Source organism: Oncorhynchus nerka, linkage group LG3 (assembly GCF_034236695.1).
Source record: "Oncorhynchus nerka isolate Pitt River linkage group LG3, Oner_Uvic_2.0, whole genome shotgun sequence".
Taxonomy (NCBI): domain Eukaryota; kingdom Metazoa; phylum Chordata; class Actinopteri; order Salmoniformes; family Salmonidae; genus Oncorhynchus; species Oncorhynchus nerka.
The window spans coordinates 73166492-73310670 of NC_088398.1; the positions used below are offsets into that span (position 1 = coordinate 73166492).

Sequence of the window (144179 nt, forward strand, 5' to 3'; positions counted from 1 at the left end):
GCCCCCCAATGGTGGAACAAACTCCCTCACGACGCCAGGACAGCGGAGTCAATCACCACCTTCCGGAGACACCTGAAACCCCACCTCTTTAAGGAATACCTAGGATAGGATAAAGTAATCCCTCTCACCCCCCTTAAAAGATTTAGATGCACTACTGTTCCACTGGATGTCATAAGGTGAATGCACCAATTTGTAAGTCGCTCTGGATAAGAGCGTCTGCTAAATGACTTAAATGTAATGTAAATGTAAAACCTTATGAACCCAGAACCCAGTTTTTCAAAGATAATTTGTAAAAAACTAAATAACTTCACAGATCTTCATTGTAAAGGGTTTCAACACTGTTCCCCATGCTTGTTCAATGAACCGTAATTAATGAACATGCACCTGTAGAACGGTCGTTAAGACACTAACAGCTTACAGACGGTAGGCAATTAAGGTCACAGTTATGAAAACTTAGGACACAAAAGATGCCTTTCTACTGATTCTGAAAAACACCAAAAGAAAGATGCCCAGGATCCCTGCTCATCTGCGTGAACGTGCTTTATGCATGCTGCAAGGGGGCATGAGGACTGCAGATGTGGCCAGGGCAATAAATTGCAATGTCCGTACTGTGAGACGCCTAAGACAGCGCTACAGGGAGACAGGACGGACAGTAGACCACGTGTAACAACACCTGCACAGGATCGGTACATCCGAACATCACACCTACGGTACAGGATAGCGGCAACAACAACTGCCCGAGTTACACCAGGAATGCACAATCCCTCCATCAGTGCTCAGGGTCCATGCTCATCTGCCTTAGGCATGCTGCAAGGGGGCACGAGGACTGCAGATGTGGCAATAGGCTGAGAGAGGCTGGACCGAGGGCTTGTAGGCCTGTTGTAAGGCAGGTCCTCAACAGACATCCCCGGCAACAACGTCGCCTATGGGCACAAGCCCACCGTTGCTGGTTGGATTCACGTTTATCGTTGAAGGAATGAGCGTTACATCGAGGCCTGTAATCTGGCGCGGGATCGATTTGGAGGTGGAGGGTCCATCATGGTCTGTTACAGCACCATCGGACTGAGCTTGTTGTCATTTTAGGCAATCTCAACACTGTGCGTTACAGGGAAGACATCCTCCTCCCTCATGTGGTACCCTTCCTGCAGGCTTATCCTGACATGACCCTCCAGCATGACAATGCCACCAGTCATACTGCTCTGTGAGTGATTTCCTGCAAGACAGGAATGTCAGTGATCTGCCATGGCCAGCAAAAAGCCCGGATCTCAATCCCATTGAGCACATCTGGGACCTGTTGGATTGGAGGGTGAGAGCTAGGGCCATTCCCCCAGAAATGTCCGGGAACTTACTGACTGTTACTTTTGATTTTGACCCCCCCCCCTTTGTTCAGGGACACATTATTCATTTTCTGTTAGTCACATGTCTGTGGAACTTGTTCAGTTTATGTCCGTTGTTGAATCTTGTTATGTTCATGCATATATTTACAGATGTTAAGTTTATTTTCAGCAAACACAGTTGACAGTGAGAGGATGTTTAGGACTCAGTCACAGCAGCCATCTTCCTCCTCTCTGACCTCTTCAATGAGGATCCCAGAGATCTCTCCATTATGGACAAGGTATGGGTATGAAAACCATTGTCAAAGGTGAACAGTTCTTTCATTCACATTTACCACAAAAACCAAGGTTTGAAGACTGTTGTGTGCACGTTTTGTTAATCATCTGTATATTTATAATTTTGTTTTCAGACTTCAGCCTCCCTACACCGCTGATGAATATAACTGGAAACCTTTTCGATCACCATGTAGTGTAAAATCCTTCTGGCTATGGATACGAAGCATATCAACACATTAACACGCCAGAGGATATACTGATTGAACTTGGAGCTCTGCTGGGAGTTTACCTCATATTTAGATTGTAGAATTGCCCTAAAATCCTAATAAACATTGACAACTATATTGTATTATTCTTGTTATTGTTATGCTGATTAATAATAATAGTGGGGGTGGGGGGGGGTTAAAAAACGATCCCCAAAAGGTTATTCGAGGAACCATTAAAGGGGGTTCTTTGAAGAACACTTATATGTAAGGGACATTTTGGTTAAACATCTTTAATGTTTGTATAATGAAAGATCTTTCTAAGACTGTATGGTTTCTGGCATTCCAAAAAGTTCATGCTTGTGTGTGTGTATGTGTACGTGTGTGCGACCACACACCATCAGTGCAGACAGCAAAAGATGCATGCTTGCTCCACTTCAAGGAACCTTTGACCTACTTCAGAGAAATGGCGTCTAGGATAGTTCCTGTTGTTTAGCACCTCACTAGAGGACTAGAATAAGCGGCTGTTGCTACAGAACAAGACAACCAAATTCACAGTCTGTACCCTTTACCCCAATTTCGTCTCGTTCTCCACACACATACACATACCAAGATCCCATGTTTTGCATCTGCTTGCATAAGAAAACTTGATTATATAACGCCTCCGTACTCTTGTCATCGAGCCCTCGACCTTCCACCTCAGAGTGGAGGGTCGACCAGCTTCATTATTGCAATTCTTATTAATTTTTTATTTTACCTTTATTTAACCAGGCAAGTCAGTTAAGAACAAATTCTTATTTTCAATGATGGCCTGGGAACAGTGGGTTAACTGCCTGTTCAGGGGTAGAACGACAGATTTGTACCTTGTCAGCTCGGGGGTTTGAACTTGCAACCTTCCGGTTACTAGTCCAACGCTCTAACCACTAGGCTACCCTAGTGTTTGAGGATTTAACAAAGTCTCTCCTTATCGGTTAGCATTTCCACTACATGTTCTTTTTTTAAAGGCAGTAAATTAGTCTGAATTAACTGTTTCGCTGCCAGACAAGGCTCCGCTGACAACCAGGTGTAGCGGTGATAAGGATTCAGTCCATGGTGCTGAAAAGAAAGCTCTGATGTTGTGACAGCTTTATGTAGGCCCCAACGATTTGTGTGCACCTGTTGTAACGCAAGCACTTGTTCAACGAAGACTGATCTTAAGTTCTTCTCATGGACTAGCTATCTAGTCAGACCTTATCTTCCTTCATAAATAAATCACCAATCACTTTATTGCACTTGTTCAATGGGAGATATATTTGAATTGTGGCAAGTTAACACTGTTATGGTAACTGGTAGAAAGTGAGGTAACACTTGGCAATAGCGAAGCTTGGCAAACGGTAACATGTTAAAGCATTCCAGCTGTGGTGTATGGCATAGGCAATAATACTGCTGTAACCGATAGCTACAAAATGGCATCACTTTGAGACTGCCTAACAAGAGTCTTAAAAAGGGTAAACAGTTACATGATAAAAGTTATTCCTAGATGTAAATAATGTCACATTTTGATGTAAACTGTTGCAGAAGTACTTGAAAAATAACAGTGGATAAGAAGAATAAAGCCAGTCCTGAAGGAAGGCTGTCTGCTGGTTGATGACCTAGCCATTGCCATCACCATCTGATTCAGGCCTGTACACTTCTTAATGGATGACAAAAACCAGCAGACAAAGTCCTCAAGGGTTACGTTTCTGAACATCCTTAGACATGGAATACATAGGAAAGCACATGATTTGGTACAGAACTGAGTTAACAAATATTCATCTGTTCGGTTGTAGGCTAAATTGTGGCGACATGCCTTGGGCATTTCCTAGAGGCCCACACTAAACCAAACTGATTTATTTGACATGACAGAGCTGGATTCACATTGAGGTTTGTAACCATAAGCCCATTGTTTGGTATTATTTTCCTCACATTTACTTTTGTCAAAATACCTTCGAAACTTTGCTCCCGTTTGTGTATAACCAAACATACTTGATATTTAGAGTGAGAACATCATTAATGCAAGTCTAAAGTACAGGATTTGGCAAATGTGTCATTTTCCATGCATTTGTTATACTGCATTTCCCACTCTCAAACTCCCCTACTGCACTGCAGTAGCCTACATATACTTATTGCACTCTATGGCAGCCGATATTCCATTCAAGTTTTGCAAAAGTGTATTGAACAGAATTAGTTGAAGTCTGTAGTTTTTTTTTTTTAACAATCTGTGAGTCACAATTCAATAACAAGGCTGTTTCCCATAAAACAAACACTGAATGTCAGAAACTATTGCATACAACTTTTCACACACACATTTCTTAAAATAATCCTTTGAAACAAGAACCCTTTGAAATGTTGGCCATTCAACTTTAAATACAGTAGGTGGGGTCAAAGTCAGTAATCTGTTCATAGTTGACTGATTCAATCAGTCCCGTTGTTTATCTCCCCAACTCTCCTGGTTTATTTGTGACTGTGAGATGGTTGATAAAAACACTAGGTCACTTCACAACAGCGGATCCCATATACAGGAAGCAGGTACACAGCAGATAGGGCTTAGGCTACATCAGGCCATGCTCGCAGTAAACAGGTGAGCTTTGTGATTACACTATAAGTAACTCTTGTAAACATAACCACACTCCCCATCTCGCACAAATTTGTAATCTTCCATACTCTTTTCCTTTCTCGGGCTAGCTCTTCTCTGGGCATACGTAAGAGAGGATAGTGTCAATCATGTTCTTGACAATGACTGGAGGCGGATGGAGCGCATGGGGGAGGTGGTGAGCAAGGGTCATCTCCCAGGCATCCACCAGCAAGACATCCAGACCCCTGAACATGGCCCTGAGCACACCGTCCAGCTGTACTGAGAACCAGTCACTATTGTACAGGCTCACCTCTGGGTCCAGGGCTTGGAGGTTGGCTGAACGCACCACTATCAGGGTCCCCGGAGCCCGGTCCAGAAGCCGCACCACTGCCCGTCGAATGTGGCGCAGCCTGCGTATGTAGACCTCTACAGGGAAGGTGCTAAAATGGGCCCAAACGCTGAGGACCACCACGGTATCAGGGCCTCCCGTCAGGCCGTCCAGCTCGTTAGCTACATAGCGCATCTCACTGGCAATGACAGTGGAGAAGCGTATTGGAGGACCGTGACAGCGGTATCTCAGCAGGATGTTGTGGGTGCTGTCCACTGCCATGAACGGCCCCACATTCCTAGGACTGTGAAGGTTGAACTCCTTCAGCTCTGTGATAACGAGGAAGTTGGACAAACAGAACAGAGAGTTAGAAAGCACACGAGACAGTGCACAGTGATTGATGTCATTGGACTTTAGCAGACAACACTCACCTGGGACAAAGGCATTGAGGTACTCGAACCACTGTCTAGCAGTGGAATCTCCATACATGTACACCACCTTGCCCTTCAGACACTGAGTAATGGCAGAAGAGTCGTTAAACTGATGCATTGCGACACCACCCAGCGCTCGCCATGACCCTTGGAAGTAATACCCAGATGGAGTGACCCTGATAGGCTCCGCTCTCACACTGCTGCTCTCCATCTCTGGTTTGTCTGAAAGAGGAGCCAGCATGATGCGCTAGCTAACATTACTTTGAAGGCACTGTACTTGTAAGGTTTTCATACCACTTAACGTATTCCACATTTTGTTACGTTACAGCCTGAATTCAAAATGGATTACATTGGGGGGGGGGGGGGGTTCTCACCCATTTACACGGGCGGCAGGTAGCCCAGTGGTTAGAGCAGGTAGCCCAGTGGTTAGAGCAGGAGGCCCAGTGGTTAGAGCGTTGGACTTGTAACCGAAATGTTGCAAGAACCCCGAGCTGACAAGGTAAAAATCTGTTGTTCTGCCAGATAAGGCAGTTAAGTCAATGTTCCTAGGCCGTCATTGAAAATAAGAATTTGTTCTTAACTGACTTGCCTAGTTAAATAAAGGTAAAATAAAAAACACAATACCTAATAACGACAAAGTGAAAACACGTTTTTAGAAGTGCTTGCAGAAGCATCTCATATAACATAAGTATTCACACCTTTTGTCAATAAATGTTAGAATCACCTTTGGCAGTGATTACAGCTGTGAGTCTTTCTCGGTAGGTCTCTAAGAGCTTTGCACACCTGGATTGTATAATATTTGCAGATTATTCTTTAAAAAGATGTGATTGGTTGTTGTTCATCGCCAGTCAACCATTTACAGGTCTTGCCATAGATTTCCAAGTAGATTTAAGTCAAAACTGTAACTCGGCCACTTGTGAACATTCATTGTCTTCTTGGTAAGCAACTCCAGGGTAAATCTCGCCTTGTTTTAGGTTATTGTCCTACTGAAAGGTGAATTAATCTCCCAGTGTCTGGTGGAAAGAAGACTGAACCAGGTTTTCCTCTAGGATTTTGCCTGTGCTTAGCTCCATTCAGTTATTTTTTCAAAATCCTGTAACTCCCCAATTACAAGCATACCCATAACATGAAGCAGCCACCACTATGCTTGAAAATATGAAGAGTGGTACTCAGTAATTTGTTGTAGTGGATTTGCCCCAAATATAACACTTTGTATTCAGGACAAAAAGTGTATTGCTTTGCCATGTTTTTTGCAGTATTACTTTAGTGCCTTGTTACAAACAGGATGTATGTGCATGCTTCCTTCTTCTCACTCAGTCATCTTCAGTTCTCTTCTGTCACACCCATTAAACTCTGTAACTGTTTTCAATTTACCATTGGCCTCAAGGTGAAATACTCAAGTGGTTTCCTTCCTCTCTGGACAACTGAGTTAGGAAGGACGTCTGTATCTTTGTAGTGACTGGGTGTATTGACATACCATCCAAAGTGTAATTAACACCATGCTCAAAGGGATTTTGAATGTCTGCTTTTTTCCCCCTCCTTTCTTTTTTAAACCCATCTACCAATAGGTGCCCTTCTTTATGCAAGGAATTAGAAAACCTCCCTGGACTTTGTGTTTGAAATTCAGAGTGAGTCCATGGAACGTGTGACTTGTTAAGCACATTTTTACTCCTGAACTTACTCAGGCTTTCCATAACAAATGAGTTGAATACTTATTGACTAAAGACATTTCAGCTTTTGATTTATTCATTTATAGACATTTATAAAAAAACGAATTCCACTTCGACATTATAGTCTGCACCCGCACAACCGACTGCCTGCACCCGCACGCCCGACTAGCATCACCACCCTAGATGGTTCCGGCATAGAATATGTGGACATCTTTAAGTACCTAGGTGTCTGGCTAGACTGTAAACTCTCCTTCCAGACTCATATCAAACATCTCCAATCTAAAATCAAATCTAGAGTCAGCTTTCTATTCCACAACAAAGCCTCCTTCACTCACGCCACCAAACTTACCCTAGTAAAACTGACTATCCTACCGATCCTCAACTTCAGCGATGTCATCTACAAAATAGCTTCCAATACTCTACTCAGCAAACTGGATGCAGTTTATCACAGTGCCATCCGTTTTGTTACTAAAGCACCTTATACCACCCACCACAGCGACTTGTATGCTCTAGTCAGCTGGCCCTCGCTACATATTCGTCGCCAGACCCACTGGCTCCAGGTCATCTACAAGTCCATGCTAGGTAAAGCTCCGCCTTATCTCAGTTCACTGGTCACGATGGCAACACCCACCTGTAGCACGCGCTCCAGCAAGTGTATCTCACTGATCATCCCTAAAGCCAACACCTCATTTGGCCGCCTTTCCTTCCAGTTCTCTGCTGCCTGTGACTGGAACGAATTGCAAAAATCGCTGAAGTTGGAGACTTTTATTTCCCTCACCAACTTTAAACATCAGCTATCTGAGCAGCTAACCGATCACTGCAGCAGTACATAGTCCATCGGTAAATAGCCCACCCAATTTACCTACCTCATCCCCATACTGTTTTTATTTATTTACTTTTCTGCTCTTTTGCACACCAATATCTCTACCTGTACATGACCATCTGATCATTTATCACTCCAGTGTTAATCTGCAAAATTGCAATTATTCACCTACCTCCTCATGCCTTTTGCACACAATGTATATAGACTCCTTTTTTTCCTACTGTGTTATTGACTTGTTTATTGTTTACTCCATGTGTAACTCTGTATTGTTGTCTGTTCACACTGCTATGCTTTATCTTGGCCAGGTCGCAGTTGTAAATGAGAACTTGTTCTCAACTAGCCTACCTGGTTAAATAAAGGTGAAATAAAAAAATTAAAAAATCGTGTGTCAGCTAGTGACAAAAAAAATCTAAATTTAATCTATTTTAAATTCAGGCTGTAACAACAAAATGAGGGAAAAGTCAAGGGGTGTGAATACTTTCTGAAGGCACTGTAGATTGATACAAAACACACACAAATACTGCATACCCACAAATCCAGTACAAAACTGATTATAAACTGGGTGGTTCGAGCACTGAATGCTGATTTGCTGACAGCCGTGGTATATCAGACCGTATACCATAGGTATGACAAAACATGTTTTTACTGCTCTAATCAATTAGGCACCTCGGGGGTTTGTGGTATATTGCCAATATACCACGGCTAAGAGCTGTATCCAGGCACTCCACGTTGCGTCATGGTTAAGAACAGTCCTTAGCCGTGGTGTATTGGCCATATAACACACCCTCTCTGGCCTTATTGCTTAAGCATACCATGCAATAGCATGCAGATCAAAAACAACAGTGTCCCAAAACATAGCCCTGGGGTACCCCTTGTCTGTCGATAGTCAGCTTGGATAGTCACACAAGGGGTTCCCAGGGCTCTGTGCTGGTGCAGCTCTTTTTCCTCATTTGCATGCACTCACTTGGTATGCTGGTTTTTCATTACACTTTCCAACAAATCCTAAACCTCCCACCTAGCCAACAGATCTGACCCGCTTTCTTACAGTTGCACTAGGATTGAACAGCATTCCTGTGTATATTAAGACACTGCGGAGCCGGCGCAAGATATGGCTCAGAAAATGTACCAAGCAGTCATTCAATCTTCTTGGTGTAACAGTTGGGATAATGGGACAGTTCAGTGTACAATGCATTTCTCATCCACAAGAATGCTGTCCGACCCTAGTGCAGCTGTAGGAAAGCGGGTCAGATCTGCTGGCTACCTCCCACCATACAAACAACCACGCGGATGCACACTAGCATGCGTGCAGCCTCCCCTTGCTGTCTTACCTTTCTTCTCAGGCTGCACAATGACACTGTCAGACCCGGAAGCATGAACACGGACTTTGATGTTTACACCACTGAGAAAAATCAAACAGACTTATTTTGTTTAAAAAAAATAATCATACACCCGAAACAAACATTGTAATGGTACATGTTACTAGCTAAGGCACAACTACTACATAGGTCTAACATACAGTCTTCACATACTCTCATCTACCACTCACTAACCTCTGGAAGAGCAGTGACTCTTTGTTGGTGAGCAGGTGTTTTTGGTAGCCTCCTTTGGCGTGGTTGATCCGCGTGTCACAGCTGAGCAGTTTGGGCTTGTAGCAGTACCATGGTTCACCTGTGTGAGGGTCCGTGTAATTGCACAGCGGCTGCCGGGTGGTTGGCAGGCACAGGTTGCACACGGTGGTCTCAGACAGGAATCCAGAGCGGAACAGACTCTTGAAGAAGACACGGTCGGGATGTTCCTCTCGTAACCGACGCAGCACAGCAACTGCCTCACTAGGATGGACCAGTGTCACCTCTACCCGTACAGACCCCTCCCATAGTAACGGGAACACGGCTGAGTAGAGCCCATTCCGGTGGTCCAGCACCTGTCCTGCAACACCCGCCCCCAACTCTGGGGAATGCAGCCGGGCCAGCAGGAAGTCCCCACCGTGACGCTTGGGACGCCCCTGGAAGTCATGCATATGGACTAGCGCCTCTAGCTGATCCCCCACATGCCACTCTCTCCCGCCCCCTCCTGGCAGGATTGCAAACAGGCTGTGTGCAGGGTCGCTGGTCTGCCGCAGGGGTCTAGGCGTCAGCCGAGGCTGAGGCTCTGGCCACGCGATGGACTCCAGGAGGTAACGCTGCTCCAGAGCCTCCTCGGCTGAGGGCTCCAGGCCCAGGTGGCCACAGTAGCTCCGGTTGTGATCCACAGGAGGTTGTTCATCTGGGGTGAAGGCTGAATGAATGCTGCTCTGGAACTGGTAGAGTGTCGACACTGTTTGGCAGTTGAGCTTCTGTAGAGGAGAAGAGGAAAGGTCACCAAGAGGGAGGGTAGTAATGGAGGATGGTGATTAAAAGACACACCCCCTCAGAGAGAAACACAGCTGCATGTGAGCTCTCACATTTTTCAACATGTTTTTTTTTACAAAAGGATAGATTTCAAGTTAGATAAACTTGGATTTTTCAGCAGGTACATATGCAGGATGCTACCCTCCAAAGCATGGCCTTCACTCCAGATAAAAACTCCAAACCAATTTTGACCAGAATTAACCAGAGATATTACTGCTTCCAAGTTATTTTTCCAAGCTATACTGAGGGTACTCTAGCAAACAAACAGCAGAGACCTGAGGACACCATCCAACCTGGAACTGAATGACTAGTGTTTGGTCTGATGCTATTTTGAAAGCCAAGAAGAAAAAGAAAAAGGATAAATAAAGTACATTACAATTATATATTTTAATGGGACGGAATGCTGAGTCTAGGCTGCCAGGCTTGGACAGACCAGATACAAATTCAATTAAACACTGAGGTGTGAAGTAAAAGGTGTCGAGGCCTTTGGGACCAACAAGTGTCAAGAGTCTTTGAAGCATCCTCTGAAGTCCCCTCCTGCTGTTCAAAGACCAGTCACTGGCATTTTCTACAAGAAATCTGCCTCCAGATGTGTTGGTCATTACTGAGACGTGTTTTTTATTTAACCAGGCAAGTCAGTTAAGAACAAATTCTTATTCACAATGATGGCCTAGGAATAGTAGGTTAACTGCCTTGTTCAGGGGCAGAACAACAGATTTTTACCTTGTCAGCTCGGGGATTCGATCTAGCAACCTTTTGGTTACTGGCCCAACACTCTAACCACTAACCAAGGAAGGAAGAGTGATTTGAATACTGATGTTAACCTTTCTGGTTATAACCTTTTTTGGCAAGACAGATCTTCTAAAGGTGGGGGAGTGGCAATCTTTACCAAGGATCACCTTCAGTGCTTGGTTGTCTCCACCAAGTCTGTCCCCAAACAATTTGATATGCTGGTTTAAATAATTAAACTTTCAAATAGCTCTTTGTTGACTGTTGCTGAGTGCTATCGTCCTCCATCATCACCGGCCTGTACCCTACCTGCCCTAAGCACTCTCCTGGCCCCTTACACCAAGTCTGAATTTGTTCTGCTTGGTGACCTAAACTGGGACCTGCTTAAACCACCAGACCAAGTCCTAAAGCAATGGGACTCCCTAAATCTTTCTCAGATTATTACCAATTCCACAAGGTATGACTCCAAACACAGAGAAAAGGGTACTCTCCTTGATATTATCCTCACATAATCCTGATAGGTAGCAGTCTGGTGTTTTCTGTAATGACCTTAGTGATCACTCTTTTACAGCCTGTGTTCGTAATGGCTGCTCAGTGAAACAACCTGTCGTGATTTGTCATAGACGCTTGTTAAAAAACTTTCATGACCATGTCTTCCTTTATGAACTGGCCTCTGTAAAATGGTATAGAATCAGCTTGTCGAAGAAGCTTGAACCTTCTTTTTTAATATTTTCAGTGGATTGTTAATAAACACGCCCCATAATGAAAATAAGAATTAAAAAGGTTCAGCCCCTGGTTCGACCGTGATCTTGCAGAGTTACTCCACCTCAAGAATTGCATTTGGTGAAAGGCTGGGCACACGCATACTCAGGCTGACTGGCTATTGTTCAGGCAAATGAGAAATAAGCGCACTCAGGCTATCCGGAAGGCCAAAGTTAGTTACTTTAAGGAGCGCTTCTCTCTCTCTAGGTCTAACCCCAGGAAGTTCTGGAAAACAGATAAAGACCTGGAGAATAAACCCTCCTCCTCACAGCTGCCCATGTCCCTTAATGTTGATGATGTGGTTGTTACTGACAAGAAGCACATGGCTGAGCTCTTTAAATCACCACTTCATTAAGTCAGGATTCCTATTTGACACAGCCATGCCTCCTTGCCCATCCAACATTTCCTCATCTCTCACCCCTTCTAATGCGACAAGCCCTGATGCTTCTCCCTCTTTTCCCCTGCCCCGCTACAAAGTTTCTCCCTGCAGGCAGTCACTGAGTCCAAAGTGCAAAAGGAGCTCCTTAAACTTGACCCCCAAAAAACATCTGGGTCAGATGGTTTAGACCCTTTCTTCTTTAAGGTTGCTGCCCCCATCATCGCCAAGCCTGTCTCTCCTAGCCTGTCTCTCCAAGCCTGTCTCTCCGGTCTCCTCTCCTGTCTCTCGCCAAGCCTGTCTGGGGAGGTTACCATTGCTTGGAAGGAAGCCACAGTTCATCCTTTATTTAAAAGGGGAGATCAAGCTGATCCTAACTGTTATAGGCCTAATTCTATTCTGCCCTGTTATTCAAAAGTGTTGGGAAAACTTATCAAGAAATCCAGTCAGTTGATTATTGACGTCTATAATATTCTCTCGGGTATGCAATCTGGTTTCCACTCAGGTTATGGATGTGTCACTGCAACCTTAAAAAGGTCCTCAATGATGTCACCATTGCCCTTGAATCAAAGCAATATTGTGCTGCTATTTTTATTGACTTGGCCAAAGCTTTTGATACGGTAGACCATTCCATTCTTGTGGGCCGGCTAAGGAGTATTGGTGTCTCTGAGGGGTCTTTGGGCTGGTTTGCTAACTACCTCTCTCAAAGAGTGCAGTGTATAAAGTCCTAAAATCTGCTGTCTCAGCCACTGCCTGTCACCAAGGGAGTACCCCAAGGCTCGATCCTAGGTAGAGGTCGACCGATTAATTGGAATGGCCGATTAATTAGGGCCGATTTCAAGTTTTCATAACAATCGGAAATCTGTATTTTTGGGACACCGATTTGGCAGATTTTTACAATTATTTTTTTACACCTTTATTTAACAAGGCAAGTCAGTTAAGAACACATTCTTATTTTCAATGACGGCCTAGGAACGATGGGTTAACTGCCTTGTCAGCTCGGGGGATTCAGCTAGCATTAAACTTCTTATAAAAAACAATCAATCATAATCACTAGTTAACTACACATGGTTGATGATATTACTAGTTTATCTAGCGTGTCCTGTGGTGCATATAATCGATGCGGTGCGTATCGTTGCTCCAATGTGTACCTAACCGTAACATCAATGCCTTTCTTAAAACCAATATACAGAAGTATATCTTTTTAAACCTGTAAATTTAGCTAAAATAAATCCAGGTTAGCCACTAATATTAATCAGGTGAACTTGTGTCACTTCTCTTGCGTTCATTGCACGCAGAGTCAGGGTATATGCAACAGTTTGGGCCGCCTGGCTCATTGCGAACTAATTTGCCGGAATTTTACTCAATTATGACATAAAATTGAAGGTTGTGCAATGTAACAGGAATATTTAGACTGATGGATGGCACCCCTTAGATAAAATACAGAACGGTTCCGTATTTCACTGAAAGAATAAACGTCTTGTTTTGATACAGTCTTATACTCAGCTGTCCCCTCCCTTTCTTAGTGTCCTACAAGCTTTCTCTACACTTAACCTTGTTCTGAACACCTCAAAAACAAAGGTCATGTGGTTTGGTAAGAAAAATGCCCCTCCACCCATAGGTGTCATTACTACCTCTGAGGGTTTAGAGCTTGAGGTAGTCACCTCATACAAGTACTTGGGAGTATGGCTAGATGGTGCACTGTCCTTCTCTCAGCACATATCAAAGCTGCAGGCTAAAGTTAAATCGAGACTTGGTTTCCTGTATTGTAATCGCTACTCTTTCACCCCAGCTGCCAAACCAACCCTGATTCAGATGACCATCCTACCCATGCAAGATTATGGAGACATAATTTACAGATCAGAACGGTAAGGGTGCTCTTGAGCGGCTAGATGTTCTTTACCATTCGGCCATCAGATTTGCCACCAATGCTCCTTATAGGACACATCACTGCACTCTATACTCCTCTGTAAACTGGTCATCTCCCACTGGTTGATGCTTATTTATAAAACCCTCTTAGGCCTCACTCCCCCCTATCTGGGATATCTACTGCAGTCCTCATCCTCCACATTCAACACCCGTTCTGCCAGTCACATTCTGTTAAAGGTCCCCAAAGCACACACATCCCTGGGTCGCTCCTCTTTTCAGTTCGCTGCAGCTAGCGACTGGAACGAGCTGCAACAAACACTCAAACTGGACAGTTTTATCTCAATCTCTTCATTCAAAGACTCAATCATGGACACGCTTACTGACAGTTGTGGCTGCTTGTGTGATGTATTGTTGTCTCTACCTTCGTGCCCTTTGTGCTGTTGTCTGTGCCCAATAATGTTTGTAGCATGTTTTTGTGCTGCTACCATGCTGTGTTGTCATGCTACCATGCTGTGTTGTCATGTGTTGCTGCCTTGCTATATTGTTGTCTTAGGACAAAACACACATCACAACAAGAGAGACAACACTACATAAAGACCTATCTTTATATCGTATTTATTTTTTATCCCAGGCTCCCGTCCCCACAGGAGGCCGTCACTGTAAATAATAATTTGTTCTTAACTGACTTTCCTAGTTAAATAAAAGGTTAAATTAAAGAAATGTGGGAGAAAGGAAGAAACATCAAAGCACATTTCACTGCTGAAGTGGTTGTTCAGCTTATAGGCCTATCACTGTCCCATTTTGTTGACATTGTCCTTAATATGATGATATTAATGATAAACAACACATTCATCACAAAGGGGAAACGGAGTAAAGAAACAATAGAGGAGGTAGTGAAAAGGAAGGGAGTTTCTGAGCGTTAACTAGATGGTTTCATACGGAAAACAACTGGTTTTTTTCTCTCTCTCTCTCTCCTCCACAATAGAGCTAGAGTTCCTCAAGCGCCAGCTGAAAAAACGAACTGAGCCCCTCCGCACTTAGAAATAGGGAAGACAGAGTTGTGGTGATCCTTCAGAATGATTTGTCCAACCCCCACTCCCTCCAATCAGAACGCTTACTAGAGCAACTCCAACAAACATACCTTTCTCCCCTTCCCCTCCTCACCTCAAGAGTGTGAATGTTGCGCAACAGGAAGATGATTCCAGACAGGGCCAGAAAAAAGAAGATAGGGGTGTATTTGGACAGGTTCTTCCAAACAGTGCCTCCTTTCTGCCTCCCATGATCAGGCCCAGTCTCACGGTCTGATGTCACCATGGCAACGGTGTCATGCCACTATCAGTCCCCCTGATATAAGCAAAGTCAGAAAGGAGTCAGAAGCCAACAGTGGGGAAGTGTTTGCATTTACATTGAGCATGGAACCCTAGGTTAACAATTCAGATTTCCTGTTTTATGAAGCACTTACTTTGACCTCACTTTTCATTATAATCAATCTACAGTCAGAAAGGAAAAGCACTTGCAGAGTCATATATCATTGAACTGTTAGCTCTGGGGTGGAGAATCCAGGTTCATTTGAGGTAATATCTTGGTATTCCAACATTCAGTACACTACTCAAACCTACTAGCCAGCTGTATAGTTCACAATGCACTTTACAGTTACTACTGCTGCAGCAATTTCCAGCCAGTAAATTAATGATTTGTTCAGGCAACAAAAATATCTGTCTCACGAGTGTGCTGCTCTGTTTTAAGATTTGTAATCTACTTATTCTGGAACAGCCAGCCATAGGACTGCTAACTATGTCTATACCGGGCAGACCATGCAATGATTTGCCTTTATTAGTCCATGCTACCTGCAGTTGGCTACATACTCTAGCATTGGTACTAACCTACCACCACGGTCCGTGGATCGTTTTTCCCAAACACATTTATCAGTAACAAAAAAATAGACAGTGATGTCAACAGATGGAGGGCAGAACGGACTGTCCACTTTAGATGCAGTGTTTGCTCTGCTGCACGTCATAGCTGTATAGAGGAACGAATATAAATATATGTTCGTGTTAACCAATCAAGCTAACAACTGTAGTATTCTTAGCAGCTAGCGTTAGCCAATGCGATTTCTGTGTTGACTCTTCTAGCTAGCCAGCTAGCAAGCTTGCTTTCTTGCTACTTGTACATGCACATATCTGACGTGATAGCGAAATATGGCAAATGCTTACTTAGTTGAAACAGAAAGTTGCGTTGCTAGAGATGATCTCACTGTCACACGATGTGCCTTTGTGCGGCTCTGCCAAACATACCATCTGCTGTGATTATACCAATCATATTCATGTTCACCACTGCGCGTATCAGCTCATTGTGTCGTTTTACGAATCTGTCAGATTTCAGAGCGAGATTCATCCGTTTACATTTTTGATGAAACACAACATCGTCTTCCGGAGAGTTGCAGTTACCCCAAGCAGTGCTGTAGATATGATAGAACGTCACCTTAATAAAATCATATCAGTACAAAGCCCTCCCCTTCTTGGCGAGGCTTAAAGCACATATACTGGAAATCAAGTGTAGCATGTTATTTTTATACCTTAGTGGTGGAGACCACATGTTTTTTGTTCTGCGAGTTTATTTGACCCAGCATACCGCTATTTTGGTTGTTAGAATATACAAATTATGCCGTTGCTTTTATCCATGTAAACTGAACTGTAGGTTGGCTGGCCTTCAATGGATGTTATTCAATTATGTATAATATTACTGACTGCTGATCTGGGTTATAGTGTCACCATGGGGCATCAGTGAAAAGGAAGAATGGGTGCAGACGGACCCAGAAAGTGATCCCGTATAACGGTCCCGTTATATTGATTTAATTGTCGCACAGAAAAGGCAACGAGGCACATCGGGTGATGGTTTAGATGGAGTTGGGGTAATATACATTTGGTGTTTAAGGGGTTTGGAATTGGCCTGAGGAGGGTTGTGGCCTGTGAAAGGGAGATACAATAAGAAAGGGGACAGATAAAATACACACAGATACATAAAGTGAGCATGACAGTCAAGGAAGAGTCAGGTGACCAAAGATGGAGGGTAAAAAAAACATGCGTAGACATAGGGGTCGAAATAAATTAAGGTTAAAGTTAGATTAACGCCTCGATCTCACCGACAGTGATATGCATTTCGGTACACCAAAACTACATTCATTTCCAGTGGAACGCTGCGTTTGCCTTGCAGCATTGCGGAGGCAGTGGGTTCTGTGTGGTGCAAATGTTGGGATTTATCGAACGTATTCGTCAAACTGTATGTGTAGACGGCTTGACAGAAATGGTAGCAGAAGGTGAATGTTGAACCTTTGCTGCACACATATCCAGATTATGCTACTGTAGGCACCGTACCATTTTGCCCCAAAACAATGTCGGTGTGATCGAGGCTTGTTAGGTTTCAGTATAAAAGTGACTTCAGAAAATATTCACACCCCTTGACTTTTCACAAATTTTGTTGTGTTACAGCCTGAATTTAAAATGGATTACATTTAGATTTTGTGTCAATGGCCTACACACAATACCCCATAATGTCAAAGTGGAATTGTTTGTAGAAATGTTTACAAAATGAAAAGCTGAAATGTCTTGAGTCAATAAATATATGAATATACTACCATTCCAGTGTTTTACTTGCTATATTGTATTTACTTTGCCACCATGGCCTTTTTTGCCTTTACCTCCCTTCTCACCTCATTTGCTCACATTGTATATAGACTTGTTTATACTGTATTATTGACTGTATGTTTGTTTTACTCCATGTGTAACTCTGTGTTGTTGTATCTGTCGAACTGCTTTGCTTTATCTTGGCCAGGTCGCAATTGTAAATGAGAACTTGTTCTCAACTTGCCTACCTGGTTAAATAAAGGTAAAATAAAATAAGTATTCCACACCTTTGTTATGGCAAGCCTAAATAAGTTCAGGCTGTAACAAAATGTGAAATAAGTCAAGGGAGAGGAATACTTTCTGAAGGAACTGTAGTTTCAGTGGGTTTAGGGAAAAGCCATACTCAATTTAACAAACCAATGTTAAAGAAAACATTTTATTGTGTAAACATAGAGCACCAGATTTTTACAAATCTTTTTTTACAATTTGCATTTAACCATTCTCAGCAGCTAAACTAACTTCTCAGCACGCTGTGATATTTACATTCACGCCAAATCATCTAGTCCAGACCTGGTCCTCTCACTCACCTGCAGGAATACAAGGATAGATTGAGGCATTTAAATACAGAAGAAATTGGAATTACATTTAGAGCCGAGCTGTCTAGCCTGAACTGTAGCCAATCGGTTTCTACTTAAAGGTAGATTGACATTGAGGAGATTTGGGACGACCAAGTAGCGGCACTTATATATGTGAATTGTAGTTCTATCTGATACTCTTGGAGAATCTTGTCTTCCGCCGTGCAATCCCTTAACATCGGGACATGCCGCGGATTACCATTAAATCGCAGCAATATAAGATTGCGTGTCGGCCGCGTGGGGAAAAACCAGGGGTGCCGGGAGTTGGAACTGCCGTTCCCGCGTCTCCCCAACGTAAGTGAAGGAAGCATTAGCCAAACTGACTGACAGATCATGACAATGAATAATGTAGCATTGTCCAAGAGAATTAAAGGGAGAAAAATCATCCGGGCTATACAAACATATCCACATCCTTGAGTCCATATACCACTCGTTATATGGATGTGAGTCAGTAAATTCTTAGAGGCGCTGTTAGAGCCAACAATAACACACTGAGTTTATGGGCAGTCTCTTAGCTAATCCCAGAAGACCAGGAGAAAAGTCCAGGAGAGGGACAGGCACATCAGATTGGACCTCCCAGTGTGTGTTGCTGCTCTGTGTCTTCACTCTGGGCGGTGTTCTGAGTGTTGGAGTCAGGCTGTTCCATTTCGGCCAGTGAGAGGGGTGAGGGGGGCTGTGGTGTGCCTGTTCTGTCGCTGGCACCCCCCTCCTCCGCCTCTCTCTGTTGCACAGAGGACAGGTACTGCTCCAGCAGACTGCAGTCCTGACTGTCCCCCCCAACGCCAGGAGCCATGGACCCCCCCAAGGCCAGCGCCCGCACAGTCTCCAGAGAGTCGCAAGTCCCACAGCTCAGTAAGGTGTCTTCCTGCCCCGCCTGCTGTTCACCTGTAAACTGGAAGCCTGAATCCGGGAAGGAGAGGTCTGTGCAAACCGGGTCTGCAGTGCTGAAGGCCACAGGCAGGGGGAGCCGAAGAGCTGGAGGGAGCCCGGGGGTCAGGGCTGGAGCAGGAGATGACCCAGCCTGAGCCACACTGGCCAGCTGCCCCTCCACAGTACGCTGCCACTGCTGCATGGACTGAAGCTGCAGCGAGATGGGGAGAAGGAGTGAGAAAGGGTGTGTGAGCGTGAATCTGAATCTGATTGATCCATGACCTTGTTTATCACTAATCTCAGTTAACCCAGAACTAAATACTTGCGTAATTGGTCAGATGCTTGATTTAGTTCTGGTTCAAGCCATACGTGTTAAGAGATGAGATGAAGAGCTCCACCCCCTCTCTTTGCAAGTTGATTGGTCCAAAGCACCCTAACTAATGCTGCTCGTGATCTCACGCATCCCGTTGTATCGTGACACCTCTACAGTACCATTTATGTTTACGTAGTCAGTCCACGAGAGATTAGTGTATTACTGACCTGACTCCATAGAAAGTTCACAGCCTCCTCCTGTACCAGTCTCTGTAACCGCTCCTCTTCGTGGTGCTGGCGCACCCTGTACACAAACGACAAGGTATTAGTTGGAAGTACTTAACATATGCATTTTCCTGATATACATGATATTCAACATAAAAGGCTAGATACCTTCACCCTTCAGAACTATCTGGCTGTGCCATTAGAAGTGTTGAAAGACTGAAGTTACCCGTTCCAGGGACAGCATATCCCCCCCCAAGGCATCCAATGTTTTAATAGCTATAGCTATATTCTGATGCAATTGCACGCTCCCTTAAAACTTGAGACATCTGTGGCATTGTGTTGTGTGACAACACTGCACATTTTAGAGTGGCCTTTTATTGTCCCCAGCATAAGGGGGACCTGTGTAATAATAATTCTGTTTAATCAGCTTCTTGATATGCCACACCTATCAGGTGGATGGATTATCTTTGCAAAGGAGAAATGCTCACTAACAGGGAAGTAAACAAACTTGTGCACAAACTTGTGCACAACATTTGAGAGAAAGAAATAAGCCTTTTGTGCTTATGAAAAATGTCTGGGATCTTTTATTTCAGCTCATGAAACCAACACTTTACATGTTGCCTTTAAGCGTGGCTAAAGACAAGGCTCTTTGTGCACTGCTTACAAAAGGCTAAATGTCTGCTCTTTCTAGCGACAATGGTTTTGTATGGATATTATCTTGCCAGTTTCTCTAGAAATGTCAGGAGGTTGGGGAGGACCGGCTTGTGGTAATGGCTGGAGAGGAATTAGTGGAATAGTATCAAATACATGGTTTCCATGTGTTTGATGCCATTCCATTTGATCCGTTCCAGCCATTATTATGAGCCGTCCTCTCCTCAGCAACCTCCACTGCTAGAAACCGACTTCTCTAGCCTGACGTGGTGGTCCGTGTCTACATTCCAATTCTCTACCCTTCTAAGTGTGCACTCGTACACTCCCCCTCATGTATTTAAAAGGAAAGGACTGGTGTGAGGAATATTGTGGAAACTCCCTCCATCCATAAAGCAACCAATCCAATGCTTTAAAATGCATGAGGGAGAGTGAACAAGTGCACACTTCTGGAGAAGGGCAGAGAATCAGAAAGCAGCCTTTGGATTGATTGGGGCCTCTTCCGTACCTCTCCAACTCTCCAGACAGGAAGATTATGTGCTCCTGCATCCTGCGCAGGCGGATCTCACATCGGACCTCTTTGGCTAGAGGGTGGCTACGCCGAGCCCACATTCCCCTCCACCATGCCTGGATCCTGACGGCTGCCTTGTCCGCCTCACAGCGGCCCAGCCTGTCACATCTCACCACCGCTTCCTCTTCCTGCTTAGGTCCCACCCTCACCTCTGCAGCAACGCAGTTTGAGTATGCTCCCTGGAGCGGATCGCTGTCATTGGTCTGTGATTGGTCACTTGCCGTCACAGGTGGACTGACGGTTGAGGTACAGGTGAGGTGGCTGTCAGCCGACACCCTTTCTCCTTTTACCTCCTTCACTCCATTATCCACCTCGCTCTCCATTTCCATCTCCCTTTCCAAGGGTGCGTGTTGGGTCTTTTCAGGAGAGGTCTTTTTGGGACGGATGGGGTGTTCAGGTGCCAGCGAGTCAGGCTCAAATGTCTCAGTTTCGTCCTCGCTGTCAGAGTGGGCGGGGTCAGAGGTGACAGGTAGAAAGGTGGACTCAGAGGAGAGCAGACTACCGGTGAGTTTATCTTCGTCCGTCTGGCTCTGAACGTCCTCCAGGTAGAGGCTGTCCTCCATACCCCTGGGGCCACGGAGAGGAGGTGCGCCCACCTGGGAGGCTTCGCAGCCCAGCCAGGTGTTTATCTGCAGGATCGCTGGCTCTGGACACACACACACACACACACACGCACACACACACGAGAGAGGAACATTTGAGATTTACACACGAGACACACACTGAGAGTTACAGAATTTACAGAAACAAAAAAATACAAACAGGTAGAGTTCATCATCTGCTACCTGTCTGTCTGGCTGGTGGGGTAGTCACAGGCGTGGCTCTGTCTGCCTCTCTGGCTCCCCCTAGTGGAGGCACATGACAGGGGCTGTGAGTCTCCACATCCAGCTGGGTGGGGCGGGGAGGGCTGGGGGAACCCCCTTGGGTCTGCTGCTGGAGCTGCCTCTGGTGGAACCTGGAGATATACACAGGACCCCTGGTTAAAGTAATGTGATTGAAAGGAGACAGTATCCCTTAAAAGATACATTGCGGTACCTCCTTTAAAAAAAAAAAAAAAAGTTCAATGACCAAAACTAAGCAGAAAAGACACAGAGGCACATTGATCCAGTTTAGGGTCCGCTGGTTTGTAACAATGGGTTGGATTTATAGCTAGAGCTTTTTCCAAGTGATCACAAGGAGGAGAACATATCCACTGCCAGTGTGATAGTTGACTTCACCGAACAGCTGTTGGCCTCACAGCCCAGTTGTGGATGTATTGTCCTACCTCTGCTTGCTGAGGATCTTCTCCAGCTTGGCATCCTCGACCGTCTCCAGGGTTGACGTGGAGGTCAAAGGGCACACGGTGGCAAGGTACTGGACCAGTTGCACGTGCTGACCTGGCCGGTACGAGCGACCTTTGCCCTGGCTGTACAGCCACTCCGCCTTCAACCTGAGATCGCAAACAATAGAAACATTATTGACTAGCAATGATAGTGATCATTACTCAACACTTTGATGATATAACTACATAGTACGACACAGCAACCTTGCAGTCACCAGCCCATTTCTCTACCCAGGGATTGACATTATGGTCTGAAAGGCACTTGCCCTTTGGGCAAGTCAGGAGTAGATTTTGGTTGCCTGAAGATTATGATCACTTGCCTGAAAATGTAACAAGCTATTTTCACCTACACAAGGGAGGAACCAAAAAGGCCAGACTACTTGCATTTTGTTTGTTACCAGTAAAATAAAATCACCCACTCAATGCGGAAACCTCAGAGCTGGCTCAACATGCGCGACTGCTCAGATCACTTGCACCAGGCAATAGGGCAAACCTTAATGTCAATCAATGCTACCCTCCTTCCCCTGCATAGTTAGCATTTTTAACTTCACTGGAGTTCTGGACCTGGTCTCACCCTTCTTTCTGTGACACCAAGTATCCGTCCAGGATCTTCAGGTTCAGGCACCAGCTCATGATGTACGGCCGGTTGTCGTATCCAGGCAACGAGGGGGTTGCCATGATGCAGGGGTTACTCATAATGGAGAGCTGTTCCAGGTCATGGAGGGGTGCCAGGTAGGAGACCTGTGGGAGGCAGAGAGAGAGAGAGATAAAGAAATAGAGACAAGCAAGTGAGAGAGAAGTAGGAAAGAGATTGTTGTTAAAAGCAGAGCAGGTGAGAGTGAAAAGACAAAACGAGAGCAAAGAGAGAAAGTAGAGAGTGCAAAGGGACAAGGGTCTTTACCTCGTTGAGGTCTCTGATCTCATTCTCTGCCAGGGAGAGGATGGACAGATGGGCGGGCAAATGAGTGGGGACAGTCCGTAGCGTCGTAATGCTGTTACCATGAAGGAGAAGGGTCTGCAAGAGAAATAGCAGCCTGTCAATCAACACCACAGAAAAACTGTCCTACTTAATGCTCCAGAATTCTATCTGCATCCCCATAACTCTGAAAAGTCATGAGGCAAGACCTGTTCTCACCTTTAAGGCTAACAGCTTGGTAAGATCACCAATGTTGGAGATGTTGTTGTCAGACACGTCCAAGTGATGGAGAGCCACACAGCCGTTGAGCTGCTCAATCACCTGAGTGAAAAGTGGATATCCAAATTTCTTGATCAGGAGACAAAATGAACACATTATGGAGGGAGTACATTGTCCACTTTCTTCCCCTCACCTTGATGTTGTTGCCTGACAGGTTGAGCCACTCCAGGTGTGGCAGGTCTCTCAGCCCTTCAATATAGCCAATACTGTTATTGGGCAGGTTCAGAACTCTCAGCTCGGTTAGACGACACACACCCATCATCCGCACCAGGCGGTTACCAGCAACTGACAGCTGCCCAGCACAGAACAGAGAGAGGCAGAATAAGACAGCAAGACAATATAGAGGGAACTAATACAACCCAATTTGGTGAATTACAAGTTTGCAACAACTCGTAAATGCCCATTTACAAATAATCTGAGGAATTCAACAATGTTCAACAATTAAGTTGACCAGATTCCATCAAATGTGCTTGGATAGAAAGGTCTACCTGTTGGAGGCCTCGGCTCCTCTCCAGATGGTCCAGTTTCATGATGTGGTTCCTGTCCAGAATGAGTGTGTGTGTTTCATCAGAGCAGGTGAAACTGGGCTCCAGTTTCTGCAGACCCTGCCCTGACAGGTCCACCACTGGACCTAAAGGGGAAACACATAAAAACATGGGCGTGGGCAGATGTATAATCTATTATGCACATGTTGGTAGTATCACCATGAACACGAACGATACATAGAAACAGTATAAGCCATACAGCGGAGGACAACAGCAACTAGGGAGGCAAGCTTATAAATCTACTATGTACATAATGTAGACACAGCCTCAAGCAAGATACAGAAAAGGATCCAACTGAAACATGGAAGCCATCTTGGAGAACTGCTATTGATCACTATCATACAGTTTATTCATACTGGGCAGACTATTAGTCTGCGGGATGTTGATTCATTCACCTTCACTCTGTTGATTGAGTAGCTGATATAGCAGTAGATAAAGAAATTCTGGGTGTGAAAATCCAGCATGTTATTGGGATTATTGGTCAGACAGTGAAAACAATTTCACATATGCAATGAAGCATAGCTCTACTGAAAACACTCCAGTCCTGAACGCATGACTCTGGACTTTTAGATAATGAAAGGATGGGTAGCTAGCTACAGTCAGTAGTTCGAGCTAGCTAACGTAGGACAGAACCAATCATCGAAACATACGTATGTTCACTAAATCGTTGCCCTACAAAGTCAAACGTCACACAAAGGGAGCTGTCATGCACTCACCAGTTGTGTCAAAAGTAAAATCTGATACTCCCATTTCGCGCAGAATTACACGAGGCTGCACCAAACTCGCTACGCTAGCGTGCTTGCCAAAGCACAACTGTCTGGTTAGAGACCTCCATCGAAAAGAGAAAGAACGCTTAGAATTGATTGGAATATGTAGTTCAAAAATGTCCGTTTGTCATTAAAGGACCACTATGCTTGGTTTAAAAAAAAACTACAATAAGCTTTACTGCAGTGCAGGGCGCTGTTGATAATCAGGTGGGAAAGAGATCTCAATAGATTTACACTTGATAGAAATCCCAATATGAAACGGAAAAAAGCATGATGGTACTTTGAAACGTGTACACTGATCAAACATATCTATAAAAAAAGAAAAATACCTTCATTTTGTTCAATTTGTTGATCGGGTCCTTTGGCTTGCCTTTCTATTCTCGCCATACTTCCCGCTTGTGTCAACACCAAGCAACCGATCTAGTTGCTGATTGGTCAAATACTTTTTTTATAAACAAAATTCATATTTGAAAATCAAAATACTGATCCTGACTGGATGTAATGAAAAAAAAAACCATGATGTGTAGATAAAAATCCGTAGATTTTTAAAATAAATAATTATGAAATCTCACCTATAACTTCGTTTCCGTTTCCGCCATCTTTCTTTCCGGTTTTGTGTCCTCCTCAGCCATCATGAAGTGAGTTTACGGAATAATATCTATTGCCATCAAATGTTTAAATTAACACTTTTACCAATAAAAATTACATATTTTACACAAGTACACGTTGATCATCCATTCATGATTTATCTTAATCCGCTACAGGGTCGAGCTGTGCAGTTTCAGCGGGTATAAAATATACCCCGGCCATGGCGTCCGATACGCCAGGATAGACGGAAAGGTACGACGATATGGCTGTTCTTCCTTCCTCTAATGCCGTTTAGTAATGTTTGGTTTCTCACGGTTGACCGCAATAAGCCGTGGCCGACATTGTGTTAATTCTAATAGAACTGTTCATGTCGTGTTTGTACTCTGTTCTTGGTCTGTCCCGTGGACACCGACTATGCTAGGTCTCCAGCTAGCTAACGTTAGAATCCAAGTTCTTTATCCACGTCAGGTATAACATTACAACTAGCTAGTAAGTTACATATCAACGTTGCCAAATATGCTACATCTCACTAATGTGTAGTTTAACACCCCCTCTGTCTTTCCCAGGTTTTCCAGTTCTTGAATGCTAAGTGTGAGTCTGCCTTCCTGGCTAAGAGGAACCCCAGACAGATCAACTGGACTGTGCTGTACAGGCGCAAACACAAGAAGGGCCAATCTGTAAGTACCTATCTAGTTATTGTCTATCATTTTACCCCGAACGCAGATTATACAATCTTAGTTCAGACATAGTGTGCCTTTTTGTTTTTGGCTGCGGGTGTGATGTGTGCGTGGTTGCCATCTGCGTTATGTACCGTCGCCAGGCTGTGTCTTACAGCTTGTCGGCAGTGCTCACTCTACACACCTGTGGCCATAGAGCCACTGGAGATCATAGTACTGGCTCTGTGAAGTCTTTGACTCCTTACCACTGGTCAGCCTCCATACTCTCCTACAAACCTTTATATGTGAGAAAGATGTTAGGGGTTTGCAGTTATGTGAATACATCTGTGATTGTTACTGTTCATTTAGCAAGAACGGTACTGTCAATGAGTATTCATATAGGTCTAGTTCAGCCACATGAGTGACACTTAATTGTCTGTATTCTCCTGTGTTGTGCCTATTGATACTCATCAACACTACCAAACTGCCCATATCTGATCCAGAATGTGTTCCCGACTGCATGTTGTCTATTTCCTGTGCTAACAGGAAGAGGTGACAAAGAAGCGCACACGTCGTGCTGTGAAGTTCCAGAGGGCCATCACCGGCGCCTCCCTGGCTGAGATCATGGCCAAGAGGAACCAGAAGCCTGAGGTCCGCAAGGCCCAGCGTGAGCAGGCCATCAGGTGAGGACCCGACTCAACTTCACCAGAAACGTTTCTTTAGATGTAAAATGGCTGGCATGTTGGTGCCAAATAAATGAACTGTCTACTGCTGTGGGGCACTTAATGTGTGGTGTTCAAAAAGTAAGTTTCTGTCAAGTTTGACATGTGAAGCACATGTAGCTGCTGTTCACACTGTGACACTGTCACCTTGCTGTGATACTGTTTTAAGTGTAAGATGGAACGGTGAATTGTCAGTCAGGTTTTATTCTCTCATCACTTGTTATTTCTGCAGTCTGGACTCGTGTCTTGTTTTGCTTGTGTGGAATGGGCCTAATTTTTTATCATTCTGATCTCCAGAGCTGCCAAGGAGGCCAAGAAGGCAAAGCAGACAACCAAGAAGCCCTCTGCCGCTGGTGCTAAGGTAAGATAGCAATATAGATATGTGTTTATATGACGGTGTGAATCTGATCGTTCAGAAGCCTGTAAAACCTTTGACCTGCATTTATAAAACACAGAAAGGTTTCTCTATTTTCATTTGTCTGTGAAATTCAGATCAGATAGTTTTAACTGTCATACCTAATCAGAAGCCAAAATATTAAATTTTACTCAAATTTTGGTAAACAAAGTGTATATAAAACACTACAACCTCAACATGGGTAAAACTATAATTGTGATATCATGGATGGTCAGTCCTTGCACCCATAGGTCTGTCTGAATTTGAGTTTTTTTCAGCCCATCCCTCAGCTTTTTACTGAAACGGGCAGGGTGTGTTTCTCCTGCTCGTTGCTTCTTTAAAGGTACACTCAGGCTTACAAAGTTTAAAAAAAATGTCAGTATTGGGTCGACTTCCGCAACCGAACGATGCTGCACGTTCTCCTCAGCAGTTGTCATGTTGCAGAAGAGGGAAGGGAAATGGCTCTTTAGGCACTCAGTTGCATCGCTCTCTGCTCCCGAGTGGCGCAGCGGTCTAAGGCACTGCATCTGTGCTAGAGGCATCACTACGACCCTGGTTCAATCCCGGGCTGTATCACAAGTTGCTGTGATCGGTAGTCCCATAGGGCGGTGCACAATTGGTCCAGTGTCGTCCAGGTTAGGGGAGGGGTTGGCACCTATGGTTTTAATTTATGCTTGGAATTCTAATGGTAGCAAGTGGTTTATCAAGAGCTGTGATGAACACATAACCCTAGCACTGTGGTCAGGTACTGAATTGGATTCCAAAGGTGGTTTGTCTAATCTGAGTACTTTGTCTCCCTCTGTAGGCCCCTGCCAAGGCAGCACCCAAACCCAAGGTGGCAAAGCAAATGAAGGTCAATGCACCTCGCGTTGGAGGAAAACGCTAAATCTTTTTGCTTTGTTGGTTGTGAAATAAACTTTATTGGTAAACAAAGATGTTTGGGCTGTGTGATCTCATGTTTGTCGGTTCTTTTCTATATTTGTGTAATTGACAGTTGTTGTCTGACCTGGTAAGGTCATACACCCTGAACTGTCCTTACTAGTGTTTTATGTTTCAATGTCACGTGCACAAGTACAGTGAAAAGCCTTAATTGCAAGCTCTAAACCAAACAATGCAGTCATCAATAACAATGTAATACTAAAAATAAGGTAGAACAAAAACAAGCTATAAAACTAGGAACACAAAGTAAGCATACTAAATACAGGGTCGGTTCGAGTATGATTTATAATGTGCAGGGATACTGGATCGACGAGTGCCTTCAGAAAGTATTTATACCGCTTGTCTTATTCCACATTTTGTTACATCCTAAATTCAAAATGAATGTACAAGTCTCACCCATCTACACACTGCCCCATAATGACAAAGTGAAAACATGGTTTTCATAAAAGTCTTTAAGCTCTTCAAGCGCAGTAAAATTGGTGATTGTTGCTAGACAGCCATTTACCGGTCTTGTCGTAGATTTAAGTCAGAACTGTAACTCGGCCACTCGAACATTCACTGTTCTTGGTAAGCAACACCTGTGTAGATTTGGCCTTGTGTTTTAGGTCATACTGAAAGGTGAATTCTTCTCCCAGTGTCTGGTGGACAGAAGACAACCAGGTTCTCATCAAGGATTTTGCCTGTGCTTAGCTCCATTCAGTTATCTTTTTCATTTTAACTCCCCAGTCCTTAACAATTTAGAAGTATACCTATAACAGGATGCATGTTTTGGAATATTTTTATTTATTCTGTTCACGTTTCCTTTTCACCCTGTCAATTAGGTTAGTATTGTGGATTAACTTCAATGTTGCGCCACGATCAGTTTTCTCCTATCACAGCCAATCAACTCTTAACGGTTTTAAATTCGCCATTGGCCTTGTGGTGAAATCCATGCGCGGTTTCTTTCTCCATCAACTGAGTTCGGAAGGACGCCTGTATCTTTGTAGTGACTGGGTGTATTAATACACCTTCCTAAGTGTAATTAACTTCACCATGCTCAAATGGATATTCAGTGTCAGTATTTTTTACCTATCTACCAATGGGTGCACTTCTTCACGAGACATTGGATAACCTCCCTGGTCTTTGTGGTTAAATCTGTTTGACAAGCACTGCTCAACTGAAGACCTTACAGTTCATTTTATGTGTGGGGTAGTCGTTCAAAAATCATGTTAAACACTTATTCTACACAGAGTCCATGCAACATGTGACTTAAGTGTTTTTTTTTACTCCTGAACATAGGCTTGCCATTAAACGGATTGAATAGTTATTGACTCAAGACATTTCAGCTTTTCATTTTTATGAATTTGTAAAAAAAAAAGAATAATAATCCACTTTAACATTATGGGGTATTGTGTGTAGGCCAGTGACACATCTCTATTTAATCCATTTTAAATTCAGGCTGTAAAACAAACTAGGAACATTCTAGGGCTGTGAATACTGTATGTATAGGGGAAGGTGACTAGGCAGCAGCATGTAGGTGTGTGTAGAGTCAGTATAAATGTATGTGCATAGGAGTATTAGTGTGTAAAGAATGCAAATATAAGAATACAATACAAAGGTCAACTCAGTCCATGTAGCCATTTTGTTAGCATTTTAGTTAGGTATTTAGCAGTCTAATGGCATGGGGATAGAAGCTGTTCAGGAGCCTGTTGGTGTCAGACTTGATGCACCAGTAATGCTTGCTGGGAGGAAGCAGAGAACATATCCGGGCTTTTCTTTCACACCGCTGATAAAGAGGTCCTGGATGGCACCGAGCTCGGCCCCAGTGATATACTGGGCTGTCCACACCACCCTACGTAGCGCCATGCAATCGAGGGCGGTGCTATTGCCATAGCAAGTAGTGATGCAGCCAGTCAAGATGCTCTCAATGGTACAGCTGAAAAACTTTGATGGCTCATGCCAAACCTTTTCAACCTCGAGATGGGGAAGAGGTGCTGTCTTCACGACCCTGCATGTGTGTGTGGACCATTTTAAGTTCTTAGTGATTTGGACACCAAGGAACTTGAAGCTCTCGACCCGCTCCACTGAAGCCCCGTCGATTTTCATGTAGCACCGTGTTGAGGGTCAGCGTGGCGGAGATGTTGCCTACCCTCACCACCTGGGGTCGGCCCATCAGGAAGTCCAGGATCCAATTGTAGAGGGAGGTGTTCAGTCCCAGGGTCCTAAGCATGGTGATGAGCTTGGAGGGGACAATGGTGTTGAACGCTGAGCTGTAGTCAATGAACAGCATTTTCACATAGGTATTCCTCTTCTCTAGGTGGGTGAGGGCAGTGTGGAGTGCAATTGAGATTGCGTCGTCTATGGATCTGTTGGGGCGCTATGCAAATTGGAGTGAGTCTAGTGTCAAGTGTGACTAAGTTGGTGTTGAGACTCAACTTCCACCTAGTACAGCCAGGGGAGTATGGGTCTCTTTGGTTCCTCCTTCTGTGGAGTTTTTCCTTAACACTGCTTCTACTGGCACTTTAGTTGTCTAGGTTACCGCAAAGCACAGGCTGCATTTACACAAGCAGCCCAATTCTTAACTTTTTATAAATCAGATCAGCACTGAAAAAGATCGGTCAGAAGACCAATTAGTGGAAAGAAATATCAGAATTGGGCTGCCTGTGTAAACGCAGCTATGTTGAACATGTTGAAAAGGTGTTGCGTATACAAAAGGTGGAACAATAAATTGGTAACTTATTTTTGATCCAATCTTTAGCATGTGAAACTGTTTTTCACAGTATAATGTGAAAAACCCCCACTGCAAATGATGTAGAGGCATGAATGTTTCAGTTGGTTCCCACCCTTGTGCCAAGTCACATATGTCTCAATTTGCAATTCAGGTCCAAAGACATCCTCACTCTCCCTGTCCAAACAATCTATCATACACTTTCTGCTCAGGAATGAAACTGCTTCAGAATATGCCAAGATTTTTAATTCAATAGAACAAATAAGGCATATATATCATAGACACTAAAGATATAACCTCGACATACATAAGTGCCTGTTCATGTTTCAGTGCATTGTGGACCAATGTATTTTGCCAGTTATTGCGACAACATTTCAGAGATCAATGAACAAAATGACTTTTTAAATTCTCATCTAGTTACACTAACAGATTATGCGTCTCCCAACTACTGAGAACCAACCAATAGGAGACGAGGACCTTGACTACATGGCCAATACATGTTGCCCTTCTTGGGTCCAAGTACCACGCTAGATTCAGCCCCCAAGACTGCAACACATAGGACACATTACCAAAAGGTTCCTCCTAATGATCAGGGGGAAAAAGGTGATTTCCTACTGGCATTTGAAAGTCTACAGTTAAAAGCTATATGAAATGTGTTTCTTTTAACCTGATTTATTGGTTAAAGCATTTACTACACGTGGAAGGAACAGTCACATGGTATGCATGTACGGTTGAATCATCCTACTGATATAAACATAGTTACCAAAATTGCTGAAAATAGTTGAATAAGCATATGGGATGAAAGTGACATTTTTTAAAAACATTTTTAATTTGGGGAGACATTCTTTTTAACCACAATCAACACAGATCCAAGACCTTCCTTGTTTGGTTACCACTCCATGAGGAATGACGACTACTCAAAAGAAATAACGGAAATAAATGCAACACTTCCCAAAAAGTGCATGCTAAACATTAATCATGAACAAATTAAAAACAGTCATGCCATTTGTTGTATGAAGTAAAACTTAAATACTACAGCTTGTGCGTAGATGACCAACATTTGAGTGTTTGGTAAGGGTTAATATGCCATTATAACCCTGAAGAAATCCAGGCAAATTACATGATCTACAGCAAGGAAATGTATGGGACTTTTTTCTACTGTAAAATCGAGTGAGGATGGAAAAGGTATGGAGGGGCTTAGAGGGACTGGGTTTGTGCCGGTGATAAGCTCCCTTACAGTCCATGGGAATGGACTGGTGACATAATTCAAGACTCTGCTGGGGCAGCTTCCTCCTTTGCTAGTGCCTTCTTCCCTTGTTCATACCTGTAGTGTGAAAGGGGATAACAGAAGAGAGGAAAATAAACTTATTTATGTACATTTATTCAAATACATTTTCCCTTATATGTCAAGAAAAAAGCTAAACACAAAGTAAAACAGTCGTTTCTTATGAGCCTCCTGGTTGATTCCTAAAGAACTGACAAAGGACAGAAAAATATATTGTGGCTGTTTATGGAGAAGCCAAATCTATAGATCAGTTCTTCATTCTATTTCTGCACTCTAAGAGAGGTTCACTTACTGGAAGATCCTGTAGAGCTGGGATATTCCAGCACTACCCACAAATAAATTGACAGCAAAGAGGTTCCAGTTCTTTGGAATGATGACCAAAGAGTATCTGGACCAGGTCAGACCTGAGAAAGTGGGAAAAGTGATTAGTTAATGAGTGAAGTTGTTTATTTGACTGAAGGATTAATTTACACTATACCTGTCACTCACTGAATAATATAGGAACTCCACTATACCTGTGGCTGTCAGTACAGCAGACTGGGAAAAGCTCAGTTTCTCAGCTGGTCGACTCATATCTGCCAGACCAGCCCCGACCAGACCCTATAGAGATGAGGAGAGGCATGGGACTTGAAATTTGTTTCATTAGACAAATGTTTACATTTAGATAAGGTAATAGCTCAAGCATAGCAAATCCAGCCCTTACCCATTTGAACATCGGGGCCCAGAAGAAAATAGTCTTTGGACCTGTAATTAGAGAAGACACAATCCATGAGAAAATTGATTACAGAACAGATGATAAAATAGACAATTCTCAGCAAATTCTCAGTTCAGGGCAGGGAAATCTTAAACACTTAATATGAGTGATGCTTGTGGATGGGTAGGCCTAAACTATTTTCATTGTTCTGCTATCTATCCCATTGGTAACCAAATATGGCTAAATGACCTCTCCGAAGTAACATCTCACACTCCATGAATAAGATGATACTCAGAGATTTTTTTAACACCTGTAATTTAGAGCTAAAAATGGCCTTAAATGATAACAAAAAGTAAAATAAAAAAAGCTTTTTTTTACATAGTGGTGCAGCCAGTCCACACAGTGGCACAGTGCCCTTCTTTGGGGAGAACCTTGGCATGGACAAAAAGCTTCCACATGCAATATGCTAACACCACCATTGTCTGCTCTGAATCTAATCTACCATCAGAAAACACTTGGCTCCTGCTGCACAATGAGGAGGGAAGAGAACTCTGTTTTAACCAATCATCTCGCAGGGAGTTGGGCCCCACCCCTCATGTGGTCAAAACTTTCTTCCCCGGTAGCTGTGTTCTGTTCTCCAATAGCAATGATAGAGAGCTGACAACTATAGTCTGAACTTTAGTCTGCATTGAAAGATAAACATTATTGACTATACAGGAAGAGTTCATGCAGTGATAAGTCAACAAGAATCAAATCAGGGCATTAGTCCTCCTAGCCATCAATCATTGTCTTATACCAATTTAAGTTACAATTCAAGCATTAGGCTAATTATTTTTTCTCCACATATTTTGACCAACAAGAAAAGATGTAAAAACAAGGGTTGGCTGTGTCAGCTTGTGCCCCAATCTAATGCTACGTTCACATTAGCAGTTTGAAGTGACTCAAGTCCTATTTTTTTGCATATCCATTTCGAATCGGTCCTTTTTCCTGCAGTCTGAACAGCTGAAAAGCACACGGAATCGGAAACTTCAACACACATTTCAAACCACCTACGTAGGCGGTTTGAAGTCAGATACAAACCTGATTCCTGTCCATGTGACTTGTCTGAACGGTCAAATCCAATGGTTTCTAGACTTTTGGCATATCGTGTTGCTTGCTAGTTCTGTTGACAGTTTGACAAGAATGTGGTAGCTAAATAGCTTGTTAATTGTTCACAAACTAATGAGTGAATGTGCTAGAAAGAAACAGCTACCTTAGGAGCTAGAAACAGAGCTGCCATGTCTATTGTTGCCATTTTGTACCTAGCTAGCTAGTTGACTGCTGTGGCTAGCTAAAACGTTCTTGTTTTGAAAGTTGGATTATCTTATCATTTGAGGCTATACGAAGTGTTTTTACACTATGGTTTTAACAATTCAAAGTAACTGGGAAATGTACATGACAGGCATTGTGGTCACCTTAGCTTGCTATATAACTTCTGAGGGATAGGAAGCACGAGCACCACCACCGATGAGCCTACACCACTGTACACACACCCGTCATTATTATGACAACTAGTGTAGCCATGTCAGCTGTCTGAACACACACACAAATCTGATTTGGTCACTTGCTGTTTGGACAGTCAGTATTCCAAAATGCATAACACACACACACTATTTGAGCATTAAGGCCTGCAATGCGACACCATTCAAAAAATGCCATCATTTGTATTTTTGTTGATGGTGGTGGAAAAAGATGTCTCAGGCACCGCTCCAGAATCTCTCATAAGTGTTCAATTGGGTTGAGATCTGGTGACAGGCAGACCGACACACTTTAAACCCCCTATGCTCCTTTGGCTGCGTTTACACAGGCAGCCCATTTCTGAAATGTGTTCCACTAATTGCTCTTTTGACCAATTACATCAGATCCTTTTCAGAGCAGATTTGATGGGTCAAAATACCAATTAGTGAAAAACATCCGAATTGGGCTGGCTGCCTGTCTAAACGGAGCCAAGGTAATGGCCATCAGGGCATTATTATACATGACACTAAGCATGATGGGATGTTAATGGCTTAATTAACTCAGGAACCACACTTGTGTGGAAGCACCTGCTTTCAATATACTTTGTAGCCCTTATTTACCCAAGTGTTTACTTTATTTTGGCAATTACCTGTAGGCCTACATAGGCTGCTATGCAACAGGTTTGACCAGTGTTACAGGTTTGGCCAATCACATATTTTTTCTGCCAAAGGCACATACATGTAACTTCCAAAATAAAGGAAACACAAACTAAGTGTCTTAATAGGGGCCCCGAGCCGCTTCAATGCACCTTGGATTGAGATCTGGTGACTGACACACACACTTCAAACCCCCTATGCTCCTTTGAGACTCCTCTTTCAAAGTCATCGAGATCTGTTCTTCTTGCCATGGTAGCAACTGGGCATTTTTATACATGACCCTAAGCATGATGGAATATTTTATTTGCTTAAATATCTCAGGAACCACACCTGCTTACTTTGGATCCCTAAATTACCAAGATGTCCTTTATTTGGTCAGTTATCTGAAGTACACTGCATTATATAGTGCAAATAGTGATTGTTGGCATCATTAACAAAACACCCCGAAGGACAAATGTATGGGACTTTGACAAATAACACATCCTATCACCTGTGCAGAATTGAGTCTGTCCTCTCACAAGATATATGCAAGTTATAGAAAGGAAAACAGATTTTGTAAGGACAAAGGTTAGTTAACAGCCGTAGCTAAATTTACTGGTTTAGGAGTGTTCAAAGACTGCAAATGCTTTACAAACAGTTCGCTCTCCGCATTGATTTTCTAAAAACATATAACTACTTATTCTGTAAGGAACCATGCAAATGCTGAAAATCGAATTGCTATACTTAGCTTCCATTCGCTTTGGTACTGCATTCCAGACAATCCTATCACTCACACAAAGCTCAACGCGACCCCCTGCAACCAATGAGGTCTATGCCTGCAACCACGCTCATGTAGCCAGCTACTGTGTACCATTGACTGCACAGTACTCAATGGGATAACTAATCTGCAAAAATGTTGTGGCATCTCTTTACAGATTGAGGCGCCGCCATGACACATTTGTTTGGGTTAAAAACACAGAGCAGCAAGATTAGATAAAATATTGCTTGCACATATTGCTTGACATCATTCATGAACTAAACCAAGGCCACTTCAGCAACAACAGCGGTCATCAATGTGTATCGTCCTCAATTTGGTCTAGACGCACGCCAGTTGCTGATAATCTATGGCTAACACTGGCTGTCACAGTCTAATAGCATTTACATTACCTGCAGGGTGATTGTAGAGAGGTCTCAGTTTTGCTGGCAACATTAGCCCGATCTTATCCAGCAGTTTGTGATAGGAAACTCTCATCGCAGCCATGTTTGCAAAAGGCTAATGTTGCTGTCTAACGTTAGCTACACCTGACCTAGCAAGCTAGCTAGCTTGCTAAATACGTAGCTACGAAGGTAAATTAGTTCGACTTTGACACTTGAGTATTGGTATTGCCCTATATCTAATATTTGCAGCAATGTAGTCATAAAACGGTTCGGGAAAAATGTCAAAGGCGTTGTAATACTTTCGACCTTCTAATGCAAACCTATTGGTACGTAGCTAGCAGTGCTCATTCCCGGTGGCCTTGATTTGAGAGCTTTTACAAGGTGGTGACTTTTCTTCACAGCGCAACCTATCTAGCACAGTACCACAACAAGACGCTCCTAATTCCTATTGGTGTGTTTGGGCCAATCCTCCGAACGTGATTGGTGTACTAGAGTCCAGTGCCATCCATTTAGCAACAGCAGATAGAGACGGGCGGCACGTTCGACCAGACTCTACCATTTGTTTATCTGGCTACACAATCCTGTATTAATATGATACCACTTTACTACAGTATCGCGCAATTATAACTATATGATATATAATAGCCTCAACTGGATTTTCAACTAATTGTTAGAGAGACTGGAGTTTGTAAACCCAGAGGCGCAACATCGCGAGACTTCCGGGAACGCTTGTGAAACAGACCAGAAAGACCAGGTCGGGGTTTGGGGGTTTGCGAAGTGAAAAATATTCCATATTCCATTTTCTCGAAATCAAAGGGCAAAACCTAGATTCGAGCCGGTGTCTTCAGTAGTTAAACATGGTATTACTCCAACCTCGTGATAGTGACAAACTGATACGTTTTAATGTGTCAGAAACAATTTTATATCGAATGAGTGCCTTTGAATTGACGTCCGGTACATGCGTAGTTCGGCGAGAGACGACTGTTATACCATATGTTGTTTATAACTTTATTTTTTTTAAATTAATAATAACAAATCAATACATAAAGCACATGAGGGAACACAAGCATACATAGATTACAAACAATAGACAATCGAGCTAGGGGGTACAATATCACATTACAATTACACAAGGACATGCATATACTTACAATTCTAACAGCTTTTTTGTTAGTAGAGCATTTAACCGTCTTAAAATACAGTTCAATTTCTTTTTGTAGGGTACGAAAATGTGGTTTTCTGTTTGTAAATGTACATTTGTGTATATGAAATTTGGCCAAAAGAATAATGAAATTAATTACATAAAGACGATTCCGCTTATTTCTATTGTATGTAAAGAATCCAAACAGTACATCTCCCCACAATAGTGTAAAATCTTCATAAATGTGTTCAATTATAAACCTACTGATGTCTTGCCACAGTTTTCTTACATGCATACAATGCCAAAAAAGATGCAAAACTGTTTCTGGGTGGTCATTACAAAAGGAGCAATTTGAGTTGATGTTTTCCTTAAACTTCTTCATATAGTGGTTGGCAGGATAATATTTATGAATAATTTTAAAGGAAACTTCCTTAATATGTTGTTTATAACTAAACCTTGTTCTATATGTGGTAAATACGTACTTCTGCTCATGTGCTTAGCTATGCAACGTCGCCATGACATCGACTACAAGTGTGAACGGCGATTTCAATTGGAGAGCAGTTTCTGTCAATCATACTGTACTGACTTTGTCTACTCCTTGCGGGCTGCGTCATACTGCTGCAATGTTGACGGTCTCGATTAATATTATCGAGCATAGAAATAGAACGCATAGAACGCCCCGCACACCATCGTTGTTTCAACCAGGGAGTTCGACACAACAAGAGAGAGAAGTAGAGCCACCCAAATAACATCAGAGGAATAAAGCGACCGAAGAGAGGCTGCGATAAACATAGCTGTATATAGCTTAGCACGCATGCTAACGTTGGCTTCTAGTTAGCTAGCTACGTCGCAACGGCCACGCAGAGAACAACATCAGAAGGCGATAGTTAGAAGACAGTGTTTACAACTGTATTTCAATGGTATTTTTACATAAAAGCAGGTTCGAGCATTATGTCCTGCTCTGGTAACCTGGTTTGGGATGTTAACAAGCGTTCCATTGGATATAATGACCCGAATGCTGTCAGGATCAACTACTTAGGTAAGAGCTCCCGCCTGTGTCCAAAATCATTTGCAATAACACACACAGCTACAGTGAACGTCGACCAGTTAGTTAGCTATGTTTTCGATTAGATTACTAACATGTGAAATACAAGCTGACAACAATGCAGCGAACTTGTTTCCCCACTTCAGACACCAATGGCGTTGATTGGTTTAATTGCAATGATCGTTTGCCTTTCCGCGTGGGCAGCTTGCTATTTTGTAACAATTACCCCTCTTGCCACAGCAAGCTAGCACTGCCTTTTTAGGTAGCTATAGCTAACTAGCACAATTGCTGATTTGTGCCAGTTCCCTTTGGTGAAAGTGGAGGTTATTAAAATAACTGTTACATTTCATTTGTGAATTTAAATATCCGAATTTGATGTTTGATTGACCAATTCTTTCCTCACATAGGTTACAAGTTGTAGCTGGAGGAAATGTCTATATGCACCTGCTGTGTAGTCTACCCTTTGTCCTTACAAAATCAAGAATAATGGCTGGTTATTTTAAGACGACGTTTCTGCAGAATATAGAGAACGAGTTTCAGGTTTCAGGCCTAGTCATCCGGAGTTTTGATTATTGCAATTTGCCCACTTGCTAATGAAATTAGTAGAGCTGCCAAATCTCACGCAATAGCCTAGAGACACGCATTTGAGCCTTTTATCACGCTCACTCGACACATCTTATCTCACACATCGAAAAGTAGTGGTTTTATTTTTCTAATTAATCCAGTATATTCAATGCGTTAACTGTGCTGCAAATTGTTTAGAAATCGGAGCATCGACACTTCCAATTGAATAACATCACGAGCGGAACCTTTATTATTATTATTATTATTGGCCTGTCTTGCAACAGCATTGTGAACCGCGGCACATTAAAGCATATGATTGGTCTAGTTATGTAATGAATCAAGGTGATTGGATGCGCGTTTTAAAGAAAAAGCCCCTCAAGATTAGAAGGGTTGAATGGAGAGATTTTGTCAACAACATTATTTTGCTGTTACTCCCTATTGCAGAATGCAGCCTTTTGACAGCATGTACGGAAGTCGATTTCTAAAAATATTTTTATTTATTTCACCTTTATTTAACCAGGTAGGCAAGTTGAGAACAAGTTCTCATTTACAATTGCGACCTGGCCAAGATAAAGCAAAGCAGTTCGACAGATACAACGACACAGAGTTACACATGGAGTAAAACAAACATACAGTCAATAATACAGTATAAACAAGTCTATATACGATGTGAGCAAATGAGGTGAGATAAGGGAGGTAAAGGCAAAAAAAGGCCATGGTGGCAAAGTAAATACAATATAGCAAGTAAAACACTGGAATGGTAGATTTGGTGATTGGCATTTAGGCTGTGACAACGAAAAGGCAGCAGACAAACCTACAGTATGTTTTAGCAGGGAAGTTTGGTGGGGTCATTGGTATTAATACGTGTCACATATCAGTTTGCAAACAATGTAGTAAGAAAATAAATAATAATGGAGTTAATAAAGCCTTATACAAACATGGTCTCTCTAATATATATTTTTTTCTTGAGTAAGGCCGTTCCAAAATGCAGGTGTTCAGCCTAGCTCAGTATTCTGTCACTCATTTTTTAATGTAACCTTTATTTATTTAACTAAGCAAGTCGGTTAAGAACAAATTCTTATTTACACTGACGGCCTAACCCGGACAACGCTGGGGCAATTATGCGCCGCCCTTTGGGACTCCCGATCACGGGAGTGATGCAGTGACTTAGGAGCCACTCATGGGGACACTGTCACCGCAAAATCTAGGGGAGAGCTTGAAAATTCAAGCCCCTTGGGTGCTGCCATAGAGTTACAATGGAAGTGCCCATCCAAGAAGGCTCAAGGTCATTGGCCACAGATAAGTTGACACCAAATCATGTTATCTTCCATTGCTTTGATTGGACTGATCATGTCAACATCATACTTTCAAAATCTTTTGGACATAAACATTACACAACAAATTCAACAATGAGCTGTTTTGGAAGGAATCATTGGCTATATCTAATAATCACTCGCCTGATATTCGGTGGAGTGGGGATGTGGTCCAAGTCTGGGTTTAAGGGTCTATTTTCTAAGCTTAAAAGGATACACATTCAACATGGGTGCACCTCAGCCACGCTCAAGGTCCTAAACGATATCTTAACCGCCATCGATAAGAAACATTACTGTGCAGCCGTATTCATTGATCTGGCCAAGGCTTTCGTCAATCACCACGTCCTCATCGGCAGACTCGACAGCCTTGGTTTCTCTAATGATTGCCTCGCCTGGTTCACCAACCACTTCTCTGATAGAGTTCAGTGTGTCAAATCGGAGGGTCTGCTGTCCGGACCTCTGGCAGTCTCTATGGGGGTGCCACAGGGTTCAATTCTTGGGCCGACTCTTCTCTGTATACATCAATGATGTCGTTCTTGCTGCTGGTGAGTCTCTGATCCACCTTTACGCAAACGATACCATTCTGTATACTTCTGGCCCTTCTTTGGACATTGTGTTAACAACCCTCCAGGCAAGCTTCAATGCCATACAACTCTCCTTCCGTGGCCTCCAATTGCTCTTAAATACAAGTAAAACTAAATGCATGCTCTTCAACCGATCGCTGCCTGCACCAGCCCGCCTGTCCAACATCACTACTCTGGACGGCTCTGACTTAGAATACGTGGACAACTACAAATACCTAGGTGTCTGGTTAGACTGTAAACTCTCCTTCCAGACCCACATCAAACATCTCCAATCGAAAGTTAAATCTAGAATTGGCTTCCAATTTCGCAACAAAGCATCCTTCACTCATGCTGCCAAACATACCCTTGTAAAACTAACCATCCTATCAATCCTCGACTTCGGCGATGTCATTTACAAAATAGCCTCCAATACCCTACTCAACAAATTGGATGCAGTCTATCACAGTGCAATCCGTTTTGTCACCAAAGCCCCATATACTACCCACCATTGCGACCTGTACGCTCTCGTTGGCTGGCCCTCGCTTCATACTCGTCCCCAAACCCACTGGCTCAATGTCATCTACAAGACCCTGCTAGGTAAAGTCCCCCCTTATCTCAGCCCGCTGGTCACCATAGCATCTCCCACCTGTAGCACACACTCCAGCAGGTATATTTCTCTGGTCACCCCCAAAACCAACTCTTTCTTTGGCCGCCTCTCCTTCCAGTTCTCTGCTGCCAATGACTGGAACGAACAACAAAAATCTCTGAAACTGGAAACACTTATCTCCCTCACTAGCTTTAAGCACCAACTGTCAGAGCAGCTCACAGATTACTGCACCTGTACATAGCCCACCTATAATTTAGCCCAAACAACTACCTCTTTCCCAACTGTATTTAATTCATTAATTTATTTTGCTCCTTTGCACCCCATTATTTTTATTTCTACTTTGCACATTCTTCCACTGCAAATCTACCATTCCAGTGTTTTACTTGCTATATTATATTTACTTTGCCACCATGGCCTTTTTTTGCCTTTCCTCCCTTATCTCACCTCATTTGCTCACATCGTATAGAGACTTGTTTATACTGTATTATTGACTGTATGTTTGTTTTACTCCATGTGTAACTCTGTGTCGCTGTATGTGTCGAACTGCTTTGCTTTATCTTGGCCAGGTCGCAATTGTAAATGAGAACTTGTTCTCAACTTGCCTACCTGGTTAAATAAAGGTGAAATTAATAAATAAAAAACAATAGCCATACTGTCAATCCAGCATGACTTCTGTCGCGTTCAAGACAACTGGGAACTCAGGGAAAAGAAGAAAAAAAATCTCTGACTGAGAAAATACGTTTTGAATGGTAATCACACTCGGAATTCGAAGTCAGGAACTCTGACCTCTTTCTAGAGCTCTGACCTGAAGATCACTGGCTTCATGATTCAACGCTGTTTTTTTCTTCGAGTTCCCAGTTGTCTTGAAAGTACCATAAATCCAGAGAATGCCAGACTTTGATGACAAAATTTGCCCACGAAGGACCGCCTTCTCTACCTTCCTGCACAACAAGCTGAGTCCAAAAATGTCTTGCATAAATGAGGTAATATGCCAGGGAGATCTGTACACTGTAGCTAAGAAAGTAATACTAAGTGTATTAGAGGTCGACCGGTTATTATTTTTCAGCGTTATGATTTTTCAGAGTTTAAATAATGCAAAAACAAAGTGTTGGAGAAGAAAGTGAAAGTGCCATGTAAGAAAGCTAACGTTTAAGTTCCTTGTTCAGAACATGAGAACATATGAAAGTTGGTGGTTCCTTTTAACATGAGTCTTCAATATTCCCAGGTAAGAAGTTTTAGGTTGTAGTTATTACAGGAATTATAGGACTATTTCCCTCTATACCATTTGTATTTCATATACCTTTGACTATTGGATGTTTTTATAGGCACTTTAGTATTGCCAGTGTAACAGTATAGCTTCCGTCCCTCTCCTCGCCCCTACCTGGGCTCGGACCAGGAACACATCGACAACAGCCACCCTCGAAGCAGCGTTACCCATGCAGAGCAAGGGAAACAACCACAGGCTCAGAGCGAGTGACGTTTGAAACGCTATTAGCGCACGCCAACTAGCTAGCCATTTCATTTCGGTTACACCAGCCTCATCTCGGGAGTTGATAGGCTTGAAGTCATAAACAGCGCAATGCTTGACGCCCAACGAAGAGCTGCTGGCAAAACGCACGAAAGTGCTGTTTGAATGAATGTTTACACGCCTGCTTCTGCCTACCACCGCTCAGTCAGATACTTAGATACTTGTATGCTCAGTCAGATTATATGCAACGCAGGACACGCTAGAGTAATACAGTAATATCATCAACCATGTGGAGTTAACTAGCGATTGATTGTTTTTATAAGATAAGTTTAATGCTAGCTAGCAACTTACCTTGGCTTACTGCATTCGTGTAACAGGCAGTCTCCTTGTGGAGTGCACAAGGACTAGTTAACTGTAAGGTTGCAAGATTGCATCCCCCAAGCTGACAAGGTGAAAATCTGTCATTCTGCCCCTGAAGGAGGCAGTTAACCCACCATTCCTAGACTGTCATTGAAAATAAGAATGTGTTCTTAACTGACTTGCCTAGTTAAATAAAGATTAAATAAAGGTGTAAAAATAAATAAATCGGTGTCCAAAAATTCAGATTGTTATGAAAACCTTAAATCGGCCCTAATTAATCGGTCGACCTCTAAAGTGTATGTTCTGTAGTAAGCTGTTAGTAGCCCATGTGCCTCACCCTCATAATTTAGCCTACTGTTCTGACTTGGTGGTGCACATGTAGCCTATAGCCTGTTTTAAAGAAATGTCATAATTGAATACTGTAAGAGCTTTCATTGTCTGATTTTATATGACCCTTTTATTTATCCTACGGTTTTGATTTGTTGTACAGAGGTCGTTCTTACAGTATTGTCCATGTTCTGAATTCTGTCGCTGTACATTTTTATTTATTTATATTATATTTTTATATTTTATTTATATTTACGCCGTCCATCCGAGCTTGCTCATGAATGTCTTAATCTAAATTATGGATTGCCTTTTATGAGCTCGTCGTCCCCTTATACCATATTTGTACATTTCAATTGTCAGTAGAAACCACATTTGTTTAAGCAAGTCAGCTATATCAGCAATTTTTTTTATAGGCAGTAAATGAGGCTAAGTGAACTGTTTAGCTGGCAGACAAGGCTCCACTGATGGCCAGGTGTAGCAGTAGTAATGTGTTGGGACTGCGGTCGGGACTCTGCAGTTGGGACATCTTTATGTAGGCCCTAACAGTTTGTGGGCACTGTTTGTCACTGTTATAGTAGTAGCTTTGCTGGCATGCATCAACATATATATTTTTTTAGTTTAGTGTGTAATTTCTCTCTCATGCGGTCATGGCTGAAGACGGCACAAATTCCTACTATTTGTGTCCAGGTTAAACGTGGGAAGTCCCTCATTATAAACAAACATTCTGTTAAATTCATGGTTATTGCAACATTTTCAAATCTATTAGAACCGATTAATAGACAAAATAACCATGTAATTTAACCAATTGACTGGCCAGAGATCAGGGCATTCATCAGCAAAGACGCCGTGCAAACTGATAGTATTTTGGACAACCAAATTGAAGTAAAAATGATTAATGAAGTGTGTCAGCTGTATGGTGATTTGCGATTCATAACTAACTTCCATTTTACCGGTACAACCAGTAGTAATAGGCCAACCAATAACACCACGACGGAATGCGTTTGAAGTGATGATGCGCCGCCGAGAACAGCTAGCATATTCAGTAAAGTACATCGCCAGTGGCACGCACACAGATCAGCAGGTGGGGGCTTTTTGTGGCAGCCAGACGAGACAATCGAAGGAAGATGCGGTGAGCAAAGTTACTGGGCTCGAATTTAGTCAAGCGTGATCTATGTAGATTGATTGCTTTTACCTTTTAAGGGTAGCCTAGTGGTTAGAGCGTTGGACTAGTAACCGGAAGGTTGCAAGTTCAAACCCCCGAGCTGACAAGGTACAAATCTGTCGTTCTGCCCCTGAACAGGCAGTTAACCCACTGTTCCTAGGCCGTCATTGAAAATAACTGACTTGCCTAGTTAAATAAAGGTAAAATTAAAAAATTGTGCATGTTATAAACAACATTTTGTTTTTGATGATGATGAAAGGTTATACTCTATATGGCTGGATGTATGTACAGTATATCACAAAAGTGAGTACACCCCTCACATTTTTGTAAATGAGTATGTCTTTTCATGTGACAACACTGAAGAAATGACACTTTTCTACAATGTAAAGTAGTGAGTGTACAGCTTGTATAACAGTGTAAATTTGCTGTCCCCTCAAAATAACACAACACACAGCCATTGTCTAAACCGCTGGCAACAAAAGTGAGTACACCCCTAGGTGAAAATGTCCAAATTGGGCCCAAAGTGTCAATATTTTGTGCGGCCACCATCATTTTCCAGCACTGCCTTAACCCTCTTGGGCATGGAGTTCACCAGAGCTTCACAGGTTGCCACTGGAGTCCTCTTCCACTCCTCCATCACGGAGCTGGTGGATGTTAGAGACCTTGCACTCCTCCACCTTCCGTTTGAGGATGCTCAATAGGGTTTAGGTCTGGAGACATGCTTGGCCTGTCCATCACCTTTATCCTTAGCTTCTTTAGCAAGGCAGTGGTGGTCTTGGAGGTGTGTTTGGGATCGTTATCATGTTGGAATACTGCCCTTTGGCCCAGTCTCCGAAGGGAGGGGATCATGCTCTGCTTCAGTATGTCACAGTACATGTTGACATTCATGGTTCCCTCAATGAACTGTAGCTTCCCAGTGCCGGCAGCACTCATGCAGCCCCAGACCACGACACTCCCACCACCATGCTTGACTGTAGGCAAGACACACTTGTCTTTGTACTCCTCACCTGGTTGCCGCCACACACGCTTGACACCATCTGAACCAAATACGTTTATCTTGGTCTCATCAGACCACAGGACATGGTTCCAGTAATCCATGTCCTTAGTCTGCTTGTCTTCAGCAAACTATTTTGCGGGCTTTCTTGGTCATCATCTTTAGAAGAGGCGACAGCCATGCAGATGAATTTGATGCAGTGTACCGCGTATGGTCTGAGCACTGACAGGCTGACCCCCCACCCCTTCAACCTCTGCAGCAATGCTGGCAGCACTCATTCGTCTATTTCCCAAAGACAACCTCTGGCTATGACGCTGAGCACGTGCACTCAACTTCTTTGGTCGACCATGGCGAGGCCTGTTCTGAGTGGAACCTGTCCTGGAGTGGCCTAGCCAGTCTCCAGATCTCAACCCCATAGAAAATCTTTGGAGGTTGTTGAAAGTCCGTGTTGCCCAGCAACAGCCCCAAAACATCACTGCTCTAGAGGAGATCTACATGGAGGAATGGGCCAAAATACCAGCAACAGTGTGTGAAAACCTTGTGAAGACTTACAGAAAACGTTTGACCTCTGTCATTGCTAACAAAGGGTATATAACAAAGTATTGAGAAACTTTTTTGTTATTGACCAAATACTTATTTTCCACCATAATTTGCAAATACATTCATTAAAAATCCTACAATGTGATTTTCTGGATTTTTTTCTCATTTTGTCTGTCATAGTTGAAGTGTGCCTATTATGAAAATTACAGGCCTCTCATCTTTTTAAGTGGGAGAACTTGCACAATTGGTGGCTGACTAAGTGCTTTTTTGCCCCACTGTATGTACATATTCTCATTCACCCCTTTTTAGAATTGTGTGTATTAAGTAGTTAGATCACTTGTTAAATATTACTGTGCTGTCAACCAGAAGCACAAGCATTTTACTACACTCACATTAATATCTGCTAACCATATGTATGTGACCAATACAATTTGATTTTGTTATTGTGAAATTGCAGGAAATAAGCTTTTAAACAGTGAAATCTTCCTGAGAAGCCAAACTCAGTCCCCTGTCTAGGGGTATGAAATTAACAGAGCAAATCTCACTCCTAGCTTCTTCTTTTTTAAGTTGGCAGCCCTGAATTAGTAAATATGATTGAAGACATTCTTCTGTCTGACTATCAAACCTTGGCATTTGATGGCAAGAAACAATGTAAACATTTAACATAAAACCATTGCTGAACTTGAACTGTGTGCAATTACTAACATCCAGACAGCTCAAATGCTCTCTTTCGCCGTCTCTTTTAATTTCTTAGACAATTTTCCAATGTTTATCTCCCACTGGGTTCTGGCATCTGTTAGAGGATGGGTGATACTAAAGAATTTATGCTCATGTTTAAAATCAGTTTGAAGTAACTGAAAAAAAATCAGTCCTATCCTAAATGAATGAGGAAGAACCCATACAGCAGCTGATTGGGATCCATAATAAAACAACAAATCGGGGCCATGGTGTCTTGTGTATTTTCAAACCCGTTCTTTTCCCCCCCGTATCAAATGTTATTAGTCACATGCACCGTATACAACAGTTGTAGACCTTACAATGATGCCCCTAACCAACAATGCAGCGCTCAGTCTAGTGTTGATATATACAGATAGAACATTCAACACATGCAGTAGACCCCATACATATTAGCTCTCCCTCCTACCCATCCAGTTCTCCGCTCTGCGTGTGTGTGTGTGTGGGACGGGGCCAGGAATTGAATAATTGATCATAATCTTTGACACCCTGCTGGATTTCACAGAACTACAGCACAAACATCATCATTGCTTCCTTCCGCCCAGACACGGCTCTCCATTCATCTCAGTTACGTTTCATGGGTGACAGATTTAATTGAGACACAACATGAGCAGATGTTGGAGGATTCTGTAAGAAAAACCCACAGCCAAAGCTTTAAAATCAGAGTGAGTGTTCAAAGGCACTGGCAATGCTGTTTGTTTTCTTTGACTCACAGGAAAATAATCCATTGATTTGGGGCAAATGGGCTACTCAAAATATAACTCAGAGAGACTCTGAAATGAATCTGCTTAAGTGGGAATTGTACTGGCAGGAGACCACTTTTGTGATAGCAAATTCATCAGGGACCCCCTCAAAATCATAACACAACTCATACTTTTAGAGTGCGATTAAAAATGGTCACCGATTTAGGTACAGGCGACATGGGCAGCCACCCAGGGCGGCATCTTGCCTGGGGCAGCACTGGGCACCAGCACAAAAAAAATCGTAATGGTGACATTTGCACGATCGGTTTTCTATCGCTCATTTGCACGTCACGTCAATGATATCATGTCACCGTGTGGGACTGTGGGTCAATTAACCTTGTCGGGGTGGGTGCCCTGATTCTAGTTTGTGAGCTAGGCAGGCTACTGTCTGGGAAGGTCTCCCACTCAGGTGGAGGTGGGGGTAGGTTGACCTCAGGTCTCCCCATTGGAAGCCCAAGGTAGGGGGAGTGGGGGATTCTATCAAAAAGGACACCTCTAACTTTGTACATTACTAATGCAATTGGTTCAATCAGTCACACTACTACCAAATAAACCACAATTCATTCATAATACTGTCATAATACTCTAAACTTGTTCCACGAACTCCTTGGCCAAATTTGTTGAATCTGTTGTTACTAGCACATCTATCTATTTATAAGTAAATAAATTATATACATACACATTATTACCCTGCAGTACCCCATTTTGGGAACCACTGGTCTAGAGAAGATAACCTAGTCTCTTTCAACAGCTACAGTGTCTGCAAGGAACAGAGTCCTATGAGTATGGAACACCAGACTACATGATCTTAAGAGTAAACCGTAGGCATATGACAGAGGCTACGGTTCAGTTATGGGATCATAAAAATGACCACAACGGTCCACTGTTACTATAATGACAACATGTATTGGGTTCCTTTATCCCTTTTCCCCCTGATATTTCCTCATTGCCCGCAGCAGCGTAGTGGTTGTTTACAAACCTTCAGCTGTCTTCTCCTACACGCCACTCTTCCTGGGGTTGGCTCTCCATTACACTGACTGGCATCCCAAGTGTGTGGGCCAGGACTAGACTGGTGTTTCTCTGGTAGTTTGGGTACTGGTTATGTGCACTTAACTCAGAGGACACTGACTTGAAACTGCTCAAGGCTTTTACTTTTTCCTTCACAAAAAGCTATGATGCCGTGATCAAACATGACCTTGTTTTTATATGCCTAGGCTATACATAGAACATCGAATTTAATGTTTTCAATGTTCTGTGCCTATGGTAGGCTATGTGATTTCCCCCTTCCATCTGTTGTGTTGCCCTCAGTTGAAATCCATGTTAGCTATATCCACTGTGTTCTTTTGTGTTTCATTGTGTGATGTCACACTTGCTGGTGGAGAATAGTAATCAAGCTCCATAGAATCTTACTGCTACTTTTGTTATTCACCCTTCAAGAGGATTATGAAATACTATGCATATGATCCTTGGTATTTGTTTGCTATAAAAACACGTACCAAGCTCTACTAGGCTGACTGACATGTTGAATCAGGGCGTTGTCCCTGTGATAACTGAGGAGTGCACTGCCTCCTTCCAATTACTAATGCCTGCAGATTTGGTTATGTTGACATTTCCTATTGAGACATAGCTTTTAGGCTGATCTAGTATGTTAAGCTTTATGATGAATCTGATCTCTGAGTCAGTAGGAGAGGTCGACCGATTATGATTTTTCAACGCCGATACCGATTTATTGGAGGACCAAAAAAAGACGATACCGATTAATCGGCCAATTTTTTTCAAATTTATTTTAATTTTATTTGTAATAATGACAATTACAACAATACTGAATGAACACTTATTTTAACTTAATATAATACATCAATAAAATCAATTTAGCCCCAAATAAATAATGAAACATGTTCAATTTGGTTTAAATAATGCAAAAAGAAAGTGTTGGAGAAGAAAGTAAAAGTGCAATATGTGCCATGTAAGAAATCTAACGTTTAAGTTCCTTGCTCAGAACATGAGAACATATGAAAGCTGGTGGTTCCTTTTGTAACAGTATTTTTATTGAAATTTCACAATTTTCACCCATATTAAGAGATACAACAGAGACAAAGCACACAGAACAAAAAGAAAAACAGCCCCCACTTACCCATATCTACGTGCATATACATACACATGCATACATACATACACACATATACATATACCCATGCATATACATACATACATACCCATACATACACACATATACATATACCCATGCATATACATACATACATACCCATACATACACACATATACATATACCCATGCATATACACACACATATGCATACATACACGCACGCACGCACGCACACACATATACACACCCATACATACGTACAACATTTTCCTCTCTGTGCTTCTCTCACCCCATCACCATCATTGCGTCCCTCAATACATACATTTTAAACAGACTTACAAACAGAAATTAAACAAAAAAGCTCAGTTTAAACCAAGAGGTTAGGTTCCACACATGGAACGTACAGTGTAGTTCTGAAATACATAGATCCCCGCCATTCTAAGAGAATCCTTGCAGCATAATAGCTGATACCTCAGGTTCTAGGTAATTTAGATAAGGTTCCCATACTTTGTAGAACTGGTCTGTTTTAGAATGCAATGTACATGTCAGATATTCCAGAGGCACCCATTCAAATAGTATCTTATGCCAGTCTTTAATAGAAGGAACCTTATCACTAATCCACTGTAAAAGGATGTTTTTCCTCGCTGCGAAGGTAAGGATGTTGTAAAGCCTCCTTTTACAGACAGAAGTAACATGCCTACTAGGGAGACCTAACAGTAAAGAAACTGGGTCCAATTCTAGATCAACCCCTAGGATCTTTTCAATTTCTTGCAGGACACCAGACCAGTATCTTTGTATTTTGGTGCATGACCATAAACAATGTGTTAGGGTGCCTGTATCAGTTTTGCATTTAAGACACTGAGGGGAAGAGGAAGTGGGGCTAAAAGCATGTCTGCGATTTGGGGATATATGCAATCTGTGTATTATTCTTAATTGGATTGCTCTAGTACGGTTACATATAGATATTGTTTTTGCATATCTCCAAATGTCCTCCCACATCTCTTCGTCAATAGTAACAGACAATTCTTTCTCCCACACTTGTTTCACCCTCTGTGTGTTGACAGCAGAAAAGGACCTTAAAGTATCATAAAACAGACTTACAGACATTTTCCTTTGTGGGAAAAAAAAAAGCATTCTTTCAATGACAGACATATCAGGGTTACCAATTAAGGTGGTGCTCTCCAGAATATAATGTCTTACTTGTAGGAAGCGGAAAAAGTCCTGCTTTGGGAGTCGATATTTCTCGACCATCTGCTCAAATGACAACAAAATCTTGTCAGCAAATAAGTCGTTTAGCCTGCGTATGCCCTTATTAAGCCATAAGTTAAAGCCAGCATCCAGCAATCCTGGACTGAAATCTGGGTTGTTAAGAATTGGGGTAAGAGCAGAGGTTAGTTTGGACCTTCCCAGGAAGCGTTGAACTGACCTCCATACTTTGAGTGTGTTAAGTGTAACTGGATTATTGCAGTGTTCTTCTACAGACTTGAAACTTCTGAAAAATAAAAGATCCTGTAAGGGGTATTTTGAAAGAGAAGTCTCAATGTCTAACCAAATAGAGGAGTCATCATTTGTGATCCAGTCAGAAATATAACAAAGGTGGGCACACCATTGATAGAACCTGATATTGGGCAGGTCCAAGCCGCCCATAGAACTTGGCAGCTGCAATATTGCCATCTTAAGTCTTGGCTTGCGTTTACTCCATATAAAGGAACTTAGCCATCCATTTACATCCTTTATTACCTTATTGGAGAGTAATACTGGGATCATTTGGATTGGGTAAAGTAGTCTAGGTAAAACGTTCATTTTCAGGAGGGATATTCTACCCAACCAAGAAATGGGGAGAGAGTTCCAGCGCTCCAGATCCTGTCTTATTGTATCAAACAAGGGAACAAAATTGGCTTTGTACATTAGCTGGAATTTAGGAGTTACAAATATACCCAGATACATGAAACCTGAGGGAGACCATTTAAAAGGGAAGGGGGGAGAAGTATTAGGTACAGAGTGTAGGCTACCAAGTGGCATAGCCTCTGACTTAGTTAGGTTAATCTTGTAGCCTGAGAATTCACTGAATAATTCAATTATATTAATAAGAGATGTAATTGAAGTCTCGGGACTAGAGATGAATATCAGGACATCATCAGCATACAAGCTTATTTTATGGTGAACATCACCAATGAGCAGCCCCTGTATAGCAGGCGTTACCCTGATGGCCTCGGCCAGTGGTTCCATAACGAGTGCAAAGAGGAGGGGGGATAAAGGACAGCCCTGTCTGGTACCTCTGTGTATAGAGAAGCTATTTGACCGTAGCCCATTAGTAAGGACAGCCCTGTCTGGTACCTCTGTGTATAGAGAAGCTATTTGACCGTAGCCCATTAGTAAGGACAGCAGCCTGAGGATCATCATACAAAACTTTCACCCGTTTTATAAAGTCCCCCAGACCAAATTTATTTAGAGCAAATAATAGGTAAGACCACTCCACACGATCAAATGCTTTCTCAGCATCTAGGGAGAGCACAAGACCATCTACAGCACTTTGTTGGTAGGCTTGAATTACATTAAGAAGCCGCCTGACGTTGTTGCATGACTTACAGCCCCTAATGAAGCCAGTTTGGTCTCCTTTCACAATTAGTGGCAATGAGTCCTCTAATCTTGTGGCTAGAATTTTAGAAAGCAATTTTCTATCCACATTCAGAAGGGAAATTGGTCTGTACGAGGAACAAGACTCTGGACATTTTCCCTTTTTGAGAATAAGTGAAATGTTGGCTTCTCTCAGCGTTTGAGGGAGTTGGTCATTTGAAAATGAGTGGTTAAACATATCACGCAATGGCTCAAGGATCAGACCATGGAACTCTTTATAGAACTCACTACAAAACCCGTCTGGTCCTGGGGCCTTACCATTTTGCAGATTCTTAATTGCGAACATGATCTCTTCCTTGGTAATAGGGGCATTAAGGAGGGACCTCTGTTCTTCGGAGATAGTAGGGAGCTCAATCTTACCAAAGAAGTTCTCCATTAATTTGGGTGCATCCTTTGGCAGTTCTGAGGCATAAAGGTTTGTATAAAATTTCTTAAATGAGTCACTTATCAATTTATTTTCATATAAATGATTACCATCAGAATCAGTAATAGTAGCAATTGACTGAGAGTCAGCCCTCTTTTTAGCTAGGTATGCCAAGTACTTCCCTGGCTTATCGCCATGTTCATATAGCTTTTGCCTGACAAATCTCATTTTCTTTTCAGCGTCCTGTGTTAGGAGAGAGTCTAACGTTGATCTAATGACTGATATTTCCTTTAATAGGGCAGGAGTGGGCGTTTTAATGTAGTCCTTCTCTTTAGTTCCCAATTCACCCTCTAACATTTTTTGCTTTTCCCGCTTTTTCCGTCTCTTAGTAGCTGTGTATGACATAATCAGACCCTGGCATACGCTTTACAGGTCTCCCAAAGGAGCGAGGGGTTATCTGTTGATTGAGAGTTAATAGAGAAAAATGCTTTAAACTCTGTTATAAAGTATGATGTGAATGTATGGTCTTTAAGAATGGTTGTGTTCAACCTCCAATGTCTTGACCGATTGAATGCCCCGTTGAGTTTTATGTCCAGGATCACCTCAGCATGATCAGATATGACTATGCTTCCTATCCTAGCAGATAAAACAGACTGCAAAGACGTCTTGGGCATAAAAATAATCTATTCTAGTCTGACATCCATGAGGTGCAGAGAAAAAAGTGAACTCTCTGTTGGAGGGATGGAAAGCTCTCCAGACATCCGCATACCCCAGATCATCACAAATAACTTTAAGTGACTTAGCTTGAGGAGAGAGTGAAGCTATACCACTGGGAAACTTATCAATAAGGGGGTTCAACAAGCAGTTAAAATCTCCTCCAACCACTGCAGTGTCTGAGTTTAATTCTGAAAAGTCTAGAAATGCCTTAGTGAGGAAATCAGGGGGGTGAGCAGGGGGGAAGTAAATGTTCATTATGGAAATGTTCTGCCCTTGTAAAGTACCATTAATTATAACAAAGCGACCAAATTTATCTTTCACACAATTCAAGACCTTAAGTGGTAAGTTCTTTTTCACCAGAATTGCTACACCTCTACTTCTGGATGTAAATGATGAGAAAACACTTGACCAAACCCTCCTTGTTGTAATTTCAGGTGCTCCTTATCATCCAAATGGGTTTCTTGCAACAGGGCAATATCAATATTTTCTTTTTTCAAAAAAAGACAATACTTTCTTCCTCTTAATGGGGTTATGGCTCCCTCTAATGTTCCACGTACATACACGCAGTCTGTTATCTGCCATTGTATCTTGACCATTCAATATTCAGACTGGATCCTACTGTAAAAGTGGGGTGGTACCTTTTCCATGTGTTGAACTCTCCTCTATCTCACTGAGCATAAACAAAAATATGAACCCTGAACTCGAACTATACTAAACCCAAAAATTAAACATGTAAAAATCCAAAAGGGGGTTTTCCCACTAGCTAACATGCAGGGGATTTCAACTCTCCAATGTAGACTCTTAAGTCCGCATTGCCGCTCAATAGCCTCATCCTTTATATATATGGAAAAGAAAATCAATAGAAGAAGATTGAGGCTCTTCCACCTAAAACCAAGCCTGGGCACCAATATGGATTCACACATATCTCAGCCTGAGCTATAGCGGCTATTACTTTAGCAAGAAAATAATAAAGTTACGAATATTACTGAGCCGGAGTACGTGGGGACTCACACCACTGTTTCGTGATCAGATTCAACCAAAATAAGCAAAGTTATTCAATGCTGTGGAGGTGCAGCTTAAAGTTATTTACCCGAGAGAGTCAATAAACGCAGCAGCCTCTTCAGGTGTGTAGAGCTTTTTAGGTGATCCGTTGACCATAATCTTCAATGTGGCCGGGTACAACAGTGCGTAGTCCATCTTCATTCTCCTGAGTCGAGCCTTCGCCTCATCAAACGCTTTGCGCCTTCGTACAACCGCTGTGGAATAATCATTGAAGAATGAGACCTTTGGACCTTTATGTTGACTACCATCAGAGCCGATGTTTCTAGCCGCATCCATGACGCGCTGCTTGTCGGTGAAGTTGTGGAACTTTATAACCACCGGCCGTGGGCGTTGATTGGGGCCCGGTATCGGTGCTTGAGAGCGATGGGCTCTGTCCAGCTTCACACGACCAGCCTTAGTGTCCATTTGTAGGTAGCCAGGGATCCATTCCTCAAAGAATTTTACTGAACGTGTCCCTTCAGAATTTTCCGGGAGTCCCACAACACGAATATTGCATCTGCGTCCTCGATTATCCAAGTCGTCAATGTGCTCCGCCATTTCGCGCACCTGTTTCTCAAGTGCTTTTATCTTAGCGTCCATAGATGTAGTTGAAGTTTCCACTGCAGCAATTCTTCCTTCCGCCTCAACAACACGTTTCACAACGCTCTGTATTTCAGCTGAATGGCCTGCTATTGCTTCCAAGACCGTTCTTATCTTAGCATCGATCACTTTAGTAATGTTATCAGTCATCTTTTGAATCATCAGGTCCATTGTGCCCGGGTCCGCAATGGTGTTAGCTTCGCTAACGTTAGCTAGCTCCTCATGCACATCCACAGGGGTGGTGGTTTTGGTCGACTTCTTAGTAGTTCTATTGGGCATGTTGTCGGAGATTTTTGCGAAATAGTCGTCAAGACTCATTATATGGTAACTTATTTAGCCAATTCTACCACTTTTTCAAGCTAGGAGATTAATGTAGGAATATAAATTTACGAATGCCACGAGAGCTCGCTGAAACACCGTGTTCTCTCTACGGCGCCATTTTGTCCCCCCTGGTGGTTCCTTTTAACATGAGTCTTCAATATTCCCAGGTAAGACGTTTTAGGTTGTAGTTATAATAGGTATTTTAGGACTATTTCTCTCTATATGATTTGTATTTCATATAGTTTTGACTATTGGATGTTCTTATAGGCACTTTAGTATTGCCAGTGTAATAGTATAGCTTCCATCCCTCTCCTCGCTCCTACCTGGGCTCGAACCAGGAACACATCGACAACAGCCACCCTCGAAGCAGCGTTACCCATCGCTCCTCAAAAGCCGCGGCCCTTGCAGAGCAAGGGGAACAACTACTCCCAAGTCTCAGAGTGAGTGACGTTTGAAACGCTATTAGCGCGCACCCCACTAACTAGCTAGTAATTTTACATCGGTTACACCAGCCTAATCTCAGGAGTTGATAGGCTTGAAGTCATAAACAGTGCAATGCTTGAAGCATTGCGAAGAGCTGCTGGCAAAACGCATGAAAGTGCTGTTTGAATGAATGCTTACGAGCCTGCTGGTGCCTACCATCGCTCAGTCAGACTGCTCTATCAAATCATAGACTTAATTATAACATAATAACACACAGAAATACAAGCTTTAGGTCATTAATATGGTCGAATCCGGAAACTATCATCTCGAAAACAAAACGTTTATTCTTTCAGTGAAATATGGAACCGTTCGGTATTTTATCTAACGGGTGGCATCCATCAGTCTAAATATTCCTGTTACATTGCACAACCTTCAATTTTATGTCATAATTACGTAAAATTCTGGCAAATTAGTTCGCAACGAGCCAGGAGGCCCAAACTGTTGCATATACCCTGACTCTGCGTGCAATGAACGCAAGAGAAGTGACACAATTTCACCTGGTTAATATTGCCTGCTAACCTGGATTTTCTTTAGCTGAATATGCAGGTTTAAAAATATATACTTCTGTGTATTGATTTTAAGAAAGGCATTGATGTTTATGGTTAGGTACTGTCGTGCAACGAGTGTGCCTTTTTTGAAAATGCGCTTTTGTTAAATCATCCCCCGTTGGGCGAAGTTGTCTGCCTTTGTTAGGAAGAAATAGTCTTTACACAGTTCACAACGAGCCAGGCGGCCCAAACTGCTGCATATACCCTGACTCTGTTGCAAGAGAAGTGACACATTGTCCCTAGTTAAAATATATTCATGTTAGCAGGCAATATTAATTAAATATGCAGGTTTAAAAATATATACTTGTGTATTGATTTTAAGAAAGTCATTGATGTTTATGGTTAGGTACACGTTGGAGCAGCGACAGTCCTTTTTCACGAATGTGCACTGCATCGATTATATGCAACGCAGGACACGCTAGATAAACTAGTAATATCATCAACCATGTGTAATTAACTAGTGATTATGATTGATTGATGGATTGTTTTTTTATAAGATATGCTAGCTAGCAACTTACTTTGGCTACTTACTGCATTCGCGTGACAGGCAGGCTCCTCGTGGAGTTCAATGTAAGGCAGGTGGTTAGCGCGTTGGACTAGTTAACTGTAAGGTTGCAAGATTGAATCCCGGAGCTGGTAAAGGTAAAAATCTGTCATTCTGCCCTGAACAAGACAGTTAACCCACTGTTCCTAGGCCGTCATTGAAAATAAGAATGTGTTCTTAACTGACTTGCCTAGTTAAATAAAGGTGTAATAAAAAAAAGTAAAAAATCGGTGTCCAAAAATACAGATTTCCGATTGTTATGAAAACTTGAAATCGTCCCTAATTAATCGGCCATTCCAATTAATCGGTCGACCTCTAGTCAGTAGTGAGAAAGTTGCTTTAAGAGACATCTAGAGGAGTGATTTTCTGCAGGTTTCAAATCTTCGGTTCCCCAAAGATAAATAACAATTCGGCCTACAACATGCTTGAAAAGCTACAGTATCAATAAGCTGTGTTCATTGTATCCTTTGTGATATTGACTCAAAGATGCCTCTGCTCTCATAAACATAATGGAAATGACAGACACTTAAGTGCTGGCCAGGCCATTCAGGATATCAGCCATCGTCAAACTGTCCCAGACAGTCTCAGTTACTGATAGGATGCAAATATTAGCAGACATCTCCATCCACACCAGTGGTTTAAGCAGAGACCGTAGAGAAAGCGAGACATTCCACTCCCTGATTTTTTTTTTCTGATTGGGGTGGGACCAACCTAGTCTACTTTTTGCCCCTGCCCTGCGGAGGGGTTCCCCAGGGCAAGACTTCTTACTGGCAGGTTTTTTCTGGTCGCAGTGGGGACAATAAGTAGACCAGAGCCAGCTGTTCCGTCTCTCTGAGCATGCCAGATAATATGGAGGAACCGTTGGCGCATGTGGGAACAGCACGCTCACGCGAGAGGAAATGCCTGGTGGGAGGCTACCTTGTAGTTAATTGCGCTCACCTGGTGTCCGATGTCTGAATCAGTCACTGATTTAGAAGGAGAGGATGACCAACAGAAGTGTTTTTACCCTCCAGGACAGTCATTTAACAGCCCTGCTATAGGATATATACCGTCCATGCTATCTGGGTCTACTGGTATGCTGAATGAGCCTTTTCTATCTGTGGCCAAGTTAACCTAACTTGAATGAGGATTAGCAGGCCCAGGTGTGGGGCAGGTGGTTTATGGATTGGGCTAGCATAGCACTGCATTCAGCTTAGCGCTACATTTAGCTTGACTAGGCTGGGTGTGTTGGTAGAGCTGTCATTGTCAAATGACCGGAGAGACCCTAGCATGTAATCACACCAGTAAGAGGCTAAATTTAGCACTGTGGAAGGAGGGCTAATATTCCATTTGTGGAATATAAATCTCAACAAAGGCCAGAAATATACTTCAAGGGAGAGTTAGGCCTAATCATAGAAGATTTAAGGCTATTTTGCACAGTCCTCTTCACTCATGAGATTTAGTGAGATCAATTTACATGGTTTCAGCTAAATATGCTAATTCAATCATCATCATAATCATCTTTCTCATGACCAAGGCCCATCAGCAAAGGAATGATGGGGAAGTGACATTTTGGTCTGTTGTCTTGCTCTTTTTGGATGTTTGACTTTAAATATCGGAAGGTTGAAAGGCAAAGGAGGGAATACGGATACAATGGAGACCTCTCTGCCTGTTGTGTTGAATAGCTGTTTTGAGCCGTCTTCTCAAGTCTTCATTATCAAATCAAATTTTATTTGTCACATACACATGGTTAGCAGATGTTAATGCAAGTGATGCGTTGTGCAGACCTCACTACCCTCTGGAGAGCCTTACGGTTGTGGGCGGAGCAGTTGCCGTACCAGGCGGTGATCCAGCCCGCCAGGATGCTCTCGATTGTGCATCTGTAGAAGTTTGTGAGTGCTTTTGGTGACAAGCTGAATTTCTTCAGCCTCCTGAGGTTGAAGAGGCGCTGCTGCGCCTTCTTCATGATGCTGTCTGTGTGGGTGGACCAATTCAGTTTGTCTGTGATGTGTATGCCGAGGAACTTAAAACTTGCTACCCTCTCCACTACTGTTCCATCGATGTGGATAGGGGGGTGTTCCCTCTGCTGTTTCCTGAAGTCCACAATCATCTCCTTAGTTTTGTTGACGTTGAGTGTGAGGTTATTTTCCTGACACCACACTCCGAGGGCCCTCACCTCCTCCCTGTAGGCCGTCTCGTCGTTGTTGGTAATCAAGCCTACCACTGTTGTGTCGTCCGCAAACTTGATGATTGAGTTGGAATATTCCACTTCTCCAATGTTGAAAAGGAATTATATTGCTGCATCCGAAGCTGTTACTCCGAGAAAGTGTTACAGTCGAATGGCAAGCTTTCAGGCTCGTTTTTGAGGACGTCACTGACCTGGGAAGAGCTCTGTTGATTGAATCTATTCCTCAACACTCTCAAAATGTATTGGCTGTGAATATAATATGTCAGAGGGGTGTGGGTGTGTATGGCAACTTGGAATATTGATATAGTCAGGCACTTTGTTTTGATTTGAACAGCAATGCACTAGAACCCAGCTGTAGAACAAAAGCTGATATTGTGCCTTGAATGCACTTACTAACTTGGAGCTCAGACTTCAATATGATTACAGAGCATTGGCTTGTTTTGTTTGTTTATTTATTTATCATCTTGCCTATTTATTTACCCCTGTGTCTCTCTTATTGAACGGGACAGTCCAATTTAATCTGGCCAGGCGGCCCCATACACATAGTGTCATTGTTTATATGAGGGCAATCCATGATAACGGAATTACGTTGAGACTCCAGATTTTTCACTTGAAAATGTATACCAAACAAAAAACATTGATTTCAAAGTGTAACAAACGATACAACTATATGCACTAGGACTACTTTTAACAATTTCCACTGAATATTTATATAAACATATTTACAAGAAGAACTGTGCAGATACAACAACGTTTGGTCAAATAATAATGAGGGAGATTTTACCATAATTCTGTTACCAAACTTTGCATCTGCACAGTTTTTCCAGTAAATGTTTTATATATTTTATTTTTATACTGTGTAAATTGTTCCAAATAATCATTGTGCATAGAGTTGTATGGTTTTTACAATGAAATCTTTTTTCTTTTTTTTTTGGCATTTGGCGTAAAGTTAGCATTTCAGGACCGGCACCGAGGCACGCTAGGTTACAGAGGCAGGCCATAGTGTTAATGACGGTCTACTTTGCCTTTTGACAATGGCCTTGTACTGTCAATGCACAGTAGTCTGTCATAGTGGATGATGGAACTAAGGCCTTCCTTTCCATGCCCTCTACATTCATGCAGTATACCTGGAATGCTTATTAGATTCTAGACTGTCATCTCTTTACCTGACAGGGTCAAATGGTATCAATTCTCTCGCAATGTTTTTTTTTTTTTACAATTGTAAAGCAAGTTTAATACTTTAAGGTAAGGTGATGTATTTTACAACCTGGATCTAGCCTAGCCTAATACAGTACGTTGTAGGCTTGCGAGCAAGTTTACTCATAAAATAGCCGACTGCCAAACCTTTTTTAATGACAGTCTTTGACGACAGGGTAGCCAGTGTAGGGAGCCTGCTCATTTGATCCCCTATCCCTGTGACGGTGACAGCAGATGCAAGGGATGCTTCCTCAAGATGAGTAATACATTATAAGCTATGGAAAGATTGACTACAAAGATTCTAACGTAACGTTTTAGTTCTTTCCCTACTCCCTCATTAAATACTAATAGCAGAGGCAGGAAAACAAGCTATTGCAAAACAAAATAGACCCTTATAAATAGAGGTCGACCGATTATGATTTTTCAACACCGATACCGATTATTGGAGGACCAAAAAAAGCCGATAACGATTAATCGGACGATTTTTATTGAATTAAAAAAAAACGTATTTATTTATTTGTAATAATGACAATTGCAACAATACTGAATGAACACTTATTTTAACTTAATATAATACATCAATAAAAATCCATTTAGCCTCGAATAAATAATGAAACCTGTTCAATTTGGTTTATATAATGCAAAAACAAAGTGTTGGAGAAGAAAGTAAAAGTGCAATATGTGCCATGTAAAAAAGCTAACGTTTAAGTTCCTTGCTCAGAACATGAGAACATCTGAAAGCTGGTGGTTCCTTTTAACATGAGACTTCAATATTCCAAGGTAAGAGGTTTTAGGTTGTAGTTAATATAGTATTTATAGGACTATTTCTCTCTATACCAGACTCTGCGTGCAAAGAACGCAAGAGAAGTGACACAATTTCACCTGGTTAATATCGCCTGCTAACCTGGATTTCTTTTCGCTAAATATGCAGGTTTAAAAATATATACTTCTGTGTATTGATTTTAAGAAAGGCATTGGTGTTTATGGTTCGGTAAAGTCGTGCAACGATTGTGCTTTTTTTTCTCGCAAATGCACTTTTGTTAAATCATCCTCCTGCGTTGCATCGATTATATGCAACGCAGGACACGCTAGATAAACTAGTAATATCATCAACCATGTGTAGTTAACTAGTGAATATATTTGATTGTTTTTTATAAGATAAGTTTAATGCTAGCTAGCAACTTACCTTGGCTACTTAATGCATTCGCGTAACAGGCAGGCTCCTGGTGGAGTGCAAATGAGAGGCAAGTGGTTAGCGCGTTGGACTAGTTAAGTGTAAGGTTGCAAGATTGAATCCCGGAGTTGACAAGGTAAAAATCTGTCGTTCTGCCCCTGAACAAGGCAGTTAACCCATCGTTCCTAGGCCGTCATTGAAAATAAGAATGTGTTCTTAACTGACTTGCCTAGTTAAATAAAGCTGTAAAAAAAAAAAAAGATTTGGCCAAAACATACCTATTTCCGATTGTTATGAAAACGGCCCTAATTGATTGGCCATTCCGATTAATCGGTCGACCTCTACTTATAAATGGTTCCAAAATTTCTGCTCTAGGGTATTGCCCATATAATTAGGAATCAGAGTACTAGAATGGAAATTAACCTTCCTTGATGGTCCAACGGTCAACCATGTTGGTCAGGGAGTTTGCCAACCATGGTTTGCCTGCCGATGTTGTAATAAGATATTGTGTAAAATAATGAATGTGAAGAATTTATCTGCACTGTGTGTTCGCTAGCTAGGCAGACAGTTTTAGAGGAATGATTCCATATATTTTTCAAATTAACTGCCAACATTCCACAGCCATACACTGGCTCAAATCAGTTGATAGGACTAAGACAAGTTGTAAATGCAACAAGTAATGATATTGTATCATATAATAGCACTCACAGCTTTACAAGAAAACACATTGAGTCATTTACGGTCCATTTACATATATTCTTCAGGCTATTTATTCAGAATTGATATAAAACCTGTATAAACTGTATTATATTACAATATTTTAAGTTGACTATAGTTCCATTACACAATTGCTGATACATCACATGCCCTACTTTATGTTTCCTGCATAAGTAAAAGCAGGAAATGCATCACCTTTGCCTCTACTGCCATTCATTCCAATTAGACTGATTTTGCATTTCTCCCTGACCAAGATGGCTGCCATTTTCGCCTTCATTACTGAACTTTGAGGGTTAATGACATAACCCCTCTATCAATTTAATTAGGAACTCCATTGGCCATTTCTATGTAATTTACCCTAGTTGATGATGCCCTTGTTGTTGACTTGAATTTCATCAATACGTTTGAATGCTGACTGAAGTAGTCCAATGCAGGTGCTTCTACACCTGCATTGCTTGCTGTTTGGGATTTTAGGCTGGGTTTCTGTACAGCACTTTGAGATATCAGTTGATGTACGAAGGGCTATATAAATACATTTGATTTGATTTGATATCGTGGTAACAATTGTGACTAGCTAATAAGGTATTTCTTCTGTTTCTGCACAGGGAGAAGAGAATTTGTCCAGCGGCTGAAACTCGAAGCGACACTCAATGTGCACGATGGCTGTGTGAGTATGCGTTACCCACCGTGTGTGGCTGTGGTGTACTCTGTGCGGCTGTGGTGTACTCTGTGCGGCTGTGGTGTACTCTGTGCACATAACTGTCCCTCCTTGCATCTTCAGAGCACGTCACCCTCCCCACTCTGTCAGTCAGTGTGTGAAACTCTGTGTCAGACAGACAGAAAACAGAGCTCAGTGTGAGTGTTGAGCTCTGGCCAGACTGGTCATACTCTGTGAAACCTGAGGCAGCCATACGGCCAGTCACACGCCCTGTCAGACTGTCACACCCTGCTAGTCACTCCTTCTACCACTGCACAACAACTTTAAACTGCCTGATGCTAGTTTGGGTCAAGGATTCTGTCCTTCTCGTCCTGTCTGTTCAGTTGGTTGGAGGAAAATAAAGAGAGAAATGATAAGACACACAACAGAAAACAACGACCCACACCCATAGTGGGAAAACAGGCTGCCTAAGTATGGTTCTCAATCAGAGACAACGATAACCAGCTGCCTCTGATTGGGAACCATACCAGGCCTAAACATAGAAACACAACTCCTAGACATACAACATAGAATACCCACCCACATGACACTCTGACCAAACTAAGAATAGAAACATACAAAGCAATCTAGGGTCAGGGCGTGACATGTATAGTACAAACAAAATGTATTCCTTATGGAATCCCCTCGTACAACTTCCTGCCACATTCCCTGCTTGTAGGCTACATTCAGATAATCGTCCGAGCGAGTTCTGTCAAATTGCGTATTCTCTCAGACCAGTAGCTTGGAAGAGTTTGTCATCGCTCCCACCTACCAAGTCCTTATCAGTGCATATGAAGGATGCAAAGGAGACGTAAGGAAGCCAATTATTATTTATTTTTTAATGTCTATCCGCTTACTGAATCACTATCCGCTCTCTGTCTCCGTGAGGACCTGTCTGTCTCATCTTGGATACCTGAAGCCACTTGAGTTGTCAACCCCTGTTTTCCATCAACAGGAAGTGATCGAGGAAGAATTGCCCTCCAACATGTGTTACTAGTGCCATTCTGACTCACAACGCCTATTAGGCTATTACGAGTGACATGATGTTGCGTTAATGTTGGTGGCCCATCACTTTTCAGTTCCCCAAATCCCAGCATGACCTTTATTGCAGGAGATGTTGGAAGAGATTAAGTGTAGGCTTGATCTACTCTGTAGATAACATTACTGTACAGTACTGGGTCAAAGTATTAGCATAATACGTCATGTATTGTCATTTAGGCTGTTATTACACTTGACTAAAAGACCCAGTTCTTAAACAGCCCCTTACTCCTTGTTCCTACTCCTTGCTGTAGGCATATTCAGACCAGAATTTCTAAAGTGGATTTAGGGGAAGCTTGTGACATCTTGCTGCGCACTTCTATCCACTTTCTATAGATCTGCATCACAAGTCCAGGGGCTTAGGGCTAAGGGAAAAAGCTACTGTAGAGTTTGGTTTCAGACTTATTCAGAATGAGTCTAGTCTGACTCTGAAGGGCCAGGTTGTGTCGGGTTGAGTTGAGGCTGGGGAGGGGAGGACCTGTTCAGCCAGGGGCACACTGAGTGGTCTGGGTGGCATAAGGACTCTGACCTAGACACATACACACAGTATTCCTACAGAGTGCTGCCAAGTAGGATCAGTATACAACACAACGGGCTGAATAATGAGTGCTGCAGGTGATGGGATAGGTCAGTATTCGGGGTGAGCTACAGTCTGCTTGAACAGAAAAGGTGGTGGTTGTGGTCATAGTGATGATAATGATCTCCTCAGTTTCATGTTAGCAACAACCTCCACTTACCACAATGCTAGACCTAAAGAAATTGAATATGCAAGATAAAAATATGATACTACCAATGATATGAACGTAACAGGTTTTTTCAGTGTATAGCATATTTATTACACAATCTAGGCCTACGTTTTTACAATACTTTTCTGAAACATAAAATGTTGTCCTTTTCTAAGGGGATATAGGTGAACAGCAGTATAGCCTTTCCTAGCATGCCTGTGTTGTCCTGGCAACTACTGAAACACAGTGTTAGCAGAGTGGTGACTACAGGAAAACATGCACTCTGTCTTCTTACCCCCTTGGGAGAGACTTCAGCGTTCCTTATCAGTAACCTATAATTTGTCTGTTTCCAATGCATGCATGACATCATGCCCCACATATAGTGACTTCCCCTTTTGTGTCTGTCTGTCTATTTCTAATATAAACCAGCCAGCATAGCTCTAATTACAGCACGTGTGTTCTTTTTAGCATGTAACAGACCACTCTTATTAAGCTAATGTATTTTCTCAGACAGTGATGCGAGCAGTTTCTCTGAAATGACAGCCGTTCTGTGAAAAATGCAATAACATTTACAGTGTTTTTTAAAGCTGCTCGACAAGGGAAGGACAGTAAATCATGACCGGGGATCACATGGAGATTAAATCACCCAGAAAGACTATTTGGGAATGGTTAGGTGGGGGGTGGAGGGGGAGGAGGGTTCCAGTTGGGTTTGGCAATGAAGAGGGATTGTGTGACCAACCTTGTTGCACGCTGATCGGACTCTCGGCCTAGAAATAGAGGGAGGAGAGTGTATTAAACTCTGCTGGGGAACTTAATGAATTATTGATCTACGGTCGCAAAGACACGGCGCCTAGAGAAGGCATGAAATGTGTGCTCTGTGTTGCAGTTATAGAATGTTCCATTATACACTAAACAAAAATATAAACGCAACATGCAACAATTTCAAAGATTTTTCTGAGTTACAGTTCATATAAGGAAATCAGTCAATTGAAATCAATTCACTAGACCCGACTTATATGGATTGCACATGACTGGTCACAGATACCTTCAAAAAAGTAGGGACGTGGATCAGAAAAGCAGTCACTATCGGGTGTGACTACCATTTTCCTCATGCAGCGTGTCACATCTCCTTCACATAGAGCTGATCAGGCTGTTGATTGTGGCCTGTAGAATGTTTTCCTACACCTCTTTAATGGCTGTGCGAAGTTGCTGGATATTTGGCGGGAACTGGAACGCGCTGTCGTACACGTTGATCCAGACCATCCCAAACAGGCTCAATGGGTGACATGTCTGGTCAGTATGCAGGCTTCCAGGAATTGTGTTCAGATCCTTGCGACATGTATTATGCAAGGCCATGCATTATCATGCTGAAACATGAGGTTATGGCGGTGGATGAATGGCATGACAGTGGGCTTCAGGATCACAGTATCTCTGTGCATTCAAATGGCCATGATTAAAATGCCATTGTGTTCATTATCCGTAGATTTTGCTTGCCCATACCATAACTGCACCGCCACCTTGGGGCACTCTGTTCACAACGTTGATATCAGCACACCGCTCATCCACATCTGCCATCTGCCCTGTACAGTTGAAACCGGGATTCATCTGTGACGAGCACACTTTTCCAATATGGCAGTGGCCATCAAAGGTGAGCATTTTCCCACTGAAGTTGGTTACGATGCCGAACTGCAGTCCGGTCAAGACCCTGTTGAGGATGCCGAGCACGCAGATGAGCTTCCCTGAGAAGGTTTCTGACAGTTTGTGGAGAAATTCTTCAGTTGTGCAAACCCACAGTTTCATCAGCAGTCCGGGTGGCTGGTCTCAAATGATCCCGCAGGTGAAGAAGCCGGAAGTTTAGGTCCTGGGCTGGCGTGGTTACACGGCGTCTGTGGTTGTGAGGAAAGTTTGGACGTACTGCCAAATTCTCTAAAACGACATTGGAGGCGGCTTATGGTAGAGAAATTCATATTCGTTCTCTGGCAACAGCTCTGGGGGACATTCCTGCAGTCAGCATGCCAATTCCACACTCCCTCAACTTGAGACATCGGGGGCATTGTTGTTTGACAAAACTTCACATTTTAAAGTGGCCTTTTGTCCCCATGATCAAGCTTCTTGATATGCCACACCTGTCAGGTGGGTGGATTATCTTGGCAAAGGAGAAATGCTCACTAACAAACAAATTTGTGCAAAAATCTTCAAGAAAGAAGCTTTTTGTGCATATGGAAAATGTCTGTGATCTTTTATTTCAGCTCATGAAACTTGGGACCAAGACTTTAAATGTTGCGTTTTATGCTTTTGTTCAGAATTGTTTGTTTCTCATTTGGTGAACTTTCACCCGGTTTCTATTTGACCGAGGGACGCTTTGATGTTACACCTTAGATTGGGTTAGGAATTCCACAGTTGTAGACAAAAAGCTGTTTTCAGTATTATTATTATTATGTGCTGAGGCCAAGAGTGAACTCACACGGTATTTTGTCCCAATCAGGTCAATACTATATCCTGGAACGATACCGGGGAGTACATCTTGTCAGGGTCGGATGATACCAACCTGGTCATCACAAACCCATACAACAGAAAGGTAAGGTGTTAGTCAGATTTTAGTTAAAAAAAATATGATTTTAGTTCAAAAAAGATGTGATAATAAAAAGTGCAGGTAAAAAAAAAAGTGTGCAGGTTAGGTTGGAAACACAAAACAGATGATTCATTCAAACATATGACCTTACATCACCAACATCCTGTTTTTATTAAACCGTTACATGGTCGACCTGGGGTGAAATTATAATGGATTGGATGTGTAGATAGTGCTCATTATATGGACGAGAACTTACCTACTGAAAGATCTTTATCGCCGATAAAGACGGACAGAGAAAAAAACTGACAGTGAGTAGACGTCTATAAACCTCCCATCAGCTTAACAACAGTCAAAGAAATACGCTGTTGAGAGATTCTGAAAATGAACAATTGCTGATCCAACCTTTCGGTCTCTTGTGTTGATGTGGAACATGACCTTGGTCAATTGGGTGTTTTGGATTCTCGTAGGATTTTTTTCAGTGCCCGGCATTATGTATGCCCTATACATCATGTATACCCTCTTCTATTTTACAATCTTGTCCAATAATTTACATTTGATAAGCATCTCAGTCAGCAGCACCACCCTGTATCCCACTGCTGGCTTGCCTCTGAAGCTAAGCAGGGTTGGTCCTAGATGGAAGACCAGATGCTGCTGTAAGTGGTGCTGGAGGGCCAGCAGGAGACACTATTTCAAGGCAGTGATTGGGGACATTGCCCTGTGTAGGGTGCAGTCTTTCGGATGGGACGTTTAAACAGGTCTCCTGACTCTCTGTGGTCAGTAAAGATCCCATGACACATCTTAAGAGTAGGGGTGTTAACCCTGGTGTCTTGGTGAAATTCCTAATCTGGCCCTGATACCATCACGGCCACCTCATCATCCCCAGCTTCTAATTGGCTCATTGATCTCCTATTCCCTGTAACTATTCCCCAGGTCATTGCCATAAATGAGAATGTTCTCTGTCAACTTACCTGATAAAAAAGGATGGACACAGTTCAACTGACCAGAATGTTTTTTGGTGATTTGAGTTGACGTAATTTGATGCAGCATGGGAGAGTAGAACCAAGGTTTCCCTTTTAGTCAGAAGAGGGAGCAACTCATCCCAGGAGTCTTCAATGCAAATGTAGAGGATACCAATGGAGGGAGATGCACCGATAGAATCGAACACATACATACACACCTGCAACTCGCTACACACACTCCTCTCTGGAACTCTCCTCAGGTCAAGGCAACCATACGGTCGGGTCACCGGGCGAACATCTTCAGTGCTAAGTTCATGCCTCAGACCAGTGACCAGCAGATCATCTCGTGCTCTGGGGATGGTATCATCTACTACACCCACACAGAGAAGAGCCCCGACATCAACCGGCAGTGCCAGTTCACCTGCCACTACGGAACAGCCTACGAGGTACTGTACACAAGCGTTTCTCAACTTGTTTGTACCAGGTTGTTGGACATCTTTTTTTTTTGTATGTGTGTGGCTGATTTGAAAATAGGTTTAGGGAGCTACCCAAATGTTTATTTTTTTTCTTTACATTTTCCTCCCTCCCTCTTTCCCTTCACCTCTTTCTTCACTCTCCTCCTGTTCTCCTTTTAGATTATGACGGTACCCAACGACCCCTATACGTTCCTGTCGTGTGGGGAGGACGGCACCGTGCGCTGGTTTGACCTGCGCACAAAGACCAGCTGTACTAAAGAGGACTGCAAAGATGTAAGGAAGGAGGGAAATAAATCAATGTTTATTTTTCTAAATTTGTATTGATTTTGAACATAAAACCATCAAACAAAGAACACCAATCAAGACTTTTCTCTTACTTTTGATCTATTATTTGACCTGTGTTGTACAGTCGGCATATTCTGTATCACAACCGTCCGTGATTGGGGGTCCCATAGGGCAGCGCACAATTGGCCCAGCGTCATTCGGGTTAGGCCGTGGTAGGCCGTCATTGTAAATAAGAATTTGTTCTTAACTGACTTTCCTAGTTAAATAAAGATGAAATAAAAAAAACATCTGCTTATTTTATTGTTTTTAAATAATATATCACCCCGTTTTCCTGATTTTTAGCCCACGGTGGTGGTGGTGGTGGTGTTTACTGTCTCTTCCTCTCACCAGGACATCCTGATCAACTGTCGGCGGGCGGCGACGTCTATCTCCATCAGTCCGCTGGTGCCCTATTACCTGGCGGTGGGCTGCTCTGACAGCTCCGTGCGCATCTATGACAGACGCATGCTGGGCACCAGGGCTACGGGTAACAACCATCTCTGTCCTCTCATGTAGCTCTCCCGGTCTGTCTGTCTTTGTTGTCTGAATTTCAATCAGTAGATACAGTGAGCTCAATAAGTATTGGGACACTGACACATTTGTTTTGTTTGTTTTGGCTTTGTACTCCAGCACTTTGGATTTGAAATGATACAATGACTATGAGGTTAAAGTGCTTTCTTTTGAGGTTATTTTCATCCATATCGGGTGAACGTTTAGGAATGTTTAACATAGTCCCTACATTTTAGGGGAACAAAGGTAGTGCCCAATAGAAATGAATGGTAAATAATGTAGTGTCATTTTGGAGTCACTTTTATTGTAAATAAAAATAGAATGTTTTCAAACGCTTCAACATATAATGTGGATGCTGACATGATTATAGATAGTCCTGAATGTAGCGTCAATAATGATGAGTGAGAAAGTTAGACGCATAATTATAATCCCCCCCCCAGAAATGCTAACAACCTCTGTTATTGTAATGTTGAAGAGGTTAGCATGTCATGGGGGGTATGATTTTTGTGCGTCTCAACTTTCTCACTCATCACTATTGACGATTAATTCAGGACTATCCGTAATCATGGTAGCATCCACATTATTGTTAGTGTTTAGAAACACATTCTAGGATCAGTTCGTCCTACCAAAGCCTTAACCCTTCGGGAGGAGAAATGCAAAACTGACCTTGGATCAGAGTCTGGAGCCAACTTGATCAAACAAGTGAATTTTGAGTTACGCTATTAATGACTTACTACTACTACTCACTCAACTCTGCCCTATGTCATTCCCCATTGCTTGCCTTTGACTGTCTCACTAACCCCCCCCGCAGGGAACTACATGGGCCGTGGAACGACGGGCATGTGTGTGCGCTTCGTTCCGGCCCACCTGTCCAACAAGTCGTGTCGTGTGACTTCACTCTGCTACAGCGGGGACGGACAGGAGGTGTTGGTCAGCTACTCTTCAGACTACGTCTACCTGTTTGACCCCAATAATGACCAGGCCCGAGAGCTGAAGGGTCCGTCCGAGGAGAGGAGGGAGGAGGTGAGAGGGCGGCAGAGGCGCCGCCATTGTGATTTGAGATAAATATGAGGTGTACGCTTCTCTATGCAAACGGAATTGAGAAATTTGGTTTGGACAGTTTCTCCATAAACAAAATATTTATCTTGTATAACCACACTTTTGTGTGCATATCAATAAATTGTCATTGTGCATACTTGCAGTGTCGGGGGTGAGTATAGCTGGTTGAGTCTGTCACTGTTGGGTACCATCTCTGAATGCAGTACAATGAAACGGCAGGCAGGCAGGGTGAGTGCTGGTCACTGAGAGCCACACAGAGATCCACACTGTGCTGCAGTGAGAACAGGCCTCAGAGGAGCATAGGGAAAAGACTACTGCACACACAGTCAGGCTAGGATACGTGTGTGTGTGCACTGTGTATGCCCCTCTGAAAGTCTGTGTATACCAAGCGAGAATGACTGCCCCCACTCATTGAAGCCACGGAAGTTCAAGGCCAACTGCGATACTCAGGCATTTTTTTTGCAGAAAACAGGACCTCCCCATTTATAGTGAATGGCAGTCTTCGTGGTCAATCTTGCCGTAAATGAAACAATGTTTCGAAGACAATCATGGTACTAATAATTGCTTATAATACACCAGATGTATGTATTTGAACTGATTTATCACACACAATAACAAGTTATAAGGATCATTTAGTTGATAGTGGCAGCCTGCAATATTCCGGTCGACCTTCAAATTAGTTCCTCAATGAGAAGTGGCAGCACTGACCTATCCTGCAACTTCACTTCCTGGAGTAGCTCAAATTATATCTCTCTGTGAGCTCAAACTGCACATGTTGTATCCATGAGAGGCCCTCTTAACCAACTTAATTTGGCTTAAGTGAGCTATTGAGTCTTCATAGGAATGAATGGTGTCACGTGAGCAATAACCTTTCCCATGTCATATCTACAGTCATTGGTGTATATGTACTTCAGTGGTTTTTTTCCATACACTCTCTGTATTAAAAACATGAATGGTCCATTACATGAGTTATTGTGTGATTTTTATCACGGTACCATGTTTGTTGTCCATATGGGACTTTGCTAGGAGCAGAAACAAACACATGGCTAGACAGACATACTGCAGGTCTCTAATGTAAGCTACTCCTGCACACTCAAGCCAAGGGGATGTTGGTTGTAAACAGACAGAGCTGGCTTTGTGTGGAGCAGCTCTCACAACTAAAGTGCTCTCAGTGCATCTCCTGTCAATGTGTTGTGTGGTGGACGTGCTCTCAGTGCATCTCCTGTCAATGTGTTGTGTGGTGGAAGTGCTCTCAGGGCATATCCTGTCAATGTGTTGTGTGGTGGACGTGCTCTCAGTGCATCTCCTGTTAATGTGTTGTGTGGTGGAAGTGCTCTCAGTGCATCTCCTGTCAATGTGTTGTGTGGTGGCTGCTGGTGGTGCACTGAGATGACCCTGAGAGGTCAGGGGGAGGAGAGAGGAAGAGGAGGAAGAAAGTTTGAGCGGGATAATTCAATTTAGTGGAGAGAAGGGGGTGGTGGGGGGACACACACTAAATGCCAGCAGAGAGGAAGGTGTGGGGGTGTGTAAGAAATGTGCTGCATCACGGTCGAATAGTGTGTTCAGCTGTGTCTGGTTTCACCCAGCTCTGCTCCCACATACCTTTCCAAATACAGTGCCTGGCGCAAGCAATATTCCGCCAACCACCCCACCAAAATAGACCAGGACGGAGACTGTAGGGCCTGCCAAGGAGTTTGCCTTTCCTCTTTCTCTCTCTCTCTTCTGGGCCCTCCATCGCTCTCACCCCGTTCTCTTCCTCCTTTACCCATCATCTTGTTACTCCTGCGACCCTACTTGAGCTCGGGTTCGCTTTCTCCCCCCTTCAGCCCTCTCACCTTTCTTGTTCTCTCTCTCTCCTTAGCTGCCGCACCTCTGTCTCTCTCTCTCTATGCAGTTGTCATTCTCTATCTCTGGTCTCAGTGGAAGTTGTTCTCATTCTCTTCCACGTTCTAAATCTCTCCCCCTCTCGTTCTGTGCCCAGGGGAGGAGCAGAGGCACCTGTGTTGGGTGACCAGTTCCCTGGCTCTAAGCCTGTTGTCCTGTGTGTTTGAGACGGCCAGAGGAAAGTGTGTAGTGCAGAGAGAGAGGTGTGTGTACTAAATAGGACAGTAACGGGGACTGTAGTGCAGAGAGCGGAGTGTGTGTGTGTGGGGGGTACTAAATAGGACAGGGACTGTGCCATGTTTTGCATGCTATTTTTAACTCTGCTTAGACTTGACAGCATGTTTTTTATGTTTTGTGTGTGTGTCCACAGCTGCGGCAACCCCCAGTGAAGCGTCTCCGTTTACGAGGTGACTGGTCTGACACCGGTCCACGAGCTCGTCCTGAGAGCGAGAGAGAGCGGGACGGTAAGAGTACACAGAATCTTACACACACACACACATTTTCTCTCTTATTCCCATTCTTCTCTATTGCCTCCTGTCTCTCTCCCTCTCCTTCCAAATTTCAATTCCATTAGGCTCTATTGGTAAAGAAAAACAAACAAAAAACTCTCATGCTTTCTCTCACACTCACGCTTTGTCTTATTCACACACACCTATGTATCAAATCAAATTGATTTATATAGCTGATATCTCAAAGTTCTGTACAGAAACTCAGCCTAAAACCCCAAACAGCAAGCAATGCAGGTGTAGAAGCACAGTGGCTAGGAAAAACTCCCCAGAAAGGCCAAAACCTAGCAAGAAACCTAGAGGAACCAGGCAATTTCTTTATCTATTTTATTTTTTTACCTTTATTTAACTAGGCAAGTCAGTTAAGAACAAATTCTTATTTTCAATTACGGCCTAGGAACAGCTATGAGGGGTGGTCAGTCCTCTTCTGGCTGTGCCGGGTGGAGATTATAATAGAACACGGCCAAGATGTTCAAATATTCATAAATGACCAGCATGGTCAAATAATAATAATCACAGTAGTTGTCGAGGGTGCAACAAGTCAGCACCTCAGGAGTAAATGTCAGTTGGCTTTTCATAGCCGATCATTGAGAGTATCTCTACCACTCCTGCATACTAAAGAGTTGAAAACAGCAGGTCTGGGACAAGGTAGCACGTCTGGTGAACAGGTCAGGGTCCCATAGCCGCAGGCAGAACAGTTGAAACTGGAGCAGCAGCACGGCCAGGTGGACTGGGGACAGCAAGGAGTCATCATGCCAGGTAGTCCTGAGGCATGGTCCTAGGGCTCAGGTCCTCCAAGAGAGAAAAAGAGAGAATTAGAGAAAGCATACTTAAATTCACACAGGACACCTGATAAGACCTATATAGATATAAAATATATACAGATATAAAAGACTGACCCTAGCCCCCCGACACATAAATACTGCAGCATAAGTACTGGAGGCTGAGACCGGAGGGGTCAGGAGACACTGTGGCCCCATCCGATGATACCCCCGGACAGGGCCAAACAGGCAGAAAATAACCACACCCACTTTGCCAAAGAACAGCCCCCACACCACTAGAGGGATATCTTCAACCACCAACTTACCATCCTGAGACCAGGCCAAGTATAGCCCACAAAGATCTCTACCACGGCACAACCCAAGGGGGGCGCCAACCCAGACAGGAAGACCACGTCAGTGACTCACCCCTCTTAGGGAACGCATGGAAGAGCAGTGACTCAGCCCCTGTAATAGGGTTGACAGCAAGGGCGGTTCGTTGCTCCAGTGCCTTTCCGTTCACCTTCACACTCCTGGGCCAGACTACACTCAATCATATGGGGGCGGCAGGGTAGCCTAGTGGGGCGGCAGGGTAGCCTAGTGGTTAGAGCGTTGTATTAGTAACCGGAAGGTTGCAAGTTCAAATCCCCGAGCTGACAAGGTACAAATCTGTCGTTCTGCCCCTGAACAGGCAGTTAACCCACTGTTCCTAGGCCGTCATTGAAAATAAGAATTTGTTCTTAACTGACTTGCCTGGTTAAATAAAGGTAAAATTTAAAAATATGACCCACTGAAGAGATGAGTCTTCAGTAAAGACTTAAAGGTTGAGACCGAGTCTGAGTCTCTCACATGGATAGGCAGACCATTGCATAAAAATGGAGCTCTATAGGAGAAAGCCCTGCCTCCAGCTGTTTGCTTAGAAATTCTAGGGACAATTAGGAGGCCTGCGTCTTGTGACCGTAGCGTACATTTACCAGGTCATTTACCACCTTCACAAGTGCAGTCTCAGTGCTATGATGGAGTCTAAAACCAGACTGAAGCATTTCATATACATTGTTTGTCTTCAGGAAGGCAGTGAGTTGCTGCACAACAGCCTTTTCATTTTTTTTTGAGAGGAATGGGAGATTCGATATAGGCCAATAGTTTTTTATATTTTCTGGGTCAAGTTTTGGCTTTTTCAAGAGAGGCTTTATTACTGCCAGTTTTAGTGAGTTTGATACACATCCGGTGGATACAGAGCCATTTATTATGTTCAACATAGGAGGGCCAAGCACAGGAAGCAGCTCTTTCAGCAGTTTAGTTGGAATAGGGTCCAGTATGCAACTTGAAGGTTTAGAGGCCATGATTATTTTCATCATTGTGTCAAGAGATATAGTACTAAAACCCTTGAGTGTCTCCCTTGATCCTAGGTCCTGGCAGAGTTGTGCAAACTCAGGACAACTGAGCTTTGGAGGAATATGCAGATTTAAAGAGGAGTCCGTAATTTGCTTTCTAATGATCATGATCTTTTCCTCAAAGAAGTTGATGAATTTATACTGCTGAAGTGAAAGCCATCCTCTCTTGGGGAATGCTGCTTTTTAGTTAGCTTTGCGACAGTATCAAAAATTCATTTTGGATTGTTCTTATTTTCCTCAATTAAGTTAGAAATATAGGATGATCGAGCAGCAGTAAGGGCTCTTCGGTACTGTCTTTCCAAGCTAGTCGGAAGACTTCCAGTTTGGTGTGGCGCCATTTCCGTTCCAATTTTCTGGAAGCGTCCTTCAGAGCTCGGGTATTTTCTGTATACCAGGGAGCTAGTTTCTTATGACAAATGTTTTTAGGGGTGCGACTGCATCTCGGGTATTGCGCAAGTTTAAATTGAGTTAGGTGGTTAACTGATTTTTGTTCTCTGACGTCCTTGGTAGGCAGAGGGAGTCTGGAAGGGCATCATGGAATCTTTGGGTTGTCTGAGAATTTATAGCACGATTTTTGATGATCCTTGGTTGGGGTCTGAGCAGATTATTTGTTGCAATAGTCCAGGATTATGAGGAAAAACATTAAGATCCACAACATTTATTCCATGGGACAAAACTAGGTCCAGAGTATGACTGTGGCAGTGAGTAGGTTCCGGAGACATGTTGGAAAAAACCCACTGTCAATGATGCTCCGAAAGCCTTTTCCATGTGAATATTAAAGTCACCAAAAATTTGAATATTATCTGCTATGAGTACAAGGTCCGATAGAAATTCAGGGAACTCAGTGAGGAATGCTGTATATGGCCCAGGAGGCCTGTAAACAGTAGCTATAAAAAGTGATCGAGTAGGCTGCATAGATTTCATGACTAGAAGTCTTTCTTTTTTTTTTTGTAAATTGAAATTTGCTATCGTAAATGTTAGCAACACCTCCATCCCGCCTATGCGGGATGCGCAGGGGATATGGTAACCAGGAGGCGAGGCCTCATTTAACACAGTAAATTAATCAGGCTTAAGCCATGTTTCAGTCAGGCCAATCACATCAAGATTATAATCAGTGATTAGATAATTGACTATAACTGCCTTGGAAGTGAGGGATCTAACATATACACATACACCCGGATAACTCTCTACGTCTTCTCCATCTCCTCCAGCTCTAATCTCTCCCACAGAGCCCTGCCACTGCCTCTCATTGCTAACGGGGCCTATCTCTGTCCATGGGGATCTCGTTAGCTTTAGCTCTCACTGACGCACAGCTTATACCGGGCCCAGTTGAGACTATGATGAAGCTGCCTCTTGCTATCACAGACCTTTATCGATGTTAGGGTATTGTAGAATAAGGAGAAGGGAACTTTTTCCCCACCAGGTCAGCAGTTATAATGTCTGGATGATGCAGTGGATTGGTAGTCCGCTGTTGACTATTGAGGGATTTATATGGCAAGCAATACCCTGATATCATTAACTCATTCTGGCCCAGGCAGCACTGTTCATACAGTCAGGGGTGTGACACAAGGATTCCTAGACCAGGAGTCTCCAACATTTTTCTAGCATGAGGGCTACTTTAAAAGAATGAACAGCTGCGAGCGACGAAGCATATTCTTCTCTTCTTCTCTCCCCTGCAACTCTTCCCTGGCTCCTTAGTGTACAAGAGAAAGTAGTGCAGTTCTGTCAATATACCTGGTAAAATAATGGTTATTAAACAACTAAGGGGGTTCCTTAAATATATTTTTTTCTTCCAAATTGTTACAATTTTTTTCTCTTATTTTTCTTGGTTTTAGATTTATTTTGCTTTTCACACTCAAAATTACAATTGTTCATAGAAAAACAACGAAATTGTCCATGTCAAGGCATAAAATGGGGAATGGAAACGCTTTAGGAAGTAAATCTAAGCAAAGAGATGTAGTCAATCCACTAATACTAAACATGTGCATTTAACATAAAAACAAGTATAATAATAAGGTTTTTGTGAGCTATGGGGACGCCATTTTAAATGGCCATAGGAACGACTGACGCCAGTGTGGCACTGGCCAGAATCATCTAATTGTCTGTGGTATTGACTTTGCTTCTAATACACCATGTATGTACGTGGAGTGTGACTCGAAGAGCGTGTTTAGGTGCTGACAACGAAGATGGCAACAACAAGTAGTAATTCAAACATTAACTGTATAACGCCAGGCTGTATGAATTGGCTCCCAAAAAAAGGTCCCTCGGTAAACTACCATCGGCTTCCCAAGGACACACAACTTTTGAAGAAGTGGCTCCATGTCCGGAAGAGGAAGGACGTCCCAGCTCGAGCTAGCAGGACCTGCAGACAGCACATCGCGGAGGCAGACTTCTCGACGAAGGGCACTTTTGATGCGGCAACCGGGAGTTTCTGAATGGAAAGGAGTCATAAGCCTATGTTGAAGCCCTCTGCTTGCGCCTCCATTTGAAATTGAGGGTTCTGGTGTAGGGGTTTCCGGCCGTCCATCAACATCGCCGACTTTGGAGTCAAGCAAAAGCGACTGAACGGAGGAGGCAATGGAGTCAGGGGTAACGTTTAACCAGGCATGTCTGTTGTTGACGAGGCTAGCGTTAGACGTCACTGGACAACTTTGTTGTAACTCTAGTTGATGATAACTGGCTAACGTTAATTGTGTCTCAAGTGTTTTGTGTAACACCCTCACGGCAAATAACATTTGCAAGCAACTAACGTTAAACTGCAACTAAAATTAGAACACAGTTTATCAGTGTACTGCTGTTATTAGATAACGTTAGTTACTGTAGCTAGCTTCCACCTCAGATAGTCAAGTACTGTAATACATTTTGTTGACAGATTTGTTTTTGTAATGTTTTGTTAGCTCCACCTCATTTAGCTAGACTGAAGTTGACATAGCTAATGTTTGCTGAAAAATAAATAAATGTCCCTGTTTTTGCTGTGTGTGTGTTGACAATATACAAGACAGGTAGCTAGCAAATGGCTACCCAGACTATTTGCAAATGTTTTCATCCTGGAGGAAATGCAGGAGGCAGAGGAGGTACATGCAAATGCTAGTTTATGCAGTGATTCTTGAATATAACTATAGCCTAATTGTTTTCTACCAACAGGAAAGAACAGTTAGTACAACCTACAAACCTCACCCCTGGGTGCCAGAGTGTTCCTGTGCTGTGGTGGAGAAGAGGTCCTTGGGGCCCAGCTAAATTGCGCTCACGACCATCAGTACAACCGAGTCCTGCCCCTAAATGCCACAGATGGAGCTGACGGAGAGTGAGATCAGTGAAAACCATAACTCTGTATGGACCAGAGAGCTCAGGATCACAGTGCGAGCCGAGATATACTATCGATCACTTTGGGGGAAGCTGGTGTTCCGAAAATGAAGAAGGAGCAGGCCATTCAACAGCGAATTCAAAGATACACCCATCCATAAAGGGAATCGGAGTGGAATTGTTTTTCCACAGATTTTTAATAAAATAAAATAAAAACAATTTCGTTGGATGTGTACCTTGTCCCTGTCCTGCTGTTTTGACTCTCTCTCGACCTATAAATGCTTAGCTATGAAAAGACAACTGACATTTGCTCTGAGTTGTTGAACTGCTGCACCCTCTATAACCACTGTGGTAATTATTTTGATGTTTTAAAAGGGGCTTTTGTAAATGTATTTGATTGTTTGCTGTGCTGGATGTCTGAGTGATTGGACATTTTTATAGTATCTGTAACATATTTGGGTGTGTATTTAATCTGCATCTTAACTTCTTAAAGTGGCAATCAGCAGTAGAAACAAAGTCTCCCTGCTTCTCTTTCGGCAAAAGCTGAGGGATGGGGCTGGAGAAATGTAACCACTCTCAAAAGCAAGGACTGACCATCCATTATCAAAATTGTAATCATTTTCTATGATCTGTTTTCACTACCATGTTCGCTTTGGATAAAGGCGTCTGCTAAATGGCATATTATTAAAGTCTACTTTGACTCAGCCAACTAGCTTCCCCGTGTAGTTACCATTCCTTTCCAATAGATGGCAGCCAAAGCTAGTTGAAGTCACTACTCTAGCGACAGGGAGACGGGATTAGTGCACACTGAAAGTAGTTTTTATCTTCAAAGCAACTTTATCTGGTTACGCTTGAACCTGTTGTTATAGTGGACAAGCTAACTAATACTATTTTTACATAATGCACAGGCATGAGGTCTATGTCTTAGGCCAGGCTAGATTTACGCTGCGGTCAAAGGCACTGCATCTCAGTGCTAGAGGCGTCACTACAGACCCTGGTTTGATTCCAGGCAGTATCACAACAGGCCGTGATCTGGAGTCCCATAGGGCAGCGCACAATTGTCCCAGTGTTGTCCGTGTTAGGGCTTGGCTGGGGTAGGCACGTATTGTAAATAAGAATTTGTTCTTAACTGACTTGCCTAGTTAAATAATGGTAAAATAAATAAATTTGCTTCTGGCTATGGGCTCCTTAAACGGAACCCAAACCGGCTGCGCGCCATCATGCATAAATGTATTTTGTCCCCCCACACCAAACGCGATCACGACACGCAGGTTAAAATATCAAAACAAACTCTGAACCGAATATATTCATTTGGGGACAGGTCGAAAAGCATTAAACATTTATGGCAATTCAGCTAGCTAGCTTGCACTTGCTAGCTAATTTGTCCTATTTAGCTAGCTTGCTGTTGCTAGCTAATTTGTCCTGGGATATAAACATTGAGTTGTTATTTTACCTGAAATGCACAAGGTCCTGTACGCCACCAATTAATCCACACATAAAATGGTCAACCGACTCGTTTCTAGTCATCAAGCCTCCTTCCAGGCTTTTTCTTCTCTTGACTTTATATTGCGATTGGCAACTTTAATAAATTAGGTGCATTACCCCCACTGGCCTCGTTCGTCTTTCAGTCACCCACATGGGTATAACCAATGAGGAGATGGCACGTGGATACCTGTTTCTATAAACCAATGAGATGGGAGAGGCAGGACTTGCAGCGCGATCTGCTTCAGAAATAGAACTGACTTCTATTTTAGTCCTTGGCAACGCAGGCGCGTGCATTAATTGAATAATATAGATTTAGAAATGTATTTTGCGACGTGAGTGGTTTAGTCAGCCTGTTATGGAAGAAACGACACACACAGGGATGAGACGCAGTACACCTCAACCAGTTCTCCCTTGTGCCCATAGGATGAACTGGCAATAAACTGCCAGCCTGTATGCTCTGCAAACAAAATCATAAGACAAGTTATCTGATACCGAAACTAAATCACTATGTATTTATAATGAGCCACGCTCCATTATTGGTTAGCGAGTTTAAACATCGTTACAGGAGACTGATTATATATATTGAGCTCCTACCCACTACTGATATTAACCTTAAACAATTTATAGTCATAATAATCTACCAGGTAAGCATAACATTTAATTGAGAGGTTTTTGGGGGAATTATTTCTGTTAACCCACATGATTAGCTGGCTAAACACAGAGTGATGGAAATAATTAGCAGTGTTGTGCTGAGAAATGCCAGCCAGTCGTGTAATTCATGCTAACTCAGTTTCTGACCCCCCCCCCCCCAGGAGAGCAGAGTCCCAACGTGTCGCTGATGCAGAGAATGTCGGACATGTTGTCCCGCTGGTTTGAGGAGGCCAGCGAGGCCCAGGGCAGCCGGGGGACCACACGCCCTCAGACACGCCCTACAGGTGAGACACTGGGACAGGGTTGTGGTTGGCCCGTTGCCACAGATCTATGATTAGACCTTATTTATTTATTTGGGCTGCTATTTCTGGAGCCGAGTTTGCACCAGTGTTTTGTTCATGAAAGGCAAAAATACAATTCAAAACAACAGATTAGAACTTTATAAAAAGACATGCTTCAGAAAAGAAAATAAACACATATTTCCTGCATCTCCTCCAGGCACTCTTCCTCGCATAGAGGGGGCCCCCACCATCCCAACACTCCCTACCATACCCCCTCCACAAGCTGCCAGAGCCCTAGAGGGCTCTGTGGAAATGGAGGCCTCCGCCGTCAACCCTGTACCTGTTCCCATCTCCAAGTCCACCTCTTCCTCAGGGTCATCGTCAACGGTTACAGCACATCCTCCATCAACCTCCTCATCCATGGAAAGCTCGGTGCTTCCCTCATGCGCCCTCACCTCCACCCCAGATTCAGAGCAGAGGAGTCAGGCAGACACGGCTGTGACCTCCACGCCAACACCCACACCCACCGCAGAGGCCACACTGTCTGGTAAGGGTCACGTAGAGAGAACACACACATACACTGAGGACTGAAATCAAAACCAACATTTTAGCTCTCCAGTCCACTAAGATGCCATTTTCCCATAAGAGGGCCTAGTAATTGTCATCGTATTTGATTTGAGGAGAGCCAACAGGTGGTTCACAGTTAGAGTTCTGAAGGGAGTCTTTAAACGTTTACCAGTAAACTACCAGAATGTTCAAGTATAAATGACCAAAGTTAGATTAGATTGTCAAAGATATTCTGTTAATTATCTAAATTCCTGAAGATTCCTCTGGATTTTGTAAATTACCGGTTGCTTTCCAACCCTACTCACGGTAAACTGCCACTAGCAGACCATAACGTGTGTGTGTGCGCAGACTGTGTGTGTGCGTGTGCGCAGACTGTGCGTGTGCGCAGACTGTGTGTGTGGAAGCTGTACCACTCAAGCAGCTGCCTTACCCTCTCCTACTGTTTCCTGTATTTTCCTTTATTGCCTCTCCTCCTCTTCTTCCTTGTCTCTCTCGTCTATCCACCTCTCTGTCCCTCTCCACCTCTCTGTCCCTGTCGTCTCTCTGTCCCTGTCGTCTCTCTGTAAATGTCCCTGTTGTCTCTCTGTCTCTGTCCCTGTCGTCTCTGTCCCTGTCTCTCTATCCGTCTGTCCATCCACCCCTCTGTCCATCCACCCCTCTGTCCCTCTCCACCTCTCTGTCCCTGTCGTCTCACTGTCTCTGTCCCTGTTGTCCCTCTGTCCCTCTGGTCCCTCCACCCCTCTGTCCCTCCACCCCTCTGTCCCTCCACCCCTCTGTCCCTCTGTCCCTCTCGTCCCTCCACCCCTCTGTCCCTCTCGTCCCTCCACCCCTCTGTCCCTCTCGTCCACCCACCCCTCTGTCCCTCTCGTCCCTCTGTCCCTCTGTCCCTCTCCCCTCCACCCCTCTGTCCCTCCACCCCTCTGTCCCTCTCGTCTCTCCACCCCTCTGTCCCTCTCGTCTCTCCACCCCTCTGTCCCGCTCGTCTCTCCACCCCTCTGTCCCTCTCGTCCCTCCACCCCTCTGTCCCCCACCCCTCTGTCCCTCTCGTCTCTCCACCTCTGTCTCTCTCTCTGTCCCTCTCGTCTATCTACCTTTGTCAGAGTACGGCCCTCATCGGCTGCCAGTAAGTTTAGTGTGTAGGCGCTTGCAGCGGCTGCTCCTGTTGGCCGACCCCCCAGGACAGAGTCAATCCTCTTCCTCCACCGCAGGCACTGAGAGCCAATCACAGGGGGCTGTTGCTGCTGCCACCAAGATGGCCCCCCCTACAGGTTACAGTCACTACCCCATTGCTGACTACAAATTATCTATAACTGGGCTAATAACTCACTAACTAGCAAAGGATATGTACAAATGTGCACACGTGTTTACATGCAGGTCTTGCTTTGATCTCAAAACAAGGGCATTTACTCACAACCGCTCATGCTGTAAAAGCAGTCCAGTTCAAAGTGAATGGCACAGATCCATATATGGCAATGGTCTATTTGCATATTGGCCTACTGCAGCTCTGATTGGCTATGGCGCACCGGTTTGTGTAGAGTACTGGCTGAATCGTGCGTGTCAATGTAATAGAATCATACTCTGATTCGTTCTGCATACAACAAAATCTCTTGCATACTAAGTCTTGCATAGTTAGTTTTGTTTCGGTATGTTGCATTGAAAATTACTAATATTGCATTGATTCGATCACAATTCCCACAGTAAAGGAAAATGTTGATAGTGTTCACTCAACTTTCTAGAGTTTTCCCTGTTAAGTTCTTCTCTGCGCCAGCTGATTTCTTCTGCGTGGCAGTCATGGGGGAGCTGTGCTCCCACTCATCCACGCAGCTTAGAGAGGACATTGCTCCTGTCCCCACACCATACTCTCTTTTACCTCTTCTACCCAACTCAGCACTGCCTCTAGCCAAATTCCATATACCCCTCAGACTTTTCAAATTTACTACAAGCTCCACTCTGTTGAGCTACCGTCACTCCCATATCAGCTAAAAGTAGAATGTCATCATGTTTTAGTCATGGATAATAAGCACAGATCTCGCAGCTGTTGTTACCAGTAGCCTGGAATCACTAGTTATTACTTCTAAACATATTCAATTGTGGGAGGGATTCTAATAGGGATATCTTTGGTTGGTTTATTGTTTGAACAGTCACTGAGATTATATTAGTTTATTAATGCAAAATAGGCTATTTTGATGCATAGCCTATACAATTGAAGTCGGAAGTTCAGGTCCAGGTTACAAAGTGGCTCGGTGACTCGTGTTTGCATCTCAATGTGAAAAAAACTGTTTGCATGTTCTTCACAAAGAGGGCAACAGATGCTACTGAGCGAGGTGTCTATGTGTCAGGGGAAAAGCTCCAGGTGGTATCTGATTTTCAGTACCTTGGCATCATACTTGATTCCAACCTCTCTTTTAAAAAGCAATGTGAAAAAGGTAATTCAAATAACCAAGTTCAACCTAGCTAATTTCCGATTTATACGAAATTGTTTGACTACAGAGGTAGCAAAACTGGACTTCAAATCTATGATACTCATTTCTCAGTGCAGTTGCAAACCGTAGTCTGGTTTTGGAGCAGGGGCTTGGTGAGCGGCCTTTCAGGTTATGTCGATATAGGACTTGTTTTACTGTGGATATAGTTACTTTTGTACCTGTTTCCTCCAGCATCTTCACAAGGTCTATTGCTGTTGTTCTTGGAATGATTTGCTCTTTTTGCACCAAAGTATGTTCATCTCTAGGAGACAGAACGCGTCTCCTTCCTGAGTGGTATGACGGCTGCGTGGTCCCATGGTGTTTATACTTGCGCACTATTGTTTGTACAGAAGAACGTGGTACCTTCAGACGTTTGGAAATTGCTCCCAAGGATGAACCAGACTAGTGGAGGTCTACAACTTTTGTTCTGAGGTCTTGGCTGATTTCTTTTGATTTTCGCATGATGTGAAGCAAAGAGAGAGGCACTGAGTTTGAAGGTAGGCCTTGAAATCCATCCACAGGTACACCTCCAATTGACTCAAATGATGTCAATTAGCCCATCAGAAGCTTCTAAAGCTATGACATCATTTTCTGGAATTGTTTAAAGGCACAGTCAACTTAGTGTATGTAAACTTCTGACCCACTGGAATTGTTATACAGTGAATTATAAGTGAAATAATCTGTCTGTAAACAATTTTTGGAAAAATGACTTGTCATGGGCAAAGTAGATGTCCTAACCGACTTGCCAAAACTATAGTTTGTTGAAAAACGAGTTTTAATGACTCCAACCGAAGTGTATGTAAACTTCTGACTTCAACTGTAGATCAGGTCAAGGAACCAAGCAAGGTTCATTTCCTACACAAACCATGCCCCCACGGCTACGGAAGGATGATACGGCATGTTTTCACAGGGGTACGTCGAATGTCGGAGCACACAAAAAGGAGCCGCCCCTTTTGTGACGAAAAACAGCACTGCACTACGCTCCGTCGGCTCCGTTTTGCATATTCTGTTTACGCCTCTTTAACTGTCACACACATACACAAACCCCCTTCCACCAAACATACACATCCCCACCACCCCCCTCCTCTTTCTGCTTGGTTAGTCCTGCCTGTAGCTCCCCTGTATTGTGTGGCAGTGAGGTAGTTGGCTGTGCAACACTGCTTCTGCAACCCCTTGGCATCAGCAGCAGTATGAAGGGGTTGTCTATGTAATATATTGAAGACTATGGATGGTTATGACTATGGTTAAGATTATATGTAAAATGGCGCCGGAAGAAATGTCAGCAGTTTTACGGGCGCCCAACCAGTTGTGCTGTTATGTGGGGGGGGGGGGTGGGGGTTCGTGTAATTTGTAACTTATTTTGTACATAATGTTTCTGGAACTATATCTTATGGCAAAAAAGAGCTTCTGGATATCAGGCCAGCGTTCACTCACCTTGGATTAGACAAAGACGCACAGGACATTCTCCGAACACCCGACAAGGCCAACATCCCAGTTATTTGCAAGAGGAAGAGACGCAGGTACAGGGGACACAGAGCGGGATGCCTCGTTAGGATCCGCAGAAGGCGAGTGGGAAAGCTGCCGTTACCGTCAATATTACTCGCCAACATGCAATCATTGGACAATAAATGAGACGAGAATACGATCACGAATATCCTACCAACGGGACATCAAAAACTGTAATATTTTATGTTTCACGGAATTGTGGCATGGATATTCAGCTAGTGGGATATACGCTGCACCGGCAGGATAGAACAGCACACTCCGAGGGGGGCGGTCATATTTGTAAACAACAGCTGGTGCACGAAATCTAAGGAAGTCTCTAGATTTTGCTCGCCTAAAGTAGAGTATCTTGTGATAAATTGCAGACCACACTACTTGCCTAGAGAGTTTTCAGCTATACTTTTTGTGGCTGTTTATTTACCACCATAGATGGATGCTGGGACTAAGACGGCACTCAGTCCGCTGTATAAGGAAATAAGCAAATAGGAAACAGCTCACCCAGAGACTTTAATGCAGGGTAACTTAAATCAGTTCTACCTCATTTCTATCAACATGTTAAATGTGCAACCAGAGAGAGAGAAATTCTAGATCACCTTTACTCCACACACAGAGCTCTCCCTCGCCGTCCATTTGGTAAATCCGACCACAATTCTATCCTCCTGATTCCTGCTTACAAGCAAAAACTAAAGCAGGAAGCACCGGTGACTCGGTCTATAAGAAAGTGGTCAGATGAAGCAGATGCTAAACTACAGGATTGTTTTGCAATCACAGACTGGAACATGTTCCGGGATTCTTCCGATGGCACTGAGGAGTACACGCATCAGATGTCGTCCCCACAGGGACTGTACGTACATACCCCAACCAGAAGCCATGGATTACAGGCAACATTCGTACTGAGCTAAAAGGTAGAGCTTCCGCTTTCAAGGTGCGCGACTCTAACCCGGAAGCTTATAAGAAATCCCGCTATGCCCTCCGACAAACCATCACACAGGCAAAGCGTCAATACACGGCTAAGATTGAATCGTACTACACCGGCTCCGAAGCTCATCTTATGTGGCAGGGATTGCAAACTGTTACAGACAACAAAGGGATGCACAGCCGCGAGCTTCCCAGTGACACGAGCCTACCGGACGAGCTAAATCACTTCTATGCTCGCTTCGAGGCAAGCAACACTGAGGCATGCGTGAGAGCTTCAGCTGTTCCAGGCGACTGTTATCACGCTCTTCGTAGCCGACGTGAGTAAGAACTGTTAAACAGGTCAACATTCACAAGGCTGCGGGGCCAAACAGATTACCAGGACATGTGCTCCGGGCATTTGCTGACCAACTGGCAGGTGTCTTTACTGACATTTTCAACCTGTCCCTGATTTGAGTCTGCAATACCAACATGTTTCAAGCAGACCACCATAATCCCTGTGCCCAAGAACATGAAGGCAACCTGCCTGAATGACTACAGATGCATAGCACTCATGTCCGTAGCCATGAAGTGTTTTGAAAGGCTGGTAAGGGCTCACATCAACACCATTATCCCAGAAACCCTAGACCCTCTCCAATTTGCACACTGCCCAAACAGATCCACAGATGATGCAATCTCTATTGCACCCCACATTGCCCTTTCCCACCTGGACAAATGGAACACCTATGTGAGAATGCTATTACTGACTACAGCTCGGGGTTCAACACCATAGTACCCTCAAAGCTCATCACTAAGCTAAGGATCCTGGGACTAAACATCTCCCTCTGCAACTGGATCCTGGACTTCCTGACGGGCCGCCCCCAGGTGGTGAGGGTAGGTAGCAACACATCTGCCATGCTGATCCTCAACACTGGAGCCCCCCAGGGGTGCGTGCTCAGTCCCCTCCTGTACTCCCTGTTCACTAATGACTGCATGGCCAGGCACGACTCCAACACCATTATTAAGTTTGCAGACGACACAACAGTGGTAGGCCTGATCACCGACAATGACGAGACAGCCTACAGGGAGGAGGTCAGAGACCTGGCCCCTTGGTGCCAGAATAACAACCTATCCCTCAACGTAACCAAGACAAAGAAGATGATTGTGGACTACAGGAAAAGGACGACTGAGCACGCCCCCATTCAACGCAGCAGGTTGAGTTACATAACTTTATGAAATACATGAAATAAGTATGCAATTGTCGTGTTATTTGTTCACTCAGGTTCCCTTTATCTCATTTTAGGTTTTGGTTGAAGATTTGATAACACATTCGGTATCAAAAATATGCAAAAGTAGAGAATTTGAAAGGGGGCAAATACTTTTCCACAGCACTGTACAGGCACAGACAGACATAATGTAAGTGGCTACAATGAGTCAGTTTTGTATGTTGTCTCCCATTTTTCATATGTATTGTTTGTACCTGAACATGTAAGCTTCAGTATTGGCGCGAAGCCTCGTCAGGCCTGTGACATCTGGCTTTTCTGTAGAGACTGATGAAGCTACTATGAACACACCAATTGGTATTTCATATATTCGCTTCACGAAACACTCGTAATGTGGATGTATGTAGCGTGAGTTGCAGTGGAATGCACTGGCATCAGACCATGTGACATTGTGGTGGGAATCAATTCATATATCAATCTATCTCTCACTAACAGCTTTCTTTGGAAGTCTATTCATCTAGTTTGAGGTGGAGTGAATGGTTTGCCAATGATGAATTTCTGCATGATGCCCTTTTTGTGGTCGCTGGTTACTGGTCACACAAGGTGACAGATGTTTGTGCATTACACAGGCCCTTGGTCAGTGTGGTTGGCCACTGGCACTACCCCATGGTCAACATAGTTGGTATCAGCTCAACACACGTGCAGTGAGTGGGTGTTCGTATTACTATGAGGTCCATCCTTGTTCCATGACTTCCTTTCAAAAGGCTGAGTGAGACAACTTGAGATGCCTGAAAAAGTTGAACTACTGTGTAAATCTTCTGTTGTTATCGAACTATGAATTGCGAGTGTGATATCTTTTGTGTTTTAGCACTGTACGTGTGGCGCCAAGTCCCGTATGTGTTCCATCTCCCACAAGCTTTTTGTAGTGAAATTGCTGTTCTTTTTCCATATCAATATCAACCTTGAGATGTTCTTCCCAGTGTTACAACAAACAACACTGTCTGTTCAGCTGTGTTTAATTCTTTTTCCTGCTTGGCCTTGGTCCACTTTAAGCTGCGTTTTGACTTGAGCTTTGATCTTTGACCTCTATGTGACCTGAGCATGATCGTATGAACCCTGGTGTGACCCTCTGTGCCCGTTGTTTAGTGAGTCTTATTTGTGTTCCAGATTCTCCCTCGTCTGTGGTTAACAAACAGCTGGGATCCATGACTCTGGATGAGCAGCAGGGTGCGTCTCCTCTCCTCCCTTTCCCTCCTTCCCTTCTCTCTCTTTTTCTCTCTCACTCTCATTCTATCCCTATAGTCTCTTATCTCTCTTTCTCTCCTTTTTCTTTCTGTTCTTTTGTATCTCTGTCTTCCTCTGGCCTTTCTCTCTGTCGTCTGTGTGGCATAAAAAAATTATATAATAATTTGCATGAGACTTCTGGTGTGCCTTCTTGTCCCGCCACCATCTTTACCATGAGACTTCCGGCTTGCCACTTGCCACTCCACCAGCTTTACCTGAGTGCATGTTTACTAGGCATGCATTCCAGTCCCTTTTGGCCAACCGAGTCCCCAGGGCGGAGACTCGTGTCAGCTATTTTCTCCAAGGCTCTCTTGTTGCGACTGTAGGTTGAGATAATGTTAGGTAATTCCTCAGCCCTTAAGTATTGATTTTATTTTGGACCGGTAACATAATCCAGGGCCGTATATATGAACGGACACACAGGGCCCCTGGGCTCCAAACCTGGCCCTGATGCAATCTTGCTGCCCTCCTGGCTTTTCACTCAGTCACAGCCGTGCTGTAGATCATCTCGCGTTCAAACTGTTCCCTCTCAATGCGATCGTCTCCTGTATTGGCTTTTTTTTTTTTTTACAGAACAACGCAATAGGCCCTAGGATGACAGTGACATTCCAAACTGCTTTGTGATGAACTTGTTGCGTGTGGTGGTAGTTCGAGAGGCTTGCATTTAATCCCTGTATCTTTGTGGTGTCCCCTCTCACCTGTGTGACGTTTTGGTTTGAATCTGGGTCAAATACTGGCAAATACTCAAGGGGTGCGCTTGGTTTAGCTTTGATTTAGCTTCACGCTCCCATTTCTTCTATTGTCACCATTGTGATGGGCAACTTAAATCTAACCAAGTGCACCTCACGCTTTTTGAAAGTATATGAATCACTGTATGTATTGCTGCTGTGGATTGATGGATAGCAATTCCTCTCTTCCTCTGTATGGAATGAAACTTGAAAACTTTCACAGAAACTTTCTTGTGTAACACAGTTAGTAGGAGGTGAGGGTACAATGGAGTACAGCCTTTTTTTGCATTGCCATTGGCCTACCTAAAACAATGAATCATGTTACCATCGCATTAGATTGTCCTGTATATTAAAAAACAAAACTGTGTACCTTTCTTATAAAATATAATCTATTTGACAATGTTTTTAGCTAGCATAACTACAGACTACATTATGCAAAGTGCTAACACTGAAATGGAATACAAAGTCTTTTTATCTATTTGCAAAATTAGTATTAGTCTCTACACACTATTTCAAAAGAAACTAATCTATATTGTTTTGTCCGCAATTCTGAAGTGTACTGTAACACCTAACATGGAAACACAACAATGAATAACTCTGTTGAAAATGTATAGTCGCGAGTAGGGTTGCAAAATTCCACACAATGTTCAATAAATTTCCTGGTTTTCCAGAAATTCTGGTTAGAGGATTCTGTATTTCCTGCTTATTGCCTCCTAATTCTGGGAATCTTCCAACCAGGATTTCGGAAAAATAACTGAATTTATTGAAAGTTCCTGGAATTTTTGCAACCCTAATCACTATAGTGGTTTTTATTTTGGTAACCAGGCAACACTATTGTCATATACTCTATATTATGCAAAAATCTCTCTTTCTTCTTCCATTTATTCCTTTCATTCTCTCTCATTCTCTCTGTCTGTCTGTCTGTCTGTCTGTCTGTCTGTCTGTCTGTCTGTCTGTGTCTGTCTGTCTGTCTGTCTCTATCTGTCTGTGTCTCTCTGTGTGTGTGTGTGTTCTCCCTCTCAGGAGCATCAGAAGCTGTGAGTGCTGGAGCGAGTTCGGTCAAAGTGAAAACTCTGTCTGCGTCTGCCAGTGTAACTGGCACCTCGTCTGGGTCCGGGGCACCCAGCAGCAGTACTGGACCTGGAGGTAGCCGAGCCAGCACGGCAGAACCCATCCTGAGTCTACACTACAGCACTGAGGGAACCACCACCAGCACCATCAAACTGGACTTCACCGACGAGTGGTGAGCGTGCGACTCCGACTACACTACTTAGAAAACCAGAAAGCACAATTTCACACAATTCAAACTTTAGGAGGTGGTTTTTACAGACCCAGATTAAGCCTGCTGCTGGACTAAAAGGCACACTCAATGGAGATTCTTAATGGAGAGCAGAATACTGAACATCGAGGGAAACCAACCCTTGATGTTCCCAGATTTTTACTCATCAAATGAATATTCACAAATTGAAATCAAGTGTCTCATCTTGGTGATGGAATGTTGTTCTTTGAGACCGACTCTTACCCTCTCTCCTTTGCCCCACCCCCTGTTCTCTACAGGAGCCGCAGAGCTCATAGTTCCAGGGGCAGCGGAGCCTCCAGTTCCAGGGGCAGCGGAGCCTCCAGTTCCAGGGGCAGCGGAGCCTCCAGTGGAGAGTCCAAACCGTCAGAGGCAGCAGGGGCCGCCCAGACCAGGGAAGGGCCCTTGGCAGAGAGCTCTGCCTCAGAGAAGGGTGAGGACAGGAGTGGCCATGATTGTTAGCATTACTGTCCTCTATGGGATTCCATGTGTAGCACTGATCAGGAAAGCGTTATTAGTTCCACTAGTTCTGCCGTATTGCCGACACCTAGACAACTGAGCCTCATACTGACCACATCTCTCTTCCTTCAATACCAGTGGCTGTGTCGGAGCCCTCCGGCCAGAGCAGGTCTGCTGCTTCCCACACAGACCCACTGTGTGAGGCTGGGGGTGCCTCCTTCTCCAGCACCCAGGGCTCCACGCAGGCCCAGGCCACAGCACAAGCCTCCTCTGTGGGGGATTGTGTGACTACCACACCCCTGGCGAGGAACCAGGGTGTGGGTGCGGAGGACACCACTGGGGGGTGCAGGAGAGAGGAGCCTGTGGGGGAGGAGGGGCATGGGGGTCCAGGGGGGCAGGGGGTTCCAACGGGACCAGGAGGACAGGGTCAACCCTCCCGTAGCCACCAGGACTCAGACGACAGTGATGACGATCCAATTCTTATCCCCTCTGCGAGGTACAGAGGAGGACAGGGACAGAGGTACGGACTGCAGCACTACAACACACACAGTATTTTGATATGTTGTTGTTGAGTATCCCATTTAATGTCACATCCTCTGTATATTGCTGTAAGAGAACCTTTTTTCTTGTTCTTTGTGGTCATGTACGTTTAATGATTCTGCTATAAACATAGATCTAATTTCAGAGGATCAGCGGTAGGAGATAGGATGATCAGGTAACGTCTGTGTGTCCACAACTATAATATCTAACCTGCAAGCAGTTGAAGAGCTTTAACTTTCAAAACTACAGCTCCCATGAGTCCAAGCAACCCCCACCTGAGACTCTACTGTAGTCTACAGGATGTGGTGTTTGTAGTTTTCACCAGCAGGACTAAGCCTTGTAGGTGTGATGGGCACTTGTGAAACACTATTCATGTGAGCATGTATATGCATGTGTGTACCACCACCATTCACTAAGAGGAAAGCTATTAGCTACATTATCCCTGGTAGGTACGTACTGATGTCACGAGGGTAACAGGCAACACCAAAGATGCAACAACCAATGAATGAATGAAACCCTTTCAAAGCCGTCAGTAAAATGTAGATTATACTCATTGGTTATATAGCCAGCTTAGACTAAGCTTAGTACCTGACCTACTCATTGTTTACTCACAACACGAGAGAGATAAGAGAAGGAGAGAGAGGAGATCGATATTATCTACAGGGTGAAGTGAAATAAGGACATTGTCTTCTCTACAGTATGTGTAGGGTTGTTGAGGTTGTAGAGGACTGGTGACGGTCAGTTAGCGCGGCATGTGAGTAGTATTTGCAGCTTTGTTGCTGATTTATTTTCCCAAGTGCTGTTTTGGTTGCTTCAGCATCATCGAGGGGTGAACCAGCATGACGCTCAGAATTACATTTCCTCTCTGCAGGTATAGAGTGAAAGATTTTTATTGTCAATACTGTGTATAACGTGTGCTTGTGTGTGTCACAGACGCTCAGCTGCGGCCCGTATCCAGGAACTGTTTCGTCGGAGGAAGGAGAGGAGAGAGATGGAGGAGAGTGAGACCCAAAATATCAGGAGACCCTCAGTCAAAATGGTCTACAAGGGCCACCGCAACTCCAGGACTATGGTACACTAATCTTCACTTCTCGACTTCGGTTACTTCTGGTCGCACGTTTCCAGCTGACTCTAGATCAGCTTCCCCCTACGCCAACCCCTACTGAAAACATAATGTGAAGAGCAACAAACTGATCCTGGGCCAGATGTAGAGAGGGATCCCAGCTGCTGAGCGAACTATCCTCCCGGTTTAATAGAATTAGATAAATATATACACACACACACACAGTGGCGGTTCAAGCTTGTGAACATAGATGTAATTTCAGAGGATCAGTGGTAGGAGGTAGGCTGATCAGGTAAAGTCTGTGTCCACAACTATAACATCTAACCTGCAAGCAGTGCAGTGCTCATTGAATAACTTTGAATAACTTCAATAACTTTGAATAACTTTGAATAACTTCCAAAACTACAGCTCCCATGAGTCCAAAATACTACTGTAGTCTACAGGATGTGGTGTTTGTAGTTTTCACCAGCAGGACTAAGCCTTGTAGGTGTGATGGGCACTTGTGAAACACTATTCATGTGAGCATGTATATGCATGTGTGTACCACCACCATTCACTAAGTGGAAAGCTATTTTAGCTACATTATCCCTGGTAGGTACGTACTGATGTCACGAGGGTAACGGGCAACACCAAAGATGCAACAACCAATGAATGAATGAAACCCTACAAACCCTGGAGAAAAATGTTGATTATACCCATTGGTTATATAGCCAGCTTAGACTAAACTTAGTACCTGACCTTCTCATTGTTTACACACAACAAGAGACTGATAAGAGAAGGAGAGAGAGGAGATTGAGTAGCCACCTTTTGCAGACATAACAACCGAACACACTCGTAGCATTTTTTCTACAATGGAAATCAAATATTGTTCGTAAAGTTCTTCCCAACACTGTTGCAGAAGTTCCCACAAATGTGTTGCACTTGTAGGTTGCTTTACTTTCATCCTTCTGCCCAGTTCCTCCCAAACCAGCTCCATTGGGTTTAAGTCCGGAGACTGTGCTGGCCATTCCGTGATTTGAAGCCTACAGTCTTGTTCTTTTCTTCTAAGGTAGTTGTGACATAGCCTGGAGGTATGTTTTGGGTCATTATCTTGCTGTAGGATGAACCCCTGACCAACTAAGCGTACACCAGAGGGTATTGCATGGCACTGCAAAATGCTGTGGTAGCCATTTTGGTTCAGGGTGCCACTCACTCTCTGCAAGTCGCTGACTCTGGATCTGCAAAAGAGCCCCAGACCATCACGCTTCCTCCTCCATGTTTGACAGTTGGTGTCACACACTGAGGAACCATCCTTTAGCCTACTCGATGGCATACAAAAACCCTGCGTGATGAACCGAAGATTTCAAGTCTTCAGTAGTCCAGTCTTCAGTAGTCCACTGGCGGTGGTTCATGTCCCAGACAAGTCTCTTTTTCTTATTTTGCTTTCTTCAACCAGTGTTAAGCTGTGCTTGAAGTTGTTGTCCTGTGAGCCGCCTACCATGCAAGCTGTTGACTCTCAGAAACGTGTCTTCTGATTCTGTTGTGGCTTTGGCTCTGCCAGACCTCTTCCTGTCAGTTTCCTCCAGTTTCCAAGTGCCTTTTGATGGTGTAAGGGTACTCACTGGACTTGGAACTGGGGGTTGTTGTAAAACTTTTGACCGGTAACGTAAACTAACTCACATTTGTACGGAATGGGGTTAGCGTACGTTAGTATGTATATAAATAAGTTTCAAGACGCTTTGAAAGCATTTATAGTTCCTTTGTCTCCAGTTATTTCTGTGTGCTGTCTGTAGATCAAGGAGTCGTGTTTCTGGGGGAACAACTTTGTGATGAGTGGTTCAGACTGTGGCCACATCTTCATCTGGGACAGACACACGGGTGAGCACCTGATGCTGCTGGAGGCCGACAATCACGTAGTCAACTGTCTCCAGCCGCACCCCTACGACCCCAGTGAGTTACTGTACACTCCAAACACCTTCAACCACACCCCTACCCGCTTACAGCCGCACCCCTACGACCACAGTGAGTTACTGTACACTCCAAACACCTTCAACCACACCCCTACCCGCTTACAGCCGCACCCCTACGACCCCAGTGAGTTACTGTACACTCCAAACACCTTCAACCACACCCCTACCCGCTTACAGCCGCACCTCTATGACCCCAGTGAGTTACACTTCTATATCTAGAGCCACACCTACAGTGTATACACCCACACCTCTGTAACCCCAATGATTAACACACACCTACCCTAGTCTCACCTCTACACCTCAACCACACCCCGGTGAGTTTCTTAGCTACATTTTCAGCCTTGTATAAAGAGCCAATGATGTCACACCTCCTACCCCTTAATTGTCGTACCCTATTGCCAACAGTTTGTCTCCTGTCTGTTCCAGTTCTTGCCTCGTCAGGGATCGACTACGACATTAAGATCTGGTCACCTCTGGAGGCGTCACCATCCTTTAACAGAGTCCTAGCTGATGAGGTATGTTTGCTAAACAATTGATTCAACATTAGTGGCAGACAGCGGGTAGTCTGGGGTTCACTTCTCTGTCTCACCAGTTGAGGGGGTTGGATTCCCCACTGTGTGAGACTTCCGCACAGAGTCTCTGGTCCTCTACAAGAACTCTCACAACAGCTGACTAGAGACACCTTGCCCCAGGAGACCAACCTATCCCTCCCTGCCCTCCTCCCTGTACCGTCCCTCATCACCCTCTCTTCTCCCTTTTTTCACCCCTCCACGTTACCCCTTTCCGTCCTCCCTTACCCTTCAACCGCTCTCACCAGTCTCACTCCCAACTTCCGAGTATGATAGGAATCACATTCTCTTTGATCGTTCTGATTTACTGGTATCATTTGTTGCTTCTGATTTACTGGTATCATTTGCTTTCTTTTACCTTTCTCTCTCAGGTGATCACGCGTAATGAGTTGATGCTTGAGGAGACCAGGAACACCATCACAGTCCCTGCCTCCTTCATGCTGCGAATGCTGGCCTCCCTTAATCACATAAGAACGGGTACACACACACACACACACACTCTCAGTTACATTTTGCTAGTAGTTTTGTGATATTAACTTTCTCTTTCGTGAGTTATTTTTATGGTGTTTTGGAAAGGCAGTTGACTAATGAACCAATAGAAAGTGCATGTGGAAGTATTTATGTTCTTCTTGATGTACTTTGGGACCCTTGAGCCTGCTCTGAGTAAGCCTCTTACCACTTTGAGATTTACTGGTTCACCCACTCAATTTCTAGCCTGGTTGAGTGGGTGTGGGTCTCTGTTCAGCTATGACATTCCACTCCTTGTACTCTGTAATTCGCACAAAATCCAGCTGTATATTCAATGTTGAGATTAACGAAAGGCCAGTCCCTTTGACAATTGACAGAGTACAAGGAGTGAAATGTTAGACTGGTACCCAGACTACTCAATTACCAGCAACCAGTTATGAAACTTACAATGTAGGAAATGGGTTTAGGGTTGCATTCATCAGGCACAAAATGAAAAACTGACTGAAATAGGGACTTGTCAAGTAAGAAATTATGATTTCGTTTTTTTTTCACACACTCACTTTGTTTGTCCTCAGATCGCTTGGAGGGTGACCGCTCAGAAGGTTCTGGACAGGAGAACGAGGATGACCAGTAGCTGCCCGAACACCATTTTATTGGAAAAAGAAAACACCATTTTTCTTTTGCTCTAAAAAGCACTTGAAGATCTTGAGATTTGTACAAGTAGAATATTTCTTTATCTGAGCATTAGTTACATTTTTAGCTCTTCTTTTTTAAGATGACTTTCTTACTGGTGTGTCTGTATGAGAACTGCATTTGAGGAAAAAAGTGTGTGAATGCAAGCGCAAAGCCAGACGTGTGTTTGTGTGTGTGTGTGTGTGTGTATATATATATACAGTTAAAGTTGCAAGTTTACATACACCTTAGCCAAATGCATTTAAACTCAGTTTCACAATTCCTGACATTTAAGCCTAGTAAAAATTCCCTGTCTTAGGTCAGTCACCACTTTATTTTAAGAATGTGAAATGTCAGAATGATAGTGGAGTGATTTATTTCAGCTTTTATTTCTTTCATCACATTCCCAGTGGGTCAGAAGTTTACATGCTACCAAATAGTAATTGAGTGTATTGCCTTTAAATTGTTTAACTTGGGTCAAATGTTTCAGGTAGCTTTCCACAAGCTTCCCACAATAAGTTGGGTGAATTTTGGCCCATTCCTCCTGACAGAGCTGGTGTAACTGAGTCAGGGTGGTAGGCCTCCTTGCTCGCACACGCTTTTTCAGTTCTGCCCATTTTCTATGGGATTGAGGTCAAGACTTTGATGGCCACTCCAATACCTTGACTTTGTTGTCGTAAAGCCATTTTGCCACAACTTTGGAAGTATGTTTGGGGTCATTGTCCATTTGGAAGACCCATTTGTGACCAAGCTTTAACTTCCTGACTGATGTCTTGAGATGTTGATTCAATATATCCACATAATTGTCTTTCCTCATGATGCCATCTATTTTGTGTAGTGCACCAGTCCCTCCTGCAGCAAAGCACCCCCACAACATGATGCTGCCACCCCCGTGTTTCAGGGTTGGGATGGTGTTCTTCGGCTTGCAAGCCTCCCCCTTTTTCCTCCAAGCATAACGATGGTCATTATGGCCAAACAGTTATATTTTTGTTTCATCAGACCAGAGGACATTTCTCCAAAAAGTATGATCTTTGTCCCCATGTGCAGTTGCAAACCTTAGTCTGGCTTTTTTTATGGTGGTTTTGGAGCAGTGGCTTCCTCCTTGCTGAGCGGCCTTTCAGGTTATGTCGATATAGGACTCGTTTTACTGTGGATATAGATACTTTTGTACCTGTTTCCTCCAGCATCTTCACAAAGTCCTCTGCTGTTCTGGGATTGATTTGCACTTTTCGCACCAAAGTACGTTCATCTCTAGGAGACAGAACGCATCTCCTTCCTGAGTGGTATGACGGCTGCGAGGTCCCATGGTGTTTGTACTTGCATACTACTGTTTGTACAGATGAATGTGGTACCTTCAAGCGTTTGGAAATTGCTCTCAAGGATGAACCAGACTTGTGGAGGTTTACAATTTTTTTTTCTGAGGTTCTTGGCTGATTTCTTTTGTTTTTCCCATGATGTCAAGCAACAAGGCACTGAGTTTGAAGGTAGGCCTTGAAATACATCCACAGGTACACCTCCAATTGACTCAAATGATGTCAATTAGCCTAAATCAGAAGCCTCTAAAGCCATGAAATCATTTTCAAGCTGTTTAAAGGCACAGTCAACTTAGTGTATGTAAACTTCTGACCCACTGGAATTGTTATACAGTGAATTATAAGTGAAATAATCTGTCAACAATTGTTGGAAAAATGACTTGTGTCATGCACAAAGTAGATGTCCTAACCGACTTGCCAAAACTATAGTTTGTTAACAAGAAATTTGTGGTGGTTGAAAAACGAGTTTTAATGACTTCAACCTAAGTGTATGTAAACTTCCGACTTCAACTGTATATACGTGCGTGTATATATATATATATGTGTGTGTGTGTATGTATATATATATATATATATATATATATATATACACACACATACAATAAGTGAATATTATTTAGATGACTTGTGTGTGAGGACGTTTAAAAGTGCAATATTATTTTTGTCAGGAGCAAATGAGCTTTGATCAGTGTTAAGGTGTGATTTCTTGTTTGTAGCGCAAGGCTGAGAACTCAAATGTTTATACTGTACTTGCAGTTATGCATGTAAACATAATTATGCTTTAAGTAAACCATTTTGTTGTTGAAAAGGTAGTTCCTCTTTTTGCTGGGTTTGTAAGTATGTTTCAAAGGTATACGTAGAACTCTCATCTTGGCACTGTTGAAGGATCCATCCAACAGTTTAGGGATCCTGAATGTCGCCCAGGTCACAGGACAGATGGCTTGTTTTGGTAGATGTTGGTTGAAGCTTTAACGCGGTATGGCCCCTGTTTACTCTATAATGCGACCCTTCCTTCTATACACTCACACATACTGACACGAAGTCCCTACCATGGCATTCTAAGACATTTAATTGGTTGCGGAGGATTGCAAGACATGGACATGATTCAACTGAATTTGGGAGGCATGTCAAACATTGTTTCCCAGCAAACTAAAACACAGAAGGTTTCTAGTGTGTATAACAAAAAACTTTAATACAACAGTAGAAAAAAGTCAGTGAAAATTAAAAGTTGACAATACCTCAAATTCTGGAGTATTGCTTTGCTCTTACAATGTAGTACCATACTCGGACAGTGACACAGACAAACACAGATATAAATAACTCTGGAGGTAAACCATACTAATACACACCCACATTAGCTAACAGGATCCACAGTTATTCTCTCAGGGTGAGAACTGGTGCTCTATTAAAGTGATTAAGAATGTGTAACGTGTTCGATATGTGATAACCACAGGGTTTGAATATGGGACGGTAACCATAGCCTGGTCTCTGATCAGTATGTGCTTGAAAGCACACAGAGAAGTTAACTAAAGCAGCACATTCAGATTTTGGATCAGGCTAGGTGTACCTCTACAGGGATGTAGAGAGCCCACATGTATTTTTTTATTTGTGTTTATTACCTATTATCTGTTGCCAAGGCAGCAGCTACTCTCCCTGGGGTCTAGCAAAATTAAGGCAGTTTATACCATTTAAAAAAATATATAATACATTCACAGATTTCACAACACACTGTGTGCCCTCAGGCCCCTACACCACCACTACCTCATATCTACAATACAAAAGATGTGTGTGTATAGTGCGTATGTTATTGTGTGTGTCCGTCTATGTTTGTGTTGCTTCACAGTCCCCGCTGTTCCATAAGGTGTATTTTTATATTGTTTTTCAATTTAATTTTACTGCTTGCATCAGATACTTAATGTGGAATAGAGTTCCATGTAGTTATGGCTCTAATGTTGTACTGTGTGCCTCCCATAGTGTGTTCTGGACTTGGGGACTGTGAAGAGACCTCTGGTGGCATGTCTTGTGGGGTATGCATGGGTGTTCTAGCTGTGCTCCAGTTGTTCAAACAGACAGCATGGCGCATTCAACATGTCAATACCTCTCATAAATACAGGTAGTGATGAAGTCTCTCTCCTCCACTTTGAGCCAGGAGAGATTGACATGCATATGATTAATGTTAGCTCTCTGTGTACATCCAAGGGCCAGCTGTGCTGCCCTGTTCTGAGCCAATTGCAAGTTTCCTAAGTCCCTTTTTGTGGCACCTGACCACACGACAACAGTAGTCCAGGTGCGACAAAACTAGGGCCTGTAGGACCTGCATTGTTGATAGTGTTGTTAAGAAGGTAGAGCAGCGCTTTATTATTGACAGACTTTTCATCATCTTAGATACTGTTGTATCAATATGTTTTGACCATGACACTTTACAATCCTAGGGTTACTCCAAGCAGTTTAGTCACCTCAACTTATTCAATTTCCACATGATTTATTAAAAGATTTAGTTGAGGTTTACGGTTTAGTGAATGATTTGTCCCAAATACAATGAATTTAGTTTTTGAAATATTTAGGACAAACTTATTCCTTGCCACCCACTCTGAAACTAACTGCAGCTCTTTGTTAAGTGTTGCAGTCATTTCAGTCACTGTAGTAGCTGACGTGTATAGTGTTGAGTCATCTACATACATAGACTCACTGGCTTTACTCGTTAGTAAAGATTGAAAAAAGTAAGGGACCAAGACATCTGCCCTGGGGAATTCCTGATTTTACCTGGATTATGTTGGAGAGGCTTCCATTCAAGAACACCCTCTGTGTTCTGTTAGATAAGTAACTCTTTATCCACAATATAGCAGGCCACAACACAAGTTTTTCCATCAGCAGATTATGATCGATAATGTCAAAAGCCGCACTGAAGTCTAACAAATAACCCCCACAATGTTTTTATGATCAATTTCTCTCAGCCAATCATCAGTAATTTGTGTAAGTGCTGTGCTTGTTGAATGTCCTTCCCTATAAGCGTGCTGAAAGTCTGTTGTCAATTTGTTTTCTTTGAAATAGCATTGTAACTGGTCAAACAATTTTTTTTCAAAAGTTTACTATGGGTTGGTTGGCTTTTTGAGCCATTAAAGGGGGCTTTACTATTCTTAGGTAGTGGAATTACTTTTGCTTCCCTCCATGCCTGGGGGCACACACTTTCTAGTAGGCTTAAATTTAAATTATGGCAAATAGGAGTAGCAATATAATCCACTATTATCCTCAGTAATTTTCCATCCAAGTTGTAAGACCCTGGTCGCTTGTCATTGTTGACAGACAACGATTTTTTCACCTCTTCCACACTCAATTTACGGAATTCAAAATTACAATGCTTGTCTTTCATAATTTGGTCAGATATACTTGGATGTGTAGTGTAAGCATTTGTTGCTAGCATGTCATGCCTAAATTTGCTAATCTTGCCAATGAAAAAATTATTAAAGTAGTTGGCAATATTCTTTTTATTTAACATTTTATTTAACTAGGCAAGTCAGTTAAGAACAAATAGTTCTTTACAATGACGGCCTACCCCGGCCAACAACGGACGATGCTGGGCCAATTGTACGCCGCTCTATGGAACTCCCAATCATGGCCGGATGTGATTCATCTTGGAATCGATGCAGGGACTGGAGTGATGCCTCTTGCGCTGAGTTGCAGTGCCTTAGACCGCTGCGCCACTCGGGAGCCATCTGATTTTTACTATCATTCTTTGTCCTTTTTCTTTGTTTCATAGTGTAGTTTCTTATTATTTTTATTCAGTTTCGTCACATGATTTGCCAATTGATTGTGCAGCCAGACTTGTTTGCCATTCCTTTTGCCTCATCCCTCTCAACCATACAATTTTTCAATTCCTCATCAATCCATTTTTACAGTCATTTTCTTAGTGGATGCATGCGTGTTAGTAACTGGAATAAGCTATTTCGTAAATGTGTCAAGTGCAGCGTCTGTTTGCTCCTCATTACCCACTATGGACCAACAAATATTATTTACAACAACATTGAAATCACTACAAAACTTCTTGTATGTCCTCTCATACATTATATTAGGCCCAGCCTTTGGAACTTTGGTTTTCCTATATATTGCTACTGTATTGTGATTTACTACAGCCAATGGTTCTGGATACTCCTTTAAAGCACATTTCTGCTGCATTAGTAAAGATGTGATCAATACATGTTGATGATTTCATTCCTGTGCTGTTTGTAACTACCCTGGTAGGTTGACTGATGACCTAAACCAGGTTGCAGGCACTGGAATGAACAGTTTTAAGCTTTTTAAGTCATTAGCTTGATGAAAGCCAGTCAATAATCACCCAGAAAATATACCTCTGTTGATATCACATACATTATCAAGCATTTCACACATATTATCCAGATACTGACTGTTAACACTTGGTGGTCTATAGCAGCTTCCCACAATAATGGGCTTTAGGTGAGGCAGATGAACCTGTAGCCATATTACTTATGCTCAATTTAACTACATCAATGGGGGCCTGACTAGCTTTTATTTTGTTGATTGTAAATTCTTAGATTATAGGCTACTATAAAATTATATATGTCCAATATCTTTTCTACATCCTTAATATTATTTTTTTGTCGTTTAAGTTTACACTGAAAGTGTTTTTCTATCGCCAAAATGTATGTGCAACCCCCCCAAAACGTTGAGTATATTTTTTTTAATGTCATCCCGCCACCCACCCGGACCCCTGTTGCGAACCACAAATGGGTCCCAACCCACAGTTTGGTGCGCTAACTAACGTAAGACAATGCTACTGCACTGAGCTCCGCTCTCCTGTTCTGTATTGTATTGTACTGCACTGTACTCTAGTGTGCTCTGCTGTTCAAATTTGTGAAACATGAGGAGAATGACATTCACATTCATAATGATGCTTTTCTGTGTAATACAGATCAGGGACCCATGATGTAATTCCGTTACCCTAATTCTGTTACCGGGTATAAATCCATTTCACTTACTGTAGTTCAATAAACAAAATATTTTTTCAAACTCAAGGTGCCATGTCATAGCTGACACCCCATTCCTTCTGCACCCAATTCCTTCTGACACCCCATTCCTTCATAATGTATGGCATGGCAATACACCACGTCAGTCAGTGGCTTCATCAATAAATGCATCGATGACGTCGTCCCCACAGTGACCGTATGTACATGCCACAACCAGAAGCCATGGATTACAAGCAACTGAGCTAAAGGGTAGAGCTGCCGCTTTCAAGGAGCAGGACTCTAAGCCGGAAGCTTATGAGAAATCCCGCTATGCCCTTCGACGAACCATCAAACAGGCAAAGCATCAATACAAGATTGAATCGTACTACACCGGCTCCGATGCTCGTCGGATGTGGCAGGGCTTGCAAACTATTAGGGACTACAAAGGGATGCACAGCCACGAGCTGCCCAGTGAAAGGAGCCTACCTGAAAGGCTAAATTACTTCAATGCTCGCTTCGAGGCAAGTAACACTGAAGCATGCATGAGAGCTTCAGCTGTTCCGGACGACTGTGTGTTCACTCTTTCTGTAGCCGATGTAAGACCTTTAGGTCAACATTCACAAGGCCTCAGGGCCAGATGGATTACCAGGACGTGTACTCTGAGCATGTGCTGACCAACTGACAAGTGTCTTCACTGACATTTTCAACCTGTCCTTGACTAAGTCTGGAATACCAACATGTTTCAAGCAGACCACCACAGTCTCTGTGCCCAAGAACACTAAGATAACCTGCCTAAATGACTACCGACCCGTAGCACTCACGTCTGTAGCCATGAAGTGCTTTGAAAGGCTGGTCATGGCTCACATCAACACCATTATCCCAGAAACCCTAGACCCACTCCAATTTGCATACCGCCCCAACAGATACACAGATGGTGCAATCTCTATTGCACTCCACACTGCCCTTTCCCACCTGGACAAATGGAACACCTATGTGAGAATGTTATTCATTGACTACAGCTCAGCGTTCAACACCATAGTGCCCTCAAAGCTCATCAATAAGCTAAGAACACTGGGACTAAACATCTCCCTCTGCAACTGGATTCTGGACTTCCTGACGGACCTCCCCAGGTGGTGAGAGTAGGTAACAAAAAAAATCCACCACGCTGATCTCCTACTATACTTCCTGTTCACTCATGACTGCATGGCCAGGCATGACTTCAACACCATCATCAAGTTTACCGATGACACAACAGTAGTAAACCTGATCACCGACAACGATGAGACAGCCTATAGGAAGGGGATCAGAGACCTGGCCGTGTGGTGCCAGGAAAACATCCTCTTCCTCAACGTGATCAAGACAAAGTAGATGATTGTGGACTACAGGAAAGGAGGACCGAGCACGCCCGCATTCTCATCGACTGAGCTGCAGTGGAGCAGGTTAAGAGCTTCAAGTTCCTTGGTATTCACATCACCAACAAACTATCATGGTCCAAACACACCAAGACGGGTGTGAAGAGGGCATAACAAAGCCTATTCCTCATCAGGAGATTAAAAAGATTTAGCATGGGTCCTCAGATCCTCAAAAGTTCTATAGCTGCATCATCGAGAGGTTGCATCACTGCCTGGTATGGCAACTGCTCGGCCTCCGACCGCAAGGCACTACAGAGGGTAGTGCGAACAGCCCAGTACATCACTGGGGCCAAGCTTCTTGCCATCCAGGACCTCTATACTAGGCGGTGTAAGAGGAAGGCCCTAAAAATTGTCAAAGACTCCAGCCACCCTAGTCATAGACTGTTCTCTCTGCTACTGTACGGCAAGCTGTACCGGAGCGCCAAGTCTAAAAGGTTTCTTAACAGCTTCTACTTCCAAGCCATAAGACTCCCGAACAGCTAATCAAAGACCCCTCTTTTACACTGCTGCTACTGTCTGTTTATTATCCATGCATAGTCACTTTAACTTGACCTACATGTACATATTACCTCGACTAGCCGGTGCCCCTGCACATTGACTCTGTACCGGAACTCCCTGTATATAGCCTCCACATTGACTCTGTACCGGAACTCCCTGTATATAGCCTCCACATTGACTCTGTACCGGAACTCCCTGTATATAGCCTCCACATTGACTCTGTACCGGAACTCCCTGTATATAGCCTCCACATTGACTCTGTACCGGAACTCCCTGTATATAACCTCCACATTGACTCTGTACCGGTACCCCCTGTATATAGCCTCCACATTGACTCTGTACCGGTACTCCCTGTATATAGCCTCCACATTGACTCTGTACCGGTACCCCCTGTATATAGCCTCCACATTGACTCTGTACCGGTACCCCTGTATATAGCCTCCACATTGACTCTGTACCGGTACCCCTGTATATAGCCTCCACATTGACTCTGTACCGGTAACCCCCTGTATATAGCCTCCACATTGACTCTGTACCGGTACCCCTGTATATAGCCTCCACATTGACTCTGTACCGGTACCCCTGTATATAGCCTCCACATTGACTCTGTACCGGTAACCCCCTGTATATAGCCTCCACATTGACTCTGTACCGGTAACTCCCTGTATATAGCCTCCACATTGACTCTGTACCGGTACCCCTGTATATAGCCTCCACATTAACTCTGTACCGGAACTCCCTGTATATAGCCTCCACATTGACTCTGTACCGGAACCCCCTGTATATAGCCTCCACATTGACTCTGTACCGGAACCCCCTGTATATAGCCTCCACATTGACTCTGTACCGGAACCCCCTGTATATAGCCTCCACATTGACTCTGTACAGGTACCCCCTGTATATAGCCTCCACATTGACTCTGTACAGGTACCCCCTGTATATAGCCAACACATTAACTCTGTACCGGAACCCCCTGTATATAGCCTCCACATTGACTCTGTACAGGTACCCCCTGTATATAGCCTCCACATTGACTCTGTACCGGTACCCCTGTATATAGCCTCCACATTAACTCTGTACCGGTACCCCTGTATATAGCCTCCACATTGACTCTGTACAGGTACCCCTGTATATAGCCTCCACATTGACTCTGTACAGGTACCCCTGTATATAGCCTCCACATTGACTCTGTACAGGTACCCCCTGTATATAGCCTCCACATTGACAGGTACCCCCTGTATATAGCCTCCACATTGACTCTGTACCGGTACCCCCTGTATATAGCCTCCACATTAACTCTGTACCGGTACCCCCTGTATATAGCCTCCACATTGACTCTGTACCGGTACCCCCTGTATATAGCCTCCACATTAACTCTGTACCGGAACCCCCTGTATATAGCCTCCACATTGACTCTGTACCGGTACCCCTGTATATAGCCTCCACATTGACTCTGTACAGGTACCCCCTGTATATAGCCTCCACATTGACTCTGTACAGGTACCCCCTGTATATAGCCTCCACATTAACTCTGTACCGGAACCCCCTGTATATAGCCTCCACATTGACTCTGTACAGGTACCCCCTGTATATAGCCTCCACATTGACTCTGTACCGGTACCCCTGTATATAGCCTCCACATTAACTCTGTACCGGTACCCCTGTATATAGCCTCCACATTGACTCTGTACAGGTACCCCTGTATATAGCCTCCACACTCTGACTCTGTATATAGCCTCCACATTGACTCAGGTACCCCTGTATATAGCCTCCACATTGACTCTGTACAGGTACCCCCTGTATATAGCCTCCACATTGACTCTGTACCGGTACCCCCTGTATATAGCCTCCACATTAACTCTGTACCGGTACCCCCTGTATATAGCCTCCACATTGACTCTGTACCGGTACCCCTGTATATAGCCTCCACATTAACTCTGTACCGGTACCCCCTGTATATAGCCTCCACATTGACTCTGTACCGGTACCCCCTGTATATAGCCTCCACATTAACTCTGTACCGGAACCCCCTGTATATAGCCTCCACATTGACTCTGTACCGGAACCCCCTGTATATAGCCTCCACATTGACTCTGTACCGGTACCCCTGTATATAGCCTCCACATTGACTCTGTACCGGTACCCCTGTATATAGCCTCCACATTGACTCTGTACCGGAACCCCTGTATATAGCCTCCACATTGACTCTGTACCGGAACCCCCTGTATATAGCCTCCACATTGACTCTGTACCGGAACCCCTGTATATAGCCTCCACATTGACTCTGTACCGGAACCCCTGTATATAGCCTCCACATTGACTCTGTACAGGTACCCCTGTATATACCCCCTGTATATAGCCTCCACATTGACTCTGTACCGGTACCCCCTGTATATAGCCTCCACATTGACTCTGTACCGGAACCCCTGTATATAGCCTCCACATTGACTCTGTACCGGTACCCCCTGTATATAGCCTCCACATTGACTCTGTACCGGTACCCCATTGACTGTATATAACCTCCACATTGACTCTGTACCGGTACCCCTGTATATAGCCTCCACATTGACTCTGTACCGGTATACCCCTCTGTATATAGACTCCACATTGACTCTGTACCGGTACCCCTGTATATAGCCTCCACATTGACTCTGTACAGGTACCCCTGTATATAGCCTCCACATTGACTCTGTACCGGTACCCCTGTATATAGCCTCCACATTGACTCTGTACCGGTACCCCCTGTATATAACCTCCACATTGACTCTGTGACCTGTACCGTACCCCCTGTATATAGCCTCCACATTGACTCTGTACCGGTACCCCTGTATATAGACTCCACATTGACTCTGTACCGGTACCCCTGTATATAGCCTCCACATTGACTCTGTACAGGTACCCCCCTGTATATAGCCTCCACATTGACTCTGTACCCCCTGGCCTCCACATTGACTCTGTACCCCCTGTATATAACCTCCACATTGACTCTGTACCGGAACCCCTGTATATAGCCTCCACATTGACTCTGTACCGGAACCCCTGTATATAGCCTCCACATTGACTCTGTACCGGAACCCCCTGTATATAGACTCCACATTGACTCTGTACCGGAACCCCCTGTATATAGCCTCCACATTGACTCTGTACCGGTACCCCCTGTATATAGCCTCCACATTGACTCTGTACCGGTACCCCTGTATATAACCTCCACATTGACTCTGTACCCCCCTGTATATAACCTCCACATTGACTCTGTACCGGTACCCCCTGTATATAGCCTCCACATTGACTCTGTACCGGTACCCCTGTATATAGCCTCCACATTGACTCTGTACCGGTACCCCTGTATATAGCCTCCACATTGACTCTGTACCGGTACCCCTGTATATAGCCTCCACATTGACTCTGTACAGGTACCCCTGTATATAGCCTCCACATTGACTCTGTACAGGTACCCCACATGTATATAGCCTCCACATTGACTCTGTACCGGTACCCCTGTATATAGCCTCCACATTGACTCTGTACCGGAACCCCTGTATATAGACTCCACATTGACTCTGTACCGGAACCCCTGTATATAGCCTCCACATTGACTCTGTACCCCCTGGTACCCCCTGTATATAGCCTCCACATTGACTCTGTACCTCCCACATTGGTACCCCCCTGTATATAACCTCCACATTGACTCTGTACCGGTACCCCTGTATATAGCCTCCACATTGACTCTGTACCCCCTGTATATAGCCTCCACATTGACTCTGTACCGGTACCCCCTGTATATAGCCTCCACATTGACTCTGTACCGGAACCCCCTGTAGATAGCCTCCACATTGACTCTGTACCGGTACCCCCTGTATATAGCCTCCACATTGACTCTGTACCGGTACCCCCTGTATATAGCCTCCACATTGACTCTGTACCGGTACCCCTGTATATAGCCTCCACATTGACTCTGTATCGGTACCCCTGTATATAGTCTCCACATTGACTCTGTACCGGTACCCCCTGTATATAGCCTCCACATTGACTCTGTACCGGTACCCCTGTATATAGTCTCCACATTGACTCTGTACCGGTACCCCTGTATATAGCCTCCACATTGACTCTGTACCGGTACCCCTGTATATAGCCTCCACATTGACTCTGTACCGGTACCCCTGTATATAGCCTCCACATTGACTCTGTACCGGTACCCCTGTATATAGCCTCCACATTGACTCTGTACCGGTACCCCCTGTATATAACCTCCACATTGACTCTGTACCGGTACCCCTGTATATAGCCTCCACATTGACTCTGTACCGGTACCCCTGTATATAGCCTCCACATTGACTCTGTACCGGAACCCCTGTATATAGACTCCACATTGACTCTGTACCGGAACCCCACATGACTCTGTACAACCCCTGTATATAGCCTCCACATTGACTCTGTACCGGTACCCCCTGTATATAGCCTCCACACTCTGACTCTGTACCTCCACATTGACTCTGTACCCCCCTGTATATAACCTCCACATTGACTCTGTACCGGTACCCCCTGTATATAGCCTCCACATTGACTCTGTACCGGTACCCCTGTATATAGCCTCCACATTGACTCTGTACCGGAACCCCCTGTAGATAGCCTCCACATTGACTCTGTACCGGTACCCCCTGTATATAGCCTCCACATTGACTCTGTACCGGTACCCCCTGCCTATATAGCCTCCACATTGACTCTGTACCGGTACCCCTGTATATAGCCTCCACATTGACTCTGTATCGGTACCCCTGTATATAGCCTCCACATTGACTCTGTACCGGTACCCCCTGTATATAGCCTCCACATTGACTCTGTACCGGTACCCCTGTATATAGCCTCCACATTGACTCTGTATCGGCCTCCACCCCCTGTAGATAGCCTCCACATTGACTCTGTATCGACTCTGTACCCCCTGTATATAGCCTCCACATTGACTCTGTATCGGTACCCCTGTATATAGCCTCCACATTGACTCTGTATCGGTCCACCCCCTGTAGATAGCCTCCACATTGACTCTGTACCGGTACCCCTGTATATAGCCTCCACATTGACTCTGTACCAGTACCCCCTGTATATAGCCTCCACATTGACTCTGTACCAGTACCCCCATGTATATAGCCTCCACATTGACTCTGTACCAGTACCCCTGTATATAGCCTCCACATTGACTCTGTACCGGTACCCCCTGTATATAGCCTCCACATTGACTCTGTACAGGTACCCCTGTATATAACCTCCACATTGACTCTGTACCGGTACCCCTGTATATAGCCTCCACATTGACTCTGTACCGTATATAGCCTACCCCTGTATATAGCCTCCACATTGACTCTGTACCGGTACCCCCTGTATATAGCCTCCACATTGACTCTGTACCGGTACCCCCTGTATATAGCCTCCACATTGACTCTGTACCAGTACCCCCTGTATATAGTCTCCACATTGACTCTGTACCGGTACCCCCTGTATATAGCCTCCACATTGACTCTGTACCGGTACCCCTGTATATAGCCTCCACATTGACTCTGTACCGGTACCCCTGTATATAGCCTCCACATTGACTCTGTACCAGTACCCCTGTATATAGCCTCCACATTGACTCTGTACCGGTACCCCTGTATATAGCCTCCACATTGACTCTGTATATAGCCTCCACATTGACTCTGTACCCCCTGTATATAGCCTCCACATTGACTCTGTACCGGTACCCCCTGTATATAGCCTCCACATTGACTCTGTACAGGTACCCCCTGTATATAACCTCCACATTGACTCTGTACCGGTACCCCTGTATATAGCCTCCACATTGACTCTGTACCAGTACCCCTGTATATAGCCTCCACATTGACTCTGTACCGGTACCCCTGTATATAGCCTCCACATTGACTCTGTACCGGTACCCCTGTATATAGCCTCCACATTGACTCTGTACCAGTACCCCTGTATATAGTCTCCACATTGACTCTGTACCGGTACCCCCTGTATATAGCCTCCACATTGACTCTGTACCAGTACCCCTGTATATAGCCTCCACATTGACTCTGTACCCCTGGTCTGTACCCCCTGTATATAGCCTCCACATTGACTCTGTACCAGTACCCCCCTGTATATAGTCTCCACATTGACTCTGTACCAGTACCCCACATGACTCTGTATATAGTCTCCACATTGACTCTGTACCGGTACCCCCTGTATATAGCCTCCACATTGACTCTGTACTGGTACCCCTGTATATAGCCTCCACCCTCTGTATGTATAAAGCCTCCACATTGACTCTGTACAGGTACCCCTGTATAAAGCCTCCACATTGACTCTGTACCAGGTACCCCCTGTATATAGCCTCCACATTGACTCTGTACCGGTACCCCTGTATATAGCCTCCACATTGACTCTGTACCAGGTACCCCCTGTATATAGCCTCCACATTGACTCTGTACCGGTACCCCCTGTATATAACCTGTATATAGCCTCCACATTGACTCTGTACCGGTACCCCTGTATATAGCCTCCACATTGACTCTGTACCGGTACCCCTGTATATAGCCTCCACATTGACTCTGTACCGGTACCCCCTGTATATAGCCTCCACATTGACTCTGTACCGGTACCCCCTGTATATAGCCTCCACATTGACTCTGTACCAGTACCCCCTGTATATAGCCTCCACATTGACTCTGTATCGGTACCCCTGTATATAGCCTCCACATTGACTCTGTACTGGTACCCCCTGTATATAGCCTCCACATTGACTCTGTACTGGTACCCCCTGTATATAGCCTCCACATTGACTCTGTACTGGTACCCCCTGTATATAGCCTCCACATTGACTCTGTACCGGTACCCCATGTATAAAGCCTTGCTTGTTATTTTACTGCTGCTGTTGAATTATTTGTTACTTTTATTTTCTATTTTCTACTTAACACTTTTTTCTCTCTTAACTTCTTAAAGCATTGTTGGTTAAGGGCTTGTAAGTTAGCATTTCACTGTAAGGTCTACACTTGTTGTATTCAGCACGTGACAAATAAAATTTGATATTTTGATTTATTTAACACTTTTTTGGTTACTACATGATTCCTCCATATGTGTTATTTCATAGTTTTGATGTATCCACTATAATTCTACAATGTAGAAAATCGTAAAAATAAAGAACCCATGGAATGAGTAGGCGTGTCCAAACTTTTAACTAGTACCGTATGTATCTGTTGCTGCTGCTGACTATTTGGCAGTGAGCAGACTGTTACTGACTGAGTGTGTGGTGGGGAGGGGTGTGTAAGAGCACTGGTTGACAGAGCGCTGCACCTATTTCCAACCATTTTTCCATATAACATATTAAAGCTCTAGAACTTATATAACATTGAAAAAAGCACTGGAAAATGACTTTAGGCGCACTAGAGGTTTTAGATAAATAAGCTCAGAGGTTGTTTATAGTAAACTGCATTCTAATGTCGACTTTTCTTATGGAAAACTGTGTCAAGCAGAGTTTTACGCATGCTCAGTTCTTGGGTCTCGAGAATGGAAATTTGAAATGCCAGTTATGGAACTCTCTCGCATGCTTCTGTTATCGGAAAAAGTCCACAATTAAACTGACATTAAATGTGGGGAATGATGCATTTCCATCTGTTGGCCATTAAGTAGTCTATTAATTAATATGCCATTGTAGACTGCTGTAGCCTACCATTTGATACAATAAATGTGTTGAAATTACGATATCGCTGGAGTTATTGCAAATCCATTTATACCACTTGTTTAGCCTACCTGGAGCTGGCAAACGGATTTAGTAAATAGCCTCTAACTTCAGTTTGTTGTTGTAGCCTTGTTATGTAATTATTAATGGCCATATTTAGTTCATTAAATGGGAAGTTATCAATCGTGATCATGGTCATAGATCTATAGCAAATGTATCATTCTCCACATTGAATGTCATTGTGGTGTCACGTCCTTCATAATGAGACCAAGGCGCAGCATGATAAGCATACATTCTTCTTTTAATAAACGAAGAACACTTAAACTATACAAAGCAACAAAACAAACGTGAAGCTATAAACACGAGTGCTGACATGCAACTATACATAGACAATAACCCACAAAATACCCAAGGCATATGGCTACCTAAATATGGTCCCCAATCAGAGACAACGATAAACAGCTGCCTCTGATTGAGAACCAATCTTGGCAACCATAGACATATAAAACCCTAGACAATACAAAAACTAAACAAACCACCCTTGTCACACCCTGACCTAACCAAAATAATAAAGAAAACAAAGATAACTAAGGTCAGGGTGTGACAGTACCCCCCCACCTAAGGTGCGGACTCCGGACTGCAAACCTAAACGTATATTGGAGGATCTGGGTGGGCATCTAACTTTGGTGGTGGCTCTGGACGCCACCCCCCTTCTTCACATTGAGCCCTCCGCCCTTGTAGCCCGTCGCGGGAGGTTCCGGACTGTGTACCGTCGCCGGACGCTCTGGACTGCCGACGCGCACTGTAGGCCTGGTGCGTGGTGCCGGAACTGGTGGTACCGGGCTGGGGACACGCACCTCAGGGCGAGTGCGGGGAGGAGGAACAGGGCATACTGGACTGCCGAGGCACACTGTAGGCCTGGTGCGTGGTGCCGGCACTGGTGGTACCGGGCTGGGGACACGCACCTCAGGGCGAGTGCGGGGAGGAGGAACAGGGCATACTGGACTGCCAAGGCACACTGTAGGCCTGGTGCATGGTGCCGGCACTGGTGGTACCGGGCTAGGGACACGCACCTCAGGGCGAGTGCGGGGAAGAGGCACAGAATACACTGGACCGTGGAGATGCATTGGAGATCTAGGCAACCATAGACATATAACCCCCTAGACATACAAAATACCCTAGACAATACAAAAACTAAATAAACCACCCTTGTCACACCCTGATCTAACCAAAACAATAAAGAAAACAAATATAACTAAGGTCAGGGGGTGATGTGGACTTTTACCTGGAATGAGATGTTGGCCTATCGGGGGCTATAGGCTACTAGCTCAGCAAATCATGGCAAAACTGAATTGCAATTATAAACCCAGATTTTAGTCCGTAGCCTTTGCCTATTGAAATATCAAATCAATATTGCAAGTAAATCTAATCAAATGTATTTATATAGCCCTTCGTACATCAGCTGATATCTCAAAGTGCTGTACAGAAACCCAGCCTAAAACCCAAAACAGCAAGCAATGCAGGTGTAGAAGCACGGTGGCTAGGAAAAACTCCCTAGAAAAGCCAAAACCTAGGAAGAAACCTAGAGAGGAACCAGGTAAAGGGGTGGTCAGTCCTCTTCTGGCTGTGCCGGGTGGAGATTATAACAGAACATGGCCAAGATGTTCAAATGTTCATAAATGACCAGCATGGTCAAATAATAATAATCACAGTAGTTGTCGAGGGTGCAGCAAGTCAGCACCTCAGGAGTAAATGTCAGTTGGCTTTTCATAGCCGATCATTGAGAGTATCTCTACCACTCCTGCATACTAACGAGTTGAAAACAGCAGATCTGGGACAGGTAGCACGTCCGGTGAACAGGTCAGCGTTCCATTGCCGCAGGCAGAACAGTTGAAACTGGAGCAGCAGCACAGCCAGGTGGACTGGGGACAGCAAGAAGTCATCATGCCAGGTTGTCCTGAGGCATGGTCCTAGGGCACAGGTCCTCCGAGAGAAAGAAAGAAAGAAAATTAGAGAGAGCATACTTAAATTCACATAGGACACCGGATAAGACAGGAGAAATACTCCAGATACAACAGACTGACCCTAGCCCCCCGACACATAAACTACTGCAGCATAAGTACTGTAGGTTGAGACAGAAGGGGTCAGGAGACACTGTGGCCCCATCCGATGATACCCCCGGACAGGGCCAAACAGGAAGGATAGTGGGCCATTTATAATGGTTTGTAGTCTTAACATCTGGAACATAATAACTGCACAATTGCCATAAAATTGCAAATACATTTTTTTTTTAAAGTTCTTCCAAGTGTTTTTTTTTAGGGGGTAGAAATCATTCCTCCATGTGTAAACTTCCAACTTCAACTGTATTGATAGTTATGGACATGTGCAAACGGGACATATTTACAATTATAAACTGGGTGGTTTGAGCCCTGAATGCTGATTTGGTTGAAAGACGTGTTATATCAGATCGTGTACCACGTGTGACAAAAAAAATGCTTTTTACTGTTCTAAATACGTTGGTAACCAGTTTATAATAGCAGTAAGGCACCTCTGGGGTTTGTGGTATATGGGCAAAATACCACGACAAACGGCCTGTGTCATAAGAACAGCCATTAGCCATGGTACGGTTGAAGTCAGTAGTTTAAATACACCTTAGCCAAATACATTTCAACTCAGTTTTTCACATTTCCTGGCATTTAATCCGAGTAAAAAGTCCCTGTCTTAGGTCAGTTAGAATCACCACTTTATTTTAAGAATGTGAAATGTCAGAATAATAGTTGAGAGAGTGATTTATTTCAGCTTGTATTTCTTTCATCACATTCCCAGTGGGACAGAAGTTTACATACACTCAATTAGTATTTGGTATCATTGCCTTTGAATTGTTTAACTTTGGTCAAACATTTCGGGTAGCCTTCTACCAGCTTCCCACAATAAGTTGGGTGAATTTTGGCCCATTCCTCTTGACAGAGCTGGTGTAATGAATTCAGGTTTGTAGGCCTTGCTCACACACACTTTTTCATTCCTGCCCACATATTTTCTATGAGATTGAGGTGAGTGCTTTGTGATGACCACTCCAATACCTTGACTTTGCTGTCCTTAATCCATTTTGCACAACTTTGGAAGTATGCTTGGGGTCATTGTCCATTTGGAAGACCTTTTTGCGACCAAGCTTTAACTTCCTGATGTCTTGAGATGTTGCTTCAATATATCCACATACTTTTCCTTCCTCATGTTGCCATCTATTTTGTAAAGTGGACCAGTCCGTCCTGCAGCAAAGCACCCCCACAACATGATGCTGCCACCCCTGTGCTTCACAGTTGGGATGGGGTTCTTCGGCTTGCAAGCCTCCCCATTTCTCCTCAGAACATAACGATGGTCATTATGGCCAAACAGTTCAATTTGTATTTCATCAGACCAGAGGACATTTCTCTAAAAAGTACGATCTTTGTCCCCATGTGCAGTTGAAAACCATAGTCTGGCTTTTTTAATGGTGGTTTTGGAGTAGTGGCTTCTTCCTTGCTGAGCGGGTCTTTCAGGTTATGTCGATATAGAACTAGTTTTGCTGTGGATATAGATACTTTTGTACCTGTTTCCTCCAGCATCTTCACAAGGTCCTTTGCTGTTGTTCTGGGATTGATTTGCACTTTTTGCACCAAAGTACGTTCATCTCTAGGAGACAGAACGCATCACCTTCCTGAGCGTTATGATGGCTGCGTGGTCCCGTGGAGTTTATACTTGCGTACTATTGTTTGTACAGATGAACGTGGTACCTTCAGGCGTTTGGAAATTGCTCCAAAGGATGAACCAGACTTGTCTACAATTTTTGGCTGATTTCTTTTGATTTTCCCATGATGTCAAGCAAAGAGGCACTGAGTTTGAAGGTAGGCCTTGATATACATCCACAGGTACACCTCCAATTGAATCAAATGATGTCAATTAGCCTATCAGAAGCTTCAAAAGCCATGACATCATTTTCTGGAATTTTCCAAGCAGTTTAAAGGCACAGTCTACTTAGTGTATATACACTTCTGACCCACTTGAATTGTGGTACAGTGAATTATAAGTTAAATATTCCGTCTGTAAACAATTGTTGGAAATATTACTTGTGTCATGCACAAAGTAGATGTCCTAACCGAATTGCCAAAACTATAGTTTTTTGGAGTTGGAGTTAGAGCTACAGGGTGCACATTTCTGCCTGAAGAAGCTGGCCTTTGCTTTCCTGACTGACTGCGTGTATTGGTTCCTGACTTCACTGAACAGTTGCATATCGCGAGGACTATTCGATGCTATTGCAGTCTGCCACAGGATGTTTTTGTGCTTTTCGAGGGCAGTCAGGTCTGGAGTGAACCAAGGGCTATATCTGTTCTTAGTTCTGCATTTTTTGAACGGTGCATGCTTATCTAAAATGGTGAGGAAGTTACTTTTAAAGAATGACCAGAAAACTGACGGGATGAGGTCAATATCCTTCCAGGATACCTGGGCCAGGTCGATTAGAAAGGCCTGCTCGCAGAAGTGTTTTAGGGAGCGTTTGACAGTGATGAGGGGTGGTCGTTTGACTGCGGATCCGTAGCGGATACAGGCAATGAGGCAGTGATCGCTGAGATCCTGATTGAAGACAGCGGAGGTGTATTTGGAGGGCCGTCTATGAGGGTGCCCTTGTTTACAGATTTAGGGTTGTACCTGGTGGGTTCCTTGATGATTTGTGTGAGATTGAGGGCATCTAGCTTAGATTGTAGGACTGCCGGGGTGTTAAGCATATCCCAGTTTAGGTCACCTAACAGAACAAACTCTGAAGCTAGATGGAGGGCGATCAATTCACAAATGGTGTCCAGGGCACAGCTGGGAGCCGGTAGCAGGCAGCAACTTATTTCTGGAGAGGGTAATTTTTAAAATTAGTAGTTTGAACTGTTTGAGTATGGACCTGGAAAGTATGACATTACTTTGCAGGCTATCTCTGCAGTAGACTGCAACTCCTCCCCATTTGGCAGTTCTATCTTGACGGAAAATGTTATAGTTGGGTATGGAAATCTCAAAATTTTTGGTGGCCTTCCTGAGCCAGGATTCAGACACGGCAAGGACATCAGGGTTAGCAGAGTGTGCTAAAGCCGTGAGTAAAACAAACTTAGGGAGGAGGCTTCTGATGTTGACATGCATGAAACCAAGGCTTTTTCGATCACAGAAGTCAACAAATGAGGGTGCCTGGGGACATGCAGGGCCGCGGAACAGAGGAGGAGTAGTATGAGGGTGCGGCTAAAGGCTATCAAAACTGGTCGCCTAGAGTGTTGGGGACAAAGAATAAAAGGAGCAGATTTCTGGGCATGGTAGAATATATTCAGGGCATAATGCGCAGACAGGGGTATGGTGGGGTATCAGGAATAAGGTCCCACAACCAGACAGCTCAGGATGGACAGCCCACCCATAAAGCCCTACCTTCTTCCAGAGAACACATCATTAGCAAGAGCCAGACACACTTTCACTTCTATGAACAAAAACAGGGATGGAATGACAGGTAAGGAAATCTTCATTCGAGAGATGGCTCCCAGAATTCTGTTAATTCCAGTTCTCCTCTCGAACACTGTTATTGGTCGACAGAGTCAGAGTGTCTTACCCTCCCGCAGTGTGATATGGATCCAGGTAGCTCTTTCAGCTAGCTGTCACCAGGAGTCCTTGGTATGTTCCCCCCAATAGGCCTCAGGGACTGGATTGAGTGACTTCACTTGTAATTCACCTGTAGTGCATAAAATCTTGGACATACATGTTTGGTTAACAAACAGTTTCTCATTTGTTCTATCTAATTATATCTTTAACTTCTATACCTACTTGTTAGCTAATTTGTAAAATTTTAATATCCAGTAGGTCACATCCTATCCTAGAACACAATTTACCCATCCCCCCTTTGATACCTGGCTCTGCCCAGGTAACAACCTTGCCTACTCTAAACAATGACTTAGGTAAGATTAGTGAATTATCCTTATGTCTGACATCATCATGTAGGAGCACCCCTTTCATTTTCCACATGTCCAATTCTCCCTTGGGCGTCCATTCATGTCAATCCTGTACCAATTCTCTGTCAAGTGTCTTATCTACTTTAAGAAGTATCTGTGCTACTTATATATTTTCTTAAATATATATTTATTGATTTAAACAGTAACCCTTTTCCCTCCTATCTCTCAAATACCACTAAGCGTCTCACTGTTTGACTTTATCTAAAATTATTGATTTTAGAAAAAACGTGTCTATGAGTGGCAATCTCTAAAGTCCTTACATTTCCTTTATCAATCTATCTTGATCCTAACAATAATCCTAAATCATCATAGAAGTCACATATCCCTTTCAAATTCAATACTATTTAAATAAAAACCTCCTAATAATCAAACAAAGCCAAAACAAATGCTAACCATATCAAATGCTTCCTACACTAATAAGCTCTTTCCTTCAGGGATCCACAGTGTCTTATCCTTCCTGTTTGGCCCTGTCCGGGGGTGTCCTCTGATGGGGCCACAGTGTCTCCTGACCCGTCCTGTCTCAGCCTCCAGTATTTATTCTGCAGTAGTTTATGTATCGGGGGGCTAGGGTCAGTTTGTTATATCTGGAGTACTTCTCCTGTCCTATTCGGTGTCCTGTGTGAATTTAAATGTGCTCTCTCTAATTCTCTCTTTCTCTCTTTCTTTCTCTCTCTCGGAGGACCTGAGCCCTAGGACCATGCCTCAGGACTACCTGACATGATGACTCCTTGCTGTCCCCAGTCCACCTGGCCATGCTGCTGCTCCAGTTTCAACTGTTCTGCCTTATTATTATTGGACCATGCTGGTCATTTATGAACATTTGAACATCTTGGCCATGTTCTGTTATAATCTCCACCCGGCACAGCCAGAAGAGGACTGGCCACCCCACATAGCCTGGTTCCTCTTTAGGTTTCTTCCTAGGTTTTGGCCTTTCTAGGGAGTTTTTCCTAGCCACCGTGCTTCTACACCTGCATTGCTTGCTGTTTGGGGTTTTAGGCTGGGTTTCTGTACAGCACTTTGAGATTTCAGCTGATGTACGAAGGGCTATATAAATACATTTGATTTGATTTGATTTATCTGACAATAACATGAAGTAACCTTAAAATCAGTTTCATCAATAATTTAATATATGTTGCATAGTGTGGAATACCTTATCTACAGTAATTTATCACCCCTAAGAACTTAAACTTATTTTTCTATGTAATTTCCTGCCCTATTGGCTTATTATATCTCCTATCCAAACCTCAATGTATCTTATCTTCCACCTATTTATTCTCAATGATAAATAGGATTGTTTACTATTGTAATACCAAATCAATAATAGCCAATTCAAAAACTTCACAGCTAATGTTGTAAAACCGAATCCTGAACCACTTTCTCATCTGCGGTTCTAACTATAATTCTAACCCAAAACTAAAACTCCATTATAATTCATTTACGTTAAAACTAGTAACCCAAATGCACAAAAAATTCAATATACAAATGGCTCTCCCCTGAGGCTGATCAGACCCCAAGAGATAACCATGATAAGGTCAAAGGTCATACCACCCTTTTATAGTCATGTTCCATACCACATTAGACATATTAAAGAGCCCTTTATCCTTAAAATAAAAAAATTCACTTGTATAATTAAAACTCATAAAATAAAAACTCATAAAGTTCCATATGTGAGCGTGCCTCTTTAAAATACCTTTGCACTAAAACAAATAGTCCTAACAAATGTTTTATGTGTGTATATTTGCAAACCTTAATGAATAAACTAAACTTCCAGGCCTTTTTCAATTTGGTCGTCACCCACTCTCCCCAAGATTATAATCCCAGGAAACATCTAAAAGAGAGACAATAAAACTCCCATTCTCCCAGAAGAACACAAAACGCCTAACTAGCATTCACTATGCTACATCGATTTAGAAACTCAAAAGTGATAATTCCCCTTTACCTCAAATCATTAATCATAAGTTTTAAACAACGTCAATGTATATGTATACTTAAATGAACACGCTACCCTTAGATACAATTAACCTGATAACATTATTATCTAATGTATTACTTTTTCCCTCTGTCGCAAATGCCGTACATTTCTCAGTGTAAGAAATCAGTAATTTAATCCCAGATATTTAATTAAAATGTAAACGCATTCTCCCATGGCTCCACCAACTTACATATTTTAGATAACTTCCATCCGTCCCAGAAGAAGGAATCCTACTTAAACACACCAGCATAAATGTTTAATTATGTTAAAATCAACTCCTAAAATAAACAATAAACAGTAACCAAATAAACAAAACACTTTTATCAGCAAAAAAAACAAACTATACAAAAACTCCCTACCATAATGCTTCAGATGACAATATTACTCAGAGACTCTCATGTTTACATCTCAATAAAACAAAACACAGTCTGCATGTTCCTCAAGAAACAACTTGCCCCTGTTACAGATGTCTATGTATCAGGGGAACAGCTCAAATAACCAAATTCAACCTAGCTAATTTCGCAAAACATATGCAATTGTTTTTTACTTATAGAGGTTGCTTTTCAACATTAATACCCTAACATTGTTCCACATAATGGAAACAGTGCTCAAATTCATTGGTGTTACTTAAACAAGCAAACCAGGAATCAATAACCATCAGAATCCCTTATCACTATGTTTTACGATTCAGACATTCAGATCTCCCTTTCTCATAGCCAAATACAGTCCAAATGAACGCCACAAATCAATGATGTCCACCTAGCGAATCTGTTGCTAGATTTTGTAGCATCCTTCCTGACTACCCTGACGACTTACAACTACTTTTAAAAATGTATTTTGACATTTTTATCAACTTCTGAAAAGTGACTCAAAACAATAATGCACACATTTTCCTTCTAAAAGACACAAACAATCTTCTCCGTTACCCCCAGTCACAACATCATTTCCGTGGCGACAAAAGTGCCCTGCGAGTGATGTCATCAACAAGCGCTCAACCTAGAGCCGAGCCGCAACGACTTTCAATGAATTGTACATAATTGTTGGCTGTCTGCAGCAACAGTAGTACGGGTTCGATAAACCAAACCTAATTTATCACATCTGTTGAATCTTGAATTAGAATTTACAACATTAATCAACATCTCTCATCTCTCAATTCGATAAATTTATAAGAACATTTCGATGGGCACAAATCTATCGTAATTTTCTCTTCGTTATTATTTAGAATTCATTAGATTTAAATAACTGTCTCGTCTTTGATTCAGCATTTTAATTATGACTCTATTCCCAATACATTATTCAAACAGATCATTTAGTGAACTGACATCGTCTTGCATCAAAATTCGCTCCATCCTTATTTTGAGTTGAATGTATTAGTCTTTCAATTTGAACCAAACAAACTATTTAAGTTTATATCTTATACCAATACTAGTGACTATAACTTTCTCTGCAAAACATACAATTAGTTTAATTACAACCAAAACTCAGAGATTTTTTTTTTTAGTTAACACCTTGGCTGGGAACCAAACCCTGGACTGCAGTTTGTAAGACTGCTTTGCTCACCACAATACCACCAACGCTATGGAACTGAATGAGATTCTCCGCAAATAGACCCATTTTACAATTGTCTGTATTCATAACTCCGGCATCGGGACAACAGAAAATAGCCCTAATTTAAAAGCCCAAAGTTTCCTCAGCGAGGATTCTCATTAATCTCACTCTCTTTGTATCTGATCCCTTTTTTTACCCGATTGTCGCCTCTGATCTTCCCCTTAGTAAATTACAATCTTGGTGGTGACGTTTGAAGGGAGTGTTACACTCCCGGGTGAAATGTCCAGTTTCGTTACAATTAAAACATTTTATCTTTTTCTTTTGACTCACCTTATTCACTTTTCTCAACTTTTTTCCTTTTTCTACCTCTATTTATCCCTCCCTCGGCTTCAGCAGGCTTCACATATATGGGTGCTGATATTGCAGGTAGCTCCTGCAGCCATATTCTCCCAACCACTATTTCATCAACAAGATTACCTCTGTATTCTTGGTATACTTGAGAAGGGTATAGTTTGTTACCCTCACCCCCACCCAATTGGCTAACTTTTTTATCTGCGGGAGCGGAGGGCAGCGCATCTTGGCTCTTTTTGGGTTTCCTCCTATTTTCACCCTCAACTCTCTTTTTTCTTCCTGAAAGCCAAACTCTGGCTGTGTGTAACCCCTGTTTATTCTGCTTTTCCCAAAAAAATTCACATTCCTATGAATATTCTATTTACCGTTACTCAGTTACTTTAGTTGCTCTCATGTCTGACTCTGTGTGTGTCTCTTTAATAATAATGAATGTGTATGGGTTTCTATATGTATTTCTCCTTTCTGGAAACTTCGTCTATAGATTTGACTTTTGATCGGACATTAAATTTCACCCGTATACAATTATAAGCTCATTATAAACTATTGTTCCTTGGGACTTTCAACATTAATATCTCATATCTCACTTCTTAGACTAGCTTTCCCTCTCCACCTCCTAGGATATTACTTTTTTTCAGTATTGAATAGGTTCAATTTTTCCGTTCGCCTAGGTTACCCTGCCTTCTCACCAAGCATAATTTATATTTAGGTATGTCTTTTGAATGAATGGCTATCCTATTTGTACAGAACAACCGTCCTATCTATCAAAACTTACTATATCCCACCCTTAATAACCCTTCGGCTTGCAGAACCAGGATTTATTACGTTTTATTTTATTTATGGTAGTGCACCTTACCACGAGTCATTTCAGATCCGTTTCCTTCCTTCCTAACGATTTTGGTTAAAACACAAAGTAGAAACCTAGTGTATTTGTTCAGAATATTCAAGCACCTATCATTGATTAAATCCAAACTCCTCTAGCACATTCAATCAAAAATATCTTAAATAATTCCTCTCAAATTCGAGAATAAAGACTATTTACCTTCGTCCTGTAGACTGGGAAAAGCAATGCCGGTTCGATTCCGTCACCTTCTCTGTCGTCTTCAGATCAATACCGGCCTGTTTTTTTAAACCTCAATCCAGAGGCCAGGTCTTTAAATAAAGAGTCAAGACCCGTCCGTGCACGGCTTTCGGATTTCCCTTCGGACGACAGAGGCAAGTTAGTGGAATCCAGCACGAAGGACCAATTGTTACTGTCATTTAATTATGCCAATGTGTTTTCATTAATTGAAAACCCTTAATCTATTTTATGAGAATTTGTAAGATTCTTGTTTGCATAAAATAGACGTAGACCAGCCATTTCAATACTAGGTAACATAATTTATTCTTAGAGCGCGCTGCCACGTTATCACGAGCAACAGTTTATATACAATAACATGACATAATTTCATTGCTCCTAAAATGAATCTCCTCCTCCAGACCGGGTCAAAGGGAACTTTAAAGGTTAATTCTGAGTTCATTCTGACCCCCCCAGCACATACACAGGACACACAACACAACTGAATTCACTTTTTGACCCCTCAACATTATCGGTCACCACTTAGCTGACAGTTCTAATTAACAGAAAACCTAGGAATCCACTCACAGCCTTATCTAATACACCCCAGAGCTCAGTTTCGTCGGTTCAACCATAGGTTAACTACATTATCTGTTTACTTAATCCACAGACCATTCCTTTCTTCCTAGTTGGAATGGTGTTCATTAACTTGAATTACTCCTTGTCTGTGTCACACAATCCCTTCTTATGAACTCATATTGTTAATCAGATATAATAAAACAGAGTATAAGTTTACTTAGTTACAGTTCCATTTAAAATGAGGATATTGTTTATTCATTTATTCATAATTATTCTAACAATTTTATACAACTCTATACAATTATTCCATCTACTCCAGGACTCTTATTTACTTGTAAACCCTTAATCGCATCTTTAACTTCATTCACTGTTATCTTCCCATCACACATTTGTTTATCCTCTACATCAACTTGCACATCCACACTATCCAATATCTCCTTTACACACCCCTCATCCACCTCCCCTTTCTTAAATAAATCCTTATAACAATTCTGCACTGTTTCTAAAATCTCTACGTAATCATTGACAACTTCACCCTTTACATTTTCAATCTCTCTAATATATGTTCTCCTCTGTTTATTCTTCTCTAAACCAAGAACAAATTAAGTACATTTCTCCCCCTCCAAAACATAATGTACCTTACGTCTTATATTTGCACCCTTACACTTATCTATTTCATATTTACTCAATTGTGCTTTTAAATCCAAAAATGTTTCTATATTATAATTAGGCTCACTGTCACACTTCCCCATTTCTTCATCCAATTTAGCTCTCAACTCATTTTCTTCTCTTTTCATCCTACCTCTCTTTTTCCTTGCATATTTTATACTAAAAACGTTTATTTTTTCCTTAACCTTGTCCCACCATAAACACTTATCATTCTCTTTCTGCTTATCCTCCATTTCACATGTTATCAAAGATTTAAGTTGTTTCCCATATTCCTCATCTCCTAAATACCCTGCATTCATACACCATATTCCACCCCTGTTCTTTCCTTATCTAAGCCCACTGAAAATGTTAAACCTGCATGATCACTAAAAGTTGTAAAAACATACTTAATATCTTTCATAAAATTCCTTAAACCTTATTTTACTAAAACCAGATCTATCCTTGTTTGTTTCAAATCCCCTAAAACCACCTGCCTTCTAGAAAATTATCTTTTGTCTGGATTTTCCTCTCTCCATATATCAATCATTCCTTTTTCTAACATCATCTTCTTTAAAACCCCCCTAGATACATCACTTCTAAAAATAGCTCCTCTTGTCATATCCAGTCTATCCATTTTAACATTAAAATCCCCAACTACAATACAGATTCCCTCACACCATTTTCCTAATTCTAAAAATACATCTTTGCGCTCTATTTCAGTATTAGGCGCATAAATATTTATAATTCTAAAAACCATACTCATATATTCCAAATCTAAAATTAAAAGCATCCCATTATTATCATTATATATATATGTTTCACATGATCTCCTACACCCTTCCTCAATAAAATAGCAACACCACTTGAATTCCTCCTGCCATTGATAACAAAAATAAAATCTCTCCATATTTTTTCAACTTCTAAAATACATACATTGTCACAATGTCACAAAAAATATCTGAATTCTTAATTTTTACTATTCTTTGAAATTTTTTCAATTTTTCTTAAACCATTCGCATTGATTGACATAAAATGAACCATTCCAATAAATAATAATAAAAAATAAAAAAAGATTTTCTCATTATCTTCTACCTGTTGTCATGTTTTCTTCCTTTTCCGTTCTTTTTCACCTACACCGACGCTTTCCTCTTCCTGTAGCCTCCCCTTGTTCTATCAATCTTTTCCATGTCTTCTGAATCTGAAATTGACTCAAAATCCATCTCTTCCAACCAACTCAAATTCTTCTTTCCTATGCCTGTCGTGCTTCCTGTATCCATTTCCGTCTCCTGTATCGTTGTCAGCGTCCCACTCCCCTCCACTTCACCTCCTTCCGAGGCATCCACATAGCCCGAGCCCCCCCCACACACAAAACAATCTGTGAGTCCCCAGTGCCTCCACCCAGCCCACTTCCCCCCTCCTCCTGAAAACTCCCTCTTCTTATTTCTGAATCCATACTGCTCCCTATTTAATTCGTCTTCTGTTCCATCTTCTCCCCTCTTCTTTTCTCCGTCTCTCCACCCTCCACCACGTCCTCTCCTCCATCGTCTTCTTCTGCTCGCGGTGATACATCAGCTTCCACAAAAAGGTCCTGGCTCCCCTCCTCATTCACAACCTCTCCACAGTTGCACTCGTTAGTTCTCATCCGACATCCTTTGCAAAATGCCCTTTCCTTTCCACCTTCACATTTTCTTGCATAATGCCCTTGCTTCCCGCACTTATAACATCTGAATTCAGGGCAGTCCTTCAAGGCTGAATACAAAGCCTACAAACTCTGACCTGCTTATCGTGTATAACTCTAAAGTACTCTCCACCTTCAAGTGTGTCAAACTTTGTAGAGTACGGTAATGATTTCACAGTATCAGTGAATTTCACTTTGCAGTATCTCGTGCAATCTGCTATATCCGTCCCTGGCCAAACACTCCTCCTGATTTCAGAGACTGCTGATACACCCCAGCTACATAGCTTGGCCAATATAGCACTCTCTTCCATGTATACACGCAGATTCATAAAAGAGACTATTAGTTAATTGGAAACCATGTCTCTTGCCATAATTCTTGTTTCTTTAATCATAAAGCCATCCATTAAGTGCTCTTTTCCATTTTTCATCGTGACCTCGTACTTTCTTTCTCCTTTTACTCTACATCCCACCACCTCTCCACACACCTCTTTAATCGCACGTAGTAATTCCATTGTTGTAACTTTATCTTCTCCCATCAACTCCACTGCCACTGTAAATTCTTTGCCATATTTCATTCCTCCTTCATCTCCATGTTTCTTCAGTTGAGCATTTTCTTTGTCCTTGTCCATTCCATTAGTCATTGCCATGTTGTTCATCATTGTAAATCAAACCGAGACGCAAAAGCTCTCCCCCAAGCAGTAAAACTGCAAAGGGGGAAAAATAACGAACGAAACTTAAACTTATTTAAATGCAAAAATTATAATTCAAAAAACGTTGAAAATAACCAAAAATGCTCTCAAGCAAACACTCTCAAGGAAACAAACACTCACTCAAACTCAACCACCAACACCTGTCTCAAAATGAATAACTCTTGGTACACCATTTAAAGTCAAAATGAGTCTGATAAACAGACATTGCATTTTCACCAATTAGATCAGCAGCTTGAACTTTGGGTCACTCAAAAATAGGAAGAAATGACATATGCTATAGCCATCACTTATTAGCACAGATAGTTGAATGAAATACAAACAAACCTTGCTAACATTTCAAAGCGAGGGCACATATTTCAGCCTTGTGAGAAAAAACGGACAAATACAATGACTCCTGACAAATACATCATGAGCAACAGTTTCCCATGCAGCTATCCTACTAGCCAGAATAAATACACAAAAGCTCTGAATGTTGAAATCCTAGTGCATTGTTCTGTGCTAAGGAGGAGTAGTGCATGAATGGACAATTTCATATTGGAAGCGCAATGGGGCTGCAACATTTCACAACATGATGTTTCCACAAAATGCCAACAATGTTTGGCTACAGACAAATGTTTCCACCTTTCGATTGGTCCACAACATCTCTTTCACAACTGACTTGAAAGATCTTCATAAGCCCGGTCAGAACGCAGTCCCCCACTACCATAAATTATGCAATCGAGATTTCCACATTTGGGAAATTCGCAGGGGTCAGCACAGCCAGAGTGCAATGGCTGAGCCTCGCCCTGGGTGAACTGCCTTCTTGATCACAGTATCTCCCTTGCCAGGTAAGTATGACTTGAATACATCAGTGGAGGGCAACTCTCTCCAGTGCCAACATTTTGGGCTAACGGTAACCACTTTGTGTTCTGATAATATCACATCACATCGACCTGCGTTAAATGCCGTTTAGGAATGCACTTGCAGACAGAGTGGTGAAAAAGTAGTTTATTTTGTTTACTAGACTATATCAGTGAAGCACGAGATTCCCATCATGCAACACTGTAGAAAAAAAATCACCAATGACTTTTTAATATCTTAACCTGTCTGATATCACAAATGTATGCGATATGACGAAATACAATCACATTCAGACACACACACACACACAGACAAATGCATGAAACCAATTGATTTATTATCGATAACATCTCACATTCTCTTGTGCTTTTGATTTACTCCGTAAAAGAAGGGTTCTAATTCCACCATGGAAAACACAGGGCCATCAGACATCAGTCCAGTTCCACTCCTCACCAGCATTATTTCCTTTGATCATTTGAACAGGGCGAAGGAGTACCAAGCACACACAAGCTGCATTCAGTAACGATATTTTTATTTGTCTCATAAATCAAAGGCTCCCTGACAGCACAAGGAACTTTGATCGTAATAAATTCAGCATCAAATGCTTACTACAAAGCAGTGTTGCTGATGAAATCATGCAAGAGCACACCCTAGTGGACAAAAAGCTTGCAGCACCTGGTATTCCCAGGCAGTCTCCCATCCAAGTGGGAGGCCCGATCCTGCTTAGCTTCCGAGATCAGACGAGATCGGGCACATTTAGGCTGGTATGGCCGTAAGCAAAGGAATAAGTCTTGGTACGCCATTTAAAGTCAAAGTGAGTCTGATAAACAGACATTGCATTTTCACCAATTAGACAAGCAGCTTGAACTTTGGGTCACTCAAAAAAGTGGAAGAAATTACATATGCTGTAGCCATCACTTTTTAGCACAGATAGTTGGATGAAATACAAACAAACCTTGCTAACATTTCAAAGCGAGGGCACATATTTCAGCCTTGTGAGAAAAAACGGACAAATACAATGACTCCTGACAAATACATCATGAGCAACAGTTTCCCATGCAGCTATCCTACTAGCCAGAATAAATACACAAAAGCTCTGAATGTTGAAATCCTAGTGCATTGTTCTGTGCTAAGGAGGAGTAGTGCATGAATGGACAATTTCATATTGGAAGCGCAATGGGGCTGCATTTCGCAACATGATGCAACAGTTTATCATTAAACAAGACATCAGGGGATTACATTTGCCAGGGGGCCGTCCGGTGTCCTCTAATTTGGTGCGTAATTCCCAGTGGCAATTATTTTACCATGCGATACAGAAGGAGACTCATACTTCCAGGAACGATACATCATTGAAGAGATATGTGAAAAACACCTTGAGGATTGGTTCTATACAACGTTTGCCATGTTTCAGTCGATATTATGGAGTTAATTTGGAAAAAAGTTTGGCGTTTGGATAACTGAATATTCGGGTTTTTTTGGTAGCCAAACATGACGCACCAAACGGACCGATTTCTCCAGCCCAAAAAATCTTTCAGGAAAAACTGAACATTTGCGATCTAACTGAGAGTCTCCTCATTGAAAACATCCAAAGTTCTTCAAAGGTAAATGATTTATTGAATGTTTTTGCTGGTTTTTGTGAAAATGTTGTCTGCTAATGCTAACGCTAAATGCTAATGCTAAATGCTAACGCTAAATGCTAAATGCTAGTTTGCTATGGTAGAGAAGCATATTTTTTAAAATCTGAGATGACAGTCTTGTTAACAAAAGGCTAAGCATAAGAGCTAGCATATTGATTTTATTTCATTTGCGATTTTCATGAATAGTTAACGTTGCGTTATGGTAATGGGCTTGAGGATGTAGTCATGATACCGGATCCGGGTTGGCTCGACCAAGAAGTTAATAGTTAAAAGAAGGTGTTTACATCAAACAGCTTGCATTGACTTCTCTCCCCATAGGAATACATTGCCTGCACCCATAAATTCAACCTGAAGCCTATGTGGGTTATGAATGCCGTATGAACCTGTCTTCGATGACAATCCATCAGGCCACTATGAGGTCTACATGTGTTGATTTTAAGCGTCCTGGAGCAACCGGATGTGATTAAATTCACCCTAAAAGGGTTTTGATATACATAACCTGCAATTATGAAAATCACTGCATTCAACCCTGTGTAGATCAGTCAATTCTTAACATAAAGACTTGAAACTCAGGATTTTGTAATAGCGTACCCCAATCAAGATATGTGTTTACTTATAGCTTCCTGTGCCAACCGAAAGTGCCTTAAAATGGTGTCGAAGCTGCTGTTTCGAAGGGTTAAAAAGGTCAGATCTTTTTTCAAAACTTCATATGTGTCATTAAGCAACCCCCATGAACTGTAAATCAGTCATTTTTCCCAACAGATGTCAAAGAAAAGCTCTTTAACACACACACACACACACACACACACACACACACACACACACACACACACACACACATACACACACACACACATACACACACACACACACACACAGCAAGGATGGAGTGACAAAGTACGGTGCTCAAAGACACACAGAGCCTACAATGGCATTTCCATATTCTCAAGGCCGTGCCGAGTTCAACGAGATGCCCGCAAACGTAGCTCGCTCTGAGTGCAGCGACCTTGAAAAAAGAAGGCCCAAAATTAAGCCTGGCCCTAAATGTCATTTGCTTTTGGATGACAGTGAGAGAACCGTTAGGGGAGAATCTTCGACCTCAGGTACGTTCCTGAGGTCCTCCCGATCTGTGCAAGCCTAACCTTGACCGTGTGGCATTAACCCTTAACAGTACAACAGGGTTTTTTGATCTCACCGATTACAATGACATCTCTCCCCATAGGAATACATTGCCTGCTCCCCTAAATTCAACCTAGAGCCTATGTGGGTTAATAATGCCCTATGAACCTGTCTTCAATGACAATCAATCAGGCCACTATGTGGTCTTCCTGTGTCGATACTAAGCTTCCTGGAGCAACCGGAAGTGGTTAAATTCACCCAAAAGGTATTTTGATGTACATAACCTGCAAATGTGAAAATGACTGCATTCAACCCTGTGTAGATCAGTCAATTCTTAACATAAAGACTTTAAACTAAGAATTCTGTAAGAGCATACACCAAGAAAGATATGTGTTTACTTACAGCTTCCCGTGCCAACCGGAAGTGCCTTTAATTGGGTCACAGTGTCTGTTTCGAAGGGTTAAAAAAGTCACATCGTTCCAAAACTTCATATGTGTGACTAGGTAACCCTCGTGAACTGTAAATCAGTCATTTCTCCCAACAGATGTCAAAGAAAAGCTCTCACACACACACACACACACACAGCAAGGATGGAGTGACAAAGTGTGGTGCTTAATAAAGACACAGAGAGCAGGCAATGGCATTACCATAATCTCTAGGCCGTGCCGAGTTCAACGAGATATCCCGCTTGACCGTAGCTTGCTCAGTCTAAGCGCAGCGACCATGAGAAAAGTAGGCCCAAAATGAAGCCTGCCCCTCAACGTCATTTGCTTTTGGGTGACAGTGAGAGAACCGTTAGGGTGAGAAGCACAATTCGACCTCAGGTACGTTCCTGAAGTCCTCCCAATCTGTGCAAGCCTAACCTTGACCGTGTGGCATTAACCCTTAATAGTTAAAAGAAGGTGTTTACATCAAACAGCTTGCATTGACTTCTCTCCCCATAGGAATACATTGCCTGCACTCCTAAATTCAACCTGAAGTCTATGTGGGTTATGAATGCCGTATGAACCTGTCTTCAATGACAATCCATCAGGCCACTATGAGGTCTACATGTGTTGATTTTAAGCGTCCTGGGGCAACCGCATGTGATTAAATTCACCATAAAAGGGTTTTGAAATACATAACCTGCAATTATGAAAATCACTGCATTCAACCCTGTGTAGATCAGTCAATTCTTAACATAAAGACTTGAAACTCAGGATTTTGTAATAGCGTACCCCAATCAAGATATGTGTTTACTTATAGCTTCCTGTGCCAACCGAAAGTGCCTTAAAATGGTGTCGAAGCTGCTGTTTCGAAGGGTTAAAAAGGTCAGATCTTTTTTCAAAACTTCATATGTGTCATTAAGCAACCCCCATGAACTGTAAATCAGTCATTTTTCCCAACAGATGTCAAAGAAAAGCTCTTTAACACACACACACACACACACACACACACACACACACACACACACACACACACACACACACACACACACACACACACACACACATACACACACACACACACACACAGCAAGGATGGAGTGACAAAGTACGGTGCTCAAAGACACACAGAGCCTACAATGGCATTTCCATATTCTCAAGGCCGTGCCGAGTTCAACGAGATGCCCCGCTTGAACGTAGCTCGCTCTGAGTGCAGCGACCTTGAAAAAAAGAAGGCCCAAAATTAAGCCTGGCCCTAAATGTCATTTGCTTTTGGATGACAGTGAGAGAACCGTTAGGGGGAGAATCACAATTCGACCTCAGGTACGTTCCTGAGGTCCTCCCGATCTGTGCAAGCCTAACCTTGACCGTGTGGCATTAACCCTTAACAGTACAACAGGGTTTTTTGATCTCACCGATTACAATGACATCTCTCCCCATAGGAATACATTGCCTGCTCCCCTAAATTCAACCTAGAGCCTATGTGGGTTAATAATGCCCTATGAACCTGTCTTCAATGACAATCAATCAGGCCACTATGTGGTCTACCTGTGTCGATACTAAGCTTCCTGGAGCAACCGGAAGTGGTTAAATTCACCCAAAAGGTATTTTGATGTACATAACCTGCAAATGTGAAAATGACTGCATTCAACCCTGTGTAGATCAGTCAATTCTTAACATAAAGACTTTAAACTAAGAATTCTGTAAGAGCATACACCAAGAAAGATATGTGTTTACTTACAGCTTCCCGTGCCAACCGGAAGTGCCTTTAATTGGGTCACAGTGTCTGTTTCGAAGGGTTAAAAAAGTCACATCGTTCCAAAACTTCATATGTGTGACTAGGTAACCCTCGTGAACTGTAAATCAGTCATTTCTCCCAACAGATGTCAAAGAAAAGCTCTCACACACACACACACACACACAGCAAGGATGGAGTGACAAAGTGTGGTGCTTAATAAAGACACAGAGAGCAGGCAATGGCATTACCATAATCTCTAGGCCGTGCCGAGTTCAACGAGATATCCCGCTTGACCGTAGCTTGCTCAGTCTAAGCGCAGCGACCATGAGAAAAGTAGGCCCAAAATGAAGCCTGCCCCTCAACGTCATTTGCTTTTGGGTGACAGTGAGAGAACCGTTAGGGTGAGAAGCACAATTCGACCTCAGGTACGTTCCTGAAGTCCTCCCAATCTGTGCAAGCCTAACCTTGACCGTGTGGCATTAACCCTTAATAGTTAAAAGAAGGTGTTTACATCAAACAGCTTGCATTGACTTCTCTCCCCATAGGAATACATTGCCTGCACTCCTAAATTCAACCTGAAGTCTATGTGGGTTATGAATGCCGTATGAACCTGTCTTCAATGACAATCCATCAGGCCACTATGAGGTCTACATGTGTTGATTTTAAGCGTCCTGGGGCAACCGCATGTGATTAAATTCACCATAAAAGGGTTTTGAAATACATAACCTGCAATTATGAAAATCACTGCATTCAACCCTGTGAAGATCAGTCAATTCTTAACATAAAGACTTAAAACTCAGGATTTTGTAATAGCGTACCCCAATCAAGATATGTGTTTACTTATAGCTTCCTGTGCCAACCGAAGTGCCTTAAAATGGTGTCGAAGCTGCTGTTTCGAAGGGTTAAAAAGGTCAGATCTTTTTAAAACTTCATATGTGTGGTTAAGCAACCCCCATGAACTGTACATCAGTCATTTTTCCCAACAGATGTCAAAGAAAAGCTCTCTAACACACACACACACACACACACACACACACACACACACATACACACACACACACACATACACACACACACACACACACACACACACACACACACACACACACACACACACACACACACACACACACACACACACACACACACACACAGCAAGGATGGAGTGACAAAGTACGGTGCTCAAAGACACACAGAGCCTACAATGGCATTTCCATATTCTCAAGGCCGTGCCGAGTTCAACGAGATGCCCCGCTTGACCGTAGCTCGCTCTGAGTGCAGCGACCTTGAAAAAAAGAAGGCCCAAAATGAAGCCTGGCCCTAAATGTCATTTGTTTTTGGATGACAGTGAGAGAACCGTTAGGGGGAGAATCACAATTCGACCTCAGGTACGTTCCTGAGGTCCTCCCGATCTGTGCAAGCCTAACCTTGACCGTGTGGCATTAACCCTTAACAGTACAACAGGGTTTTTTGATCTCACCGATTACAATGACATCTCTCCCCATAGGAATACATTGCCTGCTCCCCTAAATTCAACCTGAAGTCTATGTGGGTTATGAATGCCGTATGAACCTGTCTTCAATGACAATCCATCAGGCCACTATGAGGTCTACATGTGTTGATTTTCAGCGTCCTGGAGCAACCGCATGTGATTAAATTTACCATAAAAGGGTTTTGAAATACATAACCTGCAATTATGAAAATCACTGCATTCAACCCTGTGAAGATCAGTCAATTCTTAACATAAAGACTTAAAACTCAGGATTTTGTAATAGCGTACCCCAATCAAGATATGTGTTTACTTATAGCTTCCTGTGCCAACCGAAAGTGCCTTAAAATGGTGTCGAAGCTGCTGTTTCGAAGGGTTAAAAAGGTCAGATCTTTTTAAAACTTCATATGTGTGATTAAGCAAACCCCATGAACTGTAAATCAGTCATTTTTCCCAACAGATGTCAAAGAAAAGCTCTCTAACACACACACACACACACACACACACACACACACACACACACACACACACACACACACACACACACACATACACACACACACACACACACACACACACACACACACACACACACAGCAAGGATGGAGTGACAAAGTACGGTGCTCAAAGACACACAGAGCCTACAATGGCATTTCCATATTCTCAAGGCCGTGCCGAGTTCAACGAGATGCCCCGCTTGACCGTAGCTCGCTCTGAGTGCAGCGACCTTGAAAAAAAGAAGGCCCAAAATGAAGCCTGGCCCTAAATGTCATTTGCTTTTGGATGACAGTGAGAGAACCGTTAGGGGGAGAATCACAATTCGACCTCAGGTACGTTCCTGAGGTCCTCCCGATCTGTGCAAGCCTAACCTTGACCGTGTGGCATTAACCCTTAACAGTACAACAGGGTTTTTTGATCTCACCGATTACAATGACATCTCTCCCCATAGGAATACATTGCCTGCTCCTCTAAATTCAACCTAGAGCCTATGTGGGTTAATAATGCCCTATGAACCTGTCTTCAATGACAATCCATCAGGCCACTATGAGGTCTACCTGTGTCGATTCTAAGCTTCCTGGAGCAACCGGAAGTGGTTAAATTGACCCAAAAGGTGTTTTGATGTACATAACCTTCAAAGGTGAAAATGACTACATTCAAACCTGTGTAGATCAGTCAATTCTTAACTTAAAGACTTAAAACTCAGGATTCTGTAAAAGCATACCCCAATGAGGATATGTGTTGACTTATAGCTTCCTGTGCCAACCGGAAGTGCCTTTAATTGGGTCACACTGTCTGTTTTGAAGGGTTAAAAAAGTCACATCTTTCCAAAACTTCATATGTGTGACTAGGTAAACCTCATGAACTGTAAATCAGTCATTTCTCCAACAGATGTCAAAGAAAAGCTCTCACACACACACACAGCAAGGATGGAGTGAAAAAGTGCGGTGCTCAAAGACACAGAGAGCAGGCAATGGCATAAACATAATCTCTAGGCCGTGCCGAGTTCAACGAGATATCCCGCTTGACCGTAGCTCGCTCGGTCTAAGCGCAGCGACCATTAGAATAGTAGACCCAAAATGAAGCCTGCCCCACAACGTCATTTGCTTTTGGGTAACAGTGAGAGAACCGGTTGTGTGAGAAGCACAATTCGACCTCAGATATGGTCCTAAGGTCCTCCCGATCCGTGCAAGCCTAACCCTGACCGTGTGGCATTAACCCTTAACTGTTAAAAGAAGGTGTTTACATCAAACAGTTTGCATTGACTTCTCTCCCCATAGGAATACATTGCCTGCACCCCTAAATTCAACCTGAAGCCTATGTGGGTTATGAATGTCGTATGAACCTGTCTTCGATGACAGTCCATCAGGCCACTACGAGGTCTACCTGTGTTGATTCTAAGCTTCCTGGACCAACCGGAAGTGGTTAAAATCACCCTAAAAGTGTTTATCCATACCCTGCCTGCAGTTTGATAGACATAGTGCATTCAACCCTGTGTAAATCAGTCAGTTCTTAACGTAAGGACTTAAAACTCAGGATTCTGTAAAAGCATACCCCAATGAGGATATGTGTTGACTTATAGCTTCCTGTGCCAACCGGAAGTGCCATAATTGGTGTCTCTTGGGCTGTTTCGAGGGGTTAAAAAAGTCAGATCTTTTCAAAACTTCATATATGTGATTAGGCAACCCCCATGAACTGTAAATCAGTAATTTTTCCCGTACAATTTCAAAGGAAAACTAAATCACACACACACACAGCTTGGAAGTAGGGACCCATTTGGGGTGCGTAGAGACATACACTGCCTGCATTAGTTAACCTTGTTGGAACTTTTAAAGAACCGTCAGACCTAGAGTTCCGAAACTTTAGAGTCCTGTTCTAGACCTCAGGTCGATAGTGCGTGGTGAGTTACGTGGCTCTAGACGGTTCTCTGACCGAGAAACAGCTTCGTACATTTGCAATGACTTCAATTCATTTTTGCATCACGAAAATGGCGACATTTAGAAATGTCCCAGAGTCGCAAGACTAGGTGCATTGCGACCGCCTCGGCCCATAGAGACGGAACCCAACGTTTCTGTCCGATAGCTCATTCAAGGACCCCGTAGCAAGTCATGGAAAAAAGTGGATTTTCAGCACCAATTAGGGTTTTGCTCGGACACCGAATGACCGATTGAGCCGAAACTTGGGATTCGGGGTCGCCTCAGCTAGGCCTACACATAACATAAGAAATGGACCCGCAGCTAGAACGTAACTACGTGTTTTATGTTTTTTTTATGGTTTGAACCGAAGGCGTTGTGAATTTTGGGCCAGCTCTGAAGTATGTGATAGTTGGCTACTAAACGAGTTGGAAAAAGTGGGTTTGGTGTCAGTTTGTATCAGTTTGGTGTCAGAATGATATCTAATTGACTGATGGACGGTGACTTGCTGGTGACTCTTGTCCAGTTGCAATATGTTTAAACAGTGATGTACCATCACCAAAGTGACATTCTGAAATCAACCCTAACGAGCCATTGAGATGAACCAGAATCACTGCCCAGCCATCCCGAGTTCATCGGGCCAGTCAATTTCACATTCCTGCAGGATTTTTATAGCATGACAAATTCGTGATGGGACCTGCCCATTGAACCATATTGCAAATGCACAGTGACTTTGCAAACGTAAGAAAACATAAACAAATGGACATGATGAAATCAACACAACGAGTGATGGAAAGGTACAACTATCACTGCTCGGCCATCCTGTGTTCATCAGGCCAGCCAATTTTGCATTTCTGCAGGATTTTTGAGCATGTCAAATTTCATATGGTAAATGCCCATTGAACCATATTGCAAATCCACGTGCACTTGCAATATGATTCAACAGTGAAAAAAACATCACAAAATGGACATGATGAAGTCAACACAACGAGCGATGGAAAGGAGCAACTATCACTGCCAGGCCATCCCGAGGTCATCTGGCCAGTCAATTTTGCATTTCTGCAGGATTTTTGAGCATGTCAAATTTCATATGGTAAATGCCCATTGAACCACATTGCAAATGCACGTGCACTTGCAATATGATTCTATAGCAAAAAAACATCACCAAATGGACATGATGAAATCAACACAACGAGTGATGGAAAGGAACAACTATCACTGCCCGGCCATCCCGTGTTCCCATAGCGAGCATTAATATCAGAATGACCGGTAAATGCATTTACAACCATATTTTTATTTTTGGGTTACCAGTTGCACAACAATGCACGTGCATTTGCAATATGATTCTATAGTGAAAAAACATCACCAAATGGACATGATGAAATCAACACAACGAGTGATGGAAAGGTACAACTATCACTGCTCGGCCATCCTGTGTTCATCAGGCCAGTCATTTTTGCATTTTTGAGCATGTCAAATTTCATATGGTAAATGCCCATTGAACCATATTGCAAATGCACGTGCACTTGCAATATGATTGTATAGTGAAAAAACATCACCAAATGGACATGATGAAATCAACACAACGAGTGATGGAAAGGAACAACTATCACTGCCCGTTCACTGGCGGTGGCCCGTTCCTGTAGGTTCATGCTCTACAACATCCGCAGAGTATGACCCTGCCTCACACAGGAAGCAGCGCAGGTCCTAATCCAGGCACTTGTCATCTCCCGTCTGGATTACTGCAACTCGCTGTTGGCTGGGCTCCCTGCCTGTGCCATTAAACCCCTACAACTCATCCAGAACGCCGCAGCCCGTCTGGTGTTCAACCTTCCCAAGTTCTCTCACGTCACCCCGCTCCTCCGCTCTCTCCACTGGCTTCCAGTTGAAGCTCGCATCCGCTACAAGACCATGGTGCTTGCCTACAGAGCTGTGAGGGGAACGGCACCTCAGTACCTCCAGGCTATGATCAGGCCCTACACCCAAACAAGGGCACTGCGTTCATCCACCTCTGGCCTGCTGATTCTCCCTACCACTGAGGAAGTACAGTTCCCAAAGCCCAGTCAAAACTGTTCGCTGCTCTGGCCCCCCAATGGTGGAACAAACTCCCTCACGACGCCAGGACAGCGGAGTCAATCACCACCTTCCGGAGACACCTGAAACCCCACCTCTTTAAGGAATACCTAGGATAGGATAAAGTAATCCTTATCACCCCCCCCCCTTAAAAGACTTAGATGCACTATTGTAAAGTGGCTGTTCCACTGGATGTCATAAGGTGAAAGCACCAATTTGTAAGTCGCTCTGGATAAGAGCGTTTGCTAAATGACTTAAATGTAAATGTAAATGCCCGGCCATCCTGTGTTCCCATAGCGGGCATTAATATCAGAATGACCGGTAAATGCATTTACAACCATATTTTTATTTTTGGGTTACCAGGTGCCTATTTTCAATCACCAGTTGCACAACAATGCGTATCCATCAGAATATTTTAAACAGTCCATAAAGCACGCAGGATAATAGATAGAGGTCCGTAGTAGGGTACTCCCATAGCGGGCATGGACAATAGGAGTCCCGGTAAATGCATTTACAACCATATTTTTATTTTTGGGTTACCAGTTGCACAACAATGCACGTGCATTTGCAATATGATTCTATAGTGAAAAAACATCACCAAATGGACACGATGAAATCAACACAACGAGTGATGGAAAGGAACAACTATCACTGCCAGGCCATCCTGTGTTCATCAGGCCAGTCAATTTTGCATTCCTGCAGGATTTTTATAGCATGACAAAACCGTGATGGTACATGCCCATTGAACCATATTGCAAATGCACAGTGATTTTGCAAAAGTGAGAAAACATAAACAAATGGACATGATGAAATCAACACAACGAGTGATGGAAAGGTACAACTATCACTGCTCGGCCATCCTGTGTTCATCAGGCCAGTAAATTTTGCATTTTTGAGCATGTCAAATTTCATATGGTAAATGCCCATTGAAACATATTGCAAATGCACGTGCATTTGCAATATGATTCTATAGTGAAAAAACATCACCAAATGGACATGATGAAATCAACACAACAAGTGATGGAAAGGTACAACTATCACTGCTCGGCCATCCTGTGTTCATCAGGATGCCAATGACTTCCCATTCATTTTTGTCCAATACAGGGGGTCCAGTCAATTTTCATTTTTGAGCATGTCAAATTTCATATGGCATTTGGCCCCAAAAAAAGTGACTTTTGACTTCCTATGAAATCATATTGTAAATGGACAAATCATATTCCTTATGCACAAGTAAAAAAAAAAAAAAAATTATGATAATAAAATACAACTAAAGTATGTTGATACAGTTCTTACACATGTGTAATTGACAAAAAAATTCAAAAGAATTTCGAAAAACGGTCCAGAAAGCACTTTTTAAGGGTGTGTGAAGTTTTTTAGAAAATTTTGACATTTTTGACTTTTGACTTTTGACTTCCTATGAAATTATATTGAAAATGGACAAAATATATTACTTATGCGCATGTAAAAAATTGGACAAAAGTATATTCATACAGTTCTTACACATGTGTAATTGACAAAAAAATCGAAAGAATTTCGAAAAACGGTCCAGAAAGCACTTTTTTAAGGGGTGATAAGTTTTTGACAAAAAAAAACATTTTTTCAAAATTTTGCTTTTGGACGTTGACTTGGGTTACATTTCCAATATGAAAAACCACGGTGGAGCGGATTCGCCACCTGTTGAATTTTTAAAGTGTTACAACTGGCAATTGCCATATGGCATTTGCAATACACTTTACTTTGCATGAATCAACGCCGAATTGGGTGGTATTGGACAATGTGTATATGGTTTGTCCGATGCCAATGACTTCCCATTAATTTTTGTCCAATACAGGGGGGTCTTCCCTTCAATATGAAATTGTCCATTCATGCACTACTCCTCCTTAGCACAGAACAATGCACTAGGATTTCAACATTCAGAGCTTTTGTGTATTTATTCTGGCTAGTAGGATAGCTGCATGGGAAACTGTTGCTCATGATGTATTTGTCAGGAGTCATTGTATTTGTCCGTTTTTTCTCACAAGGCTGAAATATGTGCCCTCGCTTTGAAATGTTAGCAAGGTTTGTTTGTATTTCATCCAACTATCTGTGCTAAAAAGTGATGGCTACAGCATATGTAATTTCTTCCACTTTTTGAGTGACCCAAAGTTCAAGCTGCTTGTCTAATTGGTGAAAATGCAATGTCTGTTTATCAGACTCACTTTGACTTTAAATGGCGTACCAAGACTTGTTCCTTTGCTTACGGCCATACCAGCCTGATCTCATCTGATCTCGGAAGCTAAGCAGGATCGGGCCTGGTTAGTACTTGGATGGGAGACTGCCTGGGAATACCAGGTGCTGCAAGCTTTTTGTCCACTAGGGTGTGCTCTTGCATGATTTCATCAGCAACACTGCTTTGTAGTAAGCATTTGATGCTGAATTTATTACGATCAAAGTTCCTTGTGCTGTCAGGGAGCCTTTGATTTATGAGACAAATAAAAATATTGTTACTGAATGCAGCTTGTGTGTGCTTGGTACTCCTTCGCCCTGTTCAAATGATCAAAGGAAATAATGCTGGTGAGGAGTGGAACTGGACTGATGTCTGATGGCCCTGTGTTTTCCATGGTGGAATTAGAACCCTTCTTTTACGGAGTAAATCAAAAGCACAAGAGAATGTGAGATGTTATCGATAATAAATCAATTGGTTTCATGCATTTGTCTGTGTGTGTGTGTGTGTGTGTGTCTGAATGTGATTGTATTTCGTCATATCGCATACATTTGTGATATCAGACAGGTTAAGATATTACAAAGTCATTGGTGATTTTTTTTCTACAGTGTTGCATGATGGGAATCTCGTGCTTCACTGATATAGTCTAGTAAACAAAATAAACTACTTTTTCACCACTCTGTCTGCAAGTGCATTCCTAAACGGCATTTAACGCAGGTCGATGTGATGTGATATTATCAGAACACAAAGTGGTTACCGTTAGCCCAAAATGTTGGCACTGGAGAGAGTTGCCCTCCACTGATGTATTCAAGTCATACTTACCTGGCAAGGGAGATACTGTGATCAAGAAGGCAGTTCACCCAGGGCGAGGCTCAGCCATTGCACTCCGGCTGTGCTGACCCCTGTAAATCTCAGGGTAGTGGGGACTTCTCCCTGAAATGATAAGCTGTTGCTTGGCGCCCAGGCTTGAGGGAAGACTTTCCCAAATGTGGAAATCTCGATTGCATAATTTATGTAAGGGAAGACCCCCCCTGTATTGGACAAAAATGAATGGCAAGTCATTGGCATCGGACAAACCATATACACATTGTCCAATACTACCCAATTCGGCGTTGATTCATATGGCTATTGCCAGTTGTAACACTTTAAAAATACAACAGGTGGGGAATCCGCTCCACCGTGGTTTTTCATATTGGATATGTACATTTACATTACATTTACATTTAAGTCATTTAGCAGACGCTCTTATCCAGAGCGACTTACAAATTGGTGCTTTCACCTTATGACATCCAGTGGAACAGCCACTTTAACCCAAGTCAACGTCCAAAAGCAAAATTTTGAAAAAATAAACTTGTAAAAAACTTATCACCCCTTAAAAAAGTGCTTTCTGGACCGTTTTTCGAAATTCTTTCGATTTTTTTTGTCAATTACACATGTGTAAGAACTGTATGAATACACTTTTGTCCAATTATATTATCTTTTTTTTTTTTACATGCGCATAGGTAATATGTTTTGTCCAATTTCAATATGATTTCATAGGAAGTCAAAAGTAAAAAATGTCAAAATTTTGTAAAAACCTTCACACACCCTTAAAAAGTGCTTTCTGGACCGTTTTTCGAAATTCTTTCAAATTTTGTGTCAATTACACACGTATAAGAACTGTATCAACATACTTTAGTTGTATTTTAATATCATATATATATATTTTTTTTTTTACTTGTGCATAAGGAATATGATTTTTCCATTTACAATATGATTTCATAGGAAGTCAAAGTCAAAATTCACTTTTTTTGGGGCCAAATGCCATATGAAATTTGACATGCTCAAAAATGCTAAATTGACTGGCCTGATGAACACAGGATGTCCGAGCAGTGATAGTTGTATCTTTCCATCACTCGTGTTGATTTCATCATGTCCATTAGGTGATGTTTTTTCACTATAGAATCATATTGCAAATGCACGTGCATTTGCAATATGGTTCAATTGGCATTTACCATATGAAATTTGAAATGCTAAAAAATGCTAAATTGACTGGCCTGATGAACACAGGATGGCCGAGCAGTGATAGTTGTACCTTTCCATCACTCGTTGTGTTGATTTCATCATGTCCATTAGGTGATGTTTTTTCACTATAGAATCATATTGCAAATGCACGTGCATTTGCAATATGGTTCAATTGGCATTTACCATATGAAATTTGAAATGCTAAAAAATGCAAAATTGACTGGCCTGATGAACACAGGATGGCCGAGCAGTGATAGTTGTACCTTTCCATCACTCGTTGTGTTGATTTCATCATGTCCATTTGGTGATGTTTTTTCACTGTTGAATCATATTGCAAGTGCGCGTGCATTTGCAATATGGTTCAATTGGCATTTACCATATGAAATTTGACATGCTCAAAAATGCAAAATTGACTGGCCTGATGAACACAGGATGGCCGAGCAGTGATAGTTGTACCTTTCCATCACTCGTTGTGTTGATTTCATTTGATGTTTTTCATGTCCATGATGCATTTGGAATCATATTGCAAATATGGACTGTTTAAAATGATGGATGGGCATTACCATATGCAACTTTGAAAATAGCATGTCCATTTGTTTATGTTTTCTTACTTTTGCAAAGTCACTGTGCATTTGCAATATGGTTCAATGGGCAGGTACCATCACGAATTTGTCATGCTATAAAAATCCTGCAGGAATGCAAAATTGACTGGCCTGATGAACACAGGATGGCCTGGCAGTGATAGTTGCTCCTTTCCATCGCTCGTTGTGTTGATTTCATCATGTCCATTAGGTGATGTTTTTTCACTATAGAATCATATTGCAAATGCACGTGCATTTGCAATATGGTTCAATTGGCATTTACCATATGAAATTTGACATGCTCAAAAATGCTAAATTGACTGGCCTGATGAACACAGGATGGCCGAGCAGTGATAGTTGTACCTTTCCATCACTCGTTGTGTTGATTTCATCATGTCCATTAGGTGATGTTTTTTCACTATAGAATCATATTGCAAATGCACGTGCATTTGCAATATGGTTCAATTGGCATTTACCATGAATAGAATCATGAAATGCTTTGAAATGCTAAAATGCTAAATTGACTGGCCTGATGAACACAGGATGGCCGAGCAGTGATAGTTGTACCTTTCCATCACTCGTTGTGTTGATTTCATCATGTCCATTTGGTGATGTTTTTCACTATAGAATCATATTGCAAATGCACGTGCATTTGCAATATGGTTCAATTGGCATTTACCATATGAAATTTGAAATGCTAAAAAATGCAAAATTGACTGGCCTGATGAACACAGGATGGCCGAGCAGTGATAGTTGTACCTTTCCATCACTCGTTGTGTTGATTTCATCATGTCCATTTGGTGATGTTTTTTCACTATAGAATCATATTGCAAATGCACGTGCATTTTGTTCAATGGTAACCATCAAAATGCTATAAAAATATGGTTGTAAATGCAAATATTGACTGGCTCTGATTGTTTCACATGCCCGCTTGGGAGTACCCTACTATGACCTTTCTATGGGGGCCGTT

At 42.9% G+C, this 144179-nt stretch overlaps 5 protein-coding genes, 1 long non-coding RNA gene, 2 other non-coding genes and 2 pseudogenes across 14 annotated transcripts; 6 read left to right on the plus strand and 4 right to left on the minus strand.

Moving 5' to 3' along the window:
• Positions 1-3071: 3071 nt before the first annotated feature.
• On the minus strand, positions 3072-16278 carry LOC115113285 (NXPE family member 3-like). The gene is made up of 6 exons (XM_029640798.2): positions 15995-16278; positions 14946-15125; positions 9209-9990; positions 8987-9057; positions 5166-5387; positions 3072-5063 (listed from the first exon to the last, which is right to left on the minus strand). Exons 2-6 carry the CDS (start codon positions 15093-15095, stop codon positions 4513-4515), a joined length of 1776 nt encoding a protein of 591 aa, XP_029496658.1. The 5' UTR covers positions 15096-15125; positions 15995-16278; the 3' UTR covers positions 3072-4512.
• Positions 16279-17826: 1548 nt separating this feature from the next.
• On the minus strand, positions 17827-24916 carry LOC115113295 (centrosomal protein of 97 kDa-like). 2 transcript variants are annotated; one of them, XM_029640809.2, is made up of 11 exons: positions 24823-24916; positions 23670-23812; positions 23315-23473; positions 23122-23223; positions 22888-23001; positions 22561-22727; positions 21930-22094; positions 21451-21620; positions 20603-21311; positions 19450-19525; positions 17827-19120 (listed from the first exon to the last, which is right to left on the minus strand). In XM_029640809.2, exons 1-11 carry the CDS (start codon positions 24878-24880, stop codon positions 18602-18604), a joined length of 2382 nt encoding a protein of 793 aa, XP_029496669.1. In that variant the 5' UTR covers positions 24881-24916; the 3' UTR covers positions 17827-18601. The 2 variants fall into 2 exon arrangements, with proteins under 2 accessions (XP_029496669.1, XP_029496677.1); XM_029640817.2 differs by lacking the exon at positions 24823-24916 and adding an exon at positions 24443-24745.
• Positions 24917-25055: 139 nt separating this feature from the next.
• Positions 25056-27786, plus strand: LOC115113310 (large ribosomal subunit protein eL24). The gene is made up of 6 exons (XM_029640830.2): positions 25056-25131; positions 25258-25333; positions 25648-25758; positions 26284-26420; positions 26757-26820; positions 27659-27786. Exons 1-6 carry the CDS (start codon positions 25127-25129, stop codon positions 27737-27739), a joined length of 474 nt encoding a protein of 157 aa, XP_029496690.1. The 5' UTR covers positions 25056-25126; the 3' UTR covers positions 27740-27786.
• LOC115116896 (small nucleolar RNA SNORA23) lies at positions 25855-26034 on the plus strand. Its single transcript, XR_003861616.1, has one exon. It is a non-coding gene; the product is annotated as a small nucleolar RNA SNORA23 (small nucleolar RNA).
• Positions 27787-30723: 2937 nt separating the features above from the next.
• Positions 30724-36173, minus strand: mpc2b (mitochondrial pyruvate carrier 2b). Its single transcript, XM_029640841.2, has 5 exons — positions 35778-36173; positions 32488-32528; positions 32300-32384; positions 32077-32188; positions 30724-31823 (listed from the first exon to the last, which is right to left on the minus strand). Exons 1-5 carry the CDS (start codon positions 35869-35871, stop codon positions 31766-31768), a joined length of 390 nt encoding a protein of 129 aa, XP_029496701.1. The 5' UTR covers positions 35872-36173; the 3' UTR covers positions 30724-31765.
• A 1351-nt stretch (positions 36174-37524) lies between these two features.
• On the plus strand, positions 37525-98374 carry LOC115113323 (DDB1- and CUL4-associated factor 6). 6 transcript variants are annotated; one of them, XM_065015598.1, is made up of 21 exons: positions 37525-37948; positions 62555-62616; positions 66895-66987; positions 68201-68386; positions 68576-68689; positions 69092-69227; positions 70062-70273; positions 72564-72657; positions 80452-80574; positions 80789-81118; positions 82239-82406; positions 88388-88447; positions 90256-90475; positions 90790-90962; positions 91127-91508; positions 91662-91703; positions 92462-92600; positions 94364-94520; positions 94967-95055; positions 95481-95586; positions 96153-98374. In XM_065015598.1, the coding sequence occupies exons 1-21, from the start codon at positions 37861-37863 to the stop codon at positions 96209-96211; spliced, it is 3033 nt and encodes a 1010-aa protein (XP_064871670.1). In that variant the 5' UTR covers positions 37525-37860; the 3' UTR covers positions 96212-98374. The 6 variants fall into 6 exon arrangements, with proteins under 6 accessions (XP_064871670.1, XP_064871678.1, XP_064871685.1 ...); XM_065015606.1 differs by having other exon boundaries at positions 91674-91703; XM_065015613.1 differs by lacking the exon at positions 91662-91703.
• LOC115113351 (uncharacterized) lies at positions 77353-78373 on the plus strand. The gene is made up of 2 exons (XR_003861105.2): positions 77353-77440; positions 77996-78373. It is a non-coding gene; the product is annotated as an uncharacterized LOC115113351 (long non-coding RNA).
• Positions 98375-127359: 28985 nt separating the features above from the next.
• Positions 127360-127524, minus strand: LOC135570495 (U1 spliceosomal RNA). The gene has a single exon (XR_010463551.1). It is a non-coding gene; the product is annotated as a U1 spliceosomal RNA (small nuclear RNA).
• Positions 127525-140655: 13131 nt separating this feature from the next.
• On the plus strand, positions 140656-140764 carry LOC135570475 (5S ribosomal RNA; annotated as a pseudogene).
• Positions 140765-141438: 674 nt separating this feature from the next.
• Positions 141439-141655, plus strand: LOC135570572 (U1 spliceosomal RNA; annotated as a pseudogene).
• Positions 141656-144179: the final 2524 nt, after the last annotated feature.

What these genes read in the sequence shown, in the direction of transcription:
- LOC115113285 (XM_029640798.2), bottom strand. Translation starts at nt 15,095, where the DNA reads ATGGTGACATCAGACCGTGAGACTGGGCCTGATCATGGGAGGCAGAAA. An exon ending in GCAACATTCACACTCTTGAG is followed by an intron (nt 9,991 to 14,945) that starts GTGAGGAGGGGA and finishes TCTCCTCTACAG; the next exon opens with AAGCTCAACTGCCAAACAGT. An exon ending in GAGTCACTGCTCTTCCAGAG is followed by an intron (nt 9,058 to 9,208) that starts GTTAGTGAGTGG and finishes GATTTTTCTCAG; the next exon opens with TGGTGTAAACATCAAAGTCC.
- LOC115113295 (XM_029640809.2), bottom strand. Translation starts at nt 24,880, where the DNA reads ATGGCGAGAATAGAAAGGCAAGCCAAAGGACCCGATCAACAAATTGAA. An exon ending in GGAGCCGAGGCCTCCAACAG is followed by an intron (nt 23,474 to 23,669) that starts GTAGACCTTTCT and finishes TGTGCTGGGCAG; the next exon opens with CTGTCAGTTGCTGGTAACCG. An exon ending in CCAAGCTGTTAGCCTTAAAG is followed by an intron (nt 23,002 to 23,121) that starts GTGAGAACAGGT and finishes TTTCTCTTGCAG; the next exon opens with ACCCTTCTCCTTCATGGTAA.
- LOC115113310 (XM_029640830.2), top strand. An exon ending in ACGCCAGGATAGACGGAAAG is followed by an intron (nt 25,334 to 25,647) that starts GTACGACGATAT and finishes TGTCTTTCCCAG; the next exon opens with GTTTTCCAGTTCTTGAATGC. An exon ending in AACACAAGAAGGGCCAATCT is followed by an intron (nt 25,759 to 26,283) that starts GTAAGTACCTAT and finishes CTGTGCTAACAG; the next exon opens with GAAGAGGTGACAAAGAAGCG.
- mpc2b (XM_029640841.2), bottom strand. Translation starts at nt 35,871, where the DNA reads ATGGCTGCGATGAGAGTTTCCTATCACAAACTGCTGGATAAGATCGGG. An exon ending in TCTCTACAATCACCCTGCAG is followed by an intron (nt 32,529 to 35,777) that starts GTAATGTAAATG and finishes CTCTAATTACAG; the next exon opens with GTCCAAAGACTATTTTCTTC. An exon ending in TGCTGTACTGACAGCCACAG is followed by an intron (nt 32,189 to 32,299) that starts GTATAGTGGAGT and finishes CCACTTTCTCAG; the next exon opens with GTCTGACCTGGTCCAGATAC.
- LOC115113323 (XM_065015598.1), top strand. Translation starts at nt 37,861, where the DNA reads ATGTCCTGCTCTGGTAACCTGGTTTGGGATGTTAACAAGCGTTCCATT. An exon ending in CGCAGAGGCCACACTGTCTG is followed by an intron (nt 81,119 to 82,238) that starts GTAAGGGTCACG and finishes TACCTTTGTCAG; the next exon opens with AGTACGGCCCTCATCGGCTG. An exon ending in CCTTAATCACATAAGAACGG is followed by an intron (nt 95,587 to 96,152) that starts GTACACACACAC and finishes GTTTGTCCTCAG; the next exon opens with ATCGCTTGGAGGGTGACCGC.